Source organism: Oncorhynchus keta, chromosome 7 (assembly GCF_023373465.1).
Source record: "Oncorhynchus keta strain PuntledgeMale-10-30-2019 chromosome 7, Oket_V2, whole genome shotgun sequence".
NCBI lineage: Eukaryota > Metazoa > Chordata > Actinopteri > Salmoniformes > Salmonidae > Oncorhynchus > Oncorhynchus keta.
In genome coordinates this window covers 27,068,054-27,212,232 of record NC_068427.1, presented here as the reverse complement: position 1 = coordinate 27,212,232, position 144,179 = coordinate 27,068,054, and the positions used below count along the sequence as shown (strand labels likewise).

At 42.3% G+C, this 144,179-nt stretch overlaps 1 protein-coding gene and 1 pseudogene across 6 annotated transcripts; both read left to right on the top strand.

Moving 5' to 3' along the window:
* Nucleotides 1-58,232: 58,232 nt before the first annotated feature.
* Nucleotides 58,233-74,815, top strand: LOC118385834 (tryptophan--tRNA ligase, mitochondrial-like; annotated as a pseudogene).
* A 3,865-nt stretch (nucleotides 74,816-78,680) lies between these two features.
* On the top strand, nucleotides 78,681-109,792 carry LOC118386240 (T-box transcription factor TBX15-like). 6 transcript variants are annotated; one of them, XM_035773811.1, is made up of 8 exons: nucleotides 78,681-78,733; nucleotides 90,696-90,903; nucleotides 93,525-93,626; nucleotides 96,688-96,871; nucleotides 100,757-100,924; nucleotides 103,941-104,005; nucleotides 105,246-105,367; nucleotides 107,765-109,792. In XM_035773811.1, the coding sequence occupies exons 2-8, from the start codon at nucleotides 90,812-90,814 to the stop codon at nucleotides 108,583-108,585; spliced, it is 1,554 nt and encodes a 517-aa protein (XP_035629704.1). In that variant the 5' UTR covers nucleotides 78,681-78,733; nucleotides 90,696-90,811; the 3' UTR covers nucleotides 108,586-109,792. The 6 variants fall into 6 exon arrangements, with proteins under 6 accessions (XP_035629704.1, XP_035629703.1, XP_035629702.1 ...); XM_035773810.2 differs by lacking the exon at nucleotides 78,681-78,733 and adding an exon at nucleotides 79,712-79,868; XM_035773809.1 differs by lacking the exon at nucleotides 78,681-78,733 and adding an exon at nucleotides 83,270-83,775 and having other exon boundaries at nucleotides 96,688-96,859; nucleotides 105,270-105,367.
* The last annotated feature ends 34,387 nt before the right edge of the window (nucleotides 109,793-144,179 follow it).

The window sequence follows — 144,179 nt, the reverse complement described above, 5'->3', positions numbered from 1 at the left end:
GGTGATGCCATTTGTCTTAGCCAATGCTCCGTCAGTTTTCCAGGCATTCGTCAAAGGTCTTCCAAGACATGATCAGACGCCAGGTGCTCGTGTATATCGACGACATCCTGGTCTACTCGGCTACCTTGGAGGATCACATCGCTCACATCCGAGTAGTCCTGGAACGCCTCCTGGCTAACCATCTGTTTGTCAAGGCTGGGAAGTGTCAGTTTCATCAGGAGACGAGGCCTTCCACCTACTGAAGGACGTTTCACCTTCGCCTCTTTGCTCAAACATCCAGATCCCATGATACCCTTTGTGGTGGAGGTGGATGCTTCAGAGGTGGGCGTGGGGGCAGTTCTGTCTCAAACAAAAATTGTATCCGTCTGTGTATTACTCCAAGCAACTCTCCCCTACAGAGAGGAATTACGACGTCCTGGCGGTTAGGTTGGAATTAGAGGAGTGGCGACACTGGCGGGAGTGGCGCCAAGGACCCCTTTGTCATTCTCAATGACCATCGGAACCTGGGGTACATACGGACAGTGAGGATGCTAAATCCACGGCAAGCAAGGTGGGCCCTTTTCTTTGCAAGATTTGACTTCACGCCGGCCATATCGCCGAGGTTCAAAGAACACCAAAGCCGATGCCCTGTCCCATCTCTACGATTCGGGAGAGGGTGATTTCCAGAGTGCATCCATAATCCCTTCCTCTCGAGTGGTCTTGGATGTAGATGTGGACATTCACCAGGCTCTGGGGACGGAGCCAGCAGCTGTTCTCCTGAGCGCATCTACATTTCCACAGGGATAAAGGATTGGCTGCTGACCTGGGTGTTACGTTACATGTGGGTACATTTTGTCATTTCCTGTAAGAATGTGTATTTCACCAGCCACGTTGGAAGGTGGTCATCCAAAGCCCTTATGTAGAAGTTGGTAGAATATCGTTTTGTTCACGTTATATCGTTTTGCCAGTTATATCGTTTTGTTCACACGCTAGGTTATTTTTCAATGTTAGTTTGAGTTTTCTGCAACTTTCTGCTGCTAAGAAGACATTGTCACAGATAGAACAATGAGACAGATATTTCATTGGATGTATAAATGTGAAACATCAGTTGGCATTTCAACTCACTACCAAATTTGGTAATGAGAGGAAGCCCAGTGGCCGGCAGTGGGAGAGTGAAGCGAGATGGATTTTAGCCGACATGCTGTTAATTTACTCATCAATTAAACATTTGAACTCCATACAGTTATCTGCTTTCAAAACTAGAATCTGTAACAAACAGATTCTAGTTCTAGACTTTACCCTTTTCCAAAGTTTTTTTTAAATGGTGTTGTTTAGGAGTACAAGGGCGAATTGAGTTATAGCACACGCATACTTCACAGAGTAGTCGTTCCCTAATGGCAATGTGCTAGAACATGCCAATACGATCTCACTAGCTTGTGCTTGGCTCTGCCCACCTCCTTGATTGTTCTGCACACCATAATTAATTTGCTCCAATTGGAAATGACAGGCATTGGTGTATCTTGGGCTAGTTATAAAAATATTTGACATGGCAGTCTGAGATTTGTTTTCATCACAGACAGCCAAGTTACCACAGTAATGGCATGTCCCTTAAAGGGGCAGCTGAACATGTTTGTCTCACCCAATGATGGTGCTTGATTAAGCATGGGTCACACCCCCCAAAAATGATTCATTAACTTTTAGTAATTTCTTATCAAAACACTCAAATACTTTAATTGTTCTACTAGATTTGTGTGCTTTGACATTTCTACTTAGGAGCAATCGTGTAGTCTACTCTTTGTAAAACATGTCAGCTTAGAGACCTGAACTGTAATAATAAATATGCTCTCAGCATTTTGTGGCTGGGAAGGCACTTTGATGATTCTTGATGCTCAGTTGTAGAACTGTTGATCTGTTTTTACTATTGTATCTAAATAATTTATTTTAACATACTGTTCATTGGTAAAAAGATGCAGGGCACAAAAATGAAATGAAATTAAGCAATATACCCCATTTACTTGTTTTAAAAACATTAGAAAGCATACTCATCTGTTTTGTTTTGTTTTTTTGTTATTGTAATTATGGCGATTTAAAACATTTTTTTTATCTACCTGCCACCGTGGCTGGTGTACCAAAAAGTTTATTTCCCTTCCTGGTTGTGTTCACACCAAATTAAATGGTAATTCACCTTTAAATGATGTCTTCATTATTAAACCTCTTCGGGCTAGGGGGCACTATTTTCACATCCAGATGAAAAGCATGCCCAAAATAAACTTTCTGCTACTCGGGCCCAGAAGCTAGGATAAGCATATAGACTTGGATAGAAAACACACGAATGTTTCTAAAACTGTAAAAATGATGTATGTGAGTGTAACAGAACTTATTTGGCAGGCGAAACCCCGAGGACAAACCATCCAGGATTTTTTTTTTGTTGAGCTGTGTTTTCAATTGGTTTTCTATGAGAATCTAGATTTCTGAGCCATCTGGTTGCAGTTCCTAGGGCTTCCACTAGATGTCAACAATCTTTAGAAATTGGTTGATGTTTTTCTTTTGAGTAATGAAGAAGTAGCCCTTTCCTTTCTGAGGGTCGAGCCAAGTGTGCTGTTAGGGGGCGCACGACCTGGCGTCGCTCCACATTCCTTTTATCCGCTATTGAACACAGTATATTCCGTCTTAAATTTGATTGATTATTTACGTTTTAAAATACCTAAAGTTGGATTAGGGAAGTTGTTTGAAATGTTTGGACCAAGTTTACAGGTAACTTATTAGCTCATTTGTAGTCATGTTGGGCGAGTTGGAACCGGTGTTTTTCTGAATCAAACGCGCCAAATAAATTGACATTTTGGGGATATAACAACGGAATTTATCGAACAAAAGGACCATTTGTGATGTTTATGGGACATTTTGGAGTGCCAACAGAAGAAGATCTTCAAAGGTAAGGCATGATTTATATCGTTATTTCTGAGTTTTGTGTCGCGCCTGGCGGGTTGAAATATGATTGTCATGTGTTTGTATGATGGGGTGCTGTCCTCAGATAATCACATGGTTTTCTTCCACTGTAAAGCCTTTTTCAAATCTGACACGGTGGCTGGATTAACAAGAAGGTATGCTTTATTTTGGTGTATTGCAGTTGTGATTTTATGAAAGTTAAATATTTCTAAGAATTGAATTTGAATTTCCGGAACGTCTAGCCGTAACTTAAGCCCATAAAAATGTTTTGAGACCCACCTGAATGTCACGGTGTAATTCTCACTCTGCTAAATGCACATCCGGGTTCATGTACTCATCAATACCATGTTTAGAGTGTGAAACTCAAAACAAGCTCAAATTCATATTAATTCCAAGAGTGCTGATGTGTCTCAACAAAGCAACGTGGCATAGCCTTGCTAACTCTCTCCCACTCTCATTTGCACCCCCAGTGGTCCTGAAGCAGGCTGCTGCTGGCTGCCTGTTTTACGGCGAAGGCTGAGGGTGAGCCTTCCTTCCTGGCTGCGTGACAGCGTTGGGAAGCCTGTTCCTAACCCAGTGGTTAAATGAAACACCCCTTCTCTGTCTGGGTACAGTAAACCACAACACTTCATCCTTCCACAGGTCCATCCTCCAACACTCTTTAACGCTCATGTTTTCCATTTGCCATCTGATATTGCTGATTTGGGGGATTTTCTGCTTTGTTGAATAAAACAGAAAATTGTGTAAAGCTAATCCGGCGCCACTTTTTATTTGGCAAATATGCTTTTGTCTCTGTCACCCTGGTTCTATTTTCCGGAGGGGAGAGATCGGTGGGCTTCCGAGGCTGTAGCGAGGCCTGTAGCGTGTGAGTGAGTAGCGTGCAGCATGTGAGCAATCATCTTTTTAGCATTAAAGGTGATTGACAGCTTTCGGTGAAAGCTGGAGTGTGGGATTTGGGCACATTTTGGTTCACACACACACAAAAACATCCACTCCACCACTGAATCCAAAGCAGCACAACAGATTTGTTGTCATAACAAAACCGTTGTTGACTAATTTATTTTGAAAGTTAGAGGGGACAAAACTCTAACCCCCCTTCCCAATGAGACACCCTCAGAGAGTGGGCTCATGGCCTCTATGACCCGTCAGCAAAGGTCACGGGTCGAGTTGGTTCATTCTCATTAGTTTGTCACTAACAAGGTCATCAGGAAAGCTGGGGTTCCCATGCATCCCCCCTCCCCTCCACATCTGCTGTGTATCGTTAAAGGAGAAACCCAGTGAAAATATTTACTTCCCTTTGCCTCTTTGAGCTAAATATACTTTTGGAGACGTGGGTGTGATTGGGCTCTGAAAAATGGTGTTTCTCTCACATCGCAACACGTGAACTGCGCTGGAGATTGATGCGTTTGTACCTCCACCCCTTTCCTGCTGTAAAATGACCAAATCGCCCTCTAATGGCCTCATGGGTGGAATGTTATTCATATTTTTCATAATTTCATAATTATATATTTTTAAAAGCTGAAAATCTGGTGTTTCTATGTCAAACAGTTTTGTTATATTTCAGTCTTCTGTGATGTATATAAAGTGTAATATTGGGATGCAAACTCAATGTAATACTTTTCAACTATATATCTGACATGGTGCAGGTTTATTCTTCTTTGTAAGAACATAACCATGTGTGTGAGGCATATACTTTTGTTTCAAAGTAGATTTGTTTAAGACTACCAAGAAACACTCTGTGTGACCCTGATCTAGCCCACTGCAGTAAAATATTATTAATACAGTATAAAGCCAGAGAAATACAAATACTAGACTGTGACAGAATGAAAGGACAATGTGCTCTGTGCTTAGAAAAGGACTAAACTCAATCAAGGTCAGATTGTTATATCCCAGATGACTGTGTTCTCTCAGATGTAGTCAGAGTTTAGAAAATATTGGCAGCTCCAGCTTAAGCACTAAAGATCCAAGACTAGTCAAGATACTGAGCCAAATAAACTAAAGTTGATGCAGTCAGACCTTGACTCGAGACTGCGTCAATGGTCAAGACCAAAAAAGACTGATTCAGACAAACGGAGCACATCACCTGTACAAGTACATCTGGGATATAACAATCTGACCTTGATTGAGTTTTTAGTCCTTTTTTAAGGAGCACATTGTCTTTTAAGAGGGCAGGACTAAACCTATTCCCCCTCAAGAGACTGAAACGATTTGTCATGGGTTCTCAGATCCTCAAAAGGTTTTACAGCTGCACCATCTAGAGCATCCTGACGGTTTGCATCACTGCCTGGTACGGCAACTGCTCGGCCTCCAAGGGTACTGCGTACGGTCCAGTACATCACTGGCGCCGAGCTTCCTGCCACCCAGGACTTCTATACCAGGCGGTGTCAGAGGAAGGCCCTAAAAATTGTCAAAGACTCCGAACACCTTAGTCATAGACTGTTCTCTCTGCTACCGCATGGCAAGCGGTGCCCCCACACATTGACTCTGTACCGATCCCCCCTGTATATAGCCCTACTATTGTTATTTACTGCTGCTCTTTAATTATTTGTTTTTGTTATCTCTTGCTTTTTTTGTGGTATTTTCTTAAAACTGCATGGTTGGTTAAGGGCTTATAAGTAAGCATTTCACTGTAAGGTCTACTACACCTGTTGTATTCGGCGCATGTGACACATTTTGATTTGATTTGACTTGTGATGATGTCCTTTGCATACTCCCAGATGAGGAAGCCGAGGGCCAATTAGTCATTTGAATCAGCAGTTGGGTTTGATTCTAATTGGCCAGTATAGCGTATAGGGGGGAGGTACACAGAGAGTTGATTAGAGGAGATGTCACAGTAGATTCTGATTTCAGCAGCAACTGATTGACCTTGAAGCTCCTAAATTAGCCCGAACGACATGAAAAGGATTGGAAAGTTGTAGAGAGAGAGAGAGAGAGAGAGAGAGAAAGAGTTGGAGTGCTGTTATCGTGCTCTTATTTCATAGGCATACTAAATAAAATAAAATAATGTTGAAATTTGATTGATTTTGGATGATCTGACAGATTCATTCCAAGGATATTTACAACAAATGACAAAGTTGTGATGAGTCACGTGTCGTCATGTCTTTTCCATGTCTTTCATGTCTGCTCTGATTTTGTCTGTCTCTAGAAGCAAGCAAAAATATTCACCCCAGTAAAAAAGTGGACTAAGGTAAGAGGTCATGTGAGGTTTATGGTTGGCTTTAGACTTTCACTTTGAAAGGGAGAGGCAGACAAATAGATCTTCTTTGAATACAATGAGGGAGATCTGGTCTATTCAGTGCCTCCGGAAAGTATTCAGACCCCTTGACTTTTTGCATATTTTGTTACGTTACAGCCCCTATTCTAAAATGGATTAAAAACCAAATTAAACTAAGCAATCTACACACAGATTTTTAAACAGAAATACCTTATTTACATAAGTATTCAGACCCTTTGCTATGACACTTGAAATTGAGCTCCGAGGCAGGATTGTGTCATGGCACAGATCTGGGGAAGGGTACCAAAACTTTTCTGCAGCATTGAAGGTCCCCAAGAACACGGTGGCCTCCATCATTCTTAAATGAAAGATGTTTGGAACCACCGAGACTCTTCCTAGACCTGGCCCCCCGGCCAAACTGAGCAATCGGGGGAGAAGGGCCTTGGTCAGGGAGGTGACCAAGAATCTGATGGTCACTCTGACAGAGATCAATAGTTCCTCTGTGGAGATGGGAAAACCTTCCAGAAGGACAGCCATCTCTGAAGCAAACCACCAATAATGCTTTTATGGTAGAGTGGCCAGACTGAAGCCTGGAGTTTGCCAAAAGGCACCTAAAGGCACCTAAAGATTCTCTGGTCTGATGAAAGCAAGATTGAACTATTTGGTCTGAATGCCAAGTGTCACGTCTGGAGGAAACCTGGCACCGTCCCTACGGTGAAGTATGGGGGTGGCAACATCATGCTGAGAGGATGTTTTTCAGCGGCAGGGACTGGGAGACTAGTTAGGATCGAGGCAAAGATGAACGGAGCAATGTACAGTGAGATTGTTGATGAAAACCTCAGGACCTCAGACTGGGGCAAAGGTTCACATTCCAATAGGGCAACAACCCTAAGCACACAACCAAGACAACGCAGGAGCTGCTTTGGGACAAGTCTCTGAATGTCCTTGAGTAGCCCAGCCAGAGCCCGGAGTTGAACTCGATTGAACATCTCTGGAGAGACCTGAAAATAGCTGTGCAACGATATTCCCCATCCAACCTGACAGAGGTTGAGAGGATGTGCTCAGAAAAAGCTTGTAGCGTCATACCCAAGAAGACTTGAGGCTGTAAGCACTGCCAAAGGTGCATCAACAAAGTACGAAGTAAAGGATCTGAATTTTTATGGAAATGTGTCATTTCAGTTTTTTATTTGTAATAAATTAGTAAACATTTCTAAAAACTTGTTTTTGCATTGTCATTATGGGGTATTGTTTGTAGATTGAAGAGCGGAAAAAATAATTAAATCAATTGTAGAATAAAGCTGTAACTTAACAAAATGTGGAAAAAGTTAAGGGGTCTGAAAACCTCCCAAAAGCACTGTATATCCAGTATAGAGATTGGAGTGGTGGGGTAGAGAGATTCTGGCCCTGACTGTGGTCTTCTGGCTCTCGTGTAAAACTACCCGAAGTGACAGGAAAGTCTCCACAGACGGCATTAACACACAGGACACAAACCGATCAGACAGACAGTCCTGAGAAAACACACACACACACACACACACACACACACACACACACACACACACACACACACACACACACACACACACACACACACACACACACACACACACACACACACACACACACACACACACACACACACACTACGAATCACTGTATGCTGTACTACTTTTGGCCAGAGCGATTTTTTTGTTTCCCCTTGTCCCACATGAGAGCTGTCCATAGTGCTGAACTCCACTGATCACCCTTTCTCAGCACAAGAACATGAAAAGAACCCTGAAACCAACCTGAACTAACCTTAAAAATGGTGACAGCTTAGGGAGCAGTTTAAAGTTTCCCCTGCAGTAAGATATACTGTGGATGAGAGGCCTGATAATACAGTAGAGAAGTAATTGAATCATGAAGGCTCATTGTCAGTTAAACTGTGAGTTTCGCTCCCAGTTGCTCCCAAATGTCGAACACTGGAGACATCCGTCACTCATCCACTACATTACATTTACAGCCATTCATGTGTTCATTTTAGGGTTTCTTCACGCTACTGTTCACAGTAGAAAAAAGAGAAACAACACATACTGTATATCTGTGCCAGTGTAACAGATACGTTACACCTTTTGTCAATGCATTGTGGATTTCTGTAATAACATGTTTGTTTTGATTGATGCCTTGTAAAAACAGGAATCCCATTTGATTTACCTTATTAAAGTCAAACTTGTAGGAACTTTTATTGTCCTGCAATTTCACCATCATTTGTTCCAACTTTTCCCCTCACAATTTACACTGAACAAAAATTTAAACAAAAATGGAAATAAATTCCTTAGGCCCTAATCCATATGACTGGTACTGTACAGATATGCATCTGTTGGTCACTGATACCTAAAAAAAAAAAGGTTGGGGCAGAAAACGGATCAGAAAACCAGTCAGTATCTGGTGTAACTATCCTTTGCCTCTTGGAGTGCGACACATCTCCTTTGCATAGAGTTGATCAGGCTGCTGATTGTTGCCTGTGAATGTTGTTCCACACCACTTTAATGGCTGTGTGAAGTTGCTGGATATTGGCAGGAACTGGAACACGATCCAGAGCATCCCAAACATGCTCAATAGGTTACATGGCTGATGAGTATGCAGGCCATGGAAGAACTGGGACATTTTCAGCTTCCAGGAATTGTGTACAGATTCTTGCGAAATGAGGCCGTGCATTATCATGCTGAAACATGATGGTGGGGGATGAATTGCATAACAATGGGCCTTAGGATCTCGTCATGGTATCTCTGTGCATTCAAATTGCCATCAATAAAGTGCAATTGTGTTTGTTGTTCGTAGCTTATGCCTGCCCATACCATAACCCCACTGCTACGATAGGGCATTATTCACAACGTTGACATCAGCAAACCTCTCGCCCACACAACGTCTGTCATCTGCCCAGTACAGTTGAAAGTGGGATTCACTTCTCCATCGTGCCAGTGGCCCTTGAAGTTGTGCATTTGCCCACTTAAGTTGGTTATGAAGCAGAACTGCAGTCAGGTGAAGACCCTGGTGAGGACGACAAGCACGCAGATGAGCTTCCCTGAGACGGTTTCTGACAGTTTGTGCAGAAATCTTTTGGTTGTGCGAACCCACAGTTTCATCAGCTTTCTGGGTGACTGGTCTCAGACGTACCCGCAGGTGAAGAAGAGAGGTGTGGAGGTCCTGGGCTGGCATGGTTGCACATGGTCTGCAGTTGTGAGGCCGGTTGGACGTACTGCCAAATTCTCTAAAACAACATTGAAGGTGACTTATGGTAACATTAAATTCTCTGACAATAGCTCTGGTGGACATTCCTGAAGTCACCATGCCAATTGAGTGTGATGTACAGTACCAATCAAAAGTTTGGACACACCTACTCATTCAAGGGTTTTTCTTTATTTTTACTATTTTCTACATTGTTGAATAATAGTGAAGACATTAAAACTATGAAACTACACATGGAATCATGTAGTAACCAAAAAAGTGTTAAACAAATCAACAAATATTTTATATTTGAGATTATTCAAAGCAGCCACCCTTTGCCTTGATGACAGCTTTGCAAACTTTTGGCATTCTCTCAACCAGCTTCATGAGGTCATCGCCTGGAATGCATTTCAATTAACAAGTTTAACACGTTTCTTAATGCGTTTGAGCCAATCAGTTGTGTTGTGACAAGTTAGGGGTAGTATACAGAAGATAGCCCTATTTGGTAAAGGACCAAGTAGGGTCTTTTACCAAATAGGGCTAGACCACTCGGCCTCCCGAGGGCGCCACTCAGCCTCCCGGGAGGCAGTATTAGCTGTGCCACTAGAGATTCTGCGTTAGAGTCCAGGCTCTGTCGCAGCCGGCCCGAAACCGGGAGACCCATGGGGGAGGGGGGGGTGCACAATTGGCCCAGCGTCATCCGGTTTAAGGAGGGTTTGGCCAACAGGGATGTCCTTTCCCATCGTGCACTAGCAACTCCTGTGGCGGGCCGTGCGCAGTGCACCCTGACACGGTCACCAGGTGTACGGTGCTTCCTCCGACACATTGGTGTGGTTGGCTTCCGGGTTAAGTGGGCATTGTGTCAAGAAGCAGTGCGGCTTGGTTGGGTTGTGTTCCGGAGGACGCACGGCTCTCGACCTTTGCCTCTCCTGAGAACGTGCTGGACTTGCTGCGATGAGACAAGACTGTAACTACCAATTGGATACCACGAAATTGGGGAGAAAAAGGGGTAAAATATATATTATATATATATTATGGAAAGAACAGCTGAAATAAGCAAAGAGAAACGACAGTCGAACATTACTTTAAGACATGAAATTCAGTCAGCACGGAAAATGTTAAGTGCAGTCTTCAAGTGCAGTCGCAAAAACCATCAAGCCCTATGATGAAACTGGCTCTCATGAGGACCACCACAGAAAAGGAAGACCCAGAGTTACCTCTGCTGCAGAAGATAAGTTCATTAGAGTTACCAGCCTCAGAAATTGCAGCCCAAATAAACGCTTCACAGAGTTCAAGTAACAGACACATCTCAACATCAACTGTTGAGAGGAGACCGCTTGAATCAGGCCTTCATGGTCGAATTGCTGCAAAGAAACCACTACTGAAGGACACCAATAATAAGAAAAGATTTGCATGAGCCAAGAAACATGAGCAATGGACATTAGACTGATGGAAATCTGTCCTTTGGTCTGATGAGTCCAAATGTGAGATTTTGTCTTAGTGAGACGAGTAGGTAAACGGATGATCTCCACATGTGTGGTTCCCACCGTGAAGCATAGAGTAGGAGGTGTGATGGTGTGGGGGTGCTTTGCTGGTGACACTGTCTGTGATTTATTTAGAATTCAAGGCACACCTAAGCAGCATGGCTACCACAGCATTCTGCAGCGATAAGACATCCTATCTGGTTTGCACTTAGTGTGACTATCATTTGTTTTTCAACAGGACAATTACCCAACACTCCTCCAGGCTGACCAAGGAGAGTGACGGAGTGCTGCATCAGGTAACCTGGCCTTCACAATCACCCAACCTCCACCCAATTGAGATGTTTGGGGATGAGTTGGACCGCAGAGTGAAGGAAAAGCAGCATATGTGGGAATTCCTTCAAGACTGTTGGAAAAGTATCTCCAGGTTAACCTGTTTGAGAGAATGCCAGAAGTGTACAAAGCTGTCATCAAGGCAAAGGGTGGTTACTTTGAAGAATCTAAAATCTAAAATCTATTTTGATTTGTTTAATTATTTTTTGGTTACTATTGTCACGCCCTGTCCTTAGTTATCTTTGTTTTCTTTATTATTTTGGTTAGGTCAGGGTGTGACATGGGGGATTTATGTGTTTTGTCTGGTCTAGGGTTTTTTGTATATTTATGGGGCTGTTCCCTTTCTAAGTAGTTTGTCGGTCTATGGTTGCCTAGATTGGTTCTCAATTAAAGGCAGCTGTCTATCGTTGTCTCTGATTGGGAACCATATTTAATAATAATAATAATAATATATGCCTTTTATCAGATGCTTTTATCCAAAGCAACTTACAGTCATGTGTGCATACATTCTACGTATGGGTGGTCCCGGGGATCGAACCCACTACCCTGGCATTACAAGCGCCATGCTCTACCAACTGAGCTACAGAAGGACCACATTTAGGCAGCCATATTCTGTGGGTACTTTGTGGGTGGTTGTCTTCTGTCATTGCACCAGATAGGACTGCTTTGGCTTTCACATTTGTTGTTTTGTATTTTGTAGTGTTCTCGTGTATGGTCTTGATTAAACATGTTGAACTCTAACCACTCTGCATTTTGGTCCTCCTCTCCTTCAGTGGAAGAAAGCCGTTACAACTATATTATTCCATATGTGTTATTTCATAGTTTTGATGTCTTCACTATTATTCTACAATGTAGAAATAATAAAAATAAAGAAAAACCCTTGAATAAGTAGGTGTGTCCAAACTTTTGACTGGTACTGTATGTTTAATGCTGAACGAGAGACCTAAGATTTTATATACCTTTTTATTTACATTTTGGATCCCGCGGCTCAGTTGCTGTGAACGCTCGATTCCATGTAAAGAGAGAGACATGGAAACCCAGCTAGCCTAGCTGGCTCGGCAGTCCCAAATGCAGGTCGCTATTGAACATTTTCAACACTGCAGGAGCTGTGTTTACTTTTCTTCATTCCAGGACAATGTGGACCTCCCAGACTTTTAATGTAGCAACTATTTGCTTGCAGAGGACTACAGGGGTGAAGTGGCTGCTTTTAGCAAACAAGTAGCAAACCTACACAAGCTACTGGGAAATCCACAACCTCCTACTTTTTATTTTTCTTCTACCCCAGTAGCCGGACGCCGCTCTGGTCTGGTGGAAGTGTCGCCGCCGTTTTGGCTCTCCACAGCCAACTGGCTGGTATTCAGCAGGGATCCCTTCCCGAAGGGGTCTCCACCTTCCCTGGAGAATGGAGGTAGTAGGATGCTGCTAGATGATTTGGGGGATGTTCCTGTTCTCAACTCAACAAACCAGCCATGGAGATGTGTAATTTGTGGTGGAAGTCGAAGAAAGTGTCCTCTGGTAACAGGTGCCTCCTTGGAGATGTTAAGCCCGGATCAGACATAGACCAGAAACGGCTTTGCAGCCCTGAATACAGAGGTTCCGGCACCTTCTTCCTTAGGGGCTTCCAATTCGAGATCGGATCCGGAGGTACCTACGCCTTTGTCCTTTGTTTTGTCTCAGTCTATGACTAGGGTGGCTGGAGTCTTTGACAATTTTTAGGGCCTTCCTCTGACACTGCCTGATATAGAGGTCCTGGATTGCAGGAAGCTTGGCCCCAGTGATGTACTGGGCCGTACGCATTACCCTCTGTAGTGCCTTGCGGTCGGAGGCCGAGCAGTTGCCATACCAGGCAGTGATTCAACCAGTCAGGATGCTCTCGATGGTGCAGCTGTAGAACCTTTTGAGGATCTGAGGACCCATCCCAAATCTTTTCAGTCTCCTGAGGGGGAATAGGCTTTGTCGTGCCCTGTTCACGACTGTCTTAGTGTGTTTGGACGTCAGAAGTCCACTGTGTGCAGCTTACCGCGCACTATCAGCTCCAATATAAATAACATGAGCTAGTCTACATCTGATAAGCTTCCCAGTAAATCATTCAAAACAATCAAGCACCCTAGAAAAGTGCTAAAAATAGCCCATGTAGCCTAAGAAATAAGGTTAATGAAGTCAATAACTTGCTTGTAACAGATTACATTCTTATTCTGACTATCTCTGAAACTCACTTAGATGATACCTTTGATGATACAGTGGTAGCAATACATGGTTATAAAATCTCCCGAAAAGACAGAAATGCCAACGAGGGTGGTGTTGCGCTCTATATTCAGAACCACATTCCTGTAAAGCTTAGAGAGGATCTCATGTTAAATACTGTTGAAGTAATATGGCTACGAGTTAATCTGCCTCACCTAAAGCCCATTCTTGTGGGAGGCTGCTATAGACCACCAAGTGCTAACAGTCAGTGTCTGGATAATATGTGTGAAAGGCTGGATAATGTATGTGATATCAACAGAGACGTTTATTTTCTGGGTGATTAAAATATTGACAGGCTTTCATCAAGCTGCCCACTCAAACCGTAACCAGTGCCTGCAACCTGGTTCATTTTGTCAGTCAACCTCTCTCTCTCTCTCTCTCTCTCTCTCTCTCTCTCTCTCTCTCTCTCTCTCTCTCTCTCTCTCTCTCTCTCTCTCTCTCTCTCTCTCTCTCTCTCTCTCTCTCTCTCTCTCTCTCTCTCTCTCTCTCTCTCTCTCTCTCTCTCTCTCTCTCTCTCTCTCTCTCCTTCACATTTTAGTTTTTTTCAGTATTTTTAGATATAAATGTGAACACCTCATGCTGTTCTGAATTGGTAACTCTGCTAACACACATCTGTAGAGCACATTGAGTATCGTGGTGCTCGGCTGCGTGTGGACATCGATCTGCCTCAGGAGCCTGTCAGGCATGTGTGTGTCAGTGTGTGAACTGTATTTGGGAATGTGCTGTGTGTGTGTTTTTGTTTAACTATCCTTGTGGGTACCAGAAGTCCTCACAAGGATAGTAAAACAAGACAAGTGGGGACATTTTGCCAGTCCCCACAAGCAAAAATTATATCTTAGGTTTAGGGGTTAGGTTTTGAGTTTTGGGTTACAATTAGGGTTAGAATTTGGGTTAGGGTTAAGCATCGTTTTAGGGTTAGGGGTTCAGGTTAGGTTTAGGGTTATGGTTTGGTTAAGGTCAGGGTTAGGGTTAGATTTAGGGGTTAGGTTAGGGGTTAGGGAAAATAGGATTTTGGATGGTAATCAATTCTATGGTCCCCACAAGGATAGCAATTTAACTGTTTTGATGCAGCTGTATTCCTACTCCCAGGCATCTCTCTGTTTTTGTAAATAAAAAAGATCAAATTAACAAGTCAACACGTAACCTAAGACAGGAGACCAATCCCAAATAATTTAGACAGAGTACGAAGGAGAACCACCGTGAGAACCCCTCTCTCTCCCCATTGTCCCCCTCTATCCTCCCCTACTGTAACACCTCAACCCTCCCCTACTGTCCCCCCTCTCCCAAGGGGGTGACCCAGCAGTGGTGAGGAGTAATTGGGGAGATTGGAGCTGGCACCTCACACACTGCGAGAGCTCCATGGGGAAGAGGCCCTGCCCCGGGCGGTCTGTGCCCAGTGAGGGTGAGGGATTGTGGGGGAAAGGGGACCTGGCAGCTCCACTTCCTCTTGGCTCTGTGGAGGAGGCCTAATTAGTGCAGAGCCTACTCTCAACTTTCCCCGGTTCTGGCCTGGCTGGCTTGCTGGCTGGGAAGAAGCTGCAGCACTAAGAGAATGAGGAGGAGGATGCAGAGAGAGAAATTAAGACCAGATGAGAACCAAGGAGGAGAGGGAGACAACAAATATCATCAGTGCTGATAATCTGTATCTATTCCCAACAGACACTCCCTAACTGGTCTCTGTCAGCATTTTATGCTGAACATAAATGTAAATGCAACAATTTCAACAATTTTACTCAGTTACAGTTCACATAAGAAAATCAGTCAAATGTTAGAGAAATGGACATCAAATTCTCTGGCAACAGCTCTGGTGGATATTTCTGTGGTCAGCATGCCAATTGCGTGCAATTGACAAATTTGAAGATGCTCCAGAGCAACATACAGGAGCAATTAGGGTTAAGTGCCTTGCTCAATGGCACATAAACATAGCCTTGTTGGCTCTGGGATTCGAACCAGCAACCTTTCCATCACTGGCCGACTCTCTAACAGCTAGGCTAACTGTGGTATTGTGTGGTGGCTTTTTATTGTGCCCAGCACAAGGTGCACCTGTGTAATGATCATGCTGTTTAATCAGCTTCTTGATATGCCACACCTGTCAGGTGGATGGATTATCTTGGCAAAGGAGAAATACTTGCTAAAAGGGATGTAAAACAATTTATGCACAAAATATGAGAGAAATAAGCTTTTGTTCATATGGCATATTTCTGGGATCTTTTATTTCAGCTCATGAGACCAATACTTTACATGTTGAGTTTATATTTTTGTTTAGTAGAGATTGATAATTGAAACATCAAATCCATCCTGCTTTTTGGAGAATTCCAGGCCCGCGTTTAGGGCTTAGTATAGATGTTACACTGATGGTGGTGACATGCTGATCCACTGAGCTGTGTTGTGGACAGGTTCCAAAGACACTGTGCTGACTCTCTCTCTCCATTTCTGTCTCTGTTCCTCTGGTGTTGATTGGAGAGGTAGAGCAGAAGCTGTGGAGGGGTGGAGGTGTAGATAGGATGGGGGTGTAAATGCCTCGGTCCAGTTTTTGGTCTCACTTTCTTATCTCCTGTCTGCGATCTGGGCCTGTCATCTCGAGTGTGTGTGTGATAGCTGGCAGTTTTCCCCTCGCTCCCCATCAATGCCCTGATTGGTCTTTCCTGGCGCTGACACACACGGGGGCTCTGAGGTTGGCGGTCCGCTACAATCAGCAACAAACACAGAGCTGAACGACTCTCCCAAGACTAACGCAGGACTGCAAAGAACATTTGGCCTACTGATCTGCTCGGGGAGAGGATTGAAAATAAAACCCAAGCAGTCTGAAGAGTCAGAAAGAGCAGCAGAGGCCCCAGAGGAGGCTACGCAGAAGAGGTACAGTACAGCACAGCAGGTCTCTGGACATGGCTTGGATGGAAAAAGCATGCAGTGAGCAACTAACAGTAGATAAAGATTCCTCCTGTTCTGTTGATGGAGAGGCCAGAGCCAGTCTTCCCCAACTACAGCTCCCACTGGGGGAAGCTCTTGCTATGGCTGACTGAGAGGTGATTGGGTGTAACACGAGTTTGCTTGTGTTTTTAATCAGTAACAATGACACTGATCGGTTGGTACGAGAGGAACACAGAAAAACAGAGTCAACCTGAAGGTAGACTGGTAGAGTTATTGACCACATATGATAAGAGGAAGAGAGAATGCTAAAGAATGAGAAGAGAGAGAGAATGCCGTTTTTCTGAGAACAGGAGTGAGGTATAGAAGGGAGGAGGAAAAATAAGGAATGTAGAATGTTTGAAAGCTTCACTCTCAGAAAAAAATTGGATTGACTCAGAACTTGCTTGTATGGGTGCATACATATATGCTGTAAGTATTCTTTCTCTCTCTCTATCCCTTTTTCTCTATCACATCAGATTTTTAAAGCTATGATAAATACTTTGGCCAGGTCCCTCCCCCTCGCTGTGCACAAAGCAAAGAACTCTCCCTCTCTTTCTCTAGGTCTGGTTTACATTTCTGGAAAATGAAGAGGTTGTGAAAAGGACAAACTCATGACTTGTAAATCCATTATTGTTCGGGATATAACTGAGATCCATCTTTAATAGCTCTGTTTGTTTAGGATATACTCTCAATCCCCCACTACATAATCTCATTCGCCGACCAGGGTTTAGCTGCACAAATAAATACCGTAATCGATCCCTTCATATAGAGAGAGGAAGGCAGCGACGGCACCATGGTCCAATCTATTCCAGATGGCACCAATAGATCGCATTATTTACATGTACTGTATTCGGTTACCACGGCAACCCGGCACCATTTAGATGGCTGCTGACCCGATTCCTCTTCTTCAAGGGCCCTTGATTAGCGGGATCGAAGATGGTTTTCATGGAGGGATGGGACTGCTGATGCGCAGATGTAGTGTCAAACAGACGCACCTTCTCTTGAATACAGTACACCCCTCCTTCCCTCACACATGCAAGCTCACACGCAACTACACACAAACTTTCCCTCCCTATGATATTCAATCCCCCTGGGTTGAGAACACATTAAAGCCTGATCATTCTGTATCGTTTCCATTAGTGTAGCATGCCTCTGCTTCTCTCACCCGTAAACTGTGGTCAACGTTGGAACTCATTACCCTATCGCTCTCTCAGAGCTGCCATGGATGGTAAACTCTCTTCATGACACTTAATTGTTTCTCTCTGTCTCTTCTGCTCAGGGAAGAGCCCGGTGGATCGGGCCCTGCTCTCTGAGGCACTTCTCAGTCTGGCCACTAGGCGGAGGCCTTCACACAGGAAAGATACCGGCTGCTTGTCCAGTACATAGGCCTACATGTATTGGGAACGCCACATATTGTGTAAAGGTTTTACTTGTGATGTGTTTACTCTGTTCAGCAATCACATTTAATATTTTAGTGAAAATAATGATTTTGTAAAATTTGAATACCACTTGAATATATGGTGCATTACAGTATTTACAGTACATCTTCTGCACTATTTGGGAATTGGTAAAAGTTGTTATTTTTCACTATCTGAAGTGGATGATTGTTTGACATTGCTATAGTTGGAGTAGTGTTCTGCCAAGGCTTGCTGTCTGCCTCTGGCATGGAGTCAAGGCTTCAGCCTGCTGGCACATGCATCCCTCCTAGAGAGGAAACCTGCAGAGGAAATGTGACATTACTGAGGAGAAGACAAGTAGAGAGGACTTAGGTTGTAGAAGTCTGGTAGGCCTACAATATGTCTCTGCTTTTATGACCTGACTATCTCTGTCTGACTCACGCTGCCAGAGAATATATATCTGAAAAAGATGTTTGTGTGTATTGAAATATTAAATGGGTAATATCTTTACCTTGCCCTCTGACAGGCTGATAGAACTTAACATTTAAAGTTTAGGGGTGGAGGTGGTTGGATTTGGGATTGATGCTGTGTTCACTTGCCATTTGGAAATAGGAAATTCAGAAATGTCTGACTTGCTGACTGGTTGTAGTTATACAAGTACAGCATTCAACCAGTTAGCAAGTCGGAAATGTCTGTGTTTCCTAGTTCCAACTAGCACGTGAACACAGCATTAGTGTAGGACTACAACATTCGGAAAACCCCAGCCAGTAGTGTCAGGAGACCAGCTGACCAATCAGAACCAGCAGAGGTCCCAACCTCCCTCTCCTCTTTAAACTATAACATTTTTAAATATCATACCTCCATGAATTAAATAAATCAACACTCTAAAGACAAATACATTATTCAGCCGTAAGACATGAAGTGACTCGATTAATTGGGAAAATCAGGAACTGTCATTATTGTTAACGTTTTTGCTCAGGCTGCTGCGGGCAGGGTGGACAGGCAGCAAAGGCAGTCTGTTCTGATCCTTGGGCCAGAAGGTTGTGGGTGTGAATCCCTTGTGAGGTGAGAAGCTGTTTAACCTGAGGTAGGACCCAGCTGAACAAACGGCTGGAGGAATGTGGGAGATGTCTGAAATACTAAGTGAAGAGAGTCATTGGGTAACATATAGTCACATTAGAGGATGTGGGTTACAAAGGCAGGCAGGCTGTTAGGAAGCACCACTGCTGAGACCAGGCAGATGTATAGGATCCATTTCTCTGTTTCCCTTTCTGTGAGAACACGATCCCCCTATCCGTCAGTCATTTTGAAATGTAAAAGGGCTGGTTTCTTCCGCTAGCTGACACTTTCCTGGTTTTATTAAAGAGAGGGACCGTGGCCAGTTATGATTGATAGACAAATCTAAATTATATAATTATTATATAAATTATGAATACATTTTCATTCACTTATCTGAGACCATAATGTAGTTCTTAATCAAGTATTCAGTCAACATATTAAATACTTTGTTAAGAACATAGCAATTGGAAAATATATGTTTAGTGTGATCATGTTTTTTTATTAGACTATTTCAGTTTGGTTTCTATATTTTGCACAAGTAATTTCTGAATATGAATAATATATTAGCAAAAATATTAGTGCAAATACAAATTTGCTCAAATGTGTCCATTTATTAACTAATTTGAGATGTTTTATTTTCAAAAGAAATGTAATCAATAAATATATAGAGCAAAATTTAACAGAAAACTAACAAAGTCAAAGCTTCAGACTGAATTTTAATTGAAAGAACAACAACCTGTGAACATGTGACTTTTAGACAGAAACATAAACAACAACGTTTGAGTTGATGATCGTGTTAACTAATGATCGTGTTATCTGAAATGTTTGCAGTTGTTTTAAAAACCTGTTCATCTGGGAGCAGTCATATTTAGGATATGAGTAGAAACTCCAGCTGGGGCAGGTATGCCTGGGCTCCTCTACGCTTCATTATATTAGAGAGAGAACCGTAAACTAAGCAGCCTGCAGATCCTGTGTCTCAGAGCCATCTGTTGTGTGCTGTAATTTCTCAGCTAATTACATGCCAGTGCTGGAGGACTGTAGGACTCTTTCTGTTGGTGGCAGTGTTTGTCGGGCCTAAGCCTACTCATTTTCTAGGAGAGATTTATTAGTGATTGTGCACATCAGAAACCTTGAGAGAGAGAAGCAGAGGCAATTGCAGAGAACGACAAATAAGTGTTCAGACAGTGACCTGAAATTTGACAGAGATTATTGACCTCATATCCAGTGTTAATCATGTCTTTGGGCCTTAATGCAACTTACTGTATTTACTGTCTCCCATACTAGCCCAGCAGGATGTCACACCGTAACAAACATTACCACGAAGGCAGATAAGAGACTGTGTGTTTGGTTCTCGGCAAAGTCAAAATACTTAACACACTTTACTCCCACAAGAATCTGATCATTACGATGTCACTTGACATTAATCACCTGTGCTCCATGCAGCAGTCTCCTAGGACTTGACCCAACAACCATCTGGCCCCAAATCCCTGAGCCCTGACTGCAGCTGGGCATCCATCTGACAGCTGGTCGGTCTTCACTGGTCCCCCTCGCTCCACTCCCCTCCACACACTAACACCAGGTCTGTTTTCAACATGGAGAATGTAAAGAGATTACACCAAAATTAAATGCAAATTGAAATTACAAGGTTTGGCTCAGAGAGAGGGAGGAGGTTCCAGGGCTATGATGACTTCAGTGTAAAACGATACCCTTCCTAGACTGAAGAGCATCGTGCTGACAGCGATGGGCCCCACAGCATATATTACACATAGGCGCACAAACACATGTAAACACACGCATGCACGCGTGCACAGACAGACACACGGAAATACACACAAATGTCACTACCTTAAAACAGTCTCCATCTTGATTTGTGCTTACTCATGAAAGTGAACCATGAAGCAGATGATGCTAGACTTTTGCACCAGGTGAGCTTGGAGCAGGTAACGTTCTAGGGACCAGTTAAAATAATGTAGATATCAAAATCTTGTTAACTAGTTGTTAATTAATCATGAATTAACCATCACTAATTAATATAGATAATTGCAGCTGAATCTTTTCTGTAAACTGACGGAGTGTTTTGAACATCTGTATAGTGACAAAACGTCTGAACTTTCCCTCTCTGACTTTTAAACTATACAAAATTAGATGTTATAATGTTGAGGGTGTTTGTTTTTAGCAACCCTTGAACATACACATACACACACACACACACTCCTGCTAGTTCACACTGTATTACTGACACTTGAGGGAACAGTGTTTTCAGTGTTCTGACGCTTCATCAGTCATCAGGTTGTGAGAGAGGCGGGCGATGCTGTCGTCATTGCCGCCCTCCACCATGTGTTAATACAGGGTAATGATTTAATCATCAGAGACATGTAGGCTGAGCCAAAGTAAACCCCATTCTCTAGCTGGGCTCAACCACAGTACCTCGCTCCATGCAGAGTTCATTCACTGTGTGTGAGTTTGTGTGTGTGCCATGCAAGGCTGTTTAGCTACAATCTTGTAAAAACTCTTTTCTTTTTCCTCCCACATTATTGAACCCACTGTCACTCAAATTGAGTTTGGCTCTGTGGAACCCAGTCTCAGTGTGGATTCAGGGAGACTTCACATCTAAAAAGACAGTCATTATTTTACTGCATGGACACTAAATTAATAATGTCAGTCTGACTAATCCTGGTCCTCAATTGTGGTCAAATCAGGAGAAGTCTCGTTCTACTAGCATCAGTCATTTTCTGATAAACCCGAGCATTGATTTATGCAGGAGGCTGGCTTTGATTACACACTAACTGACATGTAGTCATCCCCAGACCTTTGATATTGTGGAGATGAGCAGCGAACACACACCCTTGTGTGTTGTCTTGATCCGACTTGACAATTCCTCTCTTGTAGAAATAGCTTTCATGGAAATTCACATCTATTAGATAGGCTCATAGTCTTAAAATCCCATTAGAGAAAACCTACTGGACACAAACTGGTTGAATGCCATTTTCACAATATTTCAACAACAAAATATACCTAAGGACGATATATCAATGAGGAAAGGTCTTTGGATTCACAAAATGTCACCAATGTAACCTATTTTTCGAAAACAATGCAAAACAGGTTGTGTGTTTAATTTTCGGTGTAGACATGCTAACATTACAGTACCTGCTCACTCATTGTATAATGAATATATACCTATACAAAAGAGATGTTACGGTGCTGTCTAGCAGGGTTCTAGTCCTCTGGACTGAGTAGCAGTGAGTGTCCCCCCACAGCTCTGTCAGCACTACAACAGAAAACAAGACAAGGTGCTGAAATAGACCCCCCTCAGGGACCCCCTACCCCCTCCCTCTTTTTTTCTCTCTCTCTCACTCTCACTTTCTCACACACAAGTGAGAGAGAAAAAGAAAGAGCCAGAGAGAAAGAGAGACTATGACGATCTCTCTTTCTTCATGGCGGTTGGTTGATGTCCAGGCCCAGGTGATCCCTGGTCGTGTGGTTGGTGTTCTGGTGTCAGTCACATCCGATGCTGCTTGTGACAAGAGATAATTCACTTTAAGCCCCTCTCTGTCAGGCCTGGGGGGTTCTAGCCCGGTTGCTCTGCTCTGCCTGTCTCTCTCTGCTGCCTGCTTGCAGGCTACAACAGACAGACAGACATGCTGCTGCTTTAATAAAAGCCAGACCCTCCTCAGGGAAGAAAACATTGCTTTACACAAAATACTTTAGTGCAAAAAAATGTTTATTATCCTTCCAGAGACTTTCACTCTAAGAAAATAATAGAAGGAGTTTGGGGAATGTTCCTGCAGGCCTTACGCGGCCAGCCCATAGAGGAACCTTCCATTAAATAAAGCAGTGATATTCATATTTTTTTCCTGACCTTCCCAGCCCCCTCCTTTTCCTCAATCCATCCATCCATCCCTCCACTCATCTGTCCATCCACTCGGGTGGCGGATACCCCGTGGTCTCACCCGGCCACAGTGTCAGAGGGGAGGGCCTGTCTTTCAGTGTCAGGATACAGCCGTGTCGGGGATCCGTTGATCCACACTGAGGCCAATACACAGCGCTGCAGAGCCCCAGGCCTCCCAGCCCAGGCCCACGGTGGGCCGCTGCCCCCTGCCTGGCTCTATTATCACAGGTGGGCCGTCGGTCGCCACCACCCTGTCCATTCTTTCCTCAGCTCAGGAGGGGTGGTCAACAGGTCTCTGGCCCAATACATATGCCTGGACAAGGGGGTAGGCCCAAATACATAGCCTTTTGGAAGGGGATAGGGCCACAACGTTGCAAGGTTGGTGATGGTCGTGGAGGAGGGTGAGTCGAGTCTTGGAGGATCAAAAATAAATCCCCCAAATGGCTGTGTGGTGAAAGAACAGACAATTAGTAATCTGTGGAGAGTGATGAAAGGGTGAGGCTGTCACTCATCGAGCTGGCAGCTTCGCACCGCTTTTCAGCAGGCTGCTGGACAGGCAGGGGGGGCCTCAGGAGATCCGCTGGCTCCAGCACAAAATGGTCCTTGTTGTTTTTCCCTCCATTTTCCACAGATGGACTGTCTTTCAGAATTAAATTGAAAAGTCTGCAAAAATTCTGTAGATGCAATGTACAGTACACCGTCAATGAAGGAAGGCCCAACCGCCATACATTTACTTAAACTCAAATTTGACTTGGGTGCTAATTTAACAAACCATGTGTGAGAAGAAGAGAGAGGAGGGCAATAGCAAAAAAGAGGGGATAAAACAAAACCCTCCTTCCCTGTACCAACAGAGATGAAGTGGAAGAACCTGCAGACACACTTTGATACAAGGGGATGAAATTCTTATTAAGTGAGGGAGGAGGAGAGAAGAGTAGAGCAGGAGAGACCAACCTCATGTGGAGGGCCAGGAAACCTGGCAAGAGTGGGAGAAATGGTTGAGCAGGAGAAATCAGCTGACCTACACCGGGCCCATCACACACAAACACATACTGTATACTCGTGTCGGGGACTATGGAGCTCATAGAAAGGCTATGAGCTCCAGCTCTACGAGGACGACATTGACCGGCTAGAGCAGATGGAGGACTCAGAGGGAACTGTGAGGCAGATCGGAGCTTTCTCAGAGGGCATCCAAAACTTGACGAGCATGCTGAAAGACGATGAATTTTCAAGGAGATCTCCAACTCACCCAACCCCAGCATAACAGATGACGATTCCAACATGTGACGCTGACCGTCGCCATGTGACCCTGTTCCCTAGTGCAGTTGTGAACAAAACAGTCTCCACTAGCAGACCAGGATTCAAATACTATTTGAAATCATTTCAAATACTTCAGCTGTGCTTGGTTGAGCTTGCCTGTTGGAATACAATGGGAATAGAAAAGTCTGCCCATCTAGCACTCCAGGCAGGTTAAAGCAAACGCTCAACGGATTTCAACCCGGGTCCTCCACTAGCACACACTCCAGACTTCACCGTAACCCCTACAACCCTCGCAGAGCAAGCACCATATCTACTTTTAGTATTTTAGATGAGGTATGAAACAAATCTAGATTTTAAAGAAATACAAAACCATGTCTGATGTCATGTGAACTGACACACTCCTCTGTTTTTGTACGGTGCCAATCCATTTTAACTGACCTATTGGGAGAGGATGTATTTCAAAGCAATACACCATAGTTTGCCTACCAGCTGGATACTGGAGACATTTGTAATCCTTGTTTGTATACTGGCCATCTTTCTGTGGAATTAAGTATTAATATCAATATCTGATACACTTTTTTTTACAGTAAGATGTACTATAGGACTATTGCAAAATCTAATATATCATTTTAAAGAATATATTTGGCTTTTGAACGAAGTTACTGTCAACAGAAAAATAACGGTATATGCTGTGCAGATTTGCCCAAGTTAAGTGGTATGCCCCAAAACAGTTGATATGGTTTATGCAGAAAACCAGACTATTAGCTGCATCATTACTATACTTTCAACATATCGCGCCATATCCTAGACACTCCCAGTAATAGTGTTTCTTTGCATGCATTGGCACCAATGCCGTACTGTATGCATTTTAGGACAATACACAGTTCAATGCATTTGATTCCTGTTAAGTGTCATCATTGCATGTTATTGAAGCCTTTCTTGTAGCCAAAATGTTGTACACCTGCCAACAGAAGACAGACTTTGTTTTGTCATTGTACTGAGAACTATTCTTAAAAATGGCCAAATAGCATAGTTATTTTCAGAGTATTGTAGCTACTGGGTGCCTGTCTGTTTCTGCTCTCTTGCCAACTCCTAATGGAATTGTCATGCCAAACAAGGAGTTGACAGAGTAGAAGGTGACTGGCACCCAGGCTACATTGTAGCATGTTGAGAGAGCTGAAGCAATGCAAGAATGTCTCAAAAGCAAAGATACTTAGAATGTATGCACACATGACTGTAAGTCGCTTTGGATAAAAGCGTCTGCTAAATGGCATATATTATTATTATATTATATTACTCTAGCAAAGCGCATGCCCCACCCACCTGAGGATCTGTATTTTTCAGTCATCTATTTCCTGTGTTTGAGGGTTGCAAAATCCACTTGTCACTTAAATCTTGCTGGATTGATTGCTATCATTTTACTCTTGCAACTCTTTCATGCTCCTGCTGTCCCTGTCATTTTGTCCCATTTACATGACAACTGTGAAAATTGTTTTAATGTCAAACATCCTGGTAATGGCTGAAATGAGAAGATTTTGATGGATGGTAATTTCTTGTGAAAGTAATAATTTAATACAGTTGAAATGTTTACAAATTAGATGCTCTGAAATTAAAGCAACTTCCAAAAATGAATACTTGGATTATAGTGATATTCGAAAAAAATTAAGTATGTATAGAATAGATAGGTGTAATCTAGAGCCAAGCCTGTTGATTTTTAATCTGAGGGTATTCTGCTATTGACACACTTGTTAAATTATGCAAAAGAACGTGACAACAACAGTAATTAATGAGGCAGGCTCGACCGTGCAGGTGAGTGCAGGAGGCCTAAACAGAGCAAGTTGTTGGTGGTTGCAGCCCTGTTCCACCCCTTTATGTTAATTTATTCATATACACAAATTGTGTAAATTAGGCACACATACAGTTGAAGTCGGAAGTTTACATACACCTTAGCCAAATACATTAAACTTAGTTTTTCACAATTCCTGACATTTAATCCTAGTAAAAATCCCGTTTTAGGTGGTAGCGTCCCACCTCGCCAACAGCCAGTGAAATTGAAGGGCGCCAAATTCAAAACAACAGAAATCCCATAATTAAAATTCCTCAAAACATACAAGTATTATACACCGTTTTAAAGATAAGCTTCTTGTAAATCCAGCCACAGTATCCGATTTCAAATAGGCTTTACGGCGAAAGCACACCAAACTATTATGTTAGGTCAGCACCTAGTAACAGAAAACCTTACAGCCATTTTCCAGCCAAAGAGAGCCCTCAGAAAAGTCAGAAATAGCGATTAAATTAATCCCTAACCTTTGATGATCTTCATTAGATGGCACTCACAGGACTTCATGTTGCACAATAAAAGTGTGTTTTGTTCGATAAAGTTCATCTTTATGTCCAAAAACCTAATTTGAAATTGGTGTGTTATGTTCAGAAATGCATTGTCTCAAACAAACATCCGGTGAAAGTGCAGAGAGCCACATCAAATTACAGAAATACTCATAATAAACATTGATAAAAGATACAAGTGTTAAGCATGGGATTATAGATAAACTTCTCCTTAATGCAACCACTGTGACAGATTTCAAAAAGGCTTTTATGGCGAAAGCTCAACTTGAGATTATGTTAGGTCAGCACCTAGCTACAGAAAAACATGCAGCCATTTTCCAAAGGAGAGGTGTCAGAAAAGGCAGAAATAGCATATTCACTTACCTTTGATGATCTTGATCGAAATGCACTCCCAGGAATCCCAGTTCCACAATAAATGTTTGTTTTGTTCGATAAAGTCCATCATTTATGTCCAAATACCTCCTTTTTGTTCGCGCATTTCGCCAAGTAATCCAAATGCTCAATGCGTAATCACTTAGTTCCGACGAAAAGTTCAAAAAAATTATATTACAGTTCGTAAAAACATGTAAAAAGATGTATAGAATCAATCTTTAGGATGTTTTTATCATAAATAATGTTTCAACCGGACAAATCCTTTGTCTTTAGAAATGAGAAGGAACGCATCGACCTCTCACGGCCACAAGCATGATTTATCTCATGGCATTCTACCAGACACCTGACTCAACCTAAGTGTATGTAAACTTCCGACTTCAACTGTAGCTATATTTTAATACAAAATATATTTTTTAAATACCTGATACCATTAGAAAATGTATATATGAGAGCATTCTAAGATAAAAAATGTTTTTAAAAAAATCTATTAAAGGTCTACCGCTGTCCAATTGGATGGCTCAGATGACCATGTCTGCAAGAATGTAGCTGGCATAAAAGAAAGCAACAGCAAAACCATGACTTGAGAGAGAATGTCAATGAATACAGCAAAATGGTGGTTTTATAAGTGAGTTCATGTTTAAGTTCTGACTCAGCACTGTCAACGCTTTGTATTCAACACTTTTATAAGGCATAAAATGAGAGTTCTTCCTATTTCCAGCGCTACAAGCAGCACTGCAGCAGTAATGAATGAGTAGGAAAGTGTATCTCTAGGATTGCGTTGTTGTTATTATTAGCGGCTTGTCTTTTTTAATATTAATGAATATTTCACTTTCTCTGTTCATAGGAGTAACAACATGAATTTGTGCATGAGGCAGAAATAATCAAATACAGTTCAAATCAAATCAAATGTATTTATATAGCCCTTCGTACATCAGCTGATATCTCAAAGTGCTGTACAGAAACCCAGCCTAAAACCCCAAACAGCAAGCAATGCAGGTGTAGAAGCACGATGGCTAGGAAAAACTCCATAGAAAGGCCAAAATCTAGGAAGAAAACTAGAGAGGAACCAGGCTATGTGGGGTGGCCAGTCCTCTTCTGGCTGTGCCGGGTGGAGATTATAACAGAACATGGCCAAGATGTTCAAATGTTCATAAATGACCAGCATGGTCGTATAATAATAAGGCAGAACAGTTGAAACTGGAGCAGCAGCACGGTCAGGTGGACTGAGGACAGCAAGGAGTCATCATATCAAGTAGTCCTGGGGCATGGTCCTAGGGCTCAGGTCAGTTGAAACTGGAGCAGCAGCACGGCCAGGTACTCTGGGGACAGCAAGGAGTCATCATGTAAGGTAGTCCTGGGGCATGGTCCTAGGGCTCAAGTCCTCGGAGAGAGAGAGAGAAAGAAAGAGAGAATTAGAGAGAGCATATGTGGGGTGGCCAGTCCTCTTCTGGCTGTGCCGGGTGGAGATTATAACAGAACATGGCCAAGATGTTCAAATGTTCATAAATGACCAGCATGGTTGAATAATAATAAGGCAGAACAGTTTAAACTGGAGCAGCAGCATGGCCAGGTGGACTGGGGACAGCAAGGAGTCATCATGTCAGGTAGTCCTGGGGCATGGTCCTAAGGCTCAGGTCCTACTAGAGAGAGAAAGAAAGAGAGAAGGAGAGAATTAGAGAACGCACACTTAGATTCACACAGGACACCGAATAGGACAGGAGAAGTACTCCAGATATAACAAACTGACCCTAGCCCCCCGACACATAAACTACTGCAGCATAAATACTGGAGGCTGAGACAGGAGGGGTCAGGAGACACTGTGGCCCCATCCGAGGACACCCCCGGACAGGGCCAAACAGGAAGGATATAACCCCACCCACTTTGCCAAAGCACAGCCCCCACACCACTAGAGGGATATCTTCAACCACCAACTTACCATCCTGAGACAAGGCTGAGTATAGCCCACAAAGATCTCCGCCATGGCACAACCCAAGGGGGACGCCAACCCAGACAGGATGACAAAATCAGTGAATCAACCCACTCAGGTGACGCACCCCTTCCAGGGACGGCATGAGAGAGCCCCAGTAAGCCAGTGACTCAGCCCCTGTAATAGGGTTAGAGGCAGAGAATCCCAGTGGAAAGAGGGGAACCGGCCAGGCAGAGACAGCAAGGGCGGTTCGTTGCTCCAGAGCCTTTCCGTTCACCTTCCCAGTCCTGGGCCAGACTACACTCAATCATATGACCCACTGAGTCTTCAGTAAAGACTTAAAGGTTGAGACCGAGTTTGCGTCTCTGACATGGGTAGGCAGACCATTCCATAAAAATTGAGCTCTATAGGAGAAAGCCCTGCCTCCAGCTGTTGGCTTAGAAATTCTAGGGACAATTAGGAGGCCTGCGTCTTGTGACCGTAGCGTACGTGTAGGTATGTACGGCAGGACCAAATCAGAGAGATAGGTAGGAGCAAGTCCATGTAATGCTTTGTAGGTTAGCAGTAAAACCTTGAAATCAGCCCTTGCTTTGACAGGAAGCCAGTGTAGAGAGGCTAGCACTGGAGTAATATGATCACATTTTTTGGTTCTAGTCAGGATTCTAGCAGCCGTATTTAGCACCAACTGAAGTTTATTTAGTGCTTTATCCGGGTAGCCGGAAAGTAGAGCATTGCAGTAGTCTAACCTAGAAGTTACAAAAGCATGGATACATTTCTGCATAATTTTTGGACAGAAAGTTTCTGATTTTTGCAATGTTACGTAGATTGGAAAAAAGCTGTCCTTGAAATGGTCTTGATATGTTCTTCAAAAGAGAGATCAGGGTCCAGAGTAACGCCGAGGTCCGATGCCATTAAAATGTAATTTACCACCTTCACAAGTAATGTGGTGCAACTTGAGTTTCGCCATCAGCTGGAGGATGGTGTCCCTTTTTGGTCAGTGTCAGTGGAGGAAAGAGAGAGTGGAGGTATGTTGAGAGGCGGTATGTTGCTCTCTCCCTCCACTGAGACTGACCATCTGACCATTAGTATAGAAAACACTCTAAAGTTTCAGCCAAACGTGAAGAACAATACGGAGCTATTTCGCCTACAAAAATAATATTTTTGGAAAAAAGGAACATTGGCTATCTAACTGGGAGTCTTGTGAGTGAAAACATCCGAAGCTCATCAAAGGTAAACGATTTAATTTGATTGCTTTTCTGATTTTCGTGACCAAGTTACCTGCTGCTAGCTGGACATAATGCTATGCTATCGATAAACTTTGGCTGTAAAGCATATTTTGAAAATCTGAGATGACAGGGTGATTAACAAAAGGCTAAGCTGTGTCTCAATATATTTCACTTGTGATTTTCATGAATAGGAATATTTTCTAGTAATATTTATTTCCGTTTCGTTATGCTAATTGGTGTCAGTCGATGATTACGCTCCCGGATCCGGGATGGAGTGTCACTAGAGGTTAGGAGCGAGCGGTCGCATTCGCACTTCGCTCTGCAGGTTGTATAACTTTTTCATTACATTTCATTATAGTACAACGGTTGATTTGTCTAATCTTAGCAATTCTTCTTAGCTAGCTACATAGCCGTCCTTGTATCAGAGATAATTGCATAATTATCGTATTTCGTCGCCCTAACGTAGCCTTCACTGCTATTCGCCCAGGAGCTAGCTAACGCTAGCTAACGCACACAGATTAGCATCACTGTAGTGCTATTCACTCAACTGTACGACTTGATTAGTTTACTGTTAGCTAGCTACATAATCTTAGCAATTCTTCTTAGCTAGCTACATAGCCGTCCTTGTATCAGAGATAATTGCATAATTATCGTATTTCGTATTTCGTCGCCCTAACGTAGCCTTCACTGCTATTCGCCCAGGAGCTAGCAACGCTAGCTAACGCACACAGATTAGCATCACTGTAGTGCTATTCACTCAACTGTACGACTTGATTAGTTCAGTATTAGCTAGCTTCATAGCTGTCTTTGTTTCAAGATAATTGTGTAGTTTAGTGTGTGTAGCCTTGGAGTGATTATCTTAATTCACTGAGGTTCGCTAGCCAGCTATTTGTCGTCCTTAACGTAGGAGACTCTGCTAGCTAGCCAACAGCTAACAGCTAGCCAACGTCACCACACGTTTACTGATTCGAAAATCACCGGTCAGGGAGTATCACATTTTCATTTCATTACAGTACAACGGTTTGATTTGTTTGATCGTAGCTAGCTACATAGCTAGCTACATAGCCGTCTTTGTTTCAAAGATAATTGTGTAGTCTAGACCGATTTCCTAGGTTAGCTAGCCAGCTATTGTCGTTCTTTTAACTCAACGTAACGTATACAACACTGCTAGCTAGCCAGCTAGCCCCGAATAGCAGCACTGTAGAAATTATTACACTCAACGGAACGACTTGATTAGTGTAGTGCCAACAACGCAGCTACTGCCAGCTAGCCTACTTTAGCAGTACTGTATCATTTTAATCATTTTAGTCAATAAGATTCTTGCTATGTAAGCTTAACTTTCTGAACATTCGAGACGTGTAGTCCACTTGTCATTCCAATTTCCTTGCATTAGCGTAGCCTTTTCTGTAGCCTGTCAACTATGTGTCTGTCTATCCCTGTTCTCTCCTCTCTGCACAGACCATACAAACGCTCCACACCGCGTGGCCGCGACCACCCTAATCTGGTGGTCCCAGCGCGTACGACCCACGTGGAGTTCCAGGTCTCCGGTAGCCTCTGGAACTGCCGATCTGCGGCCAACAAGGCAGAGTTCATCTCAGCCTATGCCTCCCTCCAGTCCCTTGACTTCTTGGCACTGACGGAAACATGGATCACCACAGATAACACTGCTACTCCTACTGCTCTCTCCTCGTCCGCCCACGTGTTCTCGCACACCCGAGAGCTTCTGGTCAGCGGGGTGGTGGCACCGGGATCCTCATCTCTCCCAAGTGGTCTTTCTCTCTTTTTCTCCCCTTACCCATCTGTCTATTGCCTCCTTTGAATTCCATGCTGTCACAGTTACCAGCCCTTTCAAGCTTAACATCCTTATCATTTATCCCCCTCAGGTTCCCTCGAGAGTTCATCAATGAGCTTGATGCCTTGATAAGCTCCTTTCCTGAGGACGGCTCACCTCTCACAGTTCTGGGTGACTTTAACCTCCCCACGTCTACCTTTGACTCATTCCTCTCTGCCTCCTTCTTTCCACTCCTCTCCTCTTTGACCTCACCCTCTCACCTTCCCCCTACTCACAAGGCAGGCAATACGCTTGACCTCATCTTTACTAGATGCTGTTCTTCCACTAACCTCATTGCAACTCCCCTCCAAGTCTCCGACCACTACCTTGTATCCTTTTCCCTCTCGCTCTCATCCAACACTTCCCACACTGCCCCTACTGGATGGTATCGCGCCGTCCCAACCTTCGCTCTCTCTCCCCGCTACTCTCTCCTCTTCCATCCTATCATCTCTTCCCTCTGCTCAAACTTTCTCCAACCTATCTCCTGATTCTGCCTCCTCAACCCTCCTCTCCTCCCTTACTGCATCCTTTGACTCTCTATGTCCCCTATCCTCCAGGCCGGCTCGGTCCTCCCCTCCCGCTCCGTGGCTCGACGACTCATTGCGAGCTCACAGAACAGGGCTCCGGGCAGCCGAGCGGAAATGGAGGAAAATCTCGCCTCCCTGCGGACCTGGCATCCTTTCACTCCCTCCTCTCTACATTTTCCTCCTCTGTCTCTGCTGCTAAAGCCACTTTCTACCATTCTAAATTCCAAGCATCTGCCTCTAACCCTAGGAAGCTCTTTGCCACCTTCTCCTCCCTCCTGAATCCTCCCCCCTCCTCCCTCTCTGCAGATGACTTCGTCAACCATTTTGAAAAGAAGGTCGATGACATCCGATCCTCGTTTGCTAAGTCAAACGACACCGCTGGTTCTGCTCACACTGCCCTACCCTATGCTCTGACCTCTTTCTCCCCTCTCTCTCCAGATGAAATCTTGCGTCTTGTGACGGCCGGCCGCCCAACAACCTGCCCGCTTGACCCTATCCCCTCCTCTCTTCTCCAGACCATTTCCGGAGACCTTCTCCCTTACCTCACCTCGCTCATCAACTCATCCCTGACCGCTGGCTACGTCCCTCCCGTCTTCAAGAAGCGAGAGTTGCACCCCTTCTGAAAAAACCTACACTCGATCCCTCCGATGTCAACAACTACAGACCAGTATCCCTTCTCTCTTTTCTCTCCAAAACTCTTGAGCGTGCATCCTTGGCCAGCTCTACCGCTATCTCTCTCAGAATGACCTTCTTGATCCAAATCAGTCAGGTTTCAAGACTAGTCATTCAACTGAGACTGCTCTTCTCTGTATCACGGAGGCGCTCCGCACTGCTAAAGCTAACTCTCTCTCCTCTGCTCTCATCCTTCTAGACCTATCGGCTGCCTTCGATACTGTGAACCACCAGATCCTCCTCTCCACCCTCTCCGAGTTGGGCATCTCCGGCGCGGCCCACGCTTGGATTGCGTCCTACCTGACAGGTCGCTCCTACCAGGTGGCGTGGCGAGAATCTGTCTCCTCACCACGCGCTCTCACCACTGGTGTCCCCCAGGGCTCTGTTCTAGGCCCTCTCTTATTCTCGCTATACACCAAGTCACTTGGCTCTGTCATAACCTCACATGGTCTCTCCTATCATTGCTATGCAGACAACACACAATTAATCTTCTCCTTTCCCCCTTCTGATGACCAGGTGGCGAATCGCATCTCTGCATGTCTGGCAGACATATCAGTGTGGATGACGGATCACCACCTCAAGCTGAACCTCAGCAAGACGGAGCTCCTCTTCCTCCCGGGAAGGACTGCCCGTTCCATGATCTCGCCATCACGGTTGACAACTCCATTGTGTCCTCCTCCCAGAGCGCTAAGAACCTTGGCGTGATCCTGGACAACACCCTGACGTTCTCAACTAACATCAAGGCGGTGTCCCGTTCCTGTAGGTTCATGCTCTACAACATCCGCAGAGTACGACCCTGCCTCACACAGGAAGCGGCGCAGGTCCTAATCCAGGCACTTGTCATCTCCCGTCTTGATTACTGCAACTCGCTGTTGGATGGGCTCCCTGCCTGTGCCATTAAACCCCTACAACTCATCCAGAACGCCGCAGCCCGTCTGGTGTTCAACCTTCCCAAGTTCTCTCACGTCACCCCGCTCCTCCGCTCTCTCCACTGGCTTCCAGTTGAAGCTCGCATCCGCTACAAGACAATGGTGCTCGCCTTGTGAGGGAACGGCACCTCAGTACCTCCAGGCTCTGATCAGGCCCTACACCCAAACAAGGGCACTGCGTTCATCCACCTCTGGCCTGCTCGCCTCCCTACCACTGAGGAAGTACAGTTCCCGCTCAGCCCAGTCAAAACTGTTCGCTGCTCTGGCCCCCAATGGTGGAACAAACTCCCTCACGACGCCAGGACAGCGGAGTCAATCACCACCTTCCGGAGACACCTGAAACCCCACCTCTTCAAGGAATACCTAGGATAGGGTAAGTAAGGGTAAGTAATCCTTCTCACCCCCCCTTCTCCCCCAACAAGATTTAGATGCAAGTGGCTGTTCCACTGGTTGTCATAGGTGTTTGCACCAATTTGTAAGTCGCTCTGGATAAGAGCGTCTGCTAAATGACTTAAATGTAATGTAAATGTAAATTAATGTTGCACAGGCTTACATTTAAAAAAAATGTGCCACGCCAAATGCTAATCGCACTCGTTAAAACTCAAACTTTCATTAAAACCCACATGCAAGGTACTCAATTAAAGCTACACTCGTTGTGAATCTAGCCAACAAGTCAGATTTTAAAAATGCTTTTCGGTGAAAGCATGAGAAGCTATTATCTGATAGCATGCAACATCCCGAAATACCTGAAGGGACGTAAACAAAAGAATTAGCGTAGCCGGCACTACACAAAACGCAGAAATAAAATATAAAACATTCATTACCTTTGACGAGCTTCTTTGTTGGCACTCCTATATGTCCCATAAACATCACTATTGGGTCTTTTTTTCCGATTAAATCGGTCCATATATACCCAAAATGCCCATTTATGAAGACTGTGTGATCCAGGAAAAAACACTGTTTCAAAACGCAACGTCATTTTTTTTAATTAAAAAAGTTGTCTATAAACTTTGACAAAACACTTCAAACTACTTTTGTAATCCAACTTTAGGTATTAGTAAACGTTAATAATCTATCAAATTGATCACGGGGCGATGTGTATTCAATAGCTCCACGTCTTCAAATGATGGTCGAAAATCTCTCTTCCAAAACATCCTGTCGTGTACGGGATGGGATGGGGTGCCTCTTCTTCATTTGACCAAGGAACAACCTCAAGGCAATTGCCAAGACTGGCGACATCGTGTGGAAGCTGTAGGACTTGTAAACTGGGAGCTATCTATTTTGCCTTGCCATAGACAATACAGGCAACTGGCGCATTGATATTTTTTTTCCTTTTTTGTGATCAGTTTTCCTTGGGCTTTTTCACGAAACACACGTTCTGTTATAGTCACAGCCGTGATTTAACCAGTTTTAGAAACTTCAGAGTGTTTTCTATCCACACATATTAATCATATGCATATACTTTAATCCTGGCATGAGTAGCAGGATGTTGAAATGTTGCGCGATTTTTAACAAAATGTTTGAAAAAGTAGGCCTAATGCTTAAGAGGATTTATTAACACTATCAACGTTTCCCTTTACTGTGGCAATTGTGATAGAATCAATGTAATATTAGCCACTTTCAATACAACATACCAAAACAAAACTTTACATAGACCGATGTGGCATAGACCAACAGACCACTACCATATATGGATCTGTGCCATTTACTTTGAAATGGACTGTGTTTACAGCATGAGCAGTCATGAGTACTGTAGATGTGCTTGTTTTGAGATCAAAACGAAGGCTGCATGTAGCCATGTGTGCACATTTTGTTCATATCCTTCGCTAGTTAGTCAGTTATTAGCCCAGTTATAGATAATTTGTAGTCAGCAATAAGGGAGTGATTGTTTCCTACAAGAGCACAAAACATGTATATATCTAGACATCTTTGAAATGCAAGTCAGGTAAAGAGCTTTTATGTCTTAAAGGGGAAGTGTTGTATTTTGAGACAGGCTTGAATAAGCTAAGTGACCAATAGGCAGAGGGTAGCAAAATTTGAATGATTCTCTATAATAATGGTATGGGAAAAACAATGCATTTTATTTTGTAAAGTGGTTTCTTGCAACAAACAACGCAACCACATTTTCAGTCACCACCTTGTCTGAAGGATAAGTGGATAAAAAGGTTAATGACAAGCCCTGTATGTTTTTTTTTTCAAAAGTCTCATGGAATGTAGGCCTAAGTTGAACACCACACATTGTCTGCTACTGCAGGCTGAATGACAGAACAGCTATTTCCATGTTAAAATGTTATGGGATGCATTTTCTCTATTGTTTTTGATAGTAGGCAATCCTGAGAGGCCTACATTATGATCAAATAGCCACAGTAGCCTACATGGCCACTGTTAAAACTGTAATTTAAAGCCTAGCACTTCAGTGTTCACAGTAAACACGCGCTGGAAGTTGCACAGAACTTTCACAACATTTAAGTTTGTGCTCAGCAGACCTGAAATTTTCCCCAGTACCAGAAAAAATTAGGGAAATTTGGTTAGAATTGCTTTTAACATTATCATTTTTTTCAAAACCTTTTAACCATTTTGATGACCATTACTATACACACATATGCTGCTAGCCACACCAACCTCTAACCCAGATGGGAGAGGATCCCCACAGAGACCTTGTGCATTAGGAGCTCCGTGCCTCAGGAACTAATAATGAATATGGAATGATATTTGTGCAAATACAACCAGATGCAAAGGTGGGGAAAACCAGGAGCAGATGTTGGTTACGGGGACAAAATAAGGGGTCTGAAGTGAACTCTGAGGACTCAGAGGACCAAGCGTGCCCTCCAAACATGTGAAATCCAATCCGCCTCAGTGTATAATCATATCGCCCTCGTAATGAGGGAGGTATGGAGCAGAGTTCTGCAGCTGCTGGGGAAGGTTTAAGAGCAGGCCAGACACAACACCAACCAATTAGACATAGGTTTCAGACAGAGAGGAAACCACACGTCTGTCACACAGCTATTCATGTGTGTAAATATGGTAGAAGGATAGCGTAAACCAAAGCATAGCCTATACTGTGCCTACCCAATACACAAGAAAGACGTGCAAAAGACAAACAACATTTAAAGGAATTTAACAAATTGGGTTTTTACCAAATACACGGTTTTTGTTCATTATCAAATATATTAATTTTTACCACAGTCATAGGAATCATACAAATAGCCTGTGTTTATGAAAACATTTATCATTAAAGGGCTCAATTCTATTTTTTAACCATGAAATAACTTAATGGCTCAGAAATAATTATATTATTGCCTACAAACATTTGCTGTCTCCCCATTTCAAAGGGATAGACAAATTGAGCGTAGGTTAGCTTTTCTGAGCGATGACTGCGGATTCTCTGTTTTAAGTATACTGGGATTGAGTCTTCATGCCTTTGTGATCAAGCACATGGTTTGAAAATGGAGTATAGACCAGAGATCCGGGAATGATTACACCACAGGGCGTAGAATGTCCCTTGAGGAGGCAAGAAAGAGATTTTGAATGGGAAAAGTGGAATATTTTCAGAAGGAGTCGGGTAATTGGTTAAGGGAGGTGGATTGGAGGGAAAGAGAGATGAGGTTGAAAAGACTGAGAAAGGCAGAGGATGGGTGTGAATCTGTTGAAGCTAGCAATAACAAGGGAGAGGGTGTTTTGAGCAATATTGGTGTCAAGTTCAAACAGAGTGAGCCGGACACCAGTTCGAGTTCTGGAGGTAAAATGAGGCGGAAGGTGTGGCGAGGAGCTCGGAGCCTGAGCCTTGCATTGATGGACATGGTTATAATAGAGATAACTTTAGTCCAGTGGGAGTGAGATTTTTAAAGAGGGTGGATCCAGGCCTTTTGGCTGATTCACGGGTGGTTTTAGGTTGGGTGGAAAACCCAGGTTGGGTGGGTCCTGTTCAGTCGGTAAAGGTAACTTGAAGTGAACTTGTGATTTTTGTTTGTGTTTCTTTAGATCAGAGAGAGCAGGCATTCGGAACGACGCAAATTGGGGAAAGATCTTTGTCTTGCTTTGCGCTTAGGTGCAGGGTACCATTGAAGGGAGTCATTTCTAGGGTAACATTAGGTGTGGAGGTGGAGCAATTGAAATGGAAGATTCCTGTGAAGCATGTCGTTTGGTGCGACACAGACCCAGTGGAGGGAGTGGTGAAACGGAGGTGACACATTGTTATTTTCAGATTTTTTTTTTTTATGGAATTTTTTTTTTTTAAGACTTTACCTGACAAAGTAATGTTAGGATGAATGAGTTATACTGTTAGAGCTTTTGTGCCAATTCCACTGCGATGTTATAGGTGTCATGTTTATGGACATGTCACAGCAGTGTGTAGGAGGGAGATTCCAAGATGTGGGAAGTTTGCAGGGCATGGGACAGAGGAAGGTGTCGTTTCGGCGAAAAAGTTGTGTGTTTCAACTGTAGGAGTATCTATGTCGCTATGGATCGGAGGTGTCCGGTGCGAGAGAGACAGGTTGAGGTGGCAAGGGTCAGAGTAGTGCAGAAGTTATCGAGGCTGAGGCAGTGAAGAAAGTAGAAGATGGTGGATCAAGGGTGAGGGATTCTGAGAGGATCCCTGTGAATAGTAGATCTGTGCCAAAACAGAGGGATTGGCCAATGTTTCAGTAAGGTTGACTTCTTAGCGTTCATAGCAATGGTTATTAACTGTACCACAGAGATGGAATGTAAGTGGTGGAAAAAGTACCCAATTGTCATTCTTGAGTAAAAGTATAGATACTTTAATAGAAAATAACTTAAGTAAAAGTGAAAGTCACCTAGTAAAATACATATTGAGTAAGTCTAAAAGTATTTGGTTTTAAATACACTTAAGTATCAAAGCCAATTGCTAAAATATAGTATCAAAACTAAAAGTAAAAGTATAAATAATTTCAAATTCCTTATATTAAGCAAAGCAGACAGCACCCTTTTCTTGTTTTTAAAATTGACAAATAGCCGGGGGCACACTCCAACATTCAGACATTATTTACAGAAGATGCATGTGTGTTTGGTAAGTCCACTAGAACATAGGCAATTGGAATGACCACGTTTTCTCTTCACAATTTTCCTGCATGGTTAGCAGATGTTAATGCGCGTGTAGCAAAATGCTTATGCTTCTAGTTACGACATTGCAGTAATATCTAACAAGTAATCTAACAAATTCACAACAACTACCTTATACACACAAGTGTAAAGGGATGAATAAGTACATATATATATATATATATACATATACATATATACATATATATGTACATATAAATATATGGATGAGCGATGGCCGAACGGCATAGGCAAGATGCAGTAGATGGTATATAATACAGTATATACGGTACATGGGGCGGCAGGGTAGCCTAGTGGTTAGAGCGTTGGACTAGTAACCGAAAGGTTGCAAGTACAAATCAAGGTACAAATCTGTCGTTCTGCCCCTGAAAAGGCAGTTAACCCACTGTTCCTAGGCCGTCATTGAAAATAAGAATTTGTTCTTAACTGACTTGCCTAGTAAAATAAAGGTAAAATAAAATAAAAAACATATGAGATGAGTAATGTAGGAAATGTAAACATTATTAAAGTGGCGTTATTTAAAATTTAAATCCATTTATTAAAGTGGCCAGAGATTATGTCAGTATGTTGGCAGCAGCCTCTATGTTAGTGATGGCTGTTTAACAGTCTGATGGCCTTGAGATAGAAGCTGTTTTCAGTCTCTCGGTCCCAGCTGTGATGCACCTGTACTGACCTCGCCTTCTGGATGATAGCGGGGTGAACAGGCAGTGGTTCGGGTGGTTGTTGTCCTTGATGATCTTTTTGCTACACCTGGCTGTCAGCAAAGCCTTGTCTGGCTGTAAAACAGTTAATTCAGCCTCATTTACTGCCTTTAAAAAACATAGCTGATATGGCTGACTTGCTTAAAGAAATGTGGCCTCTGCTGACAATTGAGATGTACAAACTACGGCATAAGGGGACGACAAGCGGATAAGAGGCAATCCGTAACACAGGAGAGTCAATGAGGAAGAGGATGATTTTCTCCTCATGATCCCCCTGCATAACCATGGCCAAGGAGATGGGGGCCTCCCTGATTAGCCCGGACCCTAATGGTTGACTATGCAGAGTGTGAACCGGGAAGGGTCTAACTACAGGAAAAATGGGGATCCCTAAACTAATGGCTAACGCTCTGTCGATAAAATTCCCAGCTGTGCCTGAATCGACGGGCGCCTTATGCTGGGAATGTGGAGAAAACTCAGGGAAACAAACAGCCACAAACAGTTGATCAACAGAGGACTCTGGATGAGTGTGGTGCGAACTCACCTGGGGTGATGCCAGAGTGCCCTGCCTGTTGCCTCGACTCCCAGAGGAACCAACACGGCACCGACCGGCAGTGTGTCCTCTACGGCCACAGATGGTGCACGTGATGGCTCCTCCTCCAGTCTCCCTTTGAGCAGCTCCCCCCTAACTCCATGGGTACCGGAGTAGGGGTGCTGGAAGATGGCACCGACAGAGCCCCCTCTGGACGTCCTCGGGTGACCAGCAGGTTATCCAACCGGATGGACAAATCCACCAGTTGGTCAAAGGAGATGGTGGCATCCCTGCAGGCCAGCTCACGTCGGACGTCCTCTCATAGGCTGCATCGATAGTGGTCTATGAGGGCCCTGTTGTTCCAGCCTGCTCCAATGGCCAAGGTCTGGAATTCCAGAGCGATTTCCTGGGCGCTCCTCGTCCCCTGTCTCAAATGGTAGAGCCTTTCCCCCGCCGCTCTACCTTCGGGTGGATGGTCGAAGACGGCCCGGAAGCAACGGGTGAACTCCTCGAAGTGGTCCAATGCAGCGTCCTCCTCTCTCCACATGGTGTTTTCCCACTCCAGCGCTCTTCCTGTGAGACAGGAAACGAGGGCAGCTACTCTCTCCCTTCCTGAGGGAGCTGGGTGCACAGTGGCAGAGACTCCCAGTCTCTCCCAGCGGTCCATGGTTTGAACATTGCGATCCATCATGGCAGCAAGTTGACTTAACATTGCCGAATGTTCCTGGACTCCTCTAACCGGGGTAGCTGCTCCTGCTGATTCCATGGTTTGGGGTGTAATTCTGTCAAAGGTATGTACGGGAGGCGAAGTCAGGTGCAGGAGAGCAGAGTACACAGCACATAAAAACAATAACGTGCAAAAACACAGAACATGACATAAGTAAAGCACCCAACTATAACCCACAATACCAAACAAACAATTACACACAAAGACATGATGGGAAACAGAGGGCTAAATACATGTAGAATGATTAGGGAATGAAAACCAGGTGTGTATGGGACAAGACAAAACAAATAGATATATGAAAAAGGGAGCGGCGATGGCTAGAAAGTCGGTGACGTCGATCGCCGAACGCCGCCCGAACAAGGAGAGGAGCCGACTTCGGCGGAAGTCGTGACAGTTGAATCATGATGAGGTCAGTGATCTTCAGGTCGTAGCTCTAGAAAGGTCTGAGTTCCCGATTTACAATTCTGAGTTGGACGAAAGTTCAAAATGTATTTTTCCAGTCGTAGCTCATTTTTCTCAAGTTCCCAGTTGTCTTGAACTCACAGTTAGCCATTGATTACTTCCAAACCACTCATTATTGAATTTGTGATTTCCAACTTTTTCTGTACCATTTGTCCAATGGCCGATGAGCACCGATACGTTTTCTTTTTAAATTCTCTTAATTTTTTCTCTTCATATGACAAGGATTAAAAAGGATTTGCCATTAGATTGTCGACTTGATTCATGATGATGACTGCTAGCTAAGATTTTTCAAGTATGGTGTTGACATGTTCAGTCTGTAGATTTAACATAATTTGGCGTCATTATACTGTGGCCAATGGCCTTGAGCGTTCTTGGATGGGCACTTCTAATGTAACTCTATGGCAGCCGACAAGGGGCTCGAATTTTAAAAGTCTAATCTTACATGCGGACCAAACCAAAGCCATCGCGCTCATGTTGATTTTGTACCCCCACACCAGACACGATCAGGACATGCAGGTTGAAATATCAAAATTCTATTAATTTGGGGACAGGTCAAAAAGCATTAAACATTTATAGCAATGTATCTAGCTAGCTTGTTGTTGCTTGCTAATTTGCTAATTTGTCTTGGGCTATAAACATTGGGTTGTTATTTTACCTGAAATGCACAAGGGCCTCTACTCTGACAATTAATCCACGGATAAAACGGTAAACCTCGTCATCTCTCTTCCTTCCTCAGGCTTCTTCTTTACTTCTTTAGACTTTATATGGCGGTTGGCAACCAACTTTACAGTGTATTTCTACAACTGACTGGAGTGTTGATGTCAGTTTATCTTTCAATCACCCACGTGGGTATATGCTCCTAAACACCAATGAGGAGATGGGAGAGGCCGGTCTTGCAGCACATTGAGCATCACAAAAATGTATATTTTAGCCTGACCATGCAGATGCTCGCTGAGGCGCAGGAGCAGTGTGGGTGCAATGATTGAATAATATGTATGAGTATATTTATTTTGCAACGTGAGCGGTGTGGTCAGCATCTTTGACTTGGCGGTGATGTAGTTTACTCAACAAAACAAAAAAGAGACCATGTTTGTAAGCAGCTTAATTAACTCAGTGATATACACTACAACACCTACTCATTCAAGGGTTTTTCTTTATTTGTACTATTTTCTACATTGTATAGAAAATAGTGAAGACATCAAAACCATGAAATAACACATATGGAATCATGTAGTAACCAAAGAAGTGTTAAACAAATCAAAATATAGTTGGCCCAAGCAAGTCTCTTCTTATTATTGGTGTCCTTTAGTAGTGGTTTCTTTGCAGCAATTCGGCCATGAAGGCCCGATTCACATAGTCCCCTCTGAGCAGTTGATGTTGAAACATTTATTTGGGCTGACATTTCTGAGGCTGGTAACGAATGAACTTATCCTCTGCAACTCTGGGTCTTCCATTCCTGTGGCGGTCCTCATGAGAGCCAAGTTTCATCATAGCGCTTGATGGTTTTTGCGACTGCACTTGAAGAAACTTTCAAAGTACTTGAAATGTTCCATATTGACTGACCTTCATGTCTGTTGTTTCTCTTTGCCTATTTTGAGCTGTTCTTGCCATAATATGGACTAGGTCTTTTACCTAATAAATAAAATAAAATGTTATTAGTAACATAAGCCGAATACAACAGGTGTAGGTAGACCTTATAGTGAAATGCTTACTTACGAGCCCCTAACCAACAATGCAGTTTAAAAAAAATACAAACAAGAATAAGAAATAAAAGCAACAATTAATTCAAAAGCAGCAGTAAAATAACAATAGCGAGACTATATACAGGGAGGTACTGGTACAGAGTCAATGTGCGGGGCACTGGTTAGTTGAGGTAATATGTACATGTAGGTAGTGTTATTAAAGTGGCTATGCATAGATGATAACAACAGAGTAGAGGTCGACCTATTATGATTTTTCAACGGCGATACCGATTAATGGAGGACCAAAAAAAGCTAATACCAATTTTTTTAAAAAATGTTTTTATTTCACCTTTATTTAACCAGGTAGGCTAGTTGAGAACAAGTTCTCATTTGCAACTGCGACCTGGCCAAGATAAAGCATAGCAGTGTGAACAGACAACACAGAGTTACACATGGAGTAAACAATTAACAAGTCAATAACACAGTAGAAAAAACAAAAATAGGGGGAGTCTATATACAATGTGTGCAAAAGGCATGAGGAGGTAGGCGAATAATTACAATTTTGCAGATTAACACTGGAGTGATAAATGATCAGATGGTCATATACAGGTAGAGATATTGGTGTGCAAAAGAGCAGAAAAGTAAATAAATATGGTATGGGGATGAGGTAGGTGAAAATGGGTGGGCTATTTACCAATAGACTATGTGGGGCGGCAGGGTAGCCTAGTGGTTAGAGCGCTGGACTAGTAGTAACCGGAAGGTTGCAAGTTCAAACCCCCGAGCCGACAAGGTACAAATCTGTCTTTCTGCCCCTGAACAGGCAGTTAACCCACTGTTCCTAGGCCGTCATTGAAAATAAGAATTTGTTCTTAACTGACTTGCCTAGTTAAATAAAAAAATTAAAAATTAAAATCGCTCCACAAAAGCCGAGCAAGGGGAACAATTTCTTCAAGCTCTCAGAGCAAGTTACGTCACCGATTGAAACGCTATTAGTGCACACCCCGCTAACTAGCTAGCCATTTCACAGCGGTTACACCAGCCTAATCTCGGGAGTTGATAGTCTTGAAGTCATAAACAGCTCAATGCTTGAAGCACAGCGAAGAGCTGCTGGCAAACGCAAGAAAGTGCTGTTTGAATGAATGCTTACAAGCCTGCTGCTGCCTACCACCGCTAAGTCAGACTGCTCTATCAAATCATAGACTTAATTATAGCATAATAACACACAGAAATATGTCATTAATCAGGTCATTAATATGGTCAAATCCAGAAACCATCATTTCGAAAACAAAACGTTTATTCTTTCAGTGAAATACGTATTTTATCTAACAGGTGGCATCCATAAGTCTAAATATTCCTGTTACATTGCACAACCTTCAATGTTATGTCATAATTACGTACAATTCTGGCAAATTCGTTCGCAACGAGCCAGGCGGCCCAAACTGTTGCATATACCCTGACTCTGCGTGCAATGAACGCAAGAGAAGTGACACAATTTCCCTAGTTTAATATTGCCTGCTAACCTGGATTTCTTTTAACTAAATATGCATGTTTAAAAATATATACTTCTGTGTATTGATTTTAAGGCATTGATTGATGTTTATGGTTAGGAACATTCGTGCAACGATTGTGCTTTTTTCACAAATGCGCTTTTGTTATGTCATCCCCCATTTGGCGAAGTTGGTCTTCACACAGTTGGCAATGAGCCAGGCGGCCCAAACTGCTGCATACAACCTGACTCTGTTCAATGGTAAATTAACAGGCACCGCATCTAGTATATGAAACGCAGGACAAGCTAGATAAACTAGTAATATCGTCAACCATGTGTAGTTAACTAGTGATTATTTTAAGATTAATTGTTTTTTATAAGATTGGTTTAATGCTAGCTAGCACCTTACCTTGGCTCCTTGCCTCACTCGCATAACAGGTAGTCAGCCTGCCACGCAGTCTCCTCGTGGAGTGCAATGGAATCGGCCATGATCGGTGTCCAAAAATGCAGATTACCGATTGTTATGAAAACTTGAAATCAGCACTAATTAATCAGACATTCCGAATAATCTGTCAAATTCTACAACAGAGAGTAGCGGCAGTGTAAAAGAGAGGGGGCGCAATGCAAAGGCAAATGCTAGTTTTTTTAAACAGAAATTTGCACAAATTTCCAAAAGTTTTGGGACACTGTAAAGTCCATGGAGAATAAGAACACCTCCTCCCAGCTGCCCACTGCACTGAGGCTAGGAAACACTGTCACCACCGATAAATCCACGATAATCGAGAATTTCAATAAGCGTTTTTCTACGGCTGGCCATGCTTTCCACCTGACTACCCCGGACCCGGCCAACAGCTCTGCACTCCCTGCAGCAACGTACCCAAGCCCCCCCACCCCGCTTCTCCTTCACCCAAATCCAGATAGCTAATGTTCTGAAAGAACTGCAAAATCTGGACCACTACAAATCAGCTGGGCTAGACAATCTGGACCCTTTCTTCCTAAAATTATCTGCCACAATTGTTGCTACCCTTATTACTAGCCTTTTCAACCTCTCTTTTGTATCATCTGAGATCCCTAAAGATTGGAAAGCTGCCGCGGTCATCCCCCTCCTCAAAGGTGGAACCACTCTAAACCCAAACTGTTATAAACCTTTATCCACACTGCCCTGCCTTTCTAAAGTCTTCGAAAGCCAAGTTAACAAGCAGATCACCGACCATTTCGAATCCCACCATACCTTCTCCACTTTGCAACCTGGTTTCTGAGCTGGTCACGGGTGCACCTCAGCCACGCTCAAGGTCCTAAACGATATCTTAGCCGCCATCGATAAAAGACAGTACTGTGCAGCAATCTTCATCAACTTGGCCAAGCCTTTCGACTCTGTCAATCCCTGCATTCTTATCGGCAGACTCAACAGCCTTGGTTTCTCAAATGACTGCCTCGCCTGGTTCAGCAACTACTTCTCAGATAGAGTTCAGTGTGTCAAAACAGAGGGCCTGTTGTCCAGACCTCTGGCAGTCTTTATGGGGGTGCCACAGGGTTCAATTCTCAGGCCGACTCTTTTCTTTGTATACATCAATGATGTCACTCTTGCTGCTGGTGATTCTCTGATCCACCTCTACGCAGACAACACGATACTGCATACATCTGGCCCTTCTTTGGACACTGTGTTAACAAACCTCCAGACGAGCTTCAATGCCATACAACACTCCTGTGGCCTCAAACCGTTCTTAAATGCTAGTAAAACTAAATGCATGCTTTTCAACCGATCACTGCACTCACCCGACTAGCATCACTAAATCAAATCAAATTTATTTATATAGCTCTTCGTACATCAGCTGATATCTCAAAGTGCTGTACAGAAACCCAGCCTAAAACCCCAAACAGCAAGCAATTCAGGTGTAGAAGCACGGTGGCTAGGAAAAACTCCCTAGAAAGGCCAAAACCTAGGAAGAAACCTAGAAAGGAACCAGGCTATGTGGGGTGGCCAGTCCTCTTCTGGCTGTGCCGGGTGGAGATTGTAACAGAACATGGCCAAGATGTTCAAATGTTCATAAATGACCAGCATGGTCAAATAATAATAATCACACGCACAACAGTTGAAACTGGGGCAGCAGCACAGCCAGGTGGACTTGGAACAGCAAGGAGTCATCATGTCAGGTAGTCCTGATGCATGGTCCTAGGGCTCAGGTCCTCCGAGAGAGAGAAAGAAAGAGAGAAAGAGAGAATTAGAGAGCATACTTAAATTCACACAGGACACCGGATAGGACAGGAGAAGTACTCCAGATATAACAAACTGATCCTAGCCCCCCGACACAAACTATTGCAGCATAAATACTGGAGGCTGAGACAGGAGGGGTCAGGAGACACTGTGGCCCCATCAGATGACTACTCTGGAAGGTTAGAATATGAACTTAGAATATGTGGACAACTACAAATACCTAGGTATCTGGTTAGACTGTAAACTCTCCTTCCAGAAAATTATGCCTTTACAGCCTGAATGTACGAGCCAGTCCATGGGGGACACGAGTGTATTACCGGCTGGGCACAAATCCTAGACAAAAGTGCAGATCTAGCACCTACTATTGGCTGCCTTGGCTACATCTTCAAGACCCACAAACATATCTAGGATAAGTTTCCCCTCCCCCAATCTTAACCTTAACCTAGGGAAAATGCAAAACTGACTCACTCAAGATTAGCATCTTGGCACAACTTCACCCTACTCCTTTCTGCCAAGCCCTTTATTCAAAAAGGGAATACATTGTCGTGAATTTATACATTTGGAATTACACTTTAATGTGTACAACATCTAAAGACCTGTATCACTATACTGAGAGATTTTCCATTTCTAAAAGGACGTATTTGGTTGTTTTTTGACCATTTGTTCATGTTTTTTCAGGGCCCCCATACTACACAATGAGGATGAGGAAGTGATTTGCTGTTTGGCCTAAGTTTCTCACAAGTGTGAAGTTCCACAACAAGTGAAATCACAAAAAAGGTGTGTGGACCTTCTATAACATCACATTTATATTTGGTTGTACATAAACCCCATTTAAAGTAGTAAGTGCATACATTGTCATACTTTTTCATTCTGGAAACCCGTGAGAATTGAACCCACAAACCTGGCGTTGCAAGTGCCATGCTCTACCAACTGAGCCTCATGGGACCTAATCTTAACTATTTAAAAAAGTGGATTATAGTCCAGGACTAGGCCTAATCAGTGTCTGGGAAACCAGCACTTAGAATCTATAATGTAATTTATAAACTAGGCTACTTATAAATAAACCCTTCATAATATATGATCATGTTAAGTAAAGGGATTCTCTGATACTTTTGTATACATTTTAGCCGGTAGTTCTGAAAGTAGCACTCACGAGCCAAAAGTGGTCCCCAAAAATGGCCAACTACGTCACATACTGTATATGCAGATTTGTGCAGCACGTCTTTTGCTCTCTCTCTCACACTGTTGTGGGTGCAAGATTTCATATGGTCAGTCCCTCACTCATATGGTGAGGGGATGAAGTTCATTGATTGAAATCAAATTGCTAAGGGGCTGGCCCATGTGGGGGAAAATTTAGGGGAAATGGTGCAGCATAGCTTCCAGACAAAGTTGCTTTCAAACTATGGATTTCATGGCTACTTGAGGTACGAGAATAATTCTGCTCATAGATTATGCATGTATGAACTAAGCTACACATTGACACATCCATCCCAAAGCAGGAGGTTTCAAAATATACAGTGGGGCAAAAAAGTATTTAGTCAGCCACCGAATGTGCAAGTTATCCCACTTAAAAAGATGAGAGGCCTGTAATTTTCATCATAGGTACACTTCAACTATGACAGACAAAATTAATTTTTAAAAATCCAGAAAATCACATTATAGGATATTTAATTAATTAATTTGCAAATGATGGTGGAAAATAAGTATTTGGTCAATAACAAAAGTTTATCTTAAGACTTTGTTATATACCCTTTGTTGGCAATGATAGAGGTCAAACGGTTTCTGTAAGTCTTCACAAGGTTTTCACACACTGTTGCTGGTATTTTGGCCCATTCCTCCATGCAGATCTCCTCTAGAGCAGTGATGTTTTGGGGCTGTTGCTGGGCAACACAGACTTTCAACTCCATCCAAAGATTTTCTATGGGGTTGAGATCTGGAGACTGGCTAGGCCACTCCAGGACCTTGAAATGCTTCTTACGAAGCCACTCCTTCGTTGCCCGGGCGGTGTGTTTGGGATCATGGTCATGCTGAAAGACCCAGCCACGTTTCGTCTTCAATGCCCTTGCTGATGGAAGGAGGTTTTCACTTAAAATCTCACGATACATGGCCCCATTCATTCTTTCCTTTACATGGATCAGTCGTCCTGGTCCCTTTGCAGAAAAACAGCCCCAAAGCATGATGTTTCCACCCCCATGCTTCACAGTAGGTATGGTGTTCTTTGGATGCAACTCAGCATTCTTTGTCCTCCAAACACGACGAGTTGAGTTTTTACCAAAAAGTTATATTTTGGTTTCATCTGACCATATGACATTCTCCCAATCTTCTTCTGGATCATCCAAATGCTCTCTAGCAAACTTCAGACAGATCTGGACATGTACTAGCTTAAGCAGGGGGACACATCTGGCACTGCAGGATTTGAGTCCCTGGCGGCGTAGTGTGTTACTGATGGTAGGCTTTGTTACTTTGGTCCCAGCTCTCTGCAGGTCATTCACTATGTCCCCCCTGTGTGGTTCTGGTATTTTTGCTCGCCGTTCTTGTGATCATTTTGACCCCACGGGATGAGATCTTGCGTGAAGCCCCAGATCGAGGGAGATTATCAGTGGTCTTGTATGTCTTCCATTTCCTAATAATTGCACCCACAGTTGATTTCTTCGAACCAAGCTGCTTACCTATTGCAGATTCAGTCTTCCCAGCCTGGTGCAGGTCTACAATTTTGTTTCTGGTGTCCTTTGACAGCTCTTTGATCTTGGCCATAGTGGAGTTTGGAGTGTGACTGTTTGAGGTTGTGGACAGGTGGCTTTTATACTGATAACAAGTTCAAACAGGTGCCATTAATACAGGTAACGAGTGAAGGACAGAGGAGCCTCTTAGGGAAGAAGTTACAGGTATGTGAAAGCCAGAAATCTTGCTTGTTTGTAGGTGACCAAATACTTATTTTCCACCATAATTTGCAAGTAAATTCATTAAAAAATCCTAGAATGTGATTTTCTGGATTTTTTTTTCTCATTTTGTCTGTCATAGTTGAAGTGTACCTATGATGAAAATTACAGGCCTCTCATCTTTTTAAGTGGGATAACTTGCACATTCGGTGGCTGACTAAATACTTTTTTGCCCCACTGTATATTTTGAAACCTCCTGCTTTGGGATGGATGTGTCAATGTGTAGCTTAGTTCATACATGCATAATCTATGAGCAGAATTATTCTCGTACCTCAAGTAGCCATGAAATCCTTAGTTTGAAACATCATTGGACTTTAGGTTGAGTATATTCATTAATTGCCCTATTTATTTGAACCTGTCAAAAAAGCCCACTAATTCTCAGCAGTCCCCTCCATACAGGATAATTAGGTATGTCACAGTCCTGCTAGGCCCATGAATGCTTTGCACATTAGCCATTTGTCCAAATTTCATTTTTTTGACATACCTAAACTGAATTACAGAATAAGTCTGTTTCTGTAATATGTCCATCTTAATACCAAGGGAGCCTTACACGTTTCCCAATCCCATGTCTTACACTGTGGAGATCCAGAGGTTGGACAGAAGGTCTGACACTTTTAATTAAAATTTACCAAGTATCTGGTATCGCATTTTTGGGTCAAGCTCAAGTCAACAGATGCTGCCTGTGCAGGAGGAAATTACTGGACTCTTCAGAGAAAGAGAGAGGGATGGAGAGAGACAGCTGACAGTGCTTGGCCCTGGCCTGAGTGTTACCATAATTATAGATTGAATAATTGATGAAGTGTGTGAAGGTTATTTTTGCTGTGTTGTGACTTATGTGCTTATTGTATTATTAGTTCCACTTTCGTTTTCCAGTCTGTGGAGTCAAATTAAACAACTCCATCATTAAGTCATTGAGGGAGGAAATCTTTTTATAGAGAAATTCTAAACCCTCCTTATTTAATGCAAAGGCCTATTAATGTTACCAAATGCTATTGGAAAGGACCTCATTTGTCCAATGTCTTGGTTTGTACACGTTGTGCCCAACAAAGCTGTAGCTGTATAAGGTTAGCTAGGCCTGGGCCATAGTTGTGGCGGGTTAGCCTGGGTCGTACCTGTAGTGCGTTAGCTAGGCCTGGGCCGTAGCGATATTGGGTTTGTTAGACCAGGGCTCTAGTTCTGGCAGTATTGGGTAGGCATACGGTTAAGCCTGAGCTCAGACTTTAGCTATAGCTTTGTATCGCGGTAGTCTTGGGCCTAGGCTTTAGCTGTAGCTGTAGATATATATTGTGGTAGTCCTGGGCCTAGGCTTTAGCAGTAGCTGTCTGTATATTGGGGCAGCTTTAGCAGTTGCTGTAGATATATATTGGGGTAGTCCTGGGCCCATGCTTTAGCAGTAGCTGTCTGTATTTTGGGGCAGTCCTGGGCCGGGCTTTAGCCGTAGCTGTAGATATATATTGGGGCAGTGCTGGGCCTGGGCGTTAGCAGTAGCTGTCTGTATATTGGGGCAGTCCTGGGCCTGGGCGTTTGCAGTAGCTCTCGATCTATATTGGGGTAGTCCTGGGCCTAGGCTTTAGCAGTAGCTGTATTTTTTTATTTATTTTTTATTTGACCTTTATTTAACCAGGCAAGTCAGTTAAGAACACATTCTTATTTTCAATGACGGCCTGGGAACAGTGGGTTAACTGCCTGTTCAGGGGCTGAACGACAGATTTGTACCTTGTCAGCTCTGGGGTTTGAACTCACAACCTTCCGGTTCCTAGTCCAACGCTCTAACCACTAGGCTACCCTGCTACCCTATATACAGTTGAAGTCGGAAGTTTACATACACCATAGCCAAATACATTTAAACTCAGTTTCACAATATGTGAAATTTAATCCTAGTAAAAATTCCCTGTCTTAGGTCAGTTAGGATCACCACTATATTTTAAGAATGTGAAATGTCAGAATAATAGAAGAGTGATTTATTTCAGCTTTTATTTCTTTCATCACATTCACAGTGGGTCAGAAGTTCACATACACTCAATTAGTATTTGGTAGCATTGCCTATAAATTTCTGAACTTGGGTCAAATGTTTCGGGTAGCTTCCCACAACAAGTTGGGTGAATATTGGCCCATTCCTCCTGGCAGAGCTGGTATAACTGAGTCAGGTTAGTAGGCCTCCTTGCTTGCACACGCTTTTTCAGTTCTGCCCACACATTTTCTATGGGATTGAAGTCAGGGCTTTGTGGTGGCGACTCCAATACCTTGACTTTGTTGTCCTTAAGCCATTTTGCCACAACTTTGGAAGTATGCTTGGGGTCATTGTCCATTTGGAAGACCCATTTGCGACCAAGCTTTAACTTCCTGACTGATGTCTTGAGATGTTGCTTCAATATATATCCACATAATTTTCCATCCCCATGATGCCATCTATTTTGTGAAGTGCACCAGTCACTCCTGCAGCAAAGCACCCCCAAAACTTGATGCTGCCACCCCCGAGCTTCACGGTTGGGATGGAGTTCTTCAGCTGGCAAGCCACCACGTTTTTCCTCCAAACATAATGATGGTCATTATGGCCAAACAGTTCTATTTTTGTTTCATCTGACCAGAGGACATTTCTCCAAAAAGTACGATCTTTGTCCCCATGTGCAGTTGCAAACAGTAGTCTGGCTTTTTTATGGTGGTTTTGGAGCAGTGGCTTCTTCCTTGCTGAGCAGCCTTTCAGGTTATGTCGATATTGGACTCGTTTTACTATGGATATAGATACTTTTGTTCCATCTTCACAAGGTCCTTTGCTGTTGTTCTGGGATTGATTTGCACTTTTCGCACCAAAGTACGTTCATCTCTAGGAGACAGAAAGCGTCTCCTTCCTGAGGCTGTGTGGTCCCCATAGTCTTTATACTTGCGTACTATTGTTTGTACAGATGAACGTGGTACCTTCAGCCGTTTGTAAATTGTTTCCAAGGATGAACCAGACTTGTGGAGGTTTACAATTATTGTTCTGAGGTCTTGGCTGATTCCTTTTGATTTTTCCATGATGTCAAGCAAAGAGGCACTGAGTTTGAAGCTAGGCCTTACATCCACAGGTACACCTCCAATTGAGAAATTATGTCAATTAGTCTATCAGAAGCTTCTAAAGCCATGACATACTTTTCTGGAATTTTCCAAGCTGTTTAAAGGCACAGTCAACTTAGTGTATGTAAACTTCTGACCCACTGGAATTGTGATACAGTGAAATAATCTGTCTGTAAACAATTGTTGGAAAAATGACTTGTGTCATGCACAAAGTATATGTCCTAACCAACTTGCCAAAACTATAGTTTGTTAATTAACAAAAATTTGTGGAGTGTTTGAAAATGAGTTTTAATGACTCAACCTAAGTGTGTGTAAACTAACGACTTCAACTGTATTTTGGGGTAGTCCTGGGCCCGGGCTTTAGTCGTAGCTGTAGATATATATTGGGGTAGTCCTGGGCCTGCCCTTTAGCAGTATAGCTCTGTATTGGGTTAGCTAGGCCCAGGCTGGGCTGCCTCCTGGTTATTTTTGGAGTGCTCTCGGTCTGTCTGCAGGGAGTACTGTTTTTGAAGGGCCTCCAGTCCCATTAATCAGACAGGGGACCCCACGGCGTGAGCGGGCCCTGTTCCCTGGCTCGCCACACTGCCACGTTCTGTTCCTACCCCCCCCTCCCCATCCCCGCTCTCCGCACAGTGTGACGCACAGAGGAACCTCATCAATCTCACCTGTCTCACACGTCAACCACAGATTTAATCAAACGCTCCGTTTGGGCCCCCCGCTCCTGCATCCATACCAGTCACACCAACTTTTCAGAGAAAAATAAACTCTCTCTCTCTCGCTCACCCTGACCTACTCACTCTTTCTTCCCCTCTAGTTTCTCCATTGCTCTCTTTCATTTTGCCCCTGTGTTTTCTCTGTGGTCATTCACACTTTGTTTCAAGCTGGGGTGTGATCTGAAACAGGCTACACACACACACACACACACACACACACTGCTCTATCACCCTCTAAAAGGGAGGATGTACATTAAACACCATTTCCTGCTCAATAGCTCACTGAAGTGGAGTTCTGTTGATCGCCTGCCTTAACAGGTCCCGATGCGCGATAGAGAGAAAGAGGGATGGAGGGGGAGATGAGGAAGGCAGTAGTGATAGAGCAGAAGCTGCGAGACCAAGGCCTGTTCTGGGGTTTGTTCAGCATGGTGTCTGTGTTTTAATGGGGTGTGTGGGTTTGAGGGGGAACACTGGAACCTGTGTGTGTGTATGTCTCAGTTGGAGAGAAAGAGAGAGAGAGAGAGATAGAGAGAGAGACCCAGGCGGACAGAGACAAGAAACAGAGGGCCTAATCCCCTCTGCTTAGGCCCAGCTCAGTGCTCCCCATGCTGGGTCTGATCTGGATAGCTTCCCTGGGCTCACGAGAGGCTGATGGTACCCTGCAAGGGTGGCCGGTGCCCCCGGTGGCGACTCTGAGAAGTGTTGAAATTGGCATACTGGAGTGGTGGCCACTGCAGCGGCTGGTCTTCTGGAAGCCCTGTGAGGGGAATGTCAGTGAGCCACTCTGATATGATGTATGAGGAGAAAATCCCTGAGAAGAGAAACGGCCTCTTGCCCAATCCAATGTCTCAGGTGATTTATGGTGTTGGCTGGCTGGACAGCAGCCAGTCAACTCAAATGACATTGGAAGTCTAGATCTTGCAATTTAGGCCTACACAACATGCTTGGAAAACTGTTAAGAAAGCAGACATATTTTTGTGGTAACTTAAGAGCACAAGATTCATCATTCAGTAGCTAGGTTTCCAACCAACTGACGACCAGAATTTAATGGGATTATTCTCAAATCTGCATAAAAACAATATGTACATTTTCCCACCAGTGAAGTGTTTCCATCAAATTGACAAAAAGGCTGTGCATAATGATGTAGTGCACATAAAAAATACCTTTTGCGGTTAAATTCCCATGTACACAATAAAAAATACAAGTTAAATGGGTTTCTATCGCATTTTCAACTCAAAAAATAAATTGCGTTATATAGCGAGTGTGTCCATTCTGGTATTGGCACATGTGCTCTAGCCAATAGTTTGCGGATACAATGCTGGTATTGTCTACATGATGAGATTATTATGGACAAAAGAGCAAGATTATTTTACTTTGTCAAACTGCAACCGTCGATGATCATGTCACCAAAATAAGACCCAAAATATTTCTTGGAAAAGGAGCATCATCACCGTGCACTTTTACCACCCTGTGAATTCATCATAACTTATTTCATCTGTAATAAACTGCTTTCCAGACGAGTTCTGGTTGGACGATTGCACATGTCATTATGTCCATATGATGGTTATATCAATATTTGTACATGAAAGCGTTACCACCGACATTTCTCACATAATTCATTTTACAGACACAAAAAGATCCCACCTTGTCTAGCGTAATTTGTTTTGTCAACATTTGGTAAGTTTACCAACACATTTTCGGTTTCCATCAGGCATGTCATTACATTTCTTTTTATCCGACATGTACTTTACTCGCATAAAAAGTTGGATGGAAACCTGGTTAGTGAGAAATATTTTCACTCTCTGTCCTTGCAGATCCTCCAATTGTATAGCAATATATTTGACATCTTTACACATTCTAGTGGAAAGATGTCACAGCACTTTACTTTGCACTGAAGCTTAAGATTTCTGGCATTTCTCTTCATCCATATGCTATGATCCACATGTGTTTCAAAGATCTGGGAGAGAAGAGACTTGTGCTCCTTCATGGAATTTCGGCCTGAGGACTTCTCATAATAAAAATACACTGTTGTTTTCCCAACTAACTGAATCAGTTTCAAAATGTCCAATCAACGATTGTTTGTTTTTAAGCCGCTCTGTAGAAGAGCGTCTGCTAATTGACCATTATTTTTTAAATATATGCTTAATAGAAGCCTTGCGTTACATTCCTGTGTAATGTCATTAGTGCTGTTTTGATGTCAGATGTGATTGGCTTTTTCCACCTGTGATGAGTACTGTCATTCCTGCTTCACTCCGGTTGATCAGACACACACACACACACACACACACACACACACACACACACACACACACACACACACACACACACACACACACACACACACACACACACACACACACACACACACACACACACACACACACACACACACACACACACACACAATACCCTCCTACACATAAGGACACATACAGAGGGGCAAAAAAGTATTTAATCAGCCACCAATTGTGCAAGTTCTCCCACTTAAAAAGATGAGAGGCCTGTAATTTAATCATAGGTACACTTCAACTATGACAGACAAAATGATTTTTTTTCCTCCAGAAAATCACAGGATTTTTAAGGAATTTATTTGCAAATTATGGTGGAAAATAAATATTTGGTCAATAACAAAAGTTTCTCAATACTTTGTTATATACCCTTTGTTGGCAATGACAGAGGTCAAACGTTTTCTGTAAGTCTTCAAAGTTTTCACACACTGTTGCTGGTATTTTGGCCCATTCCTCCATGCAGATCTCCTCTAGAGCAGTGATGTTTTGGGGCTGTTGCTGGGCAACACGGACTTTCAACTCCCTCCAAAGATTTTCTATGGGGTTGAGATCTGGCGAGGCCACTCCAGATCTGGCGAGGCCACTCCAGGACCTTGAAATGCTTCTTATGAAGCCACTCCTTCGTTGCCCGGGCGGTGTGTTTGGGATCATTGTCATGCTGAAAGACCCAGCCACGTTTCATCTTCAATGCCCTTGCTGATGGAAGGAGGTTTTCACTCAAAATCTCACGATACATGGCTCCATTCATTCTTTCCTTTACACGGATCAGTCGTCCTGGTCCCCTTGCAGAAAAACAGCCCCAAAGCATGATGTTTCCACCCCCATGCTTCACAGTAGGTATGGTGTTCTTTGGATGCAACTCAGCATTCTCCAAACACGACAAGTTGAGTTTTTACCAAAAAGTTATATTTTGGTTTCATCTGACCATATGACATTCTCCCAATCTTCTTCTGGATCATCCAAATGCTCTCTAGCAAACTTCAGACGGGCCTGGACAGGGGGACACGTCTGGCAGTGCGGCGTAGTGTGTTACTGATGGTAGGCTTTGTTACTTCGGTCCCAGCTCTCTGCAGGTCATTCACTAGGTCTCCCCTGTGTGGTTCTGGGAATTTTGCTCACCGTTCTTGTGATCATTTTGACCCCACGGGGTGAGTTCTTGCGTGGAGCCCCAGATCGAGGGAGATTATCAGTGGTCTTGTATGTCTTCCATTTCCTAATAATTGCTCCCACAGTTGATTTCTTCAAACCAAGCTGCTTACCTATTGCAGATTCAGTCTTCCCAGCCTGGTGCAGGTCTACAATTTTGTTTCTGGTGTTCTTCGACAGCTCTTTGGTCTTGGCCATAGTGGAGTTTGGAGTGTGACTGTTTGAGGTTGTGGACAGGTGTCTTTTATACTGATAACAAGTTCAAACAGGTGCCATTAATACAGGTAACGAGTGGAGGACAGAGGAGCCTCTTAAAGAAGAAGTTACAGGTCTGTGAGAGCCAGAAATCTTGCTTGTTTGTAGGTGACCAAATACTTATTTTCCACCATAATTTGCAAATAAATTCATTAAAAATCCTACAATGTGATTTTCTAGATTTCCTTTTTCATTTTGTCTGTCATAGTTGAAGTGTGCCTATGATGAAAATTACAGGCCTCTCTCATCTTTTTAAGTGGGAGAACTTGCACTATTGGTTGCTGACTAAATACTTTTTTGCCCCACTGTATAACATGTGTGTATATACAGTGCCTTGCGAATGTCGTATAAATGTCGTTGCACTTCATGATTGTGTCCCACTTGTTGTTGATTATTCACCAAAAAATACAGTTTTATATCTTTATGTTTGAAGCCTGAAATGTGGCAAAAGGTTGCAAAGTTCAAGGGGGCCGAATACTTTCGCAAGGCACTGTATATGAACACACATTCCCGGAAAGTGTCTGCAAGTGTGAAAACATGTCCTGAAAGTGTACGTAACCCTTCTAGCTGTTGCCGTTAATGTCCCACTCGCACACAGTGTGTAATGTATTCACCATATGCTAGATGTGGATGAAGAAACCTTTCGTCACCTAGGCTACACTGTGGTAGGACCGCGACGCACCTGTCAGAGTAAAATATGAGGAGAGAACACCCAAAGTTACCGCTGCTGCTACGTGTCATCAACAGGCCCACATTTGGTGGGAGAGATGGAGTAAGGGAAAATGGAGAGACACAAATGAGTAAGGAGAGAGTGCAGGAAGAGCGAGTGGGGGAGTGAGAAACAGTTGGACAGGTTGAGGGGGTTTGGTCATGAATGGAAGAGTTTCTGCATCGTCTTTATCTTTTCTTTTCAGTTAATGGCAACGGCGAACCCTCAAATAACGCCGCATTCACATTCTATGTTTGCCTTAAAATTACACCAATACTGTCGTGCTGCCAACATTTATCAGATTTTCCAAATGCTCTGTCTCTATCCTCATAACTGTAGTGGCACAAGTTAAAAATACGTTTATTTTCTCTGACCAAATGCAACACAGAGCAGATGTGTCAGGCAGGCGCTGTGACGTGTGATAGCCTGATTACCCAGTGGCTAGTTAAGAGTTAGCACTGACTCAGTTTGTCTGTTATTGTCTCAAATGACACCATTACCATGTCTGCATGGCTAAAAGCCTCCCCCGGGGCAAGGGGGGAACATGCTTTTGGCGTGTCAACACGAGGTGAGAACACACATGAGCCAGATTCAGGCCGTCCGCACCCAAATCACTCCTGACACCTCTTAAGGGGCCCTCAGCATCAATGGCTCTCTGCTACAATTACCCCCTCAGTAATAATGACATAAGCACCCAGTTCCTTCCTGCCATCACCTTTTACTGACCTGAAATCTGATACCAGAGGGTAGTTATCTGATCCTTTAAGCCCCAAAAAAACGAGACAACCACTGTTCTGAGAACAGTCCTGTCTATATGATCCCAGAGGCCATAGAAGGCTGTTGGTTCCTCAGATAAACTGATTGTGATTCAGAGTACTATTGCTGTTTGTCAAATTTACAAGAGCGAGAGTATCCTCTGAGTGTTTTCTAATTAGTTATGATAACCTAAAAAATAAAATACTGGTCCTTCTGTAGCACAGTTGGTAGAGCATGGCGCTTGTAACGCCAGGGTAGTGGGTTTGATTCCCGGGACCACCCATACGTAGAATGTATGCACACATGACTGTAAGTTGCTTTGGATAAAAGCGTCTGCTAAATGGAATATATTATATATTATTATTATATATGATTATATTATTATATTATTATTATATATTATTACAATTTCCTGCACAAACTTTGAGATTAAGTTTCTAAAGATTTGTAAAGATAAAGAATTTCAAAGATGGCAGCCCAAGTTACACAGCAGGGATTTCAACATGATTTTCTTGGTTGCAAGCAGGGCTCTAAATGAACACTTTTCATTGGTAGCACTGCTGCTCCCAACTTAAAAGTTACAAACACAACCTAAAATGTAGGAGCACCCGAAAATATGTTTTTTGAATTGATTGAGATATAGCCTATATTGGGCCTAGCCTATATGAATTATAGCTATTTTTGAAGCACATGTTGTGCACTAGAAACCTAAACCCAAATATTTAATAGTGTAAAGACATTTGTTTATTATAAAAAGCTAAAATATTGATACAAAAACCTGTATTACAAAGTCATTTGTCGAAATATTAAGTTTCTACATTGTGTAAAAGCAGTATCTACTGAGATGCATTACATTGGAAATTGTACACGGTTTCTTTAAGAGCATCAGATTTGTGAGTGAAGACATGCAAGAGATCGTCCCGCCTTCAAGACAACTCGGAAACTTGCATATGTCCGACTTGGAAACTTGTAGAAGGGGTAAGAGTTTCCCACTTGGAAAGTATCCAAATCAACCAATAGAAAGCTCTATGCAAAAAAAAGTATGTACATGTTACCTCTGAGTTTCTGAGTTGCCTTGTGGCGTAGCACACACTCCTACAACCCCTTCAAGGTGGGGGCCCCACGAGTTTTGGGAGCCCCGAACCCATGAAAAAAATATAATAATCACAATTGGTATTATTTTTTTTAAATTGGGGTTGGGCCCCCCAGATAGCATATGAACACGTCAAAAGCCATGAAAATATATTTTGAATAACAGGGAATTAGCTTTAAAACATTTTCTCTCAGCCTCATGGCAAAATGTGCAGAATAGCAGGAAATTAGCTCAGAGATTCATGAGTCTGGACAATCCTTGTCCGGCAAGGAAACTTCTATTTTGTTGCATTATTTGAGTTTACAAGTTATGCTTTTGGTCATTTAAAGGAAAATATTAGGAGACAATTGGGTATTTTGGGAATTGTCTAAATGTTTTAAATACGATTCATTTAATAGGCTCTTATGCCTGGACATGCCCTTGTCCGGAGCAAAGGATCTACATTTCAAACTCTCCAAAAAATGACAATAATGGATATTATATGAAAAATTATATTATGTAGTTTCTTGCAATAGGCCTCTGTGACATTAAATAATATTTATCTCAAAACGGTGATTCCTAAAATATGTCAGATTTTTATAAAATCCTAAATTAATCAGGAATGAGCAGGGTCAGCTATACCTTAAGGATCCCTTATTCATGTCCTCATTACATGTAGTGCAACAAGACCACTAATGGTCTGTAAAGTTCTCTACTTTTTATCAAACAATATTGGAATCACCTTGGTCACAACCATATGTATAACCCCATCTGCCTGATAGAATTTGAATTTTGGTTCCAATATGTTAGGCCTACATTTCTTAGGTTTTAGTCAAATCGGCCAACAGCTCTCCCCCCTCCCCGCAGCTACTCGCCCACGCCACTCCAGGTTCTCCATTACCCTAATCCAGATAGCAGATGTTCTGAAAGAGCTGCAAAACCTGGACCCGTACAAATCAGCTGGTCTTGACAATCTGGACCCTCTATTTCTGAAACTATCCGCCGTCATTGTCGCAACCCCTATTACCAGCCTGTTCAACCACTCTTTCATATCGTCTGAGATCCCCTCTTCAAAGGGGGAGACACCCTGGACCCAAACTGTTACAGACCTATATCCATCCTGCCCTGCCTATCTAAGGTCGTCGAAAGCCAAGTCAACAAACGGGTCACTGACCATCTCGAATCCCACCATACCTTCTCCGCTGTGTAATCTGGTTTCCGAGCCGGTCACGGGTGCACCTCAGCCACGCTCAAGGTACTAAAGGATATCATAACCGCCATCGATAAAAGACAGTACTGTGCAGCCGTCTTCATCGACCTTGCCAAGGCTTTCGACTCTGTCAATCACCATATTCTTATCGGCAGACTCAGTAGCCTCGGTTTTTCTGATGACTGTCTTGCCTGGTTCACCAACTACTTTGCAGACAGAGTTCAGTGTGTCAAATCGGAGGGCATGCTGTCCGGTCCTCTGGCAGTCTCTATGGGGGTGCCACGGGGTTCAATTCTCGGGCCGATTTCAAGTTTTCATAACAATTTTACACATTTATTTAATCTTTATTTAACTAGGCAAGTCAGTTAAGAACACATGCTTATTTTCAATGACGGCCTAGAAACAGTGGGTTAACCTCCTTGTTCAGGGGCAGAATGACAGATTTGCACCTTGTCAGCTCGGGGGATCCAATCTTGCAACCTTACAGTTAACTAGTCCAACGCAATAACGACCTGCCTCTCTCTCGTTGCAGACTGCCTGTTACGCAAATGCAGTAAGCCAAGGTAAGTTGCTAGCTAGCATTAAACTTATCTTATAAAAAAACAATCAATCATAATCACTAGTTAAGCAGACATGGTTGATGATATTACTAAATATTATCTAGCGTGTCTTGCGTTGTATATAATCTGACTACGCATACAAGTATCTGACTGAGCGGTGGTAGGCAGAAGCAGGCGCGTAAACATTCATTCAAACAGCACTCTCATGCGTTTTGCCAGCAGCTCTTTTGTTGTGCATCAAGCTTTTTGACTTCAAGCCTATCAACTCCCGAGATGAGGCTGGTGTAACCAAAGTGAAATGGCTAGCTAGTTAGCGAGCGCTACTCGCTCTGGGCCTTGGGGTGGTTGTTTCCCTTGCTCTGCATGGGTAACGCTGCTTCGATGTGGTGGCTGTTGTCGTTGTGTTGCTGGTTCGAGCCCAGGGAGGAGCGAGGAGAGGGACGGAAGCTATACCGTTACACTGGCAATACTAAAGTGACTATAAGAACATCCAATAGTCAACGGTTAATTAAATACAAATGGTATAGAGGGAAATAGTCCTATAATAACTGCAACCTAAAACTCCTTACCTGGGAATATTGAAGACTCATGTTAAAAGGAACCACCAGCTTTCATATGTTCTCATGTTCTGAGCAAGGAACTGAAACGTTAGCTTTCTTACATGGCACATATTTTACATGGAACATATTGCACTTTTACTTTCTTCTCCAACACTTTGTTTTTGCATTATTTAAACCAAATTGAACATGTTTCATTATTTACTTGAGGCTAAATTGATTTTATTGATGTATTATATTAAGTTAAAATAAGTGTGCATTCAGTATTGTTGTAATTGTCATTATTACAAATACATAAAAAAAATGTTTTTTTAAATATATATATATATATATATATATATATATTTTTTTTTTAAATCGGCCGATTAAATCGGTACCGGCTCTTTTGGGCCTCCAATAATCGGTATTGGTATCGGCGTTGAAAAATCATAATCGGTCTACCTCTAGTTTGGACCATGATAGTACTTTGATGATGTGGACACCAAGGAACTTGAAACTCTCGACCCGCTCCACTACAGCCCCGTTGATGTTAATGGGGGCCTGTTCGGCCTGCCTTTTCCTGTGGTCCACGATCAGCTCCTTTTGTCTTGCTCACATTGAGGGAATGGTTGTTGTCCTGGTACCACTCTGCCAGTTCTCTGACCTCCTCCCTATAGGCAGTCTCATCGTTGTTGGTGATCAGGCCTACCACTGCTGTGTCGTCAGCAAACTTAATGATGGTGTTGGAGTCGTGCTTGGCCACGCAGTCGTGGGTGAACAGGGAGTACAGGAGGGGACTAAGTACACACCCCTGAGGGGCCCCGGTGTTGAGGATCAGCGTGGCAGACGTGTTGTTGCCTACCCTTACCACCTGTGGGCGGCCCATCAGGAAGTTTCTTCTCCCTCTCAAGTTCCATCTCTTTTCAAACCCTTCTCTCTCCACCGCTTCTTAACAGGAGCCTCTAGGAGGTATGTGTTCTCTGGGATCTAGCCCACGTCTGTGCCCCACCTAGGGAATTACCTTGGCGCTCTGGAGAGCTGGGTGACCCTGCAGAGCCAGTACCCCTTAGTGCTCTACAGCATAGTGGACCTGCACTCCATCACCCAGTCCCAGGACCCTGCCCTTCTGCGGGTCAACATACTGGTCATGGTTGCCAGCCTGCTGGCCTGTGGCATTGACCCAGAGACATCTATCCTCTTCCAGCAGTCACAGGTTAGTCAGACACACATGCAGGCAGGTACACACTCATGCATACACACACACACACAATCACTGCTCTATTAAAAGAGTTTGAGCCTATTTTCTAATGTGGTGTTGCAAACAGTTGGAAAAGCTGAGAGTGTGTTTGTTACTTGGTGGTCTGAGCAGGCTGCTTTGGATCTGTTTCCCAGCATGTCATCAAGAAAGTCAGCTGAAGTGGTGGCCATATTGGAATGTTTATTTTATCATGGCAAGCTCTGAATGGTTACCTAATGCAGGCAATTTAAAACGCTTATTTTATCACTCCAATCCTTATCTTCACTGTGTGCTCTGCAAATTCACAGGGATTATGAAAACACATACCACCATTTACTTCAGAGGAAGCCACATGAAGGGATGAAGGGGATAATACTTTTTGGGGGTAAACTCCTGAGTTAGGAAAGGAAGTGTAATCCGAATAGACATTTTCTTCTCACTGGACAATTCAAATGTGTGTTTGTATGTGTGTGTCAGACTATCTCAGCAAGTGACGTATTTGTTTTGTTAGTGTGGTCCATCTGTGATATTTCTCTCACACACGCACCAAGGCCTATTTTTATTCCCATTTAGCTTCATGCCACATATCTTGGCAGCGAAGGGGATCTCCTATTGAACAAACAAACCAGAGTCTGTTCCACATGTACAAATACCATTACCGCCCAAAGAAAACAATTGACTTCATTGAAAAAAATGGTGACCAGTTGAAATCAAGTGTCTTAAGTGAAGGGCCTTCAGCTTGAAAAGATTGCGCGAGTGTGTGTGCGTGGGCATATGTGTGTCCGAGAGAAAGACCATAGTAAAGTTACACCAATGGAAGCTCCTCAGAGGAGGAAGGGGAAAACCATCCTACTCAGTGAACTTCATAAAATATTTTAAAAACAGTGAAACGTCTGTTATCCTTTTTAGATAAAACTCTACTAAATATATTCACGTCACCAAATAATGAATTAAAACACAATGTTTTGCAATGAAGGTCTACAGTAGCCTCAACAGCACCCTGTAGGGTAGCACAGAGTGCTACCCTACAGGACAGCTATTTTCCATCCTCTGGGTGCATTGACTTCAATGCAAAACCTAGGAGGCTCATGGTTCTCACCCACTTCCATAGACTTACACAGTAATTATGACGACTTCCAGAGGACACCCTCCGACCCATCAGATCTCTTGCAGCATGAACTGACATGTTGTTCATCCAATCAAAGGATCAGAGCATGAATATAGTACTGAACACATGAGCTGCACTGCATAACATTTGGTGAGTAGTTGACTCAGAGAGAGAAAGACAATAGTTGAAGAGTTTTGAAAAAAATAATTTCTTAATAAATGACTCACTAGTGACTTTAAACAATGCCACCTTTAATGCCACTTTAAGAATGTTACATATCTTACATTAATTATATCACATGTATATACTGTATTGAGACCCAATCACTGGACACTTTAATAAATGGATCACTAGCCACTTTAAACAATGCCACTTTAATCATGTTTGCATATCTTACATTACTCATATCACAGGTATATACTGTATTTTATACCATCTACTGCACCTTGCCTATGCCGCTCTGCCATCGCTCATCCATATACTTATATGTACATATTCTCATTCACCCCTTTAAATTTGTGTGTATTAGGTAGTTGTTGGGGAATTGTTAGATTACTTGTTATATATTACTGCACTTTTGGAACTAGAAGCACAAGCATTTCGCTACACTCGCATAAACATCTGCTAACCAGGTGTATGTGACCAAAATGTTTTTATTTAATTTGATTTGGTAAGCTGCCTAAATGACTACCGCCCCATAGCACTCACATCGGTAGCCATGAAGTGCTTTGAAAGACTGGTGACGGCTCACAACACCATCATCCCGGAAACCCTAGACCAACTCCAATCCACATACCGCCCTAACAGATTCACAGATAACGCAATCTCAATCGCACTCCACACTGTCCTTTCCCACCTGGACAAAAGGAACACCTATGTGAGAATGCTGTTCATTGACTACTGCTCAGCGTTCAACACCATAGCGCCCACAAAGCTCATCACTAAGCTAAGGACCCTGGGACTAAACACCTCCCTCTGCAACTGGATCCTGGACTTCCTGACGGGCCGCCCCCAGGTGGTAAGGGTAGGCAACACAACTGCCATGCTGATCCTCAACACAGTGGCCCCTCAGGTGTGTGTGCTTAGTCCCCTCCTGTACTACCTGTTCACCCACGACTGCGTGACCATCATTAAGTTTGACGACACAACGGTGGTAGACCTGATCACTGACAACGATGAGAAAGCCTATAGGGATGAAGTCAGAGACCTGGCAGTGTAGTGCCAGGACAACAACCTTCTTCCTCAAAGTGAGCAAGACAAACGAACACACCCCCATTCACGTGACAGGTGAAGGGGGTAAAGAGTTCCTTGGTGTCCACATCACCAAACTATCATGGTCCAAACACACCGATAAAGTCGTGAAGAGGGCACAACCACGCCTTTTCCCCTAAAGAGACTGAAAAGACTTGGCATGGGTCCCCAGATCCTCAAAATATTATACAGCTGCACCATCGAGAGCATCCTGACCAGTTGCATCACCGTCTGGTATGGCAACTGCTCGGCATCCGACAATAAGGCGCTACAGAGTAGTGGGTACAGCCCAGTACAACACTGGGTGAAGATTCCTGCCATCCAGGACCTATATACAAGGAGGTGTCAGAGGAAGGCCTAAAAAAATTGTCAGAGACTCCAGTTACCCAGGTCATAGACTGTTCTCTCAGCTACCACACGGCAAGTGGTACCGGAGCGCCAAGTTTAGGTCCAAAAGGCTCCTTAAAACTTCTTAAAGTATAGGGGGCAGCATTTTCACTTTTGGATAAATAGCGTGCCCAATTTCAACTTCCTGCTACTCATGCCAAGAATATAAGATATGCATATTATTAGTAGATTTGGATAGAAAACACTGAAGTTTCTAAAACTGTTTGAATCATGTCTGTGAGTATAACAGAACTTAGCAAGCAAAACCCAGAGGACTAACCGTTGAGAATCTTTTTTTTAAGGTCTCTGTCTGTTCAGTGAGTTCTCATTGGGAAACGATATTTCTTCGGCACTTGTTTTCAGTTCCTACCGCTTCCACTGGATGTCACCAGTCTTTGGAATTTGGTTGAGGTTATTCCTTTGTGCAATGAACAAGTACGGCCATCTTGGAAAGGGGTAACGCTGTTGAGAGTGCGCAAGACTTGAAAAGTAGTGTTAGTTTCCTCTCGTCCTCTATTGAAAACAGATAGACCCGTCTTCAATTTGATCGATTATTAACGTTTAAAAATACCTAAAGTTGTATTACAAAAGTAGTTTGAAATGTTTTGGCAAAGTTTACAGGCAACTTTTGAGATATTTTGTAGTGACGTTGAACAATTAAACAAACGTTGTTTTTTCTGGATCAAACACGCCAAATAAATGGACATTTTGGATATATACGGACGGAATTAATCGAACAAAAGGACCAATTGTGATGTTTATGGGACATATTGGAGTGCCAACAAAAGAAGCTCGTCAAAGGTAAGGCATGTTTTATATTTTATTTCTGCGTTCTGTGTAGCGCCTGCAGGGTTGAAATATGCTACTCTCTTTGTTTACTGTTGTGCTATCATCAGATAATAGCTTATGCTTTTGCTGTAAAGCCTTTTTAAAATCTGACATGTTGGCTGGATTCACAATGAGTGTAGCTTTAATTTAGTATCTTACATGTGTGATTTAATGAAAGTTTGATTTTTATATAATTTTATTTGAATTTGCAGCGCTGCATTTTCCCTGGCTTTTTGCCAAGTGGGATGCAAGCGTCCCCTATACCATACGGAGTTAATTAACAGCTTCTACCCCAAAGCCATAAGACTGCTGAACAATTAAGCAAAAGGCCAGCCAGAAGATTTCCCCCCACCCCCCGTTTTTACACTACTGCTACTCGCTGTTTATTATCTATGCATAGTCACTTTACCCCTACCTACATGTACAAATGACCTTGTTTAACCTGTACCCCCACACATTGGCTCAGTACCGGTACCCCCTCTACATAGCCTTAATATTGTAACTTTGTTATTTTTGTAAATATTGTCTTAACTCTATTTCTTGAACTGCATTGTTGGTTAAGGACTTGTTAGTAAGCATTTCACAGTGAGTTCTACACCTGTTGTATTTGGCGCATGTGACAATTACAATTTGATTTGATTGAGTATAAATATATGTGAGTGAGCAAATGATGGAGTGAGTGTTTGTATGTGTGTTGGAGTGACAGTGTGTGTGAGTGTGTAAGACCATCTGAGTGTGCATAACAACAGTGCAAAGATTGAAATAAAAGGTCAATAAAGGTGCAAGGTTAACACAGATAGTCTGTGTAGCTGTTTTGGTAATTATTTAAGTCATATTGCTTGGGGATAGAAGCTGTTTAAGAGCCTGTTGGTGTCAAGACTTGATGACCGGTACATCTTGCCTTGCGGCACCGGTACCTCTTGCCTGCATCTAGCTGATCTGGGGAGTAATCATTAGTCTAAAATGTGTTTATTTTGGACAAATTCAGGTAGGTCCATCCAGAACCGGTAGAATGAATACACTCCTGATCACCAGTCACACACAGTTCACTTTCATAGCAGCCACGTACAGCATAATTTTTTATCGCATCTGCGCGCTCTCCTCCTCTCTCTTTCCCTTAGCTGTTGTGTTGTGCAGTGAAGTCCACAAACAATCTGTGACAAGGCACAAAAACCCCTCCAAGCCAAACATTCAAACCATAAATGCTAACCTCTACAGAGTCTCCATCGTTGTAACCATATTAGATAATGTTATGCTCAACAAACTCAAAATCAAATGAAATTGTATTTGTCACATGCGCCGAATACAACAGGTGTAGACTTACAAGCCCTTAACCAACAATGCAGTTTTAAGAAAAAGAAGAAATAAGATATTTATAGAAATATTTACTAAAATAAACTGAAGTAAAACTAATGCGTTAGTAAACCCACGTGCACAATCAGGCATAACAGTGTACAGTAAGCAGTTTGCAATTACACCGGTGGCAATACATTTATAAAACCAAAAGCTTACCTTGACTTGGAAGAGATGCAGTGTTGGATGGCCTTAGCCAGCTAGCTAACAGCAATAGCATTCCTCTCTGTTTGAGTCAGGTTGTTGAGTAGGCTAAATTAGCTGCATTAGCTAAGTAAGTGAAAGGTTAAAATATATATATATATATATATATATATATATATATAGCTCTCCCCCTCTGCTGCTTCTCCATATAATTAATATTACACATTGCGCATAAGCTGTTATTGACAAATGGACACACACCCCAACCCTCGTCTTACCAGACGTAGAAGTACTGTCCTGCCGATGCACCGAAAACCCAGCCAACTGTATATTATCTGTTTCGTCATTCAGCCACGACTCTGTGAAACATAAGATATTACAGTTTTTAATGTCCAGTTAGTAGTATAGTCTGGAATAGAGCTCCTCCAGTTTTATTCTCCAGTGATTGCACGTTACCTAATAGAACGTATGGTAGAGGCAGGTTAACCACTCGCAGACTTATTCTCACAAGACACCCTGATCTACACCCCCTGTATTTCCTCATTTTCTTCATGTGAATTACAGGGATTTGGGCCTTGCCTGGGAGCAATATCATATCCTTTGCGTCAGATTCATTATATCATTTTGTTTTGGCCAGTTCGAGGTGAGTAATCGCTGTTCTGATATCCAGAACATATTTTAGGTCAATAGAGATGGTAGCACCAATGTTATGCACAAAATAAGTGCGAAAAAAAACACACAAAATGGCACAACTGGTTGGAAGCCCGTAAAACAGCAGCCATCCCCTCCGGCGCCATTCTTCCATCTGACTCTACACTCTATACACATGCACACCCATTCACATACAAGCTGCTACTACAACGTTTATCTTATATCCTGTTGCCTAGTCCCCTTACCCCGATCAATATATACCTCCAACACTCCAGTATCCCTGCACATGTAAATATGGTAGATAAATATTTTCTGAAATCAGTATGCTACTTACTTTGTGTGCAAGGCCCTATTGAATGTGTCACTGGCCGTGTCTGAAATCTGTTTTGCCTACTACTTACTTAAACTGCATACTGTCTACTAATTGTACTACATACTATTTAGCACGTACTGTTTAGAAAAAGAATGCAGTATGCCACGCCCGAAACGTCTTACTTTTGGTGCATTCAAGACAACTAGGAATTCGTCAACAAAATTAGCCCAGACTGTGTAAAATCAGGATGTCTGTGATCTTCAGGTCAAAGAAGTGCCTGAGTTTCTGACTATTGGGATGACCGTTCAAAACTAATTTTCCCAGTCGGAGCAGGTTTTTTTTCCAAGGTCCATCAGTGTCGGCTTCACATATGAACCGGAAAGGATGGTCTGTAGCCCAACCCAGTGACCTTTCATGTTATTGTTGTGGGCTAAGTAGCTAGCATTTGGAATGACGTATTTGGAGTGAACTTGAGAGTACCCTAGGCCTACACATGTATCAATGGCAGTCACCTGGAGCTTGAGAGGAGTGGGAAAAGCAGTAGAGGAATGCAGTGGTGAGGCAAAGGGCTCGTACTGAGGACAACTGGCTACTACTCTGAACTGTGTGCTGAGGTTTCTGGTGCCCAGAGCTGGGTAGGTGACATACATCGTGAAGGATGCTAGTGGCTACATGACTCAAGCTGGTTCCCAGAGTAGCTATTCCTATACAAGATCGTCACCCATCTCCCTGACCACCTTCCTCTGATCAAGTCATGAGCTGTCCCTCTCCATCTTTGGAGGATGTATGCACTCAAAGACTTGGCCTCTATTGGTTGACCTAACTATAGCTAGGCTACTCATGATATTGCTTGTTTGTTTTTTGCTTTTGATGCGCTTTGAGATTGTTATGAAAAGCATTATAGAAATTCAATTTATTATTATACCAAAGCAACAGCAGTGTGCAGGGTTTCTTTTCACTTTGAACTTATCTAATTGTTACCATGTACCTGCAACAAGATAGCTCAGATGTGCGAGTGGATTTTTTTTATGTTGAAAGTAAAACACACGAACAGTAAATGTACCGGTATCAAATAAATAAAAAACATTACAAACAAGAAACACTTTCAATGAGAACAGAAATCCACTTTGGGTTTAAAAAAAACTAACTTCACCAAAAACAGTAAAAAATGAATACATTAACAGCTATAAATAAAATGTATACAAAATACATAAAACTACTTCTTAGTCATGGCCTCTAAAATGGCCATACGGAGTGCCTCACGGGTGGTCACCTCCTTCTCCCACCTCCCCATCTGGACCCTTTGGGGATAAAGAGGAGCCCACATTTATTTTTGCTTAAGCCTAAGGTTCTCCCACTTATTTTTCTCCCATGCAGGTGACAGCTTCCCCTCCAGCTCACCCTCCTTTATCTAGATCCTGAAAAGACATGAGATTAAGTACATTATGAGATTAACCAAAACACAAGTAAAGTTGTTTGAACTTTATGTAGCTAGATGGCCACATACTTTATAAAATTGGAGTGCCAAGGTGAAACAGTAATGAGTGCAGCTTACCATTACTTTTACCTTAACAAGGGTGTATACTCCAAAGATTTGCAACAAAAACTAGCGTTTCTATTGGAAAGGTTCAGCAAACGAAAGAGGAAACCTGCCTGAATCTGTCCAATAGAAACACTAGTTTTCGTTGCAAAACAGAAGATTTTGCAACAGTTTGGGGTAATGATTCCACCCATATGTGCAATGAAACTAACCAGCTAGCTAACTAGGCTAAAGTTAAATATGAAGTTGGCGGTGAACAGCAAGTAACCATGTAACTAGCAAACGTTACTGATCGAACAGTTATAACTTCTAGTCCTAGCTAACTACTAAAACACATAGCTAGTTAAAGGCACAGCAGGCAGCTACAAATCAGCTACAAAGCCAAAATGAGAATAACATCCTGGCATTTACAGCATATTCTATTTTTAAAAAGTTCAAAAGTTACATACTATAAAACATTATATTTTTGTACACTGAGAATGTGTCATGTGTGATTGTGTTGTTTCCCGCTTTTGGATCATTTCGGTAGTGCATCTCCATATCTAATTGACAGCTTATTATCAGCTCTTGTCAAAGGAGAAATGATTATGACATCTGGGCATCAAAAATATACTCGATTTTCGAAATGTCACATACTATAAAACATTTTTTTTTTTTTTTTTTTTTTTTTTTTGCATATGCCAACGGCCTACTATTTAGGACGCAAGTATGGGTATTCAGACACAACCACTGTCTGTCACCTTGATTACTCCAATTTGTCTCTCGATCTGTGCATCTACGTTATAAACTTTCATTAATAGGCTAGGTTGTAGCATGATGGGTATAGGTCAAATTGGAGTATCATGTAGTAGCCTAAACCGCATCGATGTTACATTGAGCTTGGTGAATGGAATATGAATGACAGTCCTGCCAATATGCTGTAATAGAAATAAGGCCATGCACATAACAACTAGTCTTCCCTAGTATTAAAACGCTACCGACCGCCACTGAGTTGCTCCATTTCTTACTGGAATAACAGCAGCAGATCCACAAAGCTCTGAGGTTTATAGGAATATTTTGGCTTTCTCCTAAATAAATAAAAAATGAGTCCTATAATCACATAATCCATAACATTACTAGTAGTGTGTTTGTTTCAGATGCTACGAAGAAAGATCACATTCAATATGAATGGAGTTGATGTTCATTCTAAAATGTATTTTATTTCACCTAGATCTATATCAGTGTCTCCTTCCTCACTCTGCTGACATCAACATCTGTCCTATTTCACGTTCATAGTCTGTCTGTAACAAATCCCCCCCTCTCTAGCTACAAGTATTCAGTGTAAAATGTTTGTTTATGTCCGTGCTGTCTTGAGTTTACGTCACACTCTTTAGAATCCGTTTTAAGTGGAGCGGGATGGCAGTCACTTCGCCAGCACCCATAAACTCTAAGTCTCTGAAGCAGAAAGATTTTGCGCCTTTTTTTTCATGTTGGCAAGGCCCAAAGGTTTTAGAGAGACCCATGATGAGAGAGAGAAAGAAGTATGGGATGGCTGTAGTGTGATGCAGAGAGGGAGTCGTTAAATCCAGCCCTGCTAATGTCCAGGAGATTGGAGTTATTTAATGGCTCTAATGCCTTGTCACTGATGTAGTATAATGGAGTATGGCTATTGGCTATGCATCTGGGCAACATAGCACCTGGTTGTTAGGAACTATACTGGATCTTCCCTGTGCCCTATCTCTGCCACATGGTGGGGCTGAAGAGTCCCACCATGTGAGGATCTGGAAGGTTTTTACTTATGTTCATTTGAGGTGGTGGAGAAGATACTTGATGTTTAATTTTACACGTGGGCTTAGTTTAAAACCAATAATAATATTTAGGCTTGGACCATGTTGAGTGACTGGTTGTGGTGTCTTCCTCCCTTCCACAGGTCTCTGAACACTGAACTGTCCTGGATCCTGGGCTGCCTCGCCAGTATTCCCCCGACTCAGACACCTGCCTCAGTGAAAGGTACATAACAGCTTGGGAATACTGTAGGATTTGAAATGCAGTGATACAACCACTGAATGAGTTTACATGGGGACTAATCCTGACTTTTTGTGGAAATTATGCATTAATATCAATGGCTGCACAATTGAGTTGATGAACAGTTAAATTGTTAGTCAAGTTACAAATGGTTGAAAGTTCAATGGTATCCTTCCATTTTCCTCTTTCCTTTCTCATGTTCAGCATCCTGACTATTGTTAGTCCTGTTTGTTTCTCATAGCAGCACCTCACCTGCCAGATCTGTTTAAATGTTCTCATAATGACAGTGATTTCCTTGGCCACATGCAGTTTTACTAGGAGGCCAGAGGGAAGGAAAGGACAGCCAGCAGTGTTCTGGTTCTACACTGAAAACACCTTTTGTTTACTCAACAGCTGACTTCACGTCAAACGTGGTGGAAAATGTCCTGTGATTCAGCCATGTTGAGTTTGTATGAGCGAGTGCTCTTCACTCGTAAAGAGAACAGGCCGCCTTAAGGAGAAGCTAACCTGTTTTCTTTTTCTTCTTTTTGTCTTTCATTTTCTACTTTTCTCTCCTTGCAATGTTTCTTTTTCTTTCTTCTTGCTATACCCCTCTCCCCTATTTCTCTTGCTCTCTCTCCAGATGAAAAGTAAACAGGAGAATGAGGGGAGTGTGGGGCTGTAGTCTGTCCCCGTCCTGCAAGCTGCTGATATTCTCCTTTACAAGTGAGCTCAGTCTCAATTAAGTGTGGGTGTGCAGCAGCAAATAAATTAAATGAATATTTTAAAAAATAAATTCTATGTTGTATGTTGTTACGGGTCCACTCACATCCCAGTAGGATAAGATCAGGTCCAACATCTGGACTTGGCTCAGGACCTAGCCCGCATCTTCAAGAACACATATGGAGACTTATTCCCTGAGCTACGTGTTCTGCTCAGTAAGTTACTGTGTACCACACAGGGGTTACATCTATGGATGCAGGCAGTGTAGTACATTTTCTCTTACTCACACTCACTCATACGTAAACATACTCAAAATCCAACTCTTTCTAATTTTCTCTCTCTCATACACTACACATAGATCCCGTATGGATACATACATCCAGATGCACATGCACAAAGACACATGGCCAGCATGTCCTACTGATGGATACTTAACCCCACTCTGGTACACTCCGTTTTATGCTCCTTCATTATCGCCATCATGAAAGCACAAGATGTAACCAGCCATGCGTGCAATGGAGCTTTGATTAAAGGACCGTTCCCTTCCTCATATATCTGAGAAATAAAGTGATAATAGATTTGGGGAGGCGGGAGCGGGTATGTCCTCAAGACGACTTCAGAGATGTGTGTGTGCGCCCGCGTGTTAAGATGGATAGATAAGTGTGTGTGTATTACAGGGGCGGGTTAGGGACAGTGGTTGGCTCAGGCTGATTGATGCTGTCTTTTTGTGCCGTCTTTGGCTGTTTACCGATGGACGTTTTGTGGGAAAGAGACCAGAGCAACAGCTTCTGGCAGAACTGCCAGTCATCCCCCACCACTTTGAATCCCAATCAAAGATGTCCTCTTAAATCACCCTGAAACAAAGAGCTCATCAGGAAAGAGACCTTCCCCCATTCATCCTCCAGTGCCACCCCCCATGCACCCCTGACTTCTCTGCTGACAGCATACTGCCAGGACCTGGTTCTTCTTATCGGGATATGATTAACTGATGTAATGATATCCCATGCATACATTCACCTTAATAACAATAATAGCCATATCGCTGCCAAACACAACCCAGCCTTAACAAGGCCTATTCTCTTTTCATCCCAATCAAGCTCCACACGGAAGGTCAAATCCCTCCGCGACCCCACCAAGATGTCCAAGTCAGACCCCCAGAAGATGACCACCATCAACCTCCTTGACTCGCCCGACGACATCGTCCTCAAAATCCGCTGTACCGTCAGACTTCACCTTCCTGGTGACCTTTGACCCTGCGGCACACCTGGGTGTGTCCAACCTGGTGCTGATGCACGCAGCAGGTTGCACGGTGGAGGAGGTGGTGGGGCTAGACACGGGGAAGTACAAACAGGGCCAGGGAACTGGCTGCACCCATCCTCAAGGAGGTCAGCCACAGAGTAGACTTTTACTGAAGGAGGGGGGGACTTGTTAAACTGTTTAAAGAAGTAGAGACTTGCACTCTGTGTATGGGGAATGGAAGATTCTACTGGTGCTTGACTACGTTTGCTTGAGTTACATATATTGTCGCCATTTATTCATCTCTATGCCTTGCTTCAAATTAATGTCAATATATTTTTTACTTAAACAATAAATATATGCATAGGATATGCTATAGGTTTTCTGTGGAAAGTCCAATGAGAACTCTCAAGCTCTAATACAATAAACAGACACACACGCACGTCATCAGACACAGTCTGTGGGTAGTGAGTAATGAGTAGGCCAATGCCCTGTCAATAGTAGGCATTCTGCCTGTTCAGTTCTGGGCTCTTGTCTGCAGATGGAACATAAAGAAGAGCTCAGCCTCACTGTGATACTTGGATAGACTAACCTGGGATCCTGACTGCTTAGGATAATATTTTCACCCTCTTTGCTCCCACCATCCTGGTGATGGAGCAGATCATCTGTGGGAGCTGGACTCTGATGTAGTTTTCCAGATCCATATTTACCTGGGAACTAACTAGTCAGATCACATCCAACTGCAGTTTATTTCGACTTTAGTATTTGCAGTGGCATAAGCAGCAGACTGAAAATACAGCCTATTCATATGAGCCAATAATAGCTTACAATGACTAAGGACTAGTCATTTAATTTAATTCTAGACTCAGCGAAATGATGTTGGCACGAGCAGCACCGCAGATATTGAAATGAGCGAGATGCAACACTTTGCTCTCACGCAGTATCTGTGCAGAGATTCGCTTCACGCTGTTACAGCATGGTAGCCACAGGACTTTCATTTGCATTTATTTTTTTGTCAACGATATACACAAAACCCTCTTAACATCTCTGGGATATGTGGGACCCTGGCCAAAAGCCAGGGGAAATGCAGAGCACCAAATTCAAATAAATTACTATAAAAATAAAACTTTCATTAAATCACACATGCAAGATAGCAAATTAAAGCTACACTTGTTGTGAATCCAGCCAACTTGTTAGATTTCAAAAAGGCTTTTCGGCGAAAGCAAACAATGCTATTATCTGAGGATAGCACCTCCGTAAACAAAGAGAGAAAAGCATATTTCAACCCTGCAGGCGTGACACAAAACACAGAAATAAAAATATAATTCATGCCTTACCTTTGACGAGCTTCTTTTGTTGGCACTCCAATATGTCCCATAAACATCACAAATGGTCCTTTTGTTCAATTAATTCCGTCAATATGTGTCCAAAATGTCCATTTGTTTGGCACGTTTGATCCAGAAAAACACTGGTTCCAACTTGTGCATCGTGACTACAAAATATCTCAAAAGTTACCTGTAAACTTTGCCAAAACATTTCAAACTACTTTTGTAATACAACTTTAGGTATTATTTTACATAAATAATCAATAAAATTGAAGACGGGATGATCTGTGTTCAATACAGGAGGAAAACAAACTGTAGCTAGCTTTCTGGACATGCGCCTCCAATAGTACACTTACAAGTGACCCTCGTTCTGAACAGGGCTACTTCTTCACTACACAAAGGAAAAAACCTCAACCAATTTCTAAAGACTTGACATCCAGTGGAAGCGATAGGAACTGCAAGAAGGTCCCTTAGAAATATGATTCCCAATGAAAACCCATTGAAAAGAGAGTGACCTCAAAAACAAATCTGAATGGTTTGTCCTCGGGGTTTCGCCTGCTAAATAAGTTCTGTTATACTCACAGACATGATTCAAACAGGTTAAGAAACTTTGAGTATTTTCAATCAAAATCGAATAATATGCATATCTTATCTTCTGGGGATGAGTAGCAGGTAGTTGAATTGGACATGCATTTCATCCGGATGTGAAAATACTGCCCCCTGTCACCAAGAAGTTAATGTCAAAATGGAAGAAAATTGTAACATTTATTTTTTTTAAAGATGAAAAATAAAACGGGAATATCATGATTTATATAAGTTGGCCTATTCAACACCCTGAGTCAATAAATGTTGGAATCACCTTAGGCAGTGATTACAGCTGTGAGTCTTTCTGGCTGAGTGTAAGAGCTGTGGTTGTTGATCATTGCTAAACAAACATTTTCAGATCTTGCCATAGATTTTCAAGCAGATTTAACTCCAAACTGTAACTAGGCCACTCAGGAACATTCAATGTCATCTTGGTAAGCAACTCCAGTGTATATTTGGCCTTGTGTTTTTGTCCTGCTGAAAGGTGAATTTGTCTCCCAGTGTCTGTTGGAAAGCAGACTGAACCAGGTTTTCCTGTAGGATTTGGCCTGTGCTTAGCGCTATTCCGTTTCTTTTTACCCTAAAAAAAACTCCCTAGTCCTTGCCGATGACAACCATACCCATAACATGATACAGCCACCACCATGCTTGAAAATATGCTGAGTGGTACTTAGCAATGTATTGAAATTTGCCCTAAACATAACACTTTGTATTCAGGAAAACAACTGAATTGCTGTGCCACATTCTTTGCAGTTTTACTTCAGTGCATTTCTCCTTTTCACGGTCAATTAGGTGAGTATTGTGGAGTAACAATGTTGTTGATCCATCCTCAGTTTTCCCCTATCACAGCCATTAAACTCTAACTGTTTTAAAGTCAACAGTGGCATGAACGGGCTCCCAAGTGGCGCAGCAGTCTAAGGCACTGCATCTCAGTGCAAGAGGCGTTTACTGCCGGACATGATTGAGTGTCCCATAGGGCGGTGCACAATTGGCCCAGCATTGGCCGGGGTAGGCCGTCATTGTAAATAAGGATTTATTTTTAACTGACTTGCCTGGTTAAATAAATTATGAAATTATAGTGAAATCCCTGAGTGATTTCCTTTCTCTCCGGCAACTGAGTTAGGAAGGACACCTGTATATTTTTAGTGACTGGGTGTACTGATACACCAGCCAAAGTGTAGTTTAACTTCACCATGATCAAAGGGATATTCGATGTCTGCTTTTTTTTTACCAATCTACTAAAAAGGTGATTTTCTCTGTGGTTGAATCTGTGTTTGAAATTCACTGCACGACTGAGGGACCTTACAGATAATTGTATGTGTGGCGTACAGAGATGAGTTAAACACAATTATTGCAACTTATGTGACTTGCTACATTTTTACTTACTCCTGAACTTTTTTTGGCTTACCATAACAAAGGCTGTGTCTAGACTTGACAGTTCATGCAGTTTTACTATTCTGATCATAGAGTTCTGATCATGGAATTCCGTACACGTCATGAGTCTACCCCTACATTTAAATGTGTCTACCTTGTCCACAGTGTGTCCGGATTCTCTTTTCCCGCTCTATATTCAAATGTTAGTATGCATTCTACAAACAGTGGAATAGGCTAAATATGATAACACAACAACTGATGACAGTAGCTAACTACTGTAGCTAATTAGCCAGCTTACCTCTGTAGCCTGCTAAAGGGATTGCAAATGGGTTCGCATAACTCGAGCCTAAGAAACATTGTTTTTCTTCTAAATATTTGCTAGCTGGCTAGCATTTATGAGGCCAGCAAACACGTTCCTCACAAGCTAGGAATGTATTTCCTCCAACGCTAGTGACAACAAAATCTCAAAGTAATCCATTTCAAATTCAGGCTGTAACAACAGTGGAAAAGGGGTGTGAATACTTTCTGAAGGCACTGTAATATTTTACTAAATCAATCATTTCAAACCTTGCTTACATTTGTATATGTCTCGGATGTGTGTGGGAATACTTGTGAAACGATTTTCAAAATGTAAATCAATTGGAGCTGATTTCCTGGTGTTTAGTATTTTATGTCCAACAATGAAAAAATATATAATAATGATGATAATAAAAAAAAAATGCTCAGAACTTGGGGAGCCAAATAAGACCACCTGCGGGCCAAATTCAGCACGTGGGCCGCTAATTGAGGAAACCTGATCTCCATCACATGGCTGACTCTACCTACATACAGTATGATATGCTATTTTTATAGAATATTAACTTGCAGGATCTCTCCGTAGGCTATAAAACCTTTCATATATGTCAAGGTAATTTGAATATAAATGTAGGCCTAATGGAATCGAGCTTAGTTGAATACACATATTAAAGTCTCGATTCGAATTTCTAACGTTTTTACGCAGGTCGACTTGATTTATTTTAAAACATATAGGCCTGTTTCGTTTTTGTTGCCTGCCTCGGCTGAATCTCTCCTCTCGGTCTTATATTATGTCCAGACTTCATATGTAGCCGAAATGTGTCCGGTTTATAGGCATATGTATAATACACTGAATAGTATGCCCAATTTGCCCACCTGAAAAGCTATACATGTATCTCAATGGAGGCTATATTCCATCAGAGCATAGGCCAAAACTTGGAAAAAGCCTACACCCCCAGATCCGCTGAAGTACTCTGACTGGACTATAAGGCACTTTCATTCGCAACACATGTAGTCGGACTCAGATACTTTATGAAGTGTTAGATTCATTTCATTTAAATTGAAAACGTAACGGAGGCAAATGCATTTTTACTTCACCTTTATTTAACCAGGTAGGCTAGTTGAGAACAAGTACTCATTTACAACTGCGACCTGGACAAGATAAAGCAAAGCAGTGCGACAAACGACAACACAGTGTTACACATGGGATAAACAAACGTACAGTCAATGACACAATAGAAAAAGTATATGTACAGTGTGTGCAAGTGTAGTAAGATTAGGGAGTTAAGGCAATAAATAGGCCATAGAGGCGAAATAATTATAATTTAGCATGAACACTGGAGTGATAGATTTGCAAATGATGTGCAAGTAGAATACAACGTTTAGGAAATGTAGCCTATTTAAGTGTACATTTTCATTTGACGTTAGTCAAAAAAACAAACATTGAGGGTTTTATATGCATGTTTAAATTTGTGTTTGACTTTTGTACTGTAGTCCTATTGGTAATATATTTATTGATTTACTCAGAAGTTTGAAATAACATAAACCTGAAATAACCCACTGGGCAAAAACTGTTTGAATCAACGTGGTTTACACGTCATTTAAACCCCCCCAAAACGATGACATTGAATCAACGTGGGAAACTAACTGCATTTGCAAAAAGTCATCAAGGTAAGGGCTTTTTTTAGTTTTATTAACTTTTAACCTAAATCCAATTACATGGTGAAATTGTTAGTTGTATTTCACGTTAGTTGACGACTCAATCAAAGTAAATCAAAACTAGATATGTAACTGACATCCGTGCAATTGCATTTTCTTTCCAAACGGAAATATTTGTCAGAGCAAACAATCACATTCAGAAAATAAACGGATTATTTCCACGCTCCTTAAAATTCCCATGCATGGTCAACTCAAAATATTATTTGTATAGGCCATTCTGCTGTGTTATCTGAAGGCATAGGTCGAAACCAGATAATAGCATTGAACTCCTCCCGATCGGGTTTTCATGTGTTATACCCTGCAGCAGCTCACTGTGTAAACACCGAATCAACTGAAGAGATCTGCGTGATTTCTAGGATTTGGCCCTTAATTCAGAATTTTGCGTTCAGTGTTTGGAAATACCTGGCCTGTCAGTTGACGTAGAGGAGACTATAGCCTGAACTGCCAGTTCATTTGGAAGTTTTATAAACAGCCGATGTGTCGTCATTTTGGATGGTTTACTGCGCCCGGACATGTTTCCTCTGTTGCATGGTTTACTTCCCCGAGGTCACGGGGTCAAACGACTTCTTGCACATATTGAATGTGAACGGTGGGTGTTGAAGTCTTTAGCCACTTCATAATCAACCAAATGATATCCGGCTACAGTGAAAACTGAAAAGTAACCCATATCTTATTCCGCTGATTAGCTCAAATAGGGCCGTTATGAAAAACCCTCATGATCATCTGAAATGGAAATGCTGCATACTTTCTAGTGAGACATTTTTACATTTTCCAGTAACAGAAATTGGGATCAAAATGGTTTTAGAATGGGCGACAGTGCTCGAGTATTTTGATATTATAGGCCCAATTCTTCCCTGAGGCTCTGAGGGATTTACACTCTTTGTCCTGGAATATTGGACATTATGCACACATTTGCCTTGTGCAATTTTAGGGCTATAGGTGTGAAATACCCTACATGGCCACCGTAGGGCGGGAGACACTAAAAATCCAGGCATGATGGCAACATGCTTACCACATTTTAGGTATAAGCGTTTGCACATTGCCAAATGTTGCTAATAGTCCTATCTTAAAGTTTGTTTGATGGTATCATTTCAATATTGTTTTCCTATATGACCATGTTGATGCTGCTACACCCACCGCTTTGTTATACTCCTATTACAAACCTTTCCTCGCAGATATTAGGCTAGCTATTATTTACTTAACCTCGTTCCCGTTTTTAATTATGGTTGACAAATCATTTTCATTTCACGTGTAGCTCTGTAGGGCCGTAGCCTATGCGATAAATTCATATTTGGATGAGAAAGGACCACGACGATTGACTGTTTTTATGGTATTTTTGTTCATTTTGTATTTTAATATTTTCAAAGTTAATGGATGATGAACTTCAAGTTCTACATTGATAGGCATTCAGCAATCACATCTTGAATTACAATGATCTTCGTTTACTACTTTTATTTTCTAATGAATATCAGGATGAATTAACATTTCCATCTTGTTGTCGTTAATGATAATTTAGACTGCTTATTAATTATTATTTAGTCTGAATTAATAGCTATATTCATGCATCAATAATGTGTCAAGCTCAGGTGGTGATTGAAATTCAGTTTATTTAGCCTGACACAAGTAGTCCGGTTTGTTTCGTTGATGCACCAGGTTTGCATTTACTGGGGTGATTTCCACAACTCGAAGACTGTTGTTAACATTTTGACATAGACTACGTTGTAGAATAATTAATTTAATTTCTATAGCACTTTTCATTACAGAGGCATCTCAATAGGCTACTATATGCAGAAAAATTCAAAATAGATAGTCCTACATTCATTATAATAATAAAATAAAGGTTATGCTTGTTTGAAAATGAATGGTTTACCAAGCGACTTTGTATTTTCTGTAGTGCGGACTTGGCTCAGGGAACGCTCGTTTGGTTCAAGTCAAGGGGTCTAATACTACAACTTTCCCAATAAAAAACAGTAATCTAAAAGTGTTAATTCATGGTCAATTTTGTGCGCTTTGGTTTAATTTCATACTTCACGTTTGTACAAATGCTGTATAGCGTAGACCTACATCTAGAGAAAGATACTGTATATCACTTCTTAGTTCAACATTTTATTTAGATCACGGCCTATGTATATCATAGGACATATATGTTTCAGTGTTTGCGCAGTCTCTCTTTTTTCTAAAGAGGCACACTTATGAAAAATCCTGACTTTATTAATGTCATGATTAATAGAAAAGATGATTAGGTCTACCATAAAAACCATGTATAACTCAATAATTCCATTTTATATTCCGTTTTGTTACATCTTCTCCACTTTGAAAGATATGATAAGAAAATATTGTCTATCCTTCGTTTTAAACGTGTGAGTGTGTAAACGTTATTCATTAGATAAGCTATTTAGGTTGCTTTACTGAACTGGTTCTAATATTTAGGCTACCAGCGATTGCGCACTGACCGCACCAGCAACATGCACGCGTTAGTATTAAAACAACCGAGGCAAATAAAACTATGAACAAAACATTGTTTTCAGTGTCTTCTGCAATTTAGTGCACAGTGCACAACTAGAGGCTACATATAACCGGTTTCAATTACCTAATAAAGATCATTATTGTCATCTATATTTTTCCTTCAGTCAAATAGGCTACTTACTATTGGTTCCGACCAGGCCACCTGTCACGGTCTTTGAGCTCGCTCTGTTTTTCAGCTGTTCATGAAGCTGTAATGTAACTTAATTCAATCTGATAATATTGAAATCAATAAAGCCCTATTTATGCAGTAGAGTAGACTGTGATGAAAAGTAAGTGGACAGTGTTCCGACATTGTATGGATCCTAATACAAATTCGGAAACATAGCCAACCTTTGTATAATACCGCATTATAAATGTGGTTAGTTGGAAACATCACTTGTTCTTGGCCCTTTATACATGTCTTCGCACATTCAGTAGCTGTGCATGGAGGCTTTCAGTGACAGTTTATCATTGCACAATGATTTCATACAGGTAATTCAAGTAAATCTTAGTAACATATTTGTAGAGGGGGGTAGGAGGTTCGGATGGGGGGGCAGGTGGGGGACATGGGAGCAGGTAGCTGACCATAATATTTATAAAATAGGTTTGTTCTATTTTTCCCCCATAAAGCCCTGACGATGTTAATTCGGTGTTGGATGGTCAGTTACAAGGGTCGGGTTTAGGATTCTTGCTTCAGGAGTTGGTGTTTCTCTCATTTGCTATTGGTTAACAGATTTTGGTTCTCTCTCTTTCCAAACTTCTCATTGGACGTGTGCGATTTGACAGTGAGCGAAAGGGTTGCCCTTAACGCTTCAAAAAAAAAAAAGTTATCCAGAAGTGAGTATCAATCAGAGAGAGGGGAGAAGGACAGAAAGGGGAAGAGAAAGAGGCAGGAGAGCAGGACGGAGAGACAAAAAGCGGTAGATAGCCAGGAATATATTTAATGCTAACTTTCGAGCAATTAAATGCGCAGTGGGGATGGCGTATCATATCTTTAGAGGTTTGAAACACAATTTCTAGTCATAGTTTTTGGATTACTTTCGTCATTGGCGAATTTTGCACCGTTTTAAACATTTGACGTGTGTATTTTCCTTGTGCTCGCTGCGTGGACGGAGTGTTTGTTTTCCCTCTGGTGGATTTGCCTTGAGAGAAATGAGTGACAGAAGGCGATCTGCTGCTGCTCTGAGCTCAAGAGCGCACGCCTTTTCGGTGGAAGCCCTGATCGGGTCAAATAAGAAGAGAAAGCTCCGGGGCTGGGAGGAAAAGGATCTGGAGTTGTCTATGGAGAGCCTCGCCAACAACGGACAATTAGGAGACGGCGACGACCCTGTGCATTGTCTGGATATCGACCCCGGTCAGTGCATAACCACCATCACTTCATATTTGTTTTTTGTTGTTGAATATTGTTATGCTTCCAAAACAAAACTACGGATTGGTCTATCTCACGGAAAAGAGGAATACAGAAAAGGCTACTATTTCATCACCATTTCAAAGATAACTAGTTATAACCTTTTCCTCAGATAGGCCTACTAATGTGAAATAATAACATATGTAGGCTAATAGTGTCCATAATTGATATGTATGTAGTTTAAAAAAGTGTAACTATTATACCGTAATAGTGGTGTTTTAACTTTGCATAAATTATCAAAGGAGTTAACCCACCCCAAATGATTGATTTTGTATAAATGCCATCACTTTAACAAATTAATAGGCCTGTCACACTTCGGTCAGATCGACAGGGACAATGCATCAATGGGGCATAATAAATTCTGCAGTCAAACTTTATTCATAAATACAAATCTTTTACTGGATATGTGTGCAACAAAAGTTCAACATTCACCTTTTGCTGCTATACTAAACAAAAAATATTAACGCAACATGCAAGAATTTCAAAGATTTTACTAAATTGCAGTTCATATGAGGAAGTCAGTCAATTGAAATAAATTCATTACGCTCTAATCTGTGGATTTCACAGACTGGTCACAGATAATAAAACAAAAAATGAGCTTCACAATGGTCCTCAGGATCTCATCACAGTATTTTTTGTGCATTCAAATTGCCATCAATAAAATGCAATTGTGTTCATTGTTCGGATTCACAACGTTGACATCAGCAAACGTGGTCTGCGGTTGTGAGCACAATTAGACATACTGCCAAATTCTCTAAAACGATGTTGTAGGTGGCTTATGGTAGATAATTTAATGTTAATTTATCTGACAACAGCTCTATTGGACATTCCTGCTCCCTCAACTTGAGACATCTATGGCATTGTGTTGTGTGACAACTGCACATGTTAGTGGCATTTTATTGTACCCAGCACAAGGTGAACCTGTGTAATGATCATGCTGTTATAATCAGCTTTTTGATATGCCAAACCTATCAGGTGGATGGATTATCTTGGCATGGGGGAAATGCTTACTAATAGGGATGTAAACAAATGTGTGCGCACAATCTGAGAGAAATAAGCTTTTTGTGCATATGGACAATTTCTGGGATATTTTCTTTCGGCTCATGAAACATGGGACCAACACTACATGTTGCGTTCATATTTTTGTTCAGTGTACTTCTGTCACATCTACGCATGCAATTTGATCCATATTTGGATAAATGGAACTGAATGTTCTTCTGGTGTATCAGAATGCAAGGTCACTGTCGGTCTGATCGAGGCGTCACTAAGCCATGACGCACCCAGAAAAACGCAGTAGCCTATTGCAGCAGAGCACGGTTAATTTTATTTTTGCGCAGTTATATTCCTTAATTTTTCATTTATTTTAATGTATCCTTTATTTAACTCGGTAAGTCAGTCAAGAACATATTCTTATTTACAATGACGGCCTACCCCGGCCAAACCTGGACGACGCTGGGCCAATTGTGCTCCGCCCTATGGGACTCCCAATCACGACCGGATGTGATACAGCCTATGATCATAAATATCATAAGCGGTTACGTTAAAAGGTATATTACCATTGTTTCACAAATTACTACACATTGGTACAAAATTATGTTTGCATGTGGGGCCATTGTCCCTTCTCCATTTACAGAAGCCTAGCTGCATAAAATTGCCCCGTCTCTCTTTCACGCGTGCCTCTCTTGATACAATTACAATTAGCCATGCCAGTGACTTAAGTGAAGACATGGTCAGTTGTAATTCATATTCACTTAAGATGGTTTTGAATTTGGAGAAATGTTTTGTTGAGATTATGAAGGCCTACATTGGTTTCTGTGATTCAATGCAAATTATGCATTTTTGGCGCATGGCACAATATATAGAAATTAGCCATCACAAGCCACACCTGGGTTACTTATACCTGTTTTTGTATGAGTCCAAATATAATATGAGACAATGCGTGTGTTTTCGTGTGAAGAGATTTTGTTTGAATGTAGTGTGTGTGTGTGCTTGTTCTTTTCACTTGGTTAGCCTCTGTGCCCTGTATTTTCTATTCTAATTTCGTGAAGCATATCTATAGGCCTATAGGTTAACTCCATCCTTTTTCCTATGTGGGAAACAATAGGCCAATAAAACGTAGACCTACGTTTAAACTATTTTTATTATTATGTTTTAGTACTTTACTTTTCCAATAATATAGGCTAAACTATTTATCTATATGAAATGGAATGGACACGCAACCTCTGCCATAAGGCTAAGGAAAATATCAACTCAGCTTTCAGTCAATTCTTGACAATTTAAGCAATCACCTATAAGGATAGTCTTAAGTAAAATTTGATATCAATGTTTATTTAATTAAAATTGCTCATATTAATTTTGTAAATCTAAAATCGCAAAATCAAAAGGCTCAGGCTAATCTTTAAAGCCTATGAATCACGCAGGCTTTTTATTACTGTCAAAACACTTGATATTCCTAAATGGCAATTATACTTAGGTAAACCATTTGTTTTCGCTTTTCTTTGTAGCAAATGTTGTAATAATAAGTAGCCTGGGCTATCCCGATTTTCAATAGGCCAGAGTTATTGCATGCCTATTGACGCAAGTCACATTAGATTCATATATGCTATAATTTTTAATTCTTGATTTTTCCAAATTATTTACAAAGACGTCTATGTCTTAATTTTTATACACATTTAAAACGAACTAATAAGTTATTGAATATGTCACAAAATCAATTGACTCTTGTCTTTTCTAAGTCTTGGGGGATTTGGGTAGGTTTGAATTTAAGATTATTGAACTCATCGAAGAGAGACTGATGTCAAAAGCTAGCATGAATGACTCAATCTCGAAGCTTTGAGTTTGAATATCCTTACTTTATTAAATACATCAATGAATGATGATGGATATATTCTATATCCCATTCTAACCCTCCCAGGCCGCAAATATGAATCATAATCCTAATATGAATTGATATCTCCTCTCAGCTCAGTATAGCCTACATTGAATTTCAACAGACACGTAACCAACATCTCAATATTACAATCCCCATTACAATTGGATTCACAATAGGCCTAGTAGCGAAGTCCCACCTGCTTTTTATCAAATAGGCTATAGGCCTACATTTTTTTTGTATCTAAAAGGATCTCAAACTAATAGCCTACCCGCATTATAGACTATATGCCTATACATAGAAAATATATATCTTATTTGGTTCATTAGAACCTAATTTAGTGTCACGTGCATGGCTTAATGATCTTGGCCTACACATTTATTTTCTAATTGTACAGTTCATTTTAGAACTGCAAAGCTTTGTGGTTTGCCTTCAGCAACATGACTTGAACCTCATGCACAGAGGCTCTTGTCTGACGCGTGAAGTGCAGCAGCAAGTGTTGTGCGTTTGGGGGATGCCTCACAAATGCGGAGGACCGAACTAAATTTGTTCACAGCAGAGATGCAGGGTTTCAGTACTACCATTGACTGCGATTCAGTCAGTTAGGGAAATGTTATATATCATCCACGGTTTTACATTAAGTTAGAGTCGTCGTTGATTGAAAAGGAACGTTGTCTCGCGAGCTCCAAGTAATTTAGGAGCCATATTCCTGGCAGAGTCGCAAGTAGTTTGAGTATCCAATCTTGACTAGCCTCCAGTTGACACGTATAGACCAGCCATCAGCTGACAAGGTACAAATCTGTCGTTCTGCCCCTGAACAGGCAGTTAACCCACTGTTCCCAGGCCGTCATTGAAAATAAGAATGTGTTCTTAACTGACTTGCCTGGTTAAATAAAGGTAAAATACAAAATACAATAAAAATCACTGATAACAGCTAGTCTTTGTGGTCAGTTTGTGCGGTTTAGATTTTTTACATAATGATTTTGCCTCCATGTGAGGCTTTCAAACCGACATGGTCAAACAACATTCTCATTGCAAGACACGTCATGGGAAAAAATATCAAGTGTAAGAAAACCACCACTACTCAATAGTTTAAATTGGATTAATAACAATCCCGTTTCCCAGAGAGCCAGCATGTATGACACATTACCTTTGTTTCAGACAAGCACATGTAGGCCTATCTGCAGAATTAACCCCTCCAATATTAAATTGCCTGCCTTAAATGTAAACATCAGCACTGTCAGCAGTTTGCGTGTGTGCGCGCGCTTGCTTGTGTCAGAGAGAGAGAGAGAGACTGCTTTTCTTGTATGGATTTACAAATCAATGTAAATATCCAGACTGTGAAATATATCACTACAGATGATCTTTAATCTCACTCTTAAACCTATTACTGGCCTATATAAGGCTTGGACAGTAGTCTGTCTCACTAAGAATCTGTAATTATGTTATGGATAACCATGTAGACTGTTTTGTGTTTTTAAGTCTATGGAGTGACACTGATTTTTAAGTGACAGAATGTTTAATCTTATTCTGTCCGTACTTCATATAGCTCTGAGGTTTCAATATTGTTAACCTATTCTATATAATAATATATGATATAGCCTAATATATGATATATAAATTGTCACTTGGTACTTCTGGGGTGATGATTCCTCTTTCACAAAATGCTAATTGCTGCTGATCATCTCTAAATCATTTTGTATCTTAGAAACCCAACTTTTAAAATGATGCCTCTGAGAAAAGCTTAACTCCAAGCCAACAGATGTACTATTAAAAGGGTTTAATCCTTATTTTATTGCCTCTCCCTAACATGGGCCTGAATTAATTACAGGCGGAAACAGGTGGTTCTGATTCTTGTGGATTGGGTTACTCTGAAATTTCAAGGTTGGTAGATTGCTACTTACCCACTCTGTTACAACTCTATTAAATGCATTTTCTATTCATGAACTTGTTTCCATAGAAAGGTCTTTGCGATTTTATTCGTAACATTTTGGTCCAAATTAGATAATCACATAGTGAATAAGTTTGTGTATGAATAATTAGCTGAAATCCATCATCTTTGCACCTACAGGCCGTTATTATTCACATTCAACTAGCTCGATTTATTGTGTGAACCCACGCTTTGACAAACAGAAGATGGCATTATTGTTATTTTTTTTAGACTTGGTAGGCATATCAGTTGAGGAGATCCATGTTCTCCATTGAGGCTCACCGCAAGTTGATTTCTCTGTGCACAACCACAAGATAGTTCATTTGGGTTTTGAAAAAGTGGTTGCTGCTCTCCACAGTTTAGCAGAGGTTGTCTACTGTCTATGATTGGCTAGTTAGTCAGCATTAGTCATGCACTTAAGGTTAGTACCAGATTTCTGACTCTGCTTCAACCTTTCTATCTGTAAGCTGCCATGAGGTGCTACTTCCTTCAATATATTTATTTATTTGTCGCTCACTCCATCTCTCTCATTGTTTCCCCTTCTCTCGAGACATGCGTCTTTCTACCCAGCAATATCCTGTGTAATGTGGGACAGATGTGTGTAGTTCTTCTCACACTTTTGTAGCTCTGCTCTGTTCCTGCTGGTTATAGTGGGTGTGACTGAGAGCAGGCTGTCCGTGTGGAGGGGGACAGGGGGATAGCGGTGGAGGACAGGGACTAGTCTGGTGACATGTAAGGGGACAGCATGGTGACTCTGAGTGCTAGTGGATGGACGTGGTGTAGCTTGATGACAGTAAAGCGCCGAGACAACAGCAGCAGCAGCAGCCATGATGGCTCTGAGCAGGCCCAGATCTCTGGCCTGGCCCGCTGTGTGGCTGCTGCTGGCTGCTGCTGGATGCATGATGGCTGTATGGGCCAATCAACAGTTGCACTGTCTTACCATGTTCCTTGGCTCACACAGAGAGAGTCATCACTGCCATCATACTGAAAGGATCTCTCAAGAGGATGATGAACATTATTTTTTCTCCTCTCACTCTTTCGCTCCCCTTCTATGGACCTCTCTCATCTTCCTCTCTGTCTCTGTGGTAGAGCTGTCCTGCCTGCAGTGTCTTCATGTCTCCACTCCATGCTCTTGTCTCTTGTTTTGGGGTCGTGATCACTTGGTGGTTAGTCCTGGGCCACACTCCAGTCTCTCAGCAGTCCTGAATCTGCATAAACGCCTGTTTGCATTGTGTGTCCTGCCAAAGCAACCTACTCATGTCAGGGCCCTCAATAAATCATATAATATTACATATTGGCACATAATAACAGAGACATTAATAAGAAATTGAAATATACAATTCATAACACTACTGTGTGCTGTATAGAATAAAACTATATATATTTATGAGCTGATACATGGAAAAATGTTTTTTTTTTCACTACATAGTGTTGTCAATGTCGAACATAAAATGCTGAAGCCAGTAGTAATGTAAGCCTATAGGTTTATTTGGAAGCTAAGATCTGGAACAGTTATTCTGGAAAAATTCCTTGACTATTCAAGTTCTATATGCAGGTTATACATTTATTTTGCTATTGTAGTTGCTCTTATTGTGTTGCCAGAGATTCCATTGGGGAAAATATAACTTACTAACTTTTCCTAACTTTGTTGTGGGCCCTTTTCATAGCCTATGTGACATCGTAATATATGACATTTGTAGACATAGTGATATGAATGATAGTAGTTTGTAGTTGGCATGACAATCATTTGGGCTAAATATAGCTTTTAGAATTTTTGTTGGTGAGCGTTTTTTTCATGTAAAATGCACATTTAATTTGATGCAAGCGTTACTATTGTGGACAATTTATGACATTTCAAACGTAAATGGAATAGTTTTAGAGTCAGATTTATTTTTTATTATTTGAAATCCAACCAAACCCATATGATTTGAGTGAGTTAGATTCGGTGCTTTCTCGGAGTTCATGCTACAGATGATTTGGCCTCAACGGTCAATACTTAACTAATTTTCCTGAGGTTCCAGTTTTACCGGGGCTACATTTTTTTCCTAATCCTGTAAATCTCCACAGATTCGGAGGCGAGCCCGGGTTCAGATGGCGAGGGTCTGGCGGAGAGGACGTCGTGCTCCTTCGGCTCCCCTGAGGACCTAGCCCCGACGGCCTGCGAGCTGTCTCCCGCTGCCTCAATGGAGGAGATTCAGGTGGAGCTGCAGTGCGCGGACCTCTGGAAGCGCTTCCATGAAATTGGCACGGAGATGATCATCACTAAAGCCGGGAGGTAAAGCAGCTGCTGCATATTTATGATTTAAAGGACTCCGTGACTAATATATTTTCTTCTTGCACCTACCATGCACTCTTAGAAAAAAGGGTTCCAAAGGGCTCATTCGGCCGTCCCCATAGGATAACTATTTTTGGCTCATGGTGGAACCATTTTTAGTTCCTCTGTGGAAAGGTTTCTACATGAATCCCAAAAGAGTTCTACCTCGAACCAAAAGGGTTCTACCTGTAAAAAGGGTTATTCAAAGGGTTCTACCTGTAAAAAGGGTTATTCAAAGGGTTCTACCTGTAAAAAGGGTTATTCAAAGGGTTCTACCTGTAAAAAGGGTTATTCAAAGGGTTCTCCTATGGGGACAGCCGAATAACCCATTTAGGTTTGATATCACCTTTTTTCACATGTTGCCTACTTTTGCGCAAAAGATCCCCGTGCGCTATGCATTACCCCTGTAGCACGCATGTTTTTGAGGGGTGCTAATGTGTTGCACATGGGGGCAAGGGCTCCGGACGCGAGAGGGCCGCTCTGTAATCACAGGCCATAAATGACGTATGAGGGTATTCCATGGCTGATGTCAGAGAATAGCCCGGGAAGAAAGGAACTGTTTCTAATTAATCTCTTTGAAACATGTTTTCGGTTCTTGCTCTTTTGGGCAGTGTTACGTACTGGGGAACGTAACAGGCAGCAATTACAACCCAAACCGAGCATATAACTTAACCTACACTGTTCTCATGAAGACTTTTCCCCCTAGTCAGGAACACCAGGTATTTCCCGTCCATTTTGAATTTAACGATCAAGCAATAGGCGGACGACGAATTTATGTAGTCGACTGATTCACGAAGTAGGCCTAGCAATAAAGCGGTCGAGGTTATGACTTTTTCCTCCATAAAACAAACGAAAAACACTGTGAAAGCATATGGTCTTCTGTAGGCCTATAGTTTATAATGCGTAATTTGTTTATTTCAAAACTAGGTTTAATATAGGTGAAGGTGTTCATCTTAAACCTAACCTAACAGCTTTTAGTTTCAAATGCCACTTTATTTTACTCTGGATTGTGAAATTCGATTTAGCCAGTTGCCCATTTCAAAATAGTTGTAATTAATTAGGAATCTTAGGTATGTTTCAGGCTCCCATTTTATGTCAATCAGCATCAAGCCTTTTGATTTTCCCACATTTGTAACCGTGTATGGTCCTGTATTGCTTAGTTGATAGATTATCTCGCTTGCACCACCAGGGCCGCGAGTTCGATTCCCGGGGCCACCCATACGTAAAATGTATGTACGCATGACTGTAAGTCGTTTTGGACAAAGGCGTCTGCTTAATGGCATATATTGTTGTTATTATTATTATTATTATTATTATTATTATTATTATTATTATTATTATTATTATTATTATTACTTTTAGGCTAATATAGGCCTACTACCTTTAATAACAGAACATATTATGACGTTTAACAACAGAAAATAGTATGATATTAATCACATTTAACAAACATAGGCCTATTATGATTCCTCTGTATATGTGTCATGCATTAGAAGGGAGTGAGGGCAGAGCAGTATAGGCTATATATGGCCTAACACGGGGATGTTACCATTTCCTTAGACTAGATTGGCTATCCACTGATTATTTTCGTCAATGTATCGTAATTTATTTGAAGCTGACCAATTCGTCGACATGTTTTTATGGAGAAATGGCAAAGGCCAAGTTGTTTGCGTGTTTAATTTTCTTTTGGTAGGCCTCTATCAAATTACATAACAAGATTTTAAAGTTGTATTGTAAAGTAGTAGGTTTGTATTTTCGCGTTTGTTCTTCTGTTTTAATAACACATGTACACCAACTTTACAGTTAACCTATACATCTGACTTACCTAAACAATATATGATCAACGTTGTTTTCCTGATATTCAAGAATCAGATTTACGTTGTTAATAGCCCCATATATATAATCCGTGTCTGTTTAAAGGCAGTATAGTTTAAACGACTAGCTGTGTGTATTTCATGCCTCTGCTAATAATAACCCTATAAATTCAGAGGAGAAAGAAAGTAAGAAAACAGAAATTATTTGTCATTATGAGGGCAAAGATTTATGACGTTTAAATGAAAAGAAAAATGCAGCTTTTGAAGTGTAAAACGAGGAATTAACTTGGAAATGTCTCTGTGTATGTAGTCCTACTTTTAATATGACTTTTTTTGTTTTTCCTGGTTTGGTTTGCATCGAATTACCAAAAAAACATCTCATGATTGGGTGCATATTTTCAAGGAAGAGTGAGTTTGTTGCCAGCTCGTGCATTAAAACAGTTTTAATCTTCTTTGAGGATGAAATGCCCTACTTTATTTAATCTGAATAATATTTATTTAATGAAGATGTGGAATGTTGATACAGACATTTTAAGGAATTATCATAAAATTATGTTTATAGGCGCTGTTATGGGTGGATGAGGGGTGGAAATTAGCTATGACTGGCAAGACATTGGTCAAACTTTAAACCATGCCCAATGGCGCACTAGAGTATATTTCTAGTGGCATGAGTGGAATTATACTTAATGTCTACATGGTGCAGGGTTCCATTTGTAATGCTGATACTCATATAATATTAAACTTAATCTCTCTCTCGCTCTCTCTCAGGCGGATGTTCCCTGCAATGAGAGTAAAGATTGTGGGTCTGGACCCCCACCAGCAGTATTACATAGCCATGGATATTGTTCCTGTGGACAATAAGAGATACAGGTATGCTCCTATCTTCCTAAGGTATGCTCACACTTATTAGCGCTTCCTAACATTTCCTAACTTCCCGTTACTCATTCAGATGGGTGTGTACTATCGTGTGCACGGTGATGTACAGATATATACACAACATGTGCTATTGGAACATTACACTATCCATGTCTGAGATTGATGTTCTTATTCAGTCAAACCAAAATAGGCTCTACCCCCAATTTGGACAACATAGCTGATAAATAGATGTTGTGTATTTTAAGATGGAGAGTCGTCCCCATGAACCCCAAACAACATACACAGATCATTGCAAAATTCAAATGGTATGCTGATATGCACATAAATCTGATTGGAACCTGAAACAATGACGTTTACAGTTGTCCATCTTGGGGATAGGTTTTTATGATGGATATCTCCTGCCAAAGTATCTGAATGAATTTCTGGCATAGAGCACAATGTCTGGAGAGAAAGAGACCATAGGAGAGGAGAATTAAAATTATTTATCATATGTGTGTATGGTTAGAGTGAGACCATAATATTGATAGCTTTATTCACTATGGAAATGGCAAAACATCTTTCTACCCTAAACCTGGTTCTTTGACCATGGCGGAATACAATTTTTATGCCGTAAGATATTGTTTTAATGTACTACCTCAGCTGAAGGACGCAGTTCAATGTGTCATACATTGGTGACGTGGCAGAGCGACAGACAAGTGGCAAAGGGTCATAGTTGCATTAATGTTATAGCATTGCTACAGATGGGTTACAATGCATTTGTTACATTTATTTTCTAAATTTACAGTGTACATCTTCAGTTTATATATCAATAACATGCATTAATGTTATATTATTGTTACAGATATTTTTACTATGTTTTTCATTTTATTTGAGAAACAGGACTTTGCTTTCTTGAATGGAACACTGAGGAACCACTTTAACAATGCATTCATATTATTTCCCCCAGTTGTTTAATTATGTAAATGTGTCATTGAAGGATCGTAGAACCCTGGCTCTCTCACTGACTGAAGTGTTTGTCTATGAGGGGATGGTCTAGAGAACCAACATATTATGGAGGATTTTGAGAAGCCAAAAGATCTTGTAAAATTAAATAGGATTTTCTTCCTGGCTGGGGACTTTACCACAGGGCTTTGCAAACTGAGCTCCGAGCTGTCACTGGAATGTCTCATAGTTCTCATAGAGTTGGGGTCTGGAAATAGTCTTTATTGAAATTTACTTGCTTTACTTAGGCTCTCTGCCTCTCTTCAGGAGTGTCTCGTTTATACTGGGCTCGTTAAATCTCCATATTTTACTTGTCTTTTATGTGGACAGTTGGTATGTTCTAAATTTGAATCACAAATGAAAAGTGCAGACACCAGCACTGTCTAGCTCTTCAAATTGACTTTGTCCTCTATATTTGAAAACACACACACACACACACACACACACACACACACACACACACACACACACACACACACACACACACACACACACACACACACACACACACACACACACACACACACACACACACACACACACACGAAAACACGTTCACATACAAGGACTTTACTTAATGATGTAAACTCTGAACACACACCAGTCAACCCTGTAGGACAGGAATGATCAACTAGATTCAATCATGGGTCGTTTTGTTTTGAGCGGATGGTCGGGGGGCCAGAACATAATCATAAATAATTTTAGACTGCAAATTGACTGCAAGCCCAAACAGATATAACATTTGACTAAAACATTATAATTTCAAACCTTGCTTACATTTGTAAACAAGCTCGTGTCTCGTTATTATGCAAGGGAATATTTGGGAATATTCCAAACATTAAAATCACTTGGAGGTGATTACCTGGTGTTTTTACATTCTTTTATGTCCCCCCCAAAATAAAAATAATAATACTTATTTCTGCTCAGAAAACTTGGGGGGGGCAAATAAAACCACGTGTGGGCCAAATTCGGCCTGCAGACCACCAGTTGGGGAACCTTGCTGTAGGGAAATGTAATAGTGATACTTACTCTGTCAGTTAAGGTAACCCAATATACAGTACAGCCTGGGTTTGGCAAGTGTGTGTGAGTGTTTTAACGTGTGTCTGTCTGAATTTCTTGTCCATAAAAGTATATATCTGTTTGATGAGTTGTATGCATACATATGTTGTCTGTATTGTGGGTGTGTGTGTGTGTGTGTGTGTGTGTGTGTAAAGTGTGTAAATTGTGTGGTGTTGGGTGAGCGGGCTAGGCTACCCCCATCTGTCCGAATGGTGTCACATAAAGTCAGATCTTTATTGATTGTGCTGGAGCCAGATGGCAGATTTATGGAAGATGAAAGGGGGCTAATCAAATTTCCAGTCCTGTTTGGGGCTAAGGTCTCTCTCTTCTTCAACACTTTCCCTGTTACACAGAACTTAACCCTAAACAGCAATCCAAACAGGAAATTACACAAACGCCTGGCATTCTGTGTGTTTGTTTGGTCTGGTGTGTGTTGTGTGTGTGTTCGTGTGCTAAAGAGGTGAGAGAGTGTGCATGTGTCTTCAGGGTGCACAAGGTTCTGTGTGTGAGAGAGAGAGAGACCGAGAGGGTGGTGTAACTTTGCTAGACAATAACAAAGAGGCCAAATTATAGTTTTGTCCATGTTTTACCACTGAGTGATGACTATGGAAGAGATGTTGCAGCTAAGCACTTTCAACTGTGCGCATGGCCAGAACTAAAGGCAAACAGCTGTGCTTGGGGCTACAGTGGATTGGAGTCCCTCTCTTGCTTTAGTCAGTCAGTGAGGGGAATGTTCTGTGCTGGGCGGGGCAGTCATATTGTACCCTAACTCGCAATGCAACATAAAATGTTATGACTGAGCTTAGTTGTGAATATGTCGTTAAAAGCATATGTAGTATGTGTGGGGACATTTGATGTCTCTATTGTGAGCAGCTCTGCATCTGCAACACATGAACTCCCTGACTTCAATGCTTCACAATAACATCTGCAAAACCTGTGGAGAAAAAAAACAGAGAACCAAATGTGAAATAAGGTTTGGTGCTGATACGTCTGTCACTGTGTGTCTGTCCTCCAGGTATGTGTACCACAGCTCCAAGTGGATGGTGGCGGGGAACGCGGACTCCCCCGTGCCCCCGCGGGTCTACATCCACCCAGACTCCCTGGCCTCTGGAGACACCTGGATGAGGCAGGTGGTCAGCTTCGACAAACTCAAACTCACCAACAATGAGCTGGACGATCAGGGCCATGTGAGTGAGCCGGTGAGCCGGCTTAACTTGACATACCATATTCTTGCCTCCCTCCTACACCTGTACACTTTTACACCTGTACACCTTTACACTAATACAAAGACATACAGTGCCTTGCAAAAGTATTCGGCCCCCTTGAACTTTGCGACCTTTTGCCACATTTCAGGCTTCAAATATAAAGATATAAAACTGTATTTTTTTGTGAAGAATCAACAACAAGTGGGACACAATCATGAAGTGGAACGACTTTTATTGAATATTTCAAACTTTTTTAACAAATCAAAAACTGAAAAATTGGGCGTGCAAAATTATTCAGCCCCCTTAAGTTAATACTTTGTAGCGCCACCTTTTGCTGCGATTACAGATGTAAGTCGCTTGGGGTATGTCTCTATCAGTTTTGCACATCGAGAGACTGACATTTTTTCCCATTCCACCTTGCAAAACAGCTCGAGCTCAGTGAGGTTGGATGGAGAGCATTTGTGAACAGCAGTTTTCAGTTCTTTCCACAGATTCTCGATTGGATTCAGGTCTGGACTTTGACTTGGCCATTCTAACACCTGGATATGTTTATTTTTGAACCATTCCATTGTAGATTTTGCTTTATGTTTTGGATCATTGTCTTGTTGGAAGACAAATCTCTGTCCCAGTCTCAGGTCTTTTGCAGACATCAGGTTTTCTTCCAGAATGGTCCTGTATTTGGCTCCATCCATCTTCCCATCAATTTTAACCATCTTCCCTGTCCCTGCTAAAGAAAAGCAGGCCCAAACCATGATGCTGCCACCACCATGTTTGACAGTGGGGATGGTGTGTTCAGGGTGATGAGCTGTGTTGCTTTTACGCCAAACATAACGTTTTGCATTGTTGCCAAAAAGTTCAATTTTGGTTTCATCTGACCAGAGCACCTTCTTCCACATGTTTGGTGTGTCTCCCAGGTGGCTTGTGGCAAACTTTAAACAACACTTTTTATGGATATCTTTAAGAAATGGCTTTCTTCTTGCCACTCTTCCATAAAGGCCAGATTTGTGCAATATACGACTGATTGTTGTCCTATGGACAGAGTCTCCCACCTCAGCTGTAGAACTCTGCAGTTCACCCAGAGTGATCATGGGCCTCTTGGCTGCATCTCTGATCAGTCCTCTCCTTGTATGAGCTGAAAGTTTAGAGGGACGGCCAGGTCTTCGTAGATTTGCAGTGGTCTGATACTCCTTCCATTTCAATATTATCGCTTGCACAGTGCTCCTTGGGATGTTTAAAGCTTGGGAAATCTTTTTGTATCCAAATCCGGCTTTAAACTTCTTCACAACAGTATCTCGGACCTGCCTGGCGTGTTCCTTGTTCTTCATGATGCTCTCTGCGCTTTTAACGGACCTCTGAGACTATCACAGTGCAGGTGCATTTATACGGAAACTTGATTACACACAGGTGGATTGTATTTATCATCATTAGTCATTTAGGTCAACATTGGATCATTCAGAGATCCTCATTGAACTTCTGGAGAGAGTTTGCTGCACTGAAACTTAAAGGGGCTGAATAATTTTGCACGCCCAATTTTTCAGTTTTTGATTTGTTAAAAAAGTTTGAAATATCCAATAAATGTCGTTCCACTTCATGATTGTGTCCCACTTGTTGTTGATTCTTCACAAAAAAATACAGTTTTATATCTTTATGTTTGAAGCCTGAAATGTGGCAAAAGGTCGCAAAGTTCAAGGGGGCCGAATACTTTCGCAAGGCACTGTATAAGTAATTGTACTGTTTCAGTATTTCTCAAAGTGTTTTACATTGTAATATGGGAATTTACTTCACCCCACCCATGTGTAGATAAGACTATTCTTAGAGAAGAAGACTGCGACCTTTATTGACTGATGCTGAAATAGTTGATCGGCATTGATGTAGTTATGGCACAAGATGGATCTCCTCATGACATGAAGTCCGTGCTGTTACAGGCCAGATTGCTTTTATTACGGGGCCTTGACGTTGTTGAAACAGTCAGAAGAGCCAGTGCAAATCCATTTCTCCATAGAGGTCCTGATGTAGGGATGCCAGGTAATGTAATTACTCAAGATGGACCCAACCTCCCTAGCCGTGATGGAGAGATACATACGTTTTTAGAATCTTCTCTCAAAATGGATGCCAGTGGCTTCATGTAGCTTCGTGAGGCAATGATGGGCCGGCACATTCTGGTCCTCCTATGGGCCTGTTTTCCAACCAGCCAGCTGATGCTAGCACAGCTCCGTTCTTCTGACAAACGTAATAACAGATGGGTGTTAGATGCAGCAGTGGGTACATATTTTGGGGGGGAGTCAGGCAAGGCCCCTTTCTCTCCCACAGCCGCGTTATAAGGCCTTTGTTCCGCTGAAGGCATCGAGGCGAGAGGAAATTAACTTTGGAACTTCATGTGTGGGAAACCTCACCGCAAATAGGCGGGTATCTGTCCCATCACTCGTCTCTTCTTCCTCCGTCTTGCCATAGTATCAAACCTCTCCATTAACAGTGGTTGCTATAATAAAGGGAAAGGGAAAGGGGGATACCTAATCAATTGTGCAACTGAATGCATTCAACTGAAATGTGTCTTCCGCATTTAACCCAACCCCTCTGAATCACATAAGCAGGGCTATTGGTTCTTAAAAAACTCTAAAAGTCTAAGCCGTTGGAGGGGCTGACATATGGAATTGTTTTAAGATGGTCATACCATGGATCATTTAGCTTTTTGATTTAGAACTTTAGGACCTCTTTAGGTATACATTAGTTGGGGATAAAATATTGAATATGGCCTTTACTGCTATAGCCCATAGAAACGCATTGAATAACATGTTAATAAATGTCAAAAAAGACAGACAAAAAATGTATCATAAGGTTTTGAAGTGTCTGTTCTATGTCTCTAAGAGATATAAGAAAGCTCAGGAAATATTTTAGTTTAACCCCTTATTTTTGTTGTCGCAAAACTACCTCCATACTTCCATTAATTTGTATGGGTTACCTTCAGACGAGTCCCGTGAAACTTGTGGGGGTTGTAGACCAAAACGGAGAGAGTCTCCCCTTTCCATATAGTGGTCACAATAGTATAGATGTTTTCGTGAGAAGACCAATTTTCGGGGTGACTCATGGTCTGACAAACACCGCTGTAGCTCAGCCACCTTCCACTGCAGATGCAGAAGGCCGACATGGGCGGATGCTGTGAATTGAGACCAGCCCATGCAAAAATATATCTCTAGTTTAAACTGACGGATTTTGATGGGTATTTTTTTATTATGTTACTTAGATTGACGCACAGGTGATTAACCAAGCTGATTGGCTTTTGCTGGTTATTCATATAAATAAGTAATAAATATGTAAGTGAAATCACTTTATTGCTACAGTAGGCCTCTTATTTTAAGGACACTACTAGATGTATTGTTTTGATAATAGATCCGTCAGATAAGTCCCTTGTCTGCTCTGTGTTGTTGTGAGCTCAGTGTGTGTATGTGTGACTGGGGAGGGTTTGACCTGACCCAGAACCCTGGCCCTGACTTGGGGTCCCCTGGGCTGAGCAGGGGGAAAGGTGAAGAGGATGGGGGGCTGGAATATTACATTTTCTGTCAATGTTATTCGTTACTGTTTCACCAATCTGTTTGAAATGACCTCCTTAGTTGTTTGTGGCTCCAGGGAGGCTTCTCACTCGGGCTGTAATCAAGAGCAGATAGAGAGCCGGAGGGAAGGCTGGGCCGCCATAGCCTGAAGCCTCGGCTCTGCTCTCTGGTGTTAAATACTTACCTTACCACCTCTCTTATCATAAATGTGGACTTGTGTTCCTCTTAATCATACAGCCCTGATATGAACTCAGACTTGCTTAGACACGCATAGGCACATGCACACACATGCACTCACATTGTAACCATTACGATCTCTCTGTCATTTCAGATCATCCTCCACTCCATGCATAAGTACCAGCCTCGTGTCCATGTTATCAGGAAGGACTTCAGCAGTGACCTGTCCCCCACAAAGCCTGTTCCCAGCGGAGAGGGAGTGAAGACCTTTAGCTTCCCTGAGACTGTCTTCACCACAGTCACCGCCTACCAGAACCAACAGGTCTGAGGCCAGACACTTTTATCTTTGTTGCTACGATGCTGTTGCCACTCAATTGGTTTATCTGCACCAGGCATAGGGTCAATTCAAGTTTAATTGGAGTCAATTCTGGAAGTGAACTTAATGCGGAACTGACACCGTTTTAACTACTTTACAGATATGAATGAAATAAACAGACAATCATAATATCAGTCCAAAATATCAAATTCACAGTTTATGCCTTAAAACATACTTTGTAAGAGGTTTTAAAAAAAGGGGTATATTTGACTCAAAATTCCATTACATATAGTCAGGTATTGTTTGCAGAATAGATGGATGCAATCAATGCATGATTAATATACAGTTGAAGTGAGAAGTTTACATACACTTAGGTCATTAAAACTCATTATTCAACCACTCTACAAATTTCTTGTTAACAAACTATAGTTTTGGCAAGTTGGTTAGGACATGTACTTTTTGGATGACACAAGTAATTTTTCCAACAATTATTTACAGACAGATTATTTCACTTATAATTCACTGTATCACAATTCCAGTGGGTCAGAAGTTTACATACACAAAGTTGACTGTGCCTTTAACAGCTTGGAAAAGTCCAGAAAATTATGTCATGGCTTTAGCAGCTTCTGATAGGCTAATTGACATAATTTGAGTCAATTGGAGGTGTACCCGTGGATGTATTTCAAGGTCTACCTTCAAACACAGTGCCTCTTTGCTTGACATCATGGGAAAATCAAAGGAAATCAGCCAAGACCTAAAAATATATTTATAGACCTCCACAAGTCTGGTTCATCCTTGGGAGCAATTTCCAAACATCTGAAGGTACCACGTTCATCTGTACAAACAATAGTACGCAAGTATAAACACCATGGGACCACGCAGCCATCATACCGCTCAGGAAGGAGAAGCGTTCTGTCTCCTAGAGATTAACGTACTTTGGTGCGAAAAGTGCAAATCAATCCCAGAACAACAGCAAAGGACCTTGTGTAGATGCTGGAGGAAACAGGTACAAAGTATCTATATCCACAGTAAAACGAGTCCTATATCGACATAATCTGAAAGGCCGCTCAGCAAGGAAGAAGCCACTGCTCCAAAACTGCCATAAAAAAGCCGCTTGCAAGCCGAAGTACTCCATCCCAACCGTGAAGCACGGGGGTGGCAGCATCATGTTGTGGGGGTGCTTTGCTGCAGGAGGGACTGGTGCACTTCACAAAATAGATGGCATCCTGAGGATGGAAATGATGTGGATATATTGTAGCAACATCTCCCGACATCAGTCAGGAAGTTAAAGCTTGGTCGCAAATGGGTCTTCTAAATGGACAATGACCCCAAGCATACATCCAAAGTTGTGGCAAAATGGCTTAAGGACAACACTGTCAAGGTATTGGAGTGGCCATCAAAAAGCCCTGACCTCAATCCTATAGAACATTTGTGGGCAGAACTGTTAAAGCGTATGCGAGCAAGGAGGCCTACAAATCTGATTCAGTTATACCAGCTCTGTCAGGAGGAATGGGCCAAAATTCACCCAACTTATTGTGGGAAGCTTGTGGAAGGCTACCCGAAACATTTGACCCAAGTTAAACAATTTAAAGGCAATGCTACCAAATACTAATTGAGTGTATGTCAACTTCTGACCCACTGGAAATGTGATGAAAGATATAAATGCTGAAATAAATTGTTCTCACTACTATTATTCTGACATTTCACATTATTAAAATAAAGTGGTGATCCTAACTGACCTAAGACAGGGAATTTTCACTAGGATTAAAGGTCAGGAATTATGAAAACGGAGTTTAAATGTAATTGGCTAATGTGTATGTAAACTTCCGACTTCAACTGTAATTAACCAATGCAATGCTTGGCAGCTTAATAAAGATTGCTATCAGGTTGTAAATCACAGATCATGTATTGTTTTGATCCTGAAGCCATTTGGTTGATGCAAAAAGGGTGAAAGTTAGGTGGATATCTCAACACAATCAAACTATCATGGACAATGATCATACGTCATAACGTGGCTATATAATGTGGCTAATATTTAGCAAGCTAAAAACACAGAGCTTTGATGTAGCTAGCTAGCTGCTGGGAGGATGTAATGTCATCATTCGGACGAGTGGGTAAATGGCAGACTTTTCCCCAATAAGTTTTTAGCAGCTTAGGTGGCTACAGCTAAGTTGCAGGTGTCATTTGGTTAGCTAGCTAACAAGAAATGTGACTCGCTTTTGAACTTGAACAACTGTTAACCACAGGAAACTATTATTTGTCAATTAAATGGATCTGTCATCGATCAAATTGGCAGGCACGCAAGCAAGCTAGTAAATCCAATTCAGTTGTCAAAAACATAGGTTATGGGACATAAGCAGGTATTGGAAGGCAGGCTGCAACAGGGCAAGCGAGCAGGCTACTATTCCCCATCCTCTCAGTCCAACTACATGCTGAAACATTTGACAGTTTATCCAAAGATACTGGTTTCCCCTTTTGTCTGTATATTTATCCCTCACTAGATTTCATGTTAGCTCATCTGGCTCTTTCTAAAGTCGTTGTAGCTGCCTGTAAACATACAGTTAAAAGTGAATGGCATACCCCAGTATGGCAATTAATTATTTGCATATACGCCAACTGTAGCTCTGATTGGTTATGGTGCACTGGTCTGTGTAGAGTCTGGGCCTGGACAAGACAGATTTGTTTTTATTTTCTATTAATTGCCCAAATGCATGGCAGCTTTCCCACTCATATTCCCAAATATTCTATGAATGTATCAAAAAGTTTTTAAAAATCACCATATTCTCCCCAAGGGTGTACAGTATATAAACATATTTTAAGGAAATGTATGGTGCTAAAACGGTGTGAGTTCCTCTTTAAATTCAGTTTATGAATGGAAAATGACCAATTATTATTATTATTACATTAAAAAAATATTTTCATGAATTGCTTTATTCATACATTCCTTCATTTCCCCTTTGATTTCTTTGAAATCTTTATATTGATACATTTGTTTTGATTGTCATGTTTTTCTTTCCCACAGATAACTAGACTAAAGATTGATCGCAACCCATTTGCTAAAGGATTTCGGGATTCAGGTAGAAACAGGTATACATTCCTCCACTAACCCGAGGTCCGTGTAATGCAACCTGTCTCAGCATTCGCCAGGCTGTGTGCCGCAAATCTGTCCTTTTGTTCAACGTGGCCTTTAATATGGAAATAATCCCCTGGAGATACCTCCTAATCCCATATGCTGCTCCATATAAAATTAGTCACTCTCTCCCCAGCCAAGAAAACCCCACTAGATCAGAGATAGAAACACAGGTTCTGGGTAGGGGAGAGCTTTCTCTCTCTCTCTCTCAGTCCGGATTATCATATGTAACAGGGGAAACACTGAACCAGACCCTCAGCACATGAAAGCTCCCCTTCCATCTGGAGCGCATTATCGGCACAGTTATTTGAGACATATTTTTTCATTTTTCAAACAATACAGTGCATGATTTATGAACTAGCGTTAGAATTTCATTGCAAAAAACTACAGATGAAAAGATTATGTAGAAATAAGATATTTATAGACAGAAAATGTATTTATCCTCACACATATCCCCCTAACTACTCATACCAATGCATTATAGTAATTTACTACATCACTGTTAAGCTGTCAGTTATTCCACAGTATGGCGAACTGAAATGAATTAAAATGAGGACATATGACACAAGCTAATTTGTTAATTAACTACTGAGTTGTTTCCCCTCTATTCATTTATATCTTAATATAGAGCTCTCTCAGGCATTAAATTATGATTGTCATCAATCAGATTTTTTGACTGGTGACATTTGACTTTATGAGGTAAAACAGGGCAGAGCTCATTTGTTGGGTTTTGGTCCCGAGCTCTATGAATGAGCACACTGATGGCCAGGGCCAGTGTGATTAGCGTAGCGCGCAAATGAGCTGGAATGGCCCTGGAGTTACTGGCCCTAAAATAACATGGTCGGGACAGGCCCTCGTTTCCCTGGGACAGGGCCCAGCGGCGCACACGGGAGTAAATCATGCAGTAAGGAGAACCGTGTACAGATTCTAGATGAAACGTCACTCAGATTTATGATCACAGTAAAAACCTGCACATTTTAATGGCTCCAGTTTCCTCCCAGTCTGACTCTACTTCTCTTCCTCCCTCTTCTCTCATTCTCACTTACACTCCTTCCTTTCTCTATGTCCCTCTCTCTCTCTTTGACTATCTGTTTTGCCATCACAACTCTTCCTTCCTCTTTCTCCTACCCCGCCTTTGTTATGTTTTATGTATCCGTCCCTCACACTGACCCTTTCTTTTTTTCTCCACTGTTTCAGTCTCTCGTTCTCTCTCTCACACAGGACTGGTCTAGAGGCGATCATGGAGACCTATGCATTCTGGAGACCGCCTGTGAGGACACTCACGTTTGAGGACTTCACCAACATGCAGAAACAGCAAGGTGTGTACAACTGTCTCTAAACTATGGCCTAATCTCTACAATCTTCTACAATATACACTATTTCACTGTCACTTCACATCTTTCCTTTACCTCACAACACATACATTTTCTTCACCAGTCTGGTCATCACCACCTGTTTTGGCACCTAACTTGGAATCTGCTGAACTTTTTATTAAATTAACCCTGTTGATTTTGGACGGCTTTGTTACACGAGTGGAATCAGTGAAAGCTCAGCGTCTTGGTCATGGCTCGTATCACAGGCCCCGATGCTTTAAAGCAAGCCAATTTCTTCAGCGCTCCTTCCTCCGAGGTTATGATGACGTTACACCACTCAGTATTTTGTCTGTGCCGACATCTGTTTGTTATCACAAACTCCTCCAAACCTATTAGACATTAATTAGAGTCCTCACGCCGCTGATGAACTTTGGGCGCTCCGTAAGTGCTCGGAGCTAGAGCGTGTGTCGTCCCCCCACCTCCACTCCTGTCCTCCCCAGCGGCACCAGATGCCCTTCCAGCGGGGTAATCAACAGCCCTTCCAGCGGGGTAATCAACAGCCCTTCCAGCGGGGTAATCAACAGCCCTTCCAGCGGGGTAATCAACAGCCCTTCCAGCGGGGTAATCAACAGCCCTTCCAGCGGGGTAATCAACAGCCCTTCCAGCAGGGTAATCAACAGCCCTTCCAGCGGGGTAATCAACAGCCCTTCCAGCGGGGTAATCAACAGCCCTTCCAGCGGGGTAATCAACAGCCCTTCCAGCGGGGTAATCAACAGCCCTTCCAGCATGGTAATCAACAGCCCTTCCAGCAGGGTAATCGACAGCCCTTCCAGCAATCAACAGCCCTTCCAGCGTAATCAACAGCCCTTCCAGCGGGGTAATCAACAGCCCTTCCAGCGGGGTAATCAACAGCCCTTCCAGCGGGGTAATCACAGCCCTTCCAGCATGGTAATCACAGCCCTTCCAGCATGGTAATCAACAGCCCTTCCAGCATAATCAACAGCCCTTCCAGCGGGGTAATCAACAGCCCTTCCAGCGGGGTAATCAACAGCCCTTCCAGCATGGTAATCAGCCCTTCCAGCGGGGTAATCAACAGCCCTTCCAGCAGGGTAATCAACAGCCCTTCCAGCGGGGTAATCAACAGCCCTTCCAGCATGGTAATCAACAGCCCTTCCAGCCAGCCCTTCCAGCGGGGTAATCAACAGCCCTTCCAGCATGGTAATCAACAGCCCTTCCAGCATGGTAATCGACAGCCCTTCCAGCAGGGTAATCGACAGCCCTTCCAGCAGGGTAATCGACAGCCCTTCCAGCGGGGTAATCAACAGCCCTTCCAGCGGGGTAATCAACAGCCCTTCCAGCATGGTAATCAACAGCCCTTCCAGCGGGGTAATCAACAGCCCTTCCAGCGGGGTAATCAACAGCCCTTCCAGCGGGGTAATCAACAGCCCTTCCAGCGGGGTAATCAACAGCCCTTCCAGCATGGTAATCAACAGCCCTTCCAGCGGGGTAATCAACAGCCCTTCCAGCGGGGTAATCAACAGTTCCCCTCAGCAACGCTGAAGCTGCTCTGACCCCTGACCGACCAGAGAGGAAAACATGACATCACTATGATATCCCCCTCTCCTGGCCAACAGAACCCTGCAGAACTGAGCTGAACATTATCGAAGGCATATGGTGCAGTCAGAATCAGAACCCTGGCCAAGAGAGAGTCATGAAGTTTTTCTTTTCTTTAGCTGGTTTCAAACTGAATTTCTCTAACATTAAAATTAATGCGGACCAAATTCTCATCAATAAAGAAATATTTGAGTGATATCCCACAGCTATCCGTCAATTCCAAAAGCTTGACTTATTGCATGTAAACCTGTGCCAAGATAAAAACATATTTTTACGTCAATGCATGTCTAAATTATGAATGCATGGTTCTTTGAGAAAAGGGGCAAGCTCGGAGCTCTGTTGACCAGACATGTACTGTATCAAACTGAAGCCACATTTATGCTCAGAAACAAGTACTGTTATTTTAGGGTTTAGGATCCAATAAATACTACTATTTCAAAGAAGTAATGATGTCATGCAATTAGTCCTTAAAATCAGATGTTGAGCATATGAAAGTGGTAAAGTCAGCTGAAATTGACCAGTAAGTGTAATATCAAATTCTTTAATACATGTGAATTAAGTGGCTTATGTACCAGCCTTAAACAGGGCTCTCATATTTGACCGGTTAAGATCAAACGGCAGCAGTCACTGGAATAAGACATTCTGGCAGCGAAAGGTCGAATGGCTGAAATGAGAGATACTCTGAGTGTGATTGTTGGCCAATGCTTCTGTTGTTGTTTCACTCTGTAGCATTGGCTCTGTCTCACTGTCTTTGCGTTGAGTGTGTGTGTGTCCCTGTGTGTTTTTCAGGAGGAAGTACGGGCACCTCTCCCACCACCTCCAGCACAGGAGCCCCCTCCCCTTCTGGCACGGCCCACCTCCTGTCCCCCTCCTGCTCCCCGCCCACCTTCCACCTGGCCCCCAACACCTTCAACGTGGGTTGCAGGGAGAGCCAGCTGTGCAGCATGGGCCTGTCTGAGTATCCGGCCTGCGCCCGCAGCAACATGGCGGCCCTGCAGGGCTACGGGGGTCTGGCCGACAGCTCCTATGGACGCCTCCAAGCAGCAGGAAGCGCTGTGGCCTCCGCCCAGCAGTCTGAATCCTTCTTGCCCCAGAGGACGTCTTCCCTGATTGCTGCAGGCATGCAAGGGGGTGGTCATGGTCCTCTGTCTGGAAGCAGCGGTGGCGGGAAGATGGATGCCTACGGAGGTCAGCTGACCTCGTTTCCGGCATCACAGCTGCAGTATGTGATGCAGGGTGGAGCTAGCTCTACCTCTGGCTCCTCCTCCTCATCAGGCTCCTCCCCCTCTTCTGCCCACATGTTCAGCGGGGGCCACCACCATGTGCAGCAGGGATCCTACAACGCCTTCTCACTCCACAACCCCTACAACCTGTATGGATACAACTTCCCCACTTCCCCTCGCCTGGCTTCCAGCCCTGAGAAGACCCAGGGCGGCCTCCTGTGCTCCTCCTCCTCTGCCGGGGTGTTTGCCGAGCGCCAGTACCTGTCCAACGGTGGCATGGACAGCATGCACATGATCGGCAATCCCTCCGCTGGCCAGCAGGGGGCTGGCTCCTGTGATGGCCGTCAGTATGGCTCCTCCTCTCAGATGTCAATGCACATGGTGTAAAAACTGTCCTGTTATTTCAAGTTCTGTCTCTTCTACTAAGATATGCTATTGATGAGTCATTTTACATTTAGCGTTGTTTGTAATACTGAGGTACCAAGTGAACCTTTCAAAAAACAGACTTTTCATCTCATTGTGTTTAAAAAGAATAATAATTGACCTCACATGCTTTACACAAGGAGGTGGAACTGTTATTTAATTACCACAATAGTGTTAAAAAGGGAAAGTGGAACCATATACCGTGCTCTTAGTGCACATGTGGCTGTTTAGAACACTAACCCCAACCATGGGGACATACAGGGGGATACGTGAAAGAGAGGAGACCACATACTCTTACTGTCGAGGGATTCTCAGGAGTGAACCCATTATGGTGCAATAGTAATGACAGTCTACAGTAACTCAGCCTTGTTGCTATGGACTCTATCCAGTCCCGGACAGGATGTGACAGATGCTCTGTGTGATCCAGAAACTTCACCTCCACTTCCACTGCTCTAGTTTTAACAAGACATTTATGCAACATTATGCCATAACTTTGTGGCAACATTGGGAGAGAACTGAGAAGGTTGTGGCAGTGCCAGATCAATATGAAGGACTTCAATATGAAGGTTTCCCCCCCTGGCCACTCAGCGGAGATGATGGGAGGATGATGGATGAGGCACAGAGGGTGAATATAATATAATACAGCACATGCTGGAAGGATGAAGTCACAAAACTAAAGGTCAGGGTGAGGGAGGAGCTATGTGTGTCTGACAGTGGGGTCCAGTTGTTGACCCTGCACCTCTCAGTGGACACGCTGGACAAGAAGCTCTGTTCAAGTGGACACTGAACATATAGTGAAATACAGTGAAATCACCACAATCTTATCATCACCTTTCCTCACAGACTGGAATGGCTTCACTATTTTTGAGTGGATTACCTTTTTAAAAGCATATATAAGATGGCGAATGCAAGCAAAAACCATAAGCTTTACAGTTGTTGTGTGAAAGGTTATAAAGATAGAATAGGAAACAGAGTAATTATAGTATGTTTTGGTGTGTTGTAGATAATTGTATTTAAGTGCCAAGCAATAATACAATTATATGGGCCAATCTATCAGGAAAACAAATGTGAGAAAAAATGGAAATAGCAAAATTATTATTTTGAAAGGCCTTTTAAAAAACTGTAAATACAGGTGCCAAGCACACAAAAGTTCAATAAACATTTTAATTCATTTACATGTTTTTGATTCATTTACAGCTGTCACTCTCTGTAAGATGTGCCTATATTCAAAAAAGTGGACCACTAACAAAAACACAAGCAATAGAGTAATTGCATCCCCTGACATTTTCCCATGCAAATAGAACTTGATTACTATGATATTCTACCATAAATCTATATATATGGTATACAGTGCCTCCACATGCTGTTGTGTTACAGCCTGAATTCAAAAAATTGATTAAATATATATTTTTCTCACCCATCTACGCATAATGCCCCATAATGACAAAGCAAAAACATGTTTTTATCATTTGTATTCCAAATGATTGAAAATTAAATACAAAAATACAGTATCTCATTTAAATAAGTATTCACATTTGACAGCAATTACAGCTGTGAGTCCTTCTGGTGTAAGTCTCTAAGAGCTTTGCACACCTGTACAAAATTTGCACATTATTATTTTTTTTGTATTCTTCAAGCTCTGTCAAGTTGGTTGTTGACCATTGCTAAACAGACATTTTTTATTCTTGCCATAGGCCATAGATTTTCAAGCCGATTTAAGTAAAAACTGTAACTAGGTCACCCAGGAACATTCAACATAGTCTTTGTAAGCAACTCCAGTGTATATTTGGCCTTGTGTTTTAGGTTATTTTCTTGCTGGAAGGTGAATTTGAAATTCCAGGGTCTGTTGGAAAGCAGACTGAACCAGGTTTTCCTATAGGATTTTGCCTGTGTTTAGCTCTATTCCTTTATTTTTATCCCCAAAATCTCCCTAGTCTCCTCTTGTCAATGATAAGCATACCCATAACATGATGCAGCCACCACCATGCTAAAAAATATGAAGAGTGGTACTCAGTGATTTGTTGTGTTGGATTTGCCCCAAACATAAAGGACATAAAGTTAATTTATTTGCCACATTTTTACAGTTTTACTTTGGTGCCTTATTGCAAACAGGATGCATGTTTTGGATTTTTAAAAATTCTATACAGGCTTCCTTCTTTTCACTCTGTCATGTAAGTTAGTAGTGTGGAGTAACTACAATGTTGTTGTTCCATCCTCGGTTTCTCTTATCACAGCCATTAAACTCTGTAACTGTTTTAAAGTCACCATTGGCCTAATGGTGAAATCCCTGAGTGGTTTCCTTCCTCTACGGGCAACTGAGTTAGGAATAATGTCTTTATATTTGTAGTGCCTGGGTGTATTGACACAGTACACCATCCAAAGTGTAATTAATAACTTCACCATGCTCAAAGGGATATTCATTGTCTACTCTCTTTTTTTGTATCCATCTACCAATAGGTGCCCTTCTTTGTGAGGCATTGGAAAACCTCCCTGGCCTTTGGGGTTGAATTTGTGTTTGAAATTCACTGCCCGACTGAGGGATTTTACAGATAATTGTAAGTGTGGGGTATCTTAGATGAGGTAGTCATTCATAAATCATGTTAAACAATATTATTGCACACAGATTGAGTCCATGCAACTTATGTGACTTGTTGACCAAAATTGTACTCCTGAACTTATTTAGGCTTGTCATAACAAAGGGCTTGAATACGTATTGACTCGAGACATTTCAGCTGTTCATTTTTAATTAATTTGTAAAAATGTCTTAAACGTAATTCCACTTTTAAATGATGGGGTATTGTGTGTAGGTCAGTGACGCAAAATCTCAATTTATTATGTTTTAAATTCAGGCTGTAACACAACAAAATGTGGAAAAAGTCAAGGGGTACTTTCTGAAGGCACTGAATATACAGAATGATATATGATTCAAAATCAAGCAGGTTTATTTCATTAGTTGAAATAACAGGACATCTTACGAACTGTGGCTTTAACATAGGAAATCTGCAATACTATATAACTATTCAAGTATGGAACAGTAAAGATAGAGAAAATTATTAACCAGTATATCATGTATTTAAGAAACAGTATTCAAGAATGATCTTATTCTCACAAGCTTAAGGCCCTGTAAACAGACATCTGCTCTCGTTGGTTTTAATCAATGACTCAACAACACATCTATCAAACTGAAAAAACACAGCCCAGTCCTGCTGGTTCTGTCTGCCAGAGAAAAGTAGCTCGTAATCATTTGAACATTTGAGAGAGAGAGAGAGAGAGAGAGAGAGAGAGAGAGAGAGAGAGAAGGAAACCCTACAGTATTTATGATGATTCTATTCTTGATCTGTGCTGTCCCTCATTAGAGCCTTACAGACCACAGTGATTTAGCAGGCCAATCAGCATCCATTACATAGATGTCCTCAGAGGAGAACGTTCCTGCCCAATCACTTCCTATCATGAGTACGGTTCTACCCATGAAATATCATATCTGAACCATCATCAGAAAATGAAGGGGGTCTGGGACCGTGGAGACAGGGCTCTATTGGAAACACCTGTTTTCCAACCGTGACCACAGTAATGAGTAGATGTACTGGAGAGAAGAGCATCAATGATTTCATAATTTGGCATAACTCCATGTATCTGAATATTTTTTGCAATAATTATTCATGTTATTTGTCTGATATCCCCCTACTCGGTTCCAGGAGCATTTAAAATCAACTTCTCTTCACCGCAAACTTACCTTAGCTTCACAGAGGAAAGGCACGTACATGGTAAGAAGAACACAGAGTAGAAATCTACAAAGCATAGGATATTATACACCGCAGTCTGTTATAGCACAGCACTACCGTATCAAAACATTGTCTTCCAAAGTCAGATCAGTTCTGAAGTGGAAAAGAATGGCTTGAATAACAACCCCCTCACATCCTTTCATCTAGGCTTCTTTCATTAGCAGTAGAATATGCAAACAATCTGATTGATTGATTAATAGATGTATGCCTGCCATATAGTAAAATATGAAACTGGAACAATTTAAGATTCCAAAACCACTTCTGACAGGCTGGATATTTTACGAGACACTCTAGCAAAGTTGAGAGGGTTCCAGTGCCTGCTGGGCTTTGAGGCCCTTTTTGAGTGACAGCACACTGACTGGAAGGTATCCCATAATGCTCTCTGCAGTCATTGATCTTTCTCTCAGAGCAGATTTCAGAAGTTTTACATACTCCCAAAACGTGCAATCTGTCCCCAGGGAACCCTACTGGGCAAGTCTGGCTGAAGACCATTATTGAAACTGCAAAAAAATGGATTAAAAAAACGTCGCTTTGATTGGGGACATTAGGATAGTTTTTCTTTTTTATCGTCCGGACTGCTGGTTAGGTATATAAGACAGTATGCTAAGATTTCTGGTAAACTATTGCCCTCTTGTGTTTATTCTCCTCTTTGCCGTGAATTGTTAAGTATTACTGGCCCATCATGAGTCACTAACTGTCAGCAGATTCACTATCTCAATGTGTTACTGTACAACTGACAAGTGTATTACAAAACTAAATCACCTATATGTCACAACTGAGATTCCAATGCCTTCAAATACCTTGTATACCTTATTTATTTTACATATTGACTGTATTTTGAGAGTAACACCTCAAGATGCAGATCTGAGCACTGAGTGTCCAACTAAAGCAACACGTTGATTTATTGACAACTGCGACACATTAAATGCTTTAAATACTTGAAAAAAATCTCATTTCATTAAGGAATGTAAAGTTGCAGCCAGCTATCAAATTTGACCTACGAACTTTACTGGAAGTATGAGAAAATAATTCCTCTCTGTTTCTAGTTTTTAGTCCATATTCAGGGAGGAGAGGAGGAGGGGGAGGAAAGGAGATGAGAAGGAGGAGGAGAGGGGGAGGAGAAGAGGAGAGGAGAAGGAGGACAGAATGTGTTCTGGATCCAACTGGTTGGTGATTCATGGTTTCCCTGCTCTGTGTGAGAAAAACAGCATAGAGCAGCTCATATGTCTATGAGGTAACACACACACACACACACACACACACACACACACACACACACACACACACACACACACACACACACACACACACACACACACACACACACACACACACACACACACACACACACACGCGCAACCCTTCTCTGAAATGTGGATGCACAGATCAACAGGAAATTCTTTAAATTATTATTTTTCTCTTCTGGAGGGAACAGGGATGTTTGAGATACCATCACCCCAGAGGCAGGTGTTTCTGATCAACCTGAGGGCCTAGATGGAAGCGGCCGGAGGTCTCATGTGGCGGGTGGCCTGCTGAGTACATAGACGTCCCACCGGGTCACCTCCCTGGCTTAATGGAAGAGGTCCGGTCCGGAGCGGCCTGGACCGCTGACCCGGAACTGACCTGGACGGCTGACCCGGATACTGAACTCCAATAAGGGCCAGACTGAGCTGTGTGGGAATAGGAATGGCTAGGGTTTGAGAAAAGGTATGAACGCAGAGGGGAGAGCGAAGCGATGTTGAGCGATTCAAAGTTATGGGTTTCAAATTGCCTTCAGAGCTGAGCAAAACCTGTACTTGAGTAAGAGACCTGTTTGAGAAAAAGGCCTGGTGTTGGGGTGGTTTGGGTGGTGGTGGTGGAATAGCACACATATGTGGATTCGTTGGTGGGGTGGGAGGTACGGTGTGCTGGGAAGGCGGGGTTGGAGGGTGCCCAGATACAGCGAAACAGGTGTCCCTGTGCCTCCACCAGGAGAAAATAAAATTAGGAACGGCAGCTCATTTTGTCTGGAGCCTGCGCAGCTCAAACATGATCTGAATACGATGATTGGTGGCAATAAAATGAGAGATTTCTTAGGGATATCCTTTAATGCCATCACTGATCTCCTCAGGATTGTGATGACAATGTGTGAGTATGGTAGTAGACAGTGTTACTGCACAGGTGTAAATAGCAACTTCATGTAAAGTGTTATCGAGGACACTGAGTCTACATTGAGAAATCTCAGGGGTGATCATGGGGTAAATAATACAAGTGGTTATTGATGTATAACCAGCATTATAGGGGTATAGCAAAGTTCTGTGCCATAAATAAAAAGGCCCGTAAAACAACACAATGCTTTTAATTGGCACATTTCCCAGCTCTGGCACGGAATGCATCTCTTGTCCTTGACTGGCCTTCAGAATAGGCATTCTGAGTCGCCATTCGCTGCGCTCGTTATTTTCAGATGAAGTTAGTTTAACAGTCGATAGATGGACGCGGTGGACAACCATCATTCAAGCATTTGAAAATGCCCAGCTAATCCCCCCATCTAAATATTCTGGAAAATATTCTGCCAACACACATGCATACTGTAAATCACCTTTATAATGCTTGTCACATAAAATGTTACTAGGACTGTGGGCTTAAGAGTGTGTCTGTTGTGTTAAGACCAACATGGCTGGCTGGGGCTGATTTTGGGACTGTCATGCGGCGCTCGCTTGGCTCCCCCACCATCAATCTATCTATGGAGGCTGCATATGCCATGGGTGCGTGTCTGAATGCAGGTTTGTGGCTGGCAGCTGCATTCCATCATGACCCTCACCTGGATCTATTGGACAGAAACGAGACAAAGATGGTTTCACAGAAATTTCACGGCGACCTTTCCCTAACAGCTCTTCAGCAAAGCACAGGTCTGATTGATAACTTGGATAAACTGCGTTCTATTCTGGTAACGATAGCGCTATTAAACAACACAGACATAATCCCCGGTAACAGGGCCGCCCGCTGAAGGCTGTCTCGCCACCCGTGCTCATCATGCTTGTCGGAGGGCTTGGCCCGGGTCACATTGCGACGTGTGCTGATTTCGGAAAACAGGAAGCTGGGTTAGCTCGCTCCTTCCCCTGATGGAATTTGGCATTGCTGCACACGGTCAGTAAGTGCCTGAAACCCATGCCTTTCTGAGGACTGTGACCCTGACCAACTGCTTTCCCTCAACCAAAGCCCATTTTAAGTCCCTGACATGCAGATAGTTGGAAAACAAAGGTTGTCTGTGCATGTGTGTGAGTGTCAATACTTAGTTACTGATACTGATACACACACCAGTCCGAGGCCGAGCATGTGAAAGGATGTGTATTTGTGTGTTTGTTTTCTTTTGTGTGTGTGTGTGTGTGGTGATATGCCAAAGGCAGTGATAGTGTGAAAGAGAATAGGGAGGCTTGGATTCTCGGATTCTCAATATCTTACTGAGGCTTTTGTTTCACAGCCATCAGGCTTTTAAAGGAAACAAGAGGTTACAACAGGCTTAGGCTGTTCACAAGCAACACTTGTCTTCTCAGTATAGATGGCAGGTGCTGAGAGGGATGGAGGAGCAGGGAGTCAGGTCGGAGAGGTGTGGCAGGTGGGGCTCCAGCATAACACACAACCAGCGCTACACAGGGCAAAGAGGAATGGACTATTTTTAGAGAAAGGATTCAATTAATATGGGTGAAGGATAATGTTTGCTCTTTGAACTCTTGTCCTTGTCACATTGCTCTCTTCCTGTGTGATGTATGTTTCATGCATTCCTTTCAAAGCAATGCCTCTAGAAGAAAATAAGAGGACCTTACTTTGTAGGAAAAAACAGGCTTAACATAGGATAGACACAAAGTTGAAATTCAGATGTCCTACAACAACTGTACCCTGCAGTCTTGTTTTTTTACACATCCTTGCCAATGCCCCATCCCCCTCTCTCCTCAGACCAAGCAGTTTGCTTCGTAATCCCCAACACCTGCTTCACAAAGGAATGCCAAGTTAAATTTACAACAGCAAGGAAGGAGAGACACACTGGAAAGCGGAGGTGTCATGCCCATAGGGGGCACAGGGGCACGTGCCCCCTCAATATACACATTTTTTTAAACATTGAATTAAGTATAATGATTATGGCTCTAAAAGCTGTTCCAGCCATCCTCACATACTTTGTGCCCCCTCAGATTTTTTTGGGGCATGACGCCCCTGCTAGAAAGAGCCTGTTGATAAACAGGGTTCTCTAATCAATGAAGTAAGCTGTATTTAACTTGATGAGAGGAAATTGCATGCAGTCAGAGGCCTTAGGCTTCTGGGTTGATTTAATGTTAATAGAGAAATAAACAGGGCTCAATGTTGAAGACATCATTCAGCCCAGTTCAGTGTTGAGGTCAATGTAGTTTTCAATTCACTTAATTTAGGAAGTTAATACAAATGTAATTAAGTAATTAAAAAATCCCTAAAGAAAACAAATCTTCAATTCACTTCCTGAATTGACTGAATTGAAATCTTAATTGACCCCAACCCATGCCTTAGTAATAGCTAGGTGCCGACTGCTGACTGAGGCCTAAACGGTCTCAGTAGCACCTCTTGTCTCCTAGAGCAATGTCCCCAAACTGGCGGCCAGCGGGTTAAATTTAGTTTTATTTGTCCCCTCCCAAGTTTTCTGAGCAAATTATTCTTTTTTATTTTTTGTTGGACAAAAGATTGTAAAAATACCAGGAAATCGGCACCAAGTTAATTTTGGAAATCTGTTCCCAAGTATTCCCAACCATAACAGAGAGACACATGATGGTATACAAATGTAAGTAATGTTTAAAATGATTATGTTTTAGTCAAATATTATATCTGTTTGGGCTTCTTGCGGTCAATTTGCAGTCTACAAATGATTTGTAATTATGTTGCGGCCCCCCGACCATCCGCTCAAGAAGAAATCGTCCCGTGACTGAATTTAGCTGATGATCCCTCTCCTAGGGGCTAGTTCCCCCAGACCTCATACTCATTCACCACAGCACAGATCATCCCAGCTCAGTCCAGTCCAGCCAAGGCAGCAGGCTGTGTAGCTGTCTCACTCTCCAGGCCAGAGCAGCTCTGCCTGCCATGCCTCTGGCCTAATCCACTTAAAGCCAATTACAAGGCTATTACTGTGATCGCCCTCCTGAAAATGACAATGGGAGCCAGTTGGGGAGCACGAGAACAATCACAGCTACTCAGGCCCTTTTTCTCTTGCCTTTGGAAATCCCTTGGCACTGGTATCTCTATCACAAAGAGCGACGATTGACACAATTAGTGTTTGGGCAAGAGGTGTCGACTGACGGGTCCCGGGGCTGGAGAGGCAGTTCAGTGCTTTAGATGGTGTTTTTGGGTCTGTTTTGGGGTCATGGGACCAAGGGCCAGACAAACATCCGTACTATATACACACACGGCCTCTCACACTTTAATTGGCATACATTTTCAGATTGGAAGCTAGGCCGTTTGGTATGTGCAGTAGTCCTACCTTAATCAACGTAAATATTTATGTAAAGCATATTTCAGGTGCCGCTGCCTGTTCATATAGACTAAACTATTCATGTAATTACAATGTGACTGTTTGAAATGACAAACAGTGGTCGGATATTTTCCATTACCAGTCCACTCAAAATGCATTATCATGCATGATTATTCTGTGGTCAGAGCTTATTCTCTCCTCTTGGCTGAGTCTACTGGCTCCAGTCAAGTCTTTATTAAGTTTTCCTCATTCATTATTTCTTGAAGGCCATAATATAATAAAGGCCTATCCATAACGGGGAAAGCAGCCACCCACACTAAATTCAGCCAGTGTTAAAGCAGCTCACTGCCATGACTGGTAAAGCCCTTTTCCTCCCCAAATGCGGTCAAGTGCCATTTATAAAACCAGACTGGAGCTGGAGCTCTGCCTTTAGCCCTCAGCCTTCCCTATTAAGAGATCAGGAAACTGCTTTATGTTCATTCATACAAACACATTCATGCATGTGTGGAGGCGAGAGAGAGAAAGTGTGTGTGCATGTGTGTATGTGTGTATCATACATACATATGGTGCACACACACAACAGCAGGCATTCAAAGCATCACACGCAGCACGTTTCTTTAATTATACAGGAAGTTGGCCTTCTACATTCTTCCTCTTATTTATGACCTGTGGCGGCCATCACTCCATCCAAACAGCCCGACAGGGGGACGCCCCCAGTTTGTTAGCTACACATTTATTCAGAGTCATAATTCTTTGTAACATTATTGTTCAACTAGATATTGAACCTGCAGGCGCAATTAGTGAGGAATTTCAACCACTTGTAGGTGAGTGTAAAACAGTGATTCACTGTGAAGTCTGAACCATAGAAATAAAAGATAATAGTTCTGATGGATTTTTATTCTCACTCGTTTGTTTATGATGTTTTACCAACTGGTTGTCAATTAACCAAGTTGGGCTCTTTTTTTACAATCAACATCACTCCATCAAGGGAAATATAGTATTCTTTCTTACAAAGATACACATATTACAGGATGTTGTGCATCCCTGGAAATAATAAGATTTCATTACAGTTTTGAAAACTCAGCTTTTCCAAAAAAAACTTGTCTCTTGGCACAACTTATTCCGGGTATGGAAAAATTTGAGCCACAGGACCGGGTACGTTAAGCCGCCTACAAATGTATATTCTGAATTAAATACAGTGCCTTCAGAAAGCATTCACACCCCTTGACTTATTCCACATTTTGTCTCCGGGATGCTGGCCTTCAGGCAGAGTTGCAAAGAAAAAGCCAGACTGTCCAATAAAAAGAAAATATTAAGGTGGGCAAAAGAACACAGACACTGGACAGGGGAACTCTGCCAAGAAGGCCAGCATCCCGGAGTCGCCTCCTCACTGTTGACGTTGAGACTGGTGTTTTGCGGGTACTATTTAATGAAGCTGCCAGTTGAGGACTTATGAGGCGTCTGTTTCTCAAACTAGACACTCTAATGGTACTTGTCCTCTTGATCAGTTGTGCACCGGGGCCTCCCACTCCTCTTTCTATTCTGGTTAGCGCCAGTTTGCGCTGTTCTGTGAAGGGAGTAGTACACAGCGTTGTACGAGATCTTCAGTTTCTTGCCAATTTCTCGCATGGAATAGCCTTCATTTCTCAGAACAAGAATAGACTGACGAGTTTAAGAAGAAAGTTGTTTGTTTCTGGCCATTTTGAGCCTCTAATCAAACCCACAAATGCTGATGCTCCAGATACTCAACTAGTCTAAAGAAGATATGGTATATATTGTAGATATTGTAGATACAAATTTGATAAAATCTGCTCTTTTCCAGCTACAATAGTCATTTACAACATTAACAATGTCTACACTGTATTTCGGATCAATTTGATGTTATTTTAATGGACAAAAAGGTTTGACGCCAAACTTTTGAACGGTAGTGTAAGTATTCACACCTCTGAGTCAATACTTTGTAGAAGCAGCTTTGGCAGTGATTAAAAATTCTTAAAGATCCTTCAAATTGGTTGTTGATCATTGCTAGACAACCATATTCAGGTCTTGCCATAGATGTTCAAGTAGATTTAAGGCAAAACTGTAACTTGGTCACTCAGGAACATTCACTCTCTTCTTGATAAGCAACTCCAGTGTGGATTTGTTACTGTCCTGCTGAAAGGTGAATGAATCTCCCAGTGTCTGGTGGAAAGCAGACTGAACCAGGCTTTCCTCTAGGAATTTGCTTGTGCTTAGCTCCAACCCGTTTCTTTTTTTATTATGAAATAATCCCCAGTCCTTAAAGGATACCCATAACATGATGCAGCCACCACAGTGCTTAAAACTTCTTACGGCTGAAATCCCGTTAACGGGATCGATATGACAACAGCCAGTGAAAGTGCAGGGCGCCAAATTCAAACAACAGAAATCTCATAATTAAAATTCCTCAAACATACAAGTATTATACACCATTTTAAAGATAAACTTGTTGTTAATCCCACCACAGTGTCCGATTTCAAAAAGGCTTTACGACGAAAGCATACCATGCGATTATGTTAAGTCAGCACCTAGTCACAGAAAAACACAGCCATTTTTCCATCCAAAGAGAGGAGTCACATAAAGCAGAAATAGAGGTAAAATTAATCACTAACCTTTGATGATCTTAATCAGACGGCATTCATAGGACTTCATGTTACACAATACATGTATGTTTTGTTCGATAAAGTTCATATTTATATCCAAAAATCTGAGTTTACATTGGCGCGTTATGTTCAGAAATGCATTGTCTCAAACAAACATCCGGTGAAACAAACACGGTCAGGTGTCCCCAGTCCACCTGACCGTGCTGCTGCTCCAGTTTCAACTGTTCTGCCTTATTATTATTCGACCATCCTGGTCATTTATGAACATTTGAACATCTTGGCCATGTTCTGTTATAATCTCCACCCGGCACAGCCAGAAGAGTTTCTGTACAGCACTTTGAGATATCAGCTGATGTACGAAGGGCTATATAAATACGTTTGATTTGATTTGAAGATGAGGAGTGCAGTGGTGCAAAGTACTTAAGTAAAACATACTTTAAAGTACTACTTAAGTAGTAGTGTCTACTTTTGAAATATCTGTACTTTACCATTTATGTTTTTGACAACTTCTACTTTAACTTCACTGCATTTCCAATTTTGTACTTTTTACTCCATTCATTTTCCCTGACACCCAAAAGTACTTGTTACATTTTGATAGGAAAATGGTCCAATTTCCGCACATATCAAGAGAACACCCCTGTTCATTCCTACTGCCTCTGAACGGGCGGACTCACTAAACACAAATGCTTTGTTTGTAAATTAATGTCAGAGTGTTGTAATGTGCCCCTGGCTATCCGCAAATAAAAAACGTAAAAATTAATTGTGCTGTCTGGTTTGCATAGTATAAGGAATTTGAAATGAATAATACTTTTACTTTTGATATTTAAGGACATTTGAGCAATTCCAGTTACTTTTCATAATTAAGTATATTTAAAATCAAATACCTTTAGACTTTTACACAAGTCATATTTTACTGGGTGACTTTCACTTTTAGTTGAGTCATTTTCTATTGAGGTATTTTTACTTTCACTCAAGTATGACTTTCGAGCACGTTTTCCACCAGTGGAGGAGTGATACTCATTCATTTGTTGTATTGGATAACACTTTTGTATTGAGGACAAACAGTGAATAGCTTTGAAGTATTACTTTAGTGTCTTGTTGCAAACAGGATGGATGTTTTGGAATATTTTTTTTCTGTACAGGCTTCCTTTTTTTCACTCTGTCAATTAGGTTAGTATTGTGAAGCAACTGCAATGTTGTTAATCCATCCTCAGTTTTCTCCTATATATACTGTATATATGTCACAGCCATTAAACCCTGTAACTGTTTTAAAGTCACCCCATCGCCCCATGGTGAAATCCCTGAGCGGTTTCCTTCCTCTACGGCAACTGAGTTAGGAAGGATGGCTATATTTTTGTAGTGACTGGGTGTATTGATACACCATCCAAAATGTAATTAATAACCTCGCCATGCATAAAGGGATACTGCTTTTGATATTTTTACCCATCAACCAATATGTGCTCTTCTTTGCGAGGCATTGGAAAACCTCCCTGGTCTTTGTGGTTGAATCTGTGTTTGAAATTCTTTGCACGACTGAGGGACTTTACAGATCATTGTATGTATGGGGTACAGAGATGGGGGAGTCATTCAAAATCATGTTAAGCAATGTTATTGAACACGGAATAAGTCCATGCAACCTATTACGTGACTTGTTTTTACTCCTGAACTTATTTAGGCTTGCCATAACAAAGAGGTTGAATACTTGTTGACTCAAGACATTTCAGCTGTTCCTTTTTAATGAATTCCACTTTGACATGGGGTTTTGCGTTTAGGCCAGTGACAAAAAAAAATCTCAATTTAATCCATCTTGAAATTCAGACTGTAACACAACAAAATGTGAAAAAAGTCCAGGGGTATGAATACTTTCTTAAGGCACTATAGTACCACTACCTGTCACGCCCTGGTCGAAGTATTTTGTGTTTATCTTCATTTATTTGGTCAGGCCAGGGTGTGACATGGGTTTTTGTATGTGGTGTGTATGTATTGGGATTGTAGCTTAGTGGGGTGTTCTAGTTAAGTGTATGGCTGTCTGAAGTGGTTCTCAATCAGAGGCAGGTGTTTATCGTTGTCTGATTGGGAACCATATTTAGGCAGCCATATTCTTTGTGTGTTTCGTGGGTGATTGTCCTTAGTGTCTTTGTTCCTGTCGCTGTGTTAGTTGACACAAGTATAGGCTGTTTCGGTTTTCGTTTTGTTATTTACGTCCTTTGTTTTGTAGTGTTTGTGTTAATTCGTGTTTACGTTGTTCATTAAACATGGATCGCAATCTACACGCTGCATTTTGGTCCGACTCTCCTTCACCACAAGAGAACCGTTACAGAATCACCCACCACAAACGGACCAAGCAGCGTGTCAACAGGCAGGAGCAGCCCAAAGAGGAGATACGCAATAAGGATTTCTGGACATGGGAGGAAATCCTCGACGGGAGAGGACCCTGGGCTAAACCAGGGGAGTGTAGCCGCCCAAAGGTGCAGCAGGAGAAGAGGCAACAGGAGCAACCCAAAGAGGAGGACAGTATGGACTATACTTCTTGGGAGGAGATAGACAAGTGGGCGGTCGACCCAGGGAGAGTGCCGGTGCCGCCTGGGATTCGATGGAGCAGTGCGCGGAAGGTTATCGGAGAATGGAGTTGGCGAAGCAAGCACGGCAACGCGGATGGAAGCCTGAGAGTCAGCCCCAAAAATGTATTGGGGGGTGGCTCACAGGGAGTATGGCTATGCCAGCTAGAGAGACCGGGCAGGCACCGCTCCGCGTATCGATCGCAATCTACACGCTGCATTTTGGTCCGACTCTCCTTCATCACAAGAGAACCGTTACACTACCTTTTTAAAACAATGTCTATCTTTATCTCCCAAGCAGAATTCAACACAATCACGACTGCTTTTTTTGTCTTTAATAATTTTAAGCATATTTTAGCACAGGCTTAACACCTAACAAACACTTTGTACCTTTAAAAAAAAAAGCTTTTAACATAGGCCAAGCCATTTTGTTACCTCATATTCTAGCAATAATAATTTATATTATGCCTGGGAACAAAACACTTCAATTTGCTCAACTTGCGTTTGACTCAACCATTGGCTGAACTGTTTGATTATATTAGCCCACACAGCTACAAGGACAGACTTTCATTCTAGGTTTATGACCTCATATTGAAGCTTATAGAGACTCCAACTGATGTATAGAACTATCTTTAAATTATCTATTTTTGTTTAGATACAAGCATCATGAAACCTCTAACACAATCAATTAATTTGACTTGGTGAAAATCTGTTTTTTGGACCTAACTTGCTTACAACTTTTTCCATGTGTTTTCTCCATCTTCACAGACTCCATGAGATGATGACCTCTTCCTAAATATGATGTATTCACAATTTACCTGGTAACTGTTATACTAGTATACATTAACTATTACATAATGACTTCTCTTTAGTCTCTTTGGAATTCTAGATCAAGTGTCACTATTTACCATTTTATACATCCGCTTTTAATGGAATAGTTTTGTCTTTCAGAGAAGTCGGCAGTGCTGATTTTAATGACCTGGGGATATATAAATGCTATAGAGAATACTCTGCATTAGTTCCGGTGTATTTTGTGTTATAGACTGGTATAGTGCTCATCTTGCACTTAGAGGTTTAAGTAAACACTACAGTTTTGTAACATTGAGACATGCTCTCAGGATGCTTGGACGTCTCTGTGTCATTTTATATCTTTTTTTTTCTACAACGACTGAGTTGCCAGCTTGAGTAGTATGGGTTACAGACCAGACACGCTGAGGCCTATTTAGTTACAACTGCGCGCAAACTTGTGTGTATGGTGTGTTATGTGTATGTGTATTCATGAGTTAGGCGCTTTAGTTGAGTGGAAAATGGCCTCTAAAGCTCCTCTACTCACCTTTCACAGTAGCAACATTTAGCAAGGTGCACCCCTCTCCACCTCCTCCTACCACTCACCACCCTTCTGCCGTCCCCTCACCCCACATTCACCCCTATTTCCATATTAATTTTTCACGACCTGTTTTAGGAGCGATAGAAGGATAAAGTGATTTTACATGAGGAATTCCCCTTGAACAGATGGTCAGACACGAAGGAGAATGGGGTTGGGGGGAGCGGGCGGTGGGTGGGGTAGGGGATGGAGGAGGGGATCTGGGAGGGGGGGGGTGAATGTGACAAAATGCAAAGTGGAATTCGCCAGCCACTCCATTCCAGAATTGGCTCACAGAAAGAGCATGCGAGATGTGCGATGGCATGTCCTTGGCGGTCCAGGCGAGCTTGGGTGACAGCTGCGATGTTCATAGGCCGGCTTCGATGACAGTCAGGAGGGGATGGCTCTGCTCTTTTCAGACAGGAGTGAGGTTTTGTCATTAGATTCTAAAATCTGTCTGATTTATGGTATTTCCACTCCCCCCAGAGAACCCTTGCTGGGGGGCCATGACATTTACCGGAGTTGTTGTTTATTTACTTCTAACTTTCACCAGAAAGATAATCTGCTCCCATCAGAACACTCAGTTGTTATCTCAGGGTGCAGAAATGTGAGATAGAAGCGGTGATATGTTGCTTGATTTAAACACTAAATCCAGTGTTTATATATATATAGTCCCACCCCACTCTATTATCCCTACCCTGATAGTGCTCACAAAGCTCATCACTGAGCTAAGGACCCTGGAACTGAACACCTCCCTCTGCAACTGGATCCTGGACTTCCTGACGGGCCGCCCCCAGGTGGTAAGGGAAGGCAACAATACATCTGCCATGCTGCCATGCTGGAGAGGGTCGAGAGTTTCAAGTTAATTGGTATCCAAATCACCAACAAACTGTGATGGCCCAAACACACCAAGACATTCATGAAGAGGGCACGACAACACCTTTTTCCCCTCAGGAGACTGAAAAGATTGGGCATGGGTCACCAGATATTCAAATGGAGTGTACAGCCAAACTTCCTGCCACCCAGGACCTACAAGTCGGAAGTTTACATACACTTAGGTTGGAGTCATTAAAACTCGTTTTTCAACCATTTCTTGTTAACAAATTATAGTTTTGGCAAGACGTTTAGGACATGTACTTTGTGCATGACACAAGTAATTTTCCCAACATTTGTTTACAGAGAGATTATTTCACTTATAATTCACTGTATCACAATTCCAGTGGGTCTGAAGTTTACATACAAGAAGTTGACTGTGCCTTTAACAGCTTGGAAAAGTCCAGAAAATGATGTCATGGCTTTAGCAGATTCTGACAGGCTAATTGACATAGTTTGAGTCAATTGGAGGTGTACCTGTGGATGTATTTCAAGGCCTACATTCAAACTCAGTGCCTCTTTGCTTGACATCATGGGAAAATACAAAGAAATCAGCAAAGACCTCAGGAAAAAATAGTAGACCTCAAGTCTGATTCATCCTTGGGAGCAATTTCCAAAGGCCTGAAGGTACCACGTTCATCTGTACAAACAATAGTACGCGAGTACAAACGCCATGGGACCACGCAGCCGTCATACCGCTCAGAAAAGAGACGCGTTCTGTCTCCTAGAGATGAACGTACTTTGGTGCAAAAAGTGCAAATCAATCCCAGAACAACAGCAAAGGACCCTGTGAAGATGCAGGAGGAAACGGGTACAAAAGTATCTATATCCACGGTTAAACAAGTCCTATTTTGACATTACCTGAAAGGCGTCTCAGAAAGGAAGAAGCAACTCCAAAATCGCCATAAAAAAGCCAGACTGGTTTGCAACTTCACATGGGGACAAAGATTGTACTTTTTGGAGAAATGTCCTCTGGTCTGATGAAACAAAAATAGAACTGTTTGGCCATAATGACCATCATTATGTTTGGAGGAAAAAGGGGGAGGCTTGCAAGCCGAAGAACACCATCCCAACCATGAAGCACGAGGGTGGCAGCATCATGTTGTGGGGGTGCTTTGCTGCAGGACGGACTGGTGTACTTCAGAAAATAGATGGCATCATGAGGATGGAAAATTATGTGGATATATTGAAGCAACATGGTTTCTCAAATGACTGCCTCGCCTGGTTCACCAACTACTTCTCAGACAGAGTTCAGTGTGTCAAATCGGAGGGCCTGTTGTCCGGACCTCTGGCAGTCTCTATGGGGGTGCCACAGGGTACAATCCTCGGGCCGACTCTTTTCTCTTTATACATCAATGACGTCGCTCTTGCTGCTGGTGATTCTCTGATCCACCTCTACGCCGACGACACCATTATGCATACGTCTGGCCCTTCTTTGGACACTGTGTTAACCAACCTCCAGACGAGCTTCAATGCCATACAACTCCCCTCTCGTTGGCCTCCAACTGCTCATAAATGCATATCAAATGCATGCTCTTCAACCGATCGCTGCCCACACCTGCCCGCACGTCCAGCATCCCTACTCTGGATGGTTCTGACTTAGAATATGTGGACAACTGCAAATACATATGTGTTTGGTTAGACTGTAAACTCTCCTTTCAGACTCACATTAAGCATCTCCAATCCAAAATGACATCGAGAATCGGCTTCCTATTTCGCAACAGATCCTCCTTCACTCATGCTGCCAAACATATCCTTGTAAAACTGACTAGCTTACCGATCCTTGACTTCGGGGATGTAATTTACAAAATTGCCTCCAACACTCTACTCAGCAAATTGGATGTTGTCTATGACAGTGCCATCCATTTTTTCACCAAAGCCCCATATACTACCCACTACTGTGACCTGTATACTCTCGTTGGCTGGCCCTCGCTTCATATTCGTTGCCAATCCCACTGGCTCCAGGTCTTCTAAAAGTCTTTGCTAGCTAAAGCCCCGCCTTGTCTCAGCTCACTGGTCACCATAGCAGGCACCCACCCGTAGCATGCGCTCCAGCAGGTATATTTCACTCGTCACCCCCAAAGCCAATATCTCATTTGGCCACCTTTCCTTCCAGTCCTCTGCTGCCAATGACTGGAGCGAACTGCAAAAATCACAGAAGCTGGAGACATATATCTCCCTCACTAGCTTTAAGCACCAGCTGTCAGAGCAGCTCACAGATCACTGCACCTGTACAGTGAGGGAAAAAATTCTGATCCCCTGCTGATTTTGTATGTTTGCCCACTGACAAAGAAATTATCATTCTATAATTTTAATGGTAGGTTTATTTGAACAGTGAGAGACAGAATAACAACACAAACATCCTGAAAAACGCATGTAAAAAATGTTAGAAATTGATTTGCATTTTAATTAAAGTATTTGACCCCCTCTCAATCAGAAAAAATTCTGACTCCCAGGTGTCTTTTATATAGGTAACGAGCTGCACATAGACCATCTGTAAATAGCCCATCCAACTACCTCATCCCCACACTGTTATTTATTTTATTTATTTTTCTCCTTTTCACCCCAGTATCTCTACTTGCACATTCATCTTCATTCATCTATCACTCCAGTGTTTAATTGCTATATTGTAATTATTTCGCCACTGTGGCCTATTTATTGCCTTACCTCCCTTATCCTACCTCATTTGCATACACTGTTTATAGACTTTTTTCTATTGTATTATTGACTGTATGTTTGTTTATTCCATGTGTAACTCTGTGTTGTTTGTGTTGCACTGCTTTGCTTTATCTTGGCCAGGTCGCAGATGTAAATGAGAACTTGTTCTCAACTAGACTACCTGGTTAAATAAAGGTGAAATAAAATAAATAAAACCTGACTCAGTTACACCAGCTCTGTCAGGAGGAATGGAACAAAATTCACCCAACTTATTGTGGGAAGCTTGTGGAAGGCTACCCAAAATGTTTGACCCAATGCTAACAAATACTAATTGAGTGTATGTAAACTTCTGACCCACTGGGAATGTGATGAAAGAAATAAAAGCTGAAATAAATAATTCTCTACTATTATTCTGACATTTCACATTCTTAAAATAAAGCGGTGTTCTATCTGACCCAAAACAGGGAATTTTTACTAGGATTAAATGTCAGGAATTGTGATAAACTGAGTTTAAATGTAGTTGGCTAAGGTGTATGTAAACTTCCGACTTCAACTGTAGAGAGCATGACAAAAACTTTCCCCCCTCAGGAGACTGAAAAGATCTGGCATAGGTCCCCAGATCCTCAAAAGGTTCTACAGCTGCACCATCGAGAGCATCCTGACCAGTTGCATCACCGCCTGGTATGGCAACTGCTCGGCATCTGACCATAAGGCACTACAGAGGATAGTGCGAATGGCCCAGTACATCACTGGGGCCAAACTTCCTGCCATCCAGGACCTATAAAATAGGCGGTGTCAGAGGAAAACCAATAAAATTGTCAGAGACTCCAGTCACCCAAGTCATAGACTGTTTTCTCTGCTACCGCAAGTCTAGGACCAAAAGGCTCCTCAACAGCTTCTACCCCCAAGCCATTAGACTGCTGAACAATTAATTCACCGAATGATTCACCGAACCCCCCCTCCCGTTTGGGCACTGCTGCTACTCACTATTTGTTTGTTACCTGTGCATAGTCACTTCGCCCCCACCTACATGTACAGATGACCTCAACTAGTCTGTACGCCCGCACACTGATTCAGTACCCGGTGCCCCCTGTATATAGCCTCGTTATTGTTATTCTTATTGTGTTACTTTTTATTATTACATTTTATTTTAGCCTACTTGGTAAATATTTTCTTGTTCTTGAACTGCACTGTTGCTTAAGGGCTTGTAAGTAAGCATTTCACAGTAAATTCTACACTTGTTGTATTCGGCGCATGTGGAAAATAAAGTTTGATTTGATTTATTTCTGATTTTTAAGTTCAATGGACATAATACATAGAGGTATGGTGACAGAGGGCAACCTTGTTTTGCGCCTCTTGACAATTCAAAGTTCTCAGAGAAGTAACCGTGGTTTATTATTTTACATAAAGGATTATTTATTTCTTTTTTATCCAGCTGACTTGCCTAGTAAAATAAAGGTAAAATAAAAAATAAAAATAAAATCGCTACAACTCCCGTACGGGCTCAGGAGAGATGAAGGTTGAAAGTCATGCGTCCTCCGATACACAACACAACCAAGCCGCATTGCTTCTTAACACAGTGCACATCCAACCCGGAAGCCAGCCGCACCAATGTGTTGGAGGAAACACCTTGCACCTGGCAACCTGGTTAGTGCGCACTGCGACCGGCCCGCCACAGGAGTCGCTGGTGTGTGATGAGACAAGGATATCCCTACCGGCCAACCCCTCCCTAACTCAGGAGACGCTAGGCCAATTGTGCGTCGCAGCCGGTTACGACAGAGCCTGGGTGCAAACCCAGAGTCTCTGGTGGCACAGCTGGCGCTGCAGTACAGCGCCCTTAACCACTGCGCCACCCGGGAGGCCCTCATAAAGGATTCTTGAACATTACTTATACCATGAGAGATTCTCCAAAGTTGAACAAATTCAGGCTCTTATACAGATTCTAGATTTACTGAATCTCAAAATCTAGTCTCTCTCTCTCTCTCCTCTCTCTCTCTCTCTCTCTCTCTCTCTCTCCCTCTCTCTCTCTCTCTCTCTCACTCACACACAGATCCATTGTTTCTGTGTGCCCCCAACCCCCCACACACACCCTAAGTTCTGCTGTTAACTGAGAGTATTTCACAAGCTGTAAATTCAGAGCAGATATATAAATCACAAAGGGCACAGTGGGCTTAGGGGGTTCAGTAACGGGATCTGCAGACTTTCGCCCCGGGGGTAGCCGGTGCTATTCCAAACCTGGCCATGTGGATGGAAGAGGGAGCACCACTCATATGGACTGGGGGTCAACGCTTTGCCCCCATATGGACCACTACTTTGGGGAGACGGGGACTTGTGATGTGTGGTTAGATATATAGTACCAGTCAAAAAGTCTGGACACACATACTCATTCAAGGGTTTTTCTTTATTTTTATTATTTTCTACATTGTTGAATAATAGTAAAGACATCAAAACTATGCGATAACACAAAAAAAGTGATCAACAAATCAAAAAAGATTTTAGATTTTAGATTCTTCAAAGTAGCCACCCTTTGCCATGATGACAGCTTTGCACACTCTTGGCATTCACTCAACCTGCTTCACTTGGAATGCTTTTCCAACAGTCTTGAAGGAGTTCCCACATATGCTGAGCACTTGGCTGATTTTTCTTCACTCTGTGGTCCAACACATCCCAAACCATCTCAATTGGGTTGAGGTCAAATGATTGTGGAGGCCAGATCATCTGATGCAGCACCCCATCACTCTCCTTCTTGGTCAAATACACCTTACACAGGCTGGAGGGGTGTTTTTGGTCATTGTCCTGTTGAAAAACAAATGATGGTCCACTAAGCTCAAACCAGATGTAATGGCCTATCACTGCAGAATGCTGTGGGAGCCATGCTGGCTAAGTGTGCCTTGAATTCTAAATAAATCCGTGACAGTGTCACTAGCAAAGCACCCCCACACAATCACACCTCCTCTTTTCTGCATGGTGGGAACCACACATGCGGAGATCATCTGTTCATCTACTCTGCATCTCACAAAGACACAGCGGTTGGAACCAGATTTCCACCAGTCTAATGTCCATTGCTCATGTTTCTTGGCTCAGGTAAGTCTCTTCTTATTATTTGTGTCCTTTAGTGGTGGTTTCTTTGCAGCAATTTGATCATGAAGGCCTGATTCACACAGTCTCCTCTGAACAGTTGATGTTGAATTGTGCCTGTTACTTGAACTCTGTGAAGCATTTATTTGGACTGTAATCTGAGGTGCAGTTAACTAATGAACTTATTATCTGCAGCAGAGGTAACTCTGGGTCTTCCCTTCCTGTGGCGCTCCTCATGAGAGCCAGTTTCATCATAGTGCTTGATGGTTTTTGCGACTGCACTTGAATAAACTTTTTTAAGTTCTTGAAATGTTCCATATTGACTGATCTTCATGTCTTTAAAGTAATGATGGACTGTCATTTCTCTTTGCTTATTTGAGCTGTTTTTGCCATAATATGGACTTGATCTTTTACTAATTAGGGATATCATCTGTATCCACCCCTACCTTGTCACAACACAAATGATTGGCTCAAACACATTAAGAAGGAAAGAGATTCCACAAATGAACTTTTAACAAGGAACACCTGTTAATTGAAATGCATTCCAGGTGACTACCTCATGAAGCTAGTTGAGAGAATGCCAAGAGTGTGCAAAGCTGTCATCAAGGCAAAGGGTGGCTACTTTGAAGAATCTCAAATATAACATTTATTTTGTTTAACATTTGTTTGGTTACTACATGATTCCATATGTGTTATCTCATGGTTTTGATGTCTTCACTATTATTCTACAATGTAGAAAATAGTAAAAATAAAGAAAAACCCTTGAATGAGTAGGTGTGTCCAAACGTTTTACTGGTACTGTGTATTGTGGTGGAATCATTGGTTTATAGTCCATGGCTGTGCTGGAGGTCAGCTATATTGTTATGGTAAATAACGCCAAAGGGCACCTGCAAATGGGATATTTAGTGTAAAATGGGCATGACACATTGGAAACCAAGTGTGCATGGAAACTAAGCTTATTATCTGGATCTCATGATTAGAAACATTATGATTAGAAACATTATTTGTAAAACCATGTATAGACAAGGTGTTACTCATTGTTGACAGGAACATTGTGGCCTAAGTTAGGACATTTAGAGTTGTAGGTATGCATTGGGGCATTGTGGACTTTAATTAACTTCTCAACTCTGACAGACAGATCTGAGGTCAGTGATTTTCCAGACATGATTCACTGTTGCAACAGGTCTCATGTCAGGCAAAATGTTTCCCCCCAAAACCCCAGTGTTGCATTAAGCTGCCCTATCCCCCCTCCCTTGCTCCACTTCTCCCCTTGTCCCCTGTCACACCCTCTCCTCTGCCCTGCTTCCATGCTTCTCTCTATCCCACTGATCCATCATGGGATGACAGTCTGTGTCAGTAGCTGAATTTCTGCTCCACAAATAGCTCTGCCAGACGAGCCTCTCTTTTTGGTCCCTCCCGCAATGGTCTGCTATCCCTGTCATGCATCCCGTGTGCTGGCCTGTGAACACACATCTCTAGCAGCCAGCACGACCCCTGAGCAGCCCTGACCGTCCCCACGCCAGGTTTATTTTAGACTTTCTCTCTCTCTCTCGCGCTCTCTCTCTCTGCAGTCAACCATCATCAATCACAGGCCTGTTGGAGGTGAAAAAAACTAACAATACCCCTTGAAGACATGAGGGTCGATTTTCGAGTGGTGGCAACAACTTTTCAAAAATATTCCGTCCTCAGCAGGGTTTCAGCCCAATGAATCTGCCAGCCGATTAATGTTTGCACTCAGCGGAGACTGTCAGTAACCCACCCCAATCTGCATGAGAGACATTCACACCAACAATTAGTACTTAATAAATCACGGTCTTGTTTTAACACCTTTATTCTCCACACCAAGGGGTGCCTCAGGACAATGGGGATGTCTTGGAGATAGACACTATCCTCTCATCAACAGCACCATGTTTATTGACTGGCATCCTAATGGAAAGGTGGTTATCAAAGTGATATGACCTTTTAGGGAGGATTTACATTAGTAAAATATGTGTAGTAAGATCTATCTCTCTTTAACATCAGATTTGCAATTTGTCTGTTTACACTATCCTTACTTTAGCCTTGGATGTGATGTGGCCAAAGGCATATGCATGCTTCATGTGTGAGTGCAGTTGTTAGCATACTGCAAATATAGTATATAGACAAACAAAATAAGGATAACAATTCAAACTATACAGGAGCTCCTCATCTAAACCATATTGCACACTTGATTAATGCAACAATTCACAAATGCATGGATATTTTCAATTTGGCTAACAGAGCAAACATGCAGTCTACTGGTATTAAAGTAACTGTCCAGTGTTCCCAGGTTTCTATGAAATATGACCGATAAGTAATTACAGTATGAGTAAAAAAATAAAAATAATAATTGAGTATGTTAAAAAGCAGCTTTTCTGTGTTGGAATGGTGTGGACATACCTCAACAAAAGAATGGTGTTCTGGATAACTTATTTGTATTGCTTTTAATCTTTTTAAATGAATTTATCTTATTAACACTTTGTTCTAGCTAGCTATTTGTGTAGGTAGCTATCAAGTAAACGCAAATGATAATATTATATCATTGCGTATACCGATCATAAAAAATATTATTGCGAGTAGACAGCTGATTGGCCAGCTCCGTCAATGAGCCAACATGATACCATGTTCTATGAGGAAACAGCAAGCATTTTTTAAACGGTCTGTTTGAGATACAGGTGGGGTTTTGAGGTGTTTTTTTTATCCAATATATGATTTGGCCACAAATATGAGTATTTAAAAAAAAAACTTATTTCACCTTTATTTAACCAGGTAGACCAGTTGAAAACAAGTTCTCATTTACAACTGCGACCTGGCCAAGATAAAGCAAAGCAGTGCGACACAAACAACAGAGTTACACATGGGATAAACAAACATACAGTCAATAACACAATAGAAAAATCTATATACAGTGTGTGCAAATGAAGTAAGATTAGGGAGGTAAGGCAATAAATAGGCCATAGTGGTGAAATAATTACAATTTAGCAAGGCAATAAATAGGCCATAGTGGTGAAATAATTACAATTAAACAATGGAGTGATAGATGTGCAGAAGATGAATGTGCAAGTAGAGATACCGGGGTGCAAAGGAGCAGAAAAATAAATAACAATATGGGGATGAGGTAGTTGGGTGGGCTATTTACAGATGGGCAATGTACAGGTTCAAGCTGAGTCTCCAGCTTCAGTGATTTTTGCTATTCGTTCCAGTCATTGGCAGCAGAGAACTGGAAGGAAAGGCGGCCAAAGAGGAGTTGGCTTTGGGGGTGACCAGTGAAATATACCTGCTGGAGCATGTGCTATTGGTGGGTGCTGCTATGGTGACCAGTGAGCTGAGATAAGGCGGGGCTTTACATAGCAAAGACTTATAGATGACCTGGAGCCAGTGGGTTTGGCGACGAATATGAAGTGAGGGCCAGCCAACTAGAGCATACAGGCTAGTATATGGGGCTTTGGTGACAAAATGGATGGCACTGTGATAGACTGCATCCAATTTGCTGAGTTTAGGACAAGTCAACAACATTATTTGGGTACGAGCTAACAGAATATGAACTTTCAAAAGTATGGTTTTCACTGGACAGTTACTTGTAATTAAGGTCATTCTTGCAGGGACATGTGGTGTGGGAAAGCTGTTGTCTTTACACTATACCACTCAGAGGGGGGTATGTGGTGTAAATGTCTCCCACACTACCTATGTAGGTAAGACAAAGATCTCTTAGGCAAAAACGTCAACAATAATTACAGATTTCTTGAGTTATCTGAGATTAGTTCTGACTATTTAAGGGAGTATGCGAGCACACTCGGTCGGTTCGGGTAACCGAGTTTGGCTAGACGCCAGCGAACTGAAGCATGCTGACTCCTTTACACTACAAAAGTATATTTCCTGGGACTAGTGTCGTCAAAGTAGTGTAGCGTAAAGAGGCCCTTAGCATAGTTGATGTGCATGTCCTGAGTGCCTGGCTAAAAGGTTAATCAGGTCTGTGCTATGGTAAATTATAATATACTTTGTATACTACACTGATAAGATAATTACCATTATTAACGAGGCAAGTCAGTTAAGAACAAATTCTTATTTACAATGACGGCCTACCAGGGAACAGTGGGTTAACTGCCTTGTTCAGAACAAGAGATTTTATGTTGTCAGCTCAGGGATTCAACCCAGCAAACTTTACATTTACCAGCCCAACCTTCTAACCACTAGGCTACCTGTCGCCCCCATATTTACAAAGCTGAGAGACATTTGTGTACTAACTAGAGGCCTGGCCCTTGATCATGACTCTCAGTTCCATTACATTGCACATGAGAGTCATTGGATGAAGGCGTCCTCTGTACGGGGGAATTTTGATAAGAGCCCCGATGCTCGGTCTGAACATTAACACGCATCGCCTAAGGTACGGTTTTGAAAGCACCTTATCTTTCACATCAGCGTCAAAATAATTTTCTAAAACAAAACGTTAAGTTGAAATAGGGCTATTGGGTTAGGGTTGTTGTTTCCACACGGCCATATTTCCAAGTTACGGCACCTGTTTACGGGAGACAAATGAAAGACAGAGGGTCCACCTGTGCTAATTAGCAATCTAGAATCCTGTCTAACGGAAGAAGGCAGCAAGAAATATGTTGTCACTGAAAAATGCTGTTGGTTGCAACTATGATAAGGCCGGTTAAAACACTCTACAATAAGTGTGTATTTTGCATTTGTAAAATTATTTTGATGTGATATAAAAAGGCTTTATTTTTCCTGGAACCATATTGCGATTGAAAATCGATTCACGTTTAGATGGAGTATTTGGCTGTTTTGGCTGCCAGAGCCAGTCTACCTCTGACTATAACATATAAGGTCCTTGGACCTTAAGGAGGAACGGTAACGTTAGGTTCTTTAAGAGTATATCTTGGGCTAGGTGTGCCTGTAGCTATATCATACATGGTTGTTGTCTAGGTAGCCCAATGTAAGTGTTCTCATGGAACATTTTAACAAAACAGGCTGCATTTTCATATGTAACAGACAGTGTTGCTCTGCAACGGCTGCCTTCTATCATATAATTTTCAGTTAATGTAATGAACCGTGTAACCTAAACAGTCCCCTTGGCCTCACTTGGTATCCTCTGGATGGTCAAGTGGAACATTCCTGGAGATTTTATGTCAGTCAGTTGGCTCAGAGCTTTTTTAATCACATAAACCAGTAGATAACATTACCAGAAGAGGTCACAATGTTCTCTTGGGCTGTGTATTCTCCAATGAAACCAAAACAAGACATCATTATGGGTTTAAAGACCCATTCCAAGGCCCCTGATAGAAACATAAATCTGACCATTTCTTTCATTGGGTTAATGTAGTGTAAGGTCCGTTGATCAGTCTCACTCTCTCTCTCTCTCTCTCTGTCTGGGTGCCTGGTTCTGTCATGGTGCCACATTCCTGATAGTTTACAATCATCATGTCACCATGTCGTTACGTTTATTTCGGACGGCTCCAGTCTGATGGCATTGTCCAGTCTGATGACATTGTGTTAATTAGTGCAATTCATGATTCTAAATATCACACCAAATCTACCCATCAGCAAGAGAGTTTCATCGATGGTTTTATAATTATTAAAAGCAAATTATTCATCTTCATCATTTGACAATGTACCATTGGGGCTGATCAAGGTGTCTGATGTATACCAATATAACTCTATGGGACTTTCAGACAGGTATTATGCAAATTCTTTATTCAAAACTATTTAGATTACAATCTTTTTTATAATCAGATCAGAAACAAATTGTGAAATGGATATTCATTATCGTAGATTCATTTTATGAGAGATACTCTTATTTTCTAAATCAATGTTGTGTAGTTCTACCATATAGTGAAACAGTTGTCTGGAATTGTAACTGTAATGAATTATCTACCAAGCAACGACTTTGCTGTATTCTGATTGGTCAGATGTTAGTATTTGTTGGAAGAGAAAAGGAAGTATTTGATGAGGGGGTTTGATTCATTTTGACCGAGTGCCCATGTAGGCGTGTTTTGCTTGGCTGAAAGTTGAGTGCATTTGATTTGGATCCGGACTGCCTCCCGGGCGTGAGCCAGGTGCCCTGTTCAAAGCCCACAGCAAAGTCGGATCACAACAAAATGACATAATTAAGGATGTGTACTAATTAGTAAGATTCTGTGTTTTCCCATGCAAAAGTGCCTTGGTTGACAAAATCACTGAGCGGCTTAAACTACTGTTCGATTTGAGAATGGTTCTCCTCCCTCCCTGCTTTCACCCATGTGGTTAGTTTGTGACATAGAACTAGATAGATGACTCATTTCTGTATCTGTGCCTTCATAGTGTCTGTGACAGCCTCAATGTCACTGTGCATGCTATCTCCATTTTAGTAGCATTCAAGTAGTACATTTTCATTTTCTTCATTACCTGACTCATAGGAATCCCCACCCAGTTGACTGCTTTAAAATGGTGAAAGCCCTCAATGGCAATGGCCATGCTAAAATGGGTTATATCCATGACGAGACCTCTAACTATAAGGTTAATGATTACATCAGCAACAGCGTAATCGGTCTCTCCATCCAGTATTTGCCTACAAATAAAGTAATCCATCCACCATCTAAAGAACACTCAAACTACGGTATGCTATATTTTAACCTATTGCTTTATTTTAACCTATTGCTTTATTTTAACCTATTGCTTTATTTTAACCTATTGCATGGGAGTGAAGACAGAGACCCATGCAAATGTATCCACTTGATGTTGATTTGAGTAACTGAACATGATTAAAAATAAAGGTTCATTGAGCAGTGTGATGGGATGTTGTTCAGTATGCTGGCGTAACAGTGTGAAGCAGTGTGATGGGATGTTGTTCAGTATGCTGGCGTAACAGTGTGAAGCAGTGTGATGGGATGTTGTTCAGTATGCAAGAGTAACAGTGTGTAGCAGTGTGATGGGATGTTGTTCAGTATGCTGGAGTAACAGTGTGTAGCAGTGTGATGGGATGTTGTTCAGTATGCTGGCGTAACAGTGTGTAGCAGTGTGTAGCAGTGTGATGGGATGTTGTTCAGTATGCTGGCGTAACAGTGTGTAGCAGTGTGAAGCAGTGTGATGGGATGTTGTTCAGTATGCTAGAGTAACAGTGTGTAGCAGTGTGATGGGATGTTGTTCAGCATGCTAGAGTAACAGTGTGTAGCAGTGTGATGGGATGTTGTTCAGTATGCTGGCGTAACAGTGTGAAGAAGTGTGATGGGATGTTGTTCAGTATGCTAGAGTAACAGTGTGTAGCAGTGTGATGTGATGTTGTTCAGTATGCTGGCGTAACATTGTGTAGCAGTGTGATGGGATGTTGTTCAGTATGCTGGAGTAACAGTGTGTAGCAGTGTGATGGGATGTTGTTCAGTATGCTGGAGTAACAGTGTGTAGCAGTGTGATGGGATGTTGTTCAGTATGCTGGCGTAACAGTGTGAAGCAGTGTGATGGGATGTTGTTCAGTATGCTAGAGTAACAGTGTGTAGCAGTGTGATGGGATGTTGTTCAGTATGCTGGCGTAACATTGTGTAGCAGTGTGATGGGATGTTGTTCAGTATGCAAGAGTAACAGTGTGTAGCAGTGTGATGGGATGTTGTTCAGTATGCAAGAGTAACAGTGTGTAGCAGTGTGATGGGATGTTGTTCAGTATGCTGGCGTAACAGTGTGAAGCAGTGTGATGGGATGTTGTTCAGTATGCTAGAGTAACAGTGTGTAGCAGTGTGATGTGATGTTGTTCAGTATGCTGGCGTAACATTGTGTAGCAGTGTGATGGGATGTTGTTCAGTATGCTGGAGTAACAGTTTGTAGCAGTGTGATGGGATGTTGTTCAGTATGCTGGAGTAACAGTGTGTAGCAGTGTGATGGGATGTTGTTCAGTATGCTGGAGTAACAGTGTGTAGCAGTGTGATGGGATGTTGTTCAGTATGCTGGAGTAACAGTGTGTAGCAGTGTGATGTGATGTTGTTCAGTATGATAGAGTAACAGTTTTTAGCAGTGTGATGGGATGTTGTTCAGTATGCTAGAGTAACAGTGTGTAGCAGTGTGATGGGATGTTGTTCAGTATGCTGGAGTAACAGTTTGTAGCAGTGTGATGGGATGTTGTTCAGTATGCTGGAGTAACAGTGTGTAGCAGTGTGATGGGATGTTGTTCAGTATGCTGGCATAACAGTGTGAAGCAGTGTGATGGGATGTTGTTCAGTATGCTGGCGTAACAGTGTGTAGCAGTGTGATGGGATGTTGTTCAGTATGCTGAGTAACAGTGTGTAGCAGTGTGATGGGATGTTGTTCAGTATGCTAGAGTAACAGTTGTAGCAGTGTGATGGGATGTTGTTCAGTATGCTGGCGTAACAGTGTGTAGCAGTGTGTAGCAGTGTGATGGGATGTTGTTCAGTATGCTAGAGGAACAGTTTGTAGCAGTGTGATGGGATGTTGTTCAGTATGCTGGCGTAACAGTGTGTAGCAGTGTGTAGCAGTGTGATGGGATGTTGTTCAGTATGCTAGAGGAACAGTTTGTAGCAGTGTGATGGGATGTTGTTCAGTATGCTGGCGTAACAGTGTGTAGCAGTGTGATGGGATGTTGTTCAGTATGCTAGAGTAACAGTGTGTAGCAGTGTGATGGGATGTTGTTCAGTATGCTGGCGTAACAGTGTGTAACAGTGTGATGGGATGTTGTTCAGTATGCTGGAGTAACAGTGTGTAGCAGTGTGATGGGATGTTGTTCAGTATGCTGGCGTAACAGTGTGTAGCAGTGTGATGGGATGTTGTTCAGTATGCTGGAGTAACAGTGTGTAGCAGTGTGATGGGATGTTGTTCAGTATGCTGGCGTAACAGTGTGTAGCAGTGTGATGGGATGTTGTTCAGTATGCTGGAGTAACAGTGTGTAGCAGTGTGATGGGATGTTGTTCAGTATGCTGGCGTAACAGTGTGTAGCAGTGTGATGGGATGTTGTTCAGTATGCTAGAGTAACAGTGTGTAGCAGTGTGATGGGATGTTGTTCAGTATGCTGGCGTAACAGTGTGTAGCAGTGTGTAGCAGTGTGATGGGATGTTGTTCAGTAGGCTAGAGTAACAGTGTGTAGCAGTGTGATGGGATGTTGTTCAGTAGGCTAGAGTAACAGTGTGTAGCAGTGTGATGGGATGTTGTTCAGTATGCTGGAGTAACAGTTTGTAGCAGTGTGATGGGATGTTGTTCAGTATGCTGGAGTAACAGTGTGAAGCTAAGAACCTTGGCGTGATCCTGGACAACACCCTGTCGTTCTCAACTAACATCAAGGCGGTAGCCCGTTCCTGTAGGTTCATGCTCTACAACATCCGCAGAGTACGACACTGCCTCACACAGGAAGCGGCGCAGGTCCTAATCCAGGCACTTGTCATCTCCCGTCTGGATTACTGCAACTCGCTGTTGGCTGGGCTCCCTGCCTGTGCCATTAAACCCCTACAACTCATCCAGAACGCCGCAGCCCGTCTGGTGTTCAACCTTCCCAAGTTCTCTAGCACGTCACCCCGCTCCTCCGCTCTCTCCACTGGCTTCCAGTTGAAGCTGCATCCGCTACAAGACCATGGTGCTTGCCTACGGAGCTGTGAGGGGAACGGCACCTCAGTACCTCCAGGCTCTGATCAGTCCCTACACCCAAACAAGGGCACTGCGTTCATCCACCTCTGGCCTGCTCGCCTCCCTACCACTGAGGAAGTACAGTTCCCGCTCAGCCCAGTCAAAACTGTTCGCTGCTCTGGCTCCCCAATGGTGGAACACACTCCCTCACGACGCCAGGACAGCGGAGTCAATCACCACCTTCCGGAGACACCTGAAACCCCACCTCTTTAAGGAATACCTAGGATAGGATAAAGTAATCCCCCCCCCCTTAAAAGATTTAGATGCACTATTGTAAAGTGGCTGTTCCACTGGATGTCATAAGGTGAATGCACCAATTTGTAAGTCGCTCTGGATAAGAGCGTCTGCTAAATGACTTAAATGTAAATGTAATGTAAATGTAACAGTGTGTAGTAGTGTGATGGGATGTTGTTCAGTATGCTAGAGTAACAGTGTGTAGCAGTGTGATGGGATGTTGTTCAGTATGCTAGAGGAACAGTGTGTAGCAGTGTGATGGGATGTTGTTCAGTATTCTGGCGTAACAGTGTGTAGCAGTGTGATGGGATGTTGTTCAGTATGCTAGAGTAACAGTGTGTAGCAGTGTGATGGGATGTTGTTCAGTATGCTGGCGTAACAGTGTGTAGCAGTGTGATGGGATGTTGTTCAGTATGATAGAGTAACAGTGTGTAGCAGTGTGATGGGATGTTGTTCAGTATGCTGGAGTAACAGTGAGCAGTGTGATGGGATGTTGTTCAGTATGCTGGCGTAACAGTGTGTAGCAGTGTGATGGGATGTTGTTCAGTATGCTGGAGTAACAGTGTGTAGCAGTGTGATGGGATGTTGTTCAGTATGCTGGAGTAACAGTGTGTAGCAGTGTGATGGGATGTTGTTCAGTATGCTGGAGTAACAGTGTGTAGCAGTGTGATGGGATGTTGTTCAGTATGCTGGAGTAACAGTGTGTAGCAGTGTGATGGGATGTTGTTCAGTATGCTGGCGTAACAGTGTGTAGCAGTGTGATGGGATGTTGTTCAGTATGCTAGAGTAACAGTGTGTAGCAGTGTGATGGGATGTTGTTCAGTATGCTGGCGTAACAGTGTGTAGCAGTGTGATGGGATGTTGTTCAGTATGCTAGAGTAACAGTGTGTAGCAGTGTGATGGGATGTTGTTCAGTATGCTGGAGTAACAGTTTGTAGCAGTGTGATGGGATGTTGTTCAGTATGCTGGAGTAACAGTGTGTAGCAGTGTGATGGGATGTTGTTCAGTATGCTAGAGGAACAGTGTGTAGCAGTGTGATGGGATGTTGTTCAGTATGCTGGAGTAACAGTGTGTAGCAGTGTGATGGGATGTTGTTCAGTATGCTGGAGTAACAGTGTGTAGCAGTGTGATGGGATGTTGTTCAGTATGCTAGAGTAACAGTGTGTAGCAGTGTGATGGGATGTTGTTCAGTATGCTGGCGTAACAGTGTGTAGCAGTGTGATGGGATGTTGTTCAGTATGCTGGCGTAACAGTGTGTAGCAGTGTGATGGGATGTTGTTCAGTATGCTAGAGTAACAGTGTGTAGCAGTGTGATGGGATGTTGTTCAGTATGCTGGCGTAACAGTGTGAAGCAGTGTGATGGGATGTTGTTCAGTATGCTAGAGTAACAGTGTGTAGCAGTGTGATGGGATGTTGTTCAGTATGCTGGCGTAACAGTTGTGTAGCAGTGTGATGGGATGTTGTTCAGTATGCTGGAGTAACAGTTTGTAGCAGTGTGATGGGATGTTGTTCAGTATGCTGGAGTAACAGTGTGTAGCAGTGTGATGGGATGTTGTTCAGTATGCTGGGTAACAGTGTGTAGCAGTGTGATGGGATGTTGTTCAGTATGCTGGCGTAACAGTGTGAAGCAGTGTGATGGGATGTTGTTCAGTATGCTGGAGTAACAGTGTGTGCGTAGCAGTGTGATGGGATGTTGTTCAGTATGCTGGCGTAACAGTGTGAAGCAGTGTGATGGGATGTTGTTCAGTATGCTAGAGTAACAGTGTGTAGCAGTGTGATGGGATGTTGTTCAGTATGATAGAGTAACAGTGTGTAGCAGTGTGATGGGATGTTGTTCAGTATGCTAGAGTAACAGTGTGTAGCAGTGTGATGGGATGTTGTTCAGTATGCTGGAGTAACAGTGTGTAGCAGTGTGATGGGATGTTGTTCAGTATGCTGGAGTAACAGTGTGTAGCAGTGTGATGGGATGTTGTTCAGTATGCTGGCGTAACAGTGTGTAGCAGTGTGATGGGATGTTGTTCAGTATGCTGGCAGTAACAGTGTGTAGCAGTGTGATGGGATGTTGTTCAGTATGCTGGCGTAACAGTGTGTAGCAGTGTGATGGGATGTTGTTCAGTATGCTGGTAACAGTGTGTAGCAGTGTGATGGGATGTTGTTCAGTATGCTAGTGTTTGTAGCAGTGTGATGGGATGTTGTTCAGTATGCTGGCGTAACAGTGTGTAGCAGTGTGTAGCAGTGTGATGGGATGTTGTTCAGTATGCTGAGGAACAGTTTGTAGCAGTGTGATGGGATGTTGTTCAGTATGCTGGAGTAACAGTGTGTAGCAGTGTGTAGCAGTGTGATGGATGTTGTTCAGTATGCTGGAGTAACAGTGTGTAGCAGTGTGATGGGATGTTGTTCAGTATGCTGGCGTAACAGTGTGTAGCAGTGTGATGGGATGTTGTTCAGTATGCTGGCGTAACAGTGTGTAGCAGTGTGATGGGATGTTGTTCAGTATGCTGGCGTAACAGTGTGAACAGTGTGATGGGATGTTGTTCAGTATGCTAGAGTAACAGTGTGATGGGATGTTGTTCAGTATGCTGGCGTAACAGTGTGTAGCAGTGTGATGGGATGTTGTTCAGTATGCTGGAGTAACAGTGTGTAGCAGTGTGATGGAATGTTGTTCAGTATGCTGGAGTAACAGTGTGTAGCAGTGTGATGGGATGTTGTTCAGTATGCTAGGCGTAACAGTGTGAAGCAGTGTGATGGGATGTTGTTCAGTATGCTGGCGTAACAGTGTGTAGCAGTGTGATGGGATGTTGTTCAGTATGCTGGAGTAACAGCGTGTAGCAGTGTGTAGCAGTGTGATGGGATGTTGTTCAGTATGCTGGAGTAACAGTGTGTAGCAGTGTGATAGTTCAGTATGCTGAGTAACAGTGTGAAGCAGTGTAATGGGATGTTGTTCAGTATGCTGGAGTAACAGTGTGTAGCAGTGTGATGGGATGTTGTTCAGTATGCTGGCGTAACAGTGTGTAGCAGTGTGATGGGATGTTGTTCAGTATGCTAGAGTAACAGTGTGTAGCAGTGTGATGGGATGTTGTTCAGTATGCTAGAGTAACAGTGTGTAGCAGTGTGATGGGATGTTGTTCAGTATGCTGGAGTAACAGTGTGTAGCAGTGTGATGGGATGTTGTTCAGTATGCTGGAGTAACAGTGTGTAGCAGTGTGATGGGATGTTGTTCAGTATGCTGGAGTAACAGTGTGTAGCAGTGTGATGGGATGTTGTTCAGTATGCTAGAGTAACAGTGTGTAGCAGTGTGATGGGATG

Excerpts from the sequence above, each read along its gene's own strand:
- LOC118386240 (XM_035773806.1), top strand. The coding sequence starts at position 83,574 with ATGAGTGACAGAAGGCGATCTGCTGCTGCTCTGAGCTCAAGAGCGCAC. Across the intron at positions 93,627-96,687 it reads GTGGACAATAAGAGATACAG|GTATGTGTACCACAGCTCCA; the intron begins GTATGCTCCTAT and ends TCTGTCCTCCAG. Across the intron at positions 104,006-105,245 it reads CGGGATTCAGGTAGAAACAG|TCTCTCGTTCTCTCTCTCAC; the intron begins GTATACATTCCT and ends CCACTGTTTCAG.